At 36.9% G+C, this 105,486-nt stretch overlaps 7 protein-coding genes across 11 annotated transcripts; 1 reads left to right on the top strand and 6 right to left on the bottom strand.

Moving 5' to 3' along the window:
• Positions 1–27,676: 27,676 nt before the first annotated feature.
• Positions 27,677–28,407, bottom strand: LOC109006737 (uncharacterized mitochondrial protein AtMg00810-like). Its single transcript, XM_018986114.1, has 2 exons — positions 28,095–28,407; positions 27,677–27,882 (listed from the first exon to the last, which is right to left on the bottom strand). Exons 1-2 carry the CDS (start codon positions 28,405–28,407, stop codon positions 27,677–27,679), a joined length of 519 nt encoding a protein of 172 aa, XP_018841659.1.
• A 4,777-nt stretch (positions 28,408–33,184) lies between these two features.
• LOC109006738 lies at positions 33,185–34,269 on the bottom strand. Its single transcript, XM_018986115.1, has 2 exons — positions 33,664–34,269; positions 33,185–33,346 (listed from the first exon to the last, which is right to left on the bottom strand). The coding sequence occupies exons 1-2, from the start codon at positions 34,267–34,269 to the stop codon at positions 33,185–33,187; spliced, it is 768 nt and encodes a 255-aa protein (XP_018841660.1).
• A 5,490-nt stretch (positions 34,270–39,759) lies between these two features.
• Positions 39,760–43,828, bottom strand: LOC109006739 (cation/H(+) antiporter 20-like). The gene is made up of 4 exons (XM_018986116.2): positions 43,633–43,828; positions 42,477–43,502; positions 40,260–41,183; positions 39,760–40,158 (listed from the first exon to the last, which is right to left on the bottom strand). The coding sequence occupies exons 1-4, from the start codon at positions 43,810–43,812 to the stop codon at positions 39,760–39,762; spliced, it is 2,529 nt and encodes an 842-aa protein (XP_018841661.1). The 5' UTR covers positions 43,813–43,828.
• A 15,999-nt stretch (positions 43,829–59,827) lies between these two features.
• On the top strand, positions 59,828–63,077 carry LOC109006783 (heat shock cognate 70 kDa protein 2). Its single transcript, XM_018986168.2, has 2 exons — positions 59,828–60,253; positions 61,116–63,077. The coding sequence occupies exons 1-2, from the start codon at positions 60,040–60,042 to the stop codon at positions 62,852–62,854; spliced, it is 1,953 nt and encodes a 650-aa protein (XP_018841713.1). The 5' UTR covers positions 59,828–60,039; the 3' UTR covers positions 62,855–63,077.
• Positions 63,078–64,218: 1,141 nt separating this feature from the next.
• Positions 64,219–67,257, bottom strand: LOC109006785. Of its 3 annotated transcripts, none has more exons than XR_004801328.1 (3): positions 67,103–67,257; positions 64,654–66,692; positions 64,219–64,427 (listed from the first exon to the last, which is right to left on the bottom strand). XR_004801328.1 is itself a non-coding variant. In XM_018986169.2 (2 exons), the coding sequence occupies exon 2, from the start codon at positions 66,551–66,553 to the stop codon at positions 65,039–65,041; it is 1,515 nt and encodes a 504-aa protein (XP_018841714.1). In that variant the 5' UTR covers positions 66,554–66,692; positions 67,103–67,257; the 3' UTR covers positions 64,219–65,038. The 3 variants fall into 3 exon arrangements, 1 of the variants encoding a protein (XP_018841714.1); XR_004801329.1 differs by having other exon boundaries at positions 64,654–66,678; XM_018986169.2 differs by having other exon boundaries at positions 64,219–66,692.
• Positions 67,258–75,829: 8,572 nt separating this feature from the next.
• Positions 75,830–76,493, bottom strand: LOC109006786 (histone H4-like). The gene has a single exon (XM_018986170.2). It carries the CDS (start codon positions 76,456–76,458, stop codon positions 76,075–76,077), a length of 384 nt encoding a protein of 127 aa, XP_018841715.1. The 5' UTR covers positions 76,459–76,493; the 3' UTR covers positions 75,830–76,074.
• An 8,983-nt stretch (positions 76,494–85,476) lies between these two features.
• Positions 85,477–90,684, bottom strand: LOC109006787. Of its 3 annotated transcripts, XR_001998694.2 has the most exons (10): positions 90,487–90,683; positions 90,296–90,381; positions 89,973–90,117; positions 89,284–89,419; positions 88,242–89,162; positions 87,755–87,813; positions 87,468–87,522; positions 86,591–86,685; positions 86,402–86,470; positions 85,477–85,723 (listed from the first exon to the last, which is right to left on the bottom strand). XR_001998694.2 is itself a non-coding variant. In XM_018986173.2 (8 exons), the coding sequence occupies exons 1-8, from the start codon at positions 90,556–90,558 to the stop codon at positions 86,845–86,847; spliced, it is 1,488 nt and encodes a 495-aa protein (XP_018841718.1). In that variant the 5' UTR covers positions 90,559–90,684; the 3' UTR covers positions 86,693–86,844. The 3 variants fall into 3 exon arrangements, 1 of the variants encoding a protein (XP_018841718.1); XR_001998693.2 differs by lacking the exon at positions 86,402–86,470; XM_018986173.2 differs by lacking the exons at positions 85,477–85,723; positions 86,402–86,470; positions 86,591–86,685 and adding an exon at positions 86,693–86,858 and having other exon boundaries at positions 90,487–90,684.
• Positions 90,685–105,486: the final 14,802 nt, after the last annotated feature.

Here is a 105,486-nt window from a genome sequence, read left to right as displayed (position 1 = left end):
ACAAGAGTGACAAGACGTACACGTACGCATTGAGGCGGTCTTGGCGGGTAGGTGGGAGATTAATTAAAGGAATAATTGTTAATGTAGCTAGGGACCATTGGGGGGCATGAATAATTCTATTTAGCTTTTTATAAAGGCTATATAAATATATCACATATTTTTTAATTTTTTTTTCTTTTTTCCTTATATAGTGTATTGGTGATAAGTAGAACAATTTAATTAGTTTAGTAAAAATAAAATATAAATAAAATAATTTTTTTAAAAATAAGTAAGATGTGTATTGTGAGATGATGAATATCATTCATTTATTCATATAAATATATATATAGCTATTTTGTAATTGTCTTAACTGTTCTCCAATCATCATATATGTATATATGATTTTGATGTTGAATATATTAAAAAATGTTAAAAATTTTATTCTTGATTTTCTTACTTGTGAATTCTTGTCGCAACCATGAGCAAGAAAAAAAAAACAAATGGAAAAAGATTGTCACTTCTCCCCCAATTCCTAATATTAAGCTTATTACAAATGAGTCTGCCACTCCATTAGATAGCTAATAGGTTTACTACTCTTAGTAGTATTCCTACTATTAAACATGCTTCATTTTCATCTTCTCTTAGTACACCTTATAACTCATTCATTCTGATATTGTTTACTGTTACTATGATTACATCGATACTTGGTTCAAATTGCATATACTAATACCAAGTTTCTTAATTGTATTGATAATATCACCGTAGGTGTAATTATCATAATTAAAGAGTCGAGATATTATTAAATTTATCCTTAACTTTGTGAGCAAATAAATGAGATAATTCATCAATGGATTTTTCTTTCCAATATGATTTCTTACTATCTTCTCTAAGCATAACTCTAGAAAGAAAAATATCCTGATACCATATATAATCAGACATTTGACGGTATCTCAAATTATTTAGATAACCATTAATGCAATTAGTAATGTTGGATGGAGTTTCAACAAAATGTTTAATAATAGTATAAGTCAAAGCATTAATACCATCATGGATATCCCTTCCTATAGTTTGATAAAAAAATAGGCATGTTATCATCATCATGTTTGACATCATTTCTAATGGTTTATCTTGCTTGTTCTTAGAGGTGTTTATCCCACCAATGTCGAAACATCCTAGAGAATCCGGTAGTTAATAAATCAACTATCTTAGTTTGACGGAGATTGTAGTTATTAATAAATGCGACCATAGACATCTTGTTCATGGTATTGAAGATTTTTTGTTTAGATAATCCATCAAGATTTCATTCATACAATTTTTCAGAAGAAAGAGAATGCTGAGTTTGAAAAATTCTTCTTCAAACTGTAAATCGGGAGGAGTAGACTTGGAATACCAATTTTTTGTAATAGTCATGGGATTAGGTTACTTATTTTTTGCTTTATCCTTCCACCCACTTTTGGTACCAGAGCCATCATTTCTGGCTGCTTGTAGATGATTTATATCTGTTCATTCTTATTCATTGAATTATCTTCCAATCCTTCCTTGGTACTTTGCTAATAATGCTCTATTCTTGTCTTTGTTGGTGCCACTCCAGTCATAAAGTGAATCCCGAAAACCGTGTCTATAAGGCCCATTTTGCTAGAGAAAGCGTTTAGGGCATGAGTGGGAATAATTCTTTTCAAAATTCTTTTCGAATAAAAGAATATCTTTATTGTCTGAGGAATCGGAATAAGATGATTATTCTGTAGAAAAAAAAAACCATTTCTTTACCTTTGCTACTTAAAGCACTAGTAGAAGGTTCTTTCTTTAATTCAACAAGCATTTGATTAAGTTTATCAAGAGTATTGGCTGGTTTGTTATTGGGACCTTGCATTATCTCCAGTAAAATAATCAAAGGACTTTTAGGTTTAGTGGTAGAAACAAGGCTTTCAAATTTTTTTTCAATACAATTTAATTGTTGACCGATAACATGAAGAGTTTCATTGACAAAATTATTTTGGTTAATAATCTTCTTTGTTTCAGTAAAAGTAGTAGCATTAGAATCAGTATTGGGTAATTTAAAGGAGAAACATTTATATCTACTCTTTTATGAAAAATAATAACTGTCTCAAAAGGGGGATGACTAGATCTTACCACTGTTTTCTCTTCTTCTTTGATAAAATTTGTTTTAACAACATTCAAACTATTTTTAGAAACATAATAATTTTTAATGAAGTCAAAGAATAATATATGCTTTTGCAAGGCATACATTTGACCTCCCATTTTCGTTTAACACGTAGTTTTTCTAAATCAGAAAAAGTAGCATAACAAGATTTTCTCTTATCACAATTTTAACAGAACTATATTCATTATATAAAGCAATCAAATCAATTTCAAAGGCTCTATTAATCACAGTTAATTGGCTGTGATGAATAGGAACAACCATATCTGAAGTTGTTGGGGATAAAGAGAAAACATCTTCTTTTTCTTTATTAAATTCTTCCTTTATGGCTTTACCTTTGGATACTTCTGTATCTTTGATAGTGTAACAAGCAGAAGTAAATTGAAAGGATCTAGAAACCCCTTTCAGTTTTAAATCAGGTTTAACAATTTTGACTAAATCTTCTAGAAAGTTTAGAAATACATAGTACTATAGATAAAATTTCTTTAATAGTACTATAATTAATTTGTGCAGTATTCTAGACTCTAGAAGGGAAGCGAAGAATTTGTTCAAACGGGCCTGGTGAAACAATTTGTTTCGGACTACCACCATAATCAATGTTAAAAGCATCTGTTTCAACAATTTTGAAATAAATAGTAGTAGGAATTCCAAGACACAATAGAGTTTTAACATGCATTTTCATTTGCTTAATAAGAGTAGTATGAATTTCAGTTCAAGGAGGAGGGTTGGAAATAGTCGCTCAAAGAGTGGGCGACATTATTTCCTCTTGTCGTCGTAGAATTTCGCAACATAGTTAAGAGAACCAAGAAATCTTTGCAACTGGGTTTTATTAACAATAACATAAGGGAACTTATTAGCAAATTCGATAGCATGACTGATAGGTCAAATTTTGCCTTAAAAAATATCATAACCAAGGAATCTAATCTTGGTTTAGAATAATTTTATTTTTTTAACAGAAACAACAAGACCATTGCGTATAATGATTTCAAGAAATAAATGTAAATGTTTCCGGTGTTTATAATAGACTTAGAGTAAATGAGAATATCATCAATATAAACAATGGTGAAATGAGTGAATGAATTGAAAATATCATTCATAATGCTTTAAAACTAACTAGGGGCATTCTTGAGTTCAAATGACATAATATTCCACTCATAATGACCAAGGGGGTAGTAAAATCAGTCTTACACCTATATGACTCACTAATATGGATTTGCCAAAATCCTGATTTCATGTCAAACTTAGAGAAGATTACTGAATCACTAAGCCTATGAATCAAGTCATTCTTATTAGGGATATGATATATAATCCACCCTAAGACATTGTTCAATGGTTTGTAATTAACAACTAGGAGAGATGTCCCTCTCTCAATCTCACATTCTTTTGGACATAAAAATCAGCACAACACCAATGAGACTACTATGCCTAATAATCTTCTTGGCAAGTAGATCTTGAACCTCTGTTTTACAATATTCTAAAGTTTCACTATTCATCTGAGTATGTCGAGCTTTAGTGGGGATATTTTTCTCAAAAAAATCTTTAATATAAGGTAAAGTAACAATATGTTTCTTCCTATGCCAGAATGCATTTGGAAGATCAGAGCAAACATTATCAACTAACCTTTTATTGAAATCACTGATTTTAGCAAAAACCAAAGATTTCAAAAAATCATTTGTATCAATATCAAATTTTGAAGCAAATCTAAACTTAATTTTTGACCAAAAAGGTCAATAGTAATATGATCATTTTCTAAAAGGAATGAATATAAAGAAGAAATAAAAAGAATTTCTAATATGACCAAAGCAGATAACTCGAGTGATAGTGCAAGTTAGTAAAATAAATAATTATAAGTTGGGATCAGATAACTGGAATCCAATTAAGCAAGGACCAGATGACTGGAAAGAGCAAGAATTAATATAAGAGTAGTAGAAAAGAGCAAGAACAAATACTAAAAATACTCATAGATTAGTAATTGAAACAATATTGTGGGATTACAAGGGAGGAGTAACGAAGTATGAAAGACAAGGGTTCTAAACCTAGTAAGGATTCCCTAAAAAACTAGTAGTGAACAGTAAATACAAGTACAATGAACAATCGTGAATAGTAAATTTGGGTCCAATCAGAAGGAATCTCTATCTTTACATGAACCAATAGCAGGAATCAATGGGTCTTTATCAGGGGTCTTCATCATTTTTTGTTGGCTTGTACTAACGTCAATAATTTCATTATTTCTGGATGGGGAATCAATCACTGGATAGTCTTGAGATTTTCAGATCATGTCCAAATATGTTATCATAAGGATCAGTATTATCAACATGTCCAAATATGTTATCTTGAGTTTGTCCCTTTAATTGGACCGTTCATATATTTTATATTATTTTTTAATATATTTTTTACTTAATGATTAAGGAAGTGACTATTAGTCGTGCAATGATATTTTTTAAAAAAATGTTTAGAAAATGTTTCAAATAAAAAGCCAAAAAAAAAAAGGTACAATTTGCATTGGGGGCACATCAAGTTGGCAAACTTGGATGACATAGTAGAATTACCCATTAAAAAAAAAATATCTCCTCCGTGTCATTGGGAGAACAAATGATGGGAAATATATATGGTTTACACCTTTAAATTAATATGGTTTTCATGGTCATATGCGTGTTCAAGATCTAATGATCTATCAAAGCTCTTAAAAGTATTATGTTTAAAATTCGTACTATTTTTTTAGGTTTGACCGAAACAAACAGGACATGATGATGATCATCATGTGCCTGATCAATCTTAATCCAGATTGAAAAATGACCGAACTTTATAGTTTAGAATGCCTGTAAATTAACCATAAGTTTTGGTAGATTAGAGTGCATATAATTACAAAAAAACCACAATATCTGCAAATTAATTATATATTGAATTGATTGTTTTATTTTAGAATGCAAAATTTTAACATTCTCCTGAAATAAATATTAAAATCATATAATTCTATTCATTATTTCCCCGCAACACAAAAAAAAAAAAATGGATATAGATAAGGAAACTTCCCATCATTATTGCTTTGCCACAATTAAGGCAGATGCAGGCAAAATGTACGTCTGATTAATTTGACAACGCGTGAGCACCGAACGATGAAGAAGATGCTGGGCACAAAGGAAACAAATAGTACGTATCCTCATTAATTATCACATGACTAACATGTTCTCTTTCTTTGATTACATGACTAACATGTTCTTTATAAAAAAAACTCTCGTCCATATTATTACATGGCAATCGATCGATCAATATATAAAGAAATTAGTCAGTTAGATACAAAGATTGCGCGTTGATCAATTTATTCATGGCGACGAATGATCAACGATCTTCACACCGCCTAGCCTGCATAGTTTGAACCCTAATTTCATATAAAATTGTAGTTTACACAGTACTGACAGTACTCAAGGGTAATTTCATATAAAATTGTAGTTTACATAGGGTCATTCATGCATGTTGAATAACTGAAATTTTGTTAGGGGCTGACTACTTTTAAACTTGTTGATGTCTAAAAATTGCACAATGGGCCAGAATGGGAGAAAGAGTCATTCTCAGCTTGCTATGACAATTCGAGTCACAACCGGTATTGTTTGGACCTCCTAGTAGTGATCTGGTGTGGTTGTACAGTATCGGTGTGTACACGTCCATAATAGTGAATATGAAGTAAATGTAGAGAAAATAAATGAAGAATGTGACACACTGATTTATATGGTTCGACATAATGCCTATGTCCACTAGCGTTTGGGGAGGGGAGATCCACTATAACTTGAGTATTTTACAGTCTATCTTAACATCTCATTTCTCACTGTACAATAGAAGTCAAGGATCTATTTGCTGGAGGAGATATTCATGCTGGAGCTCTCGTCATGAGATTGAAGAAGCTAGAGAAGACGAAGTCACCTGGGAGTTGTCTGACCGTTTTCTTTTATCTGACCCCTCTTTTCGCTTGTCCCTCTGTAGTGGTGAGGAATGCCCACTTTTTCCCTTACATGTCTGACATCCTCTCATCTTTCCACCTTTTCCTTTCCATCTCTTCCTTACTTTCCTCATTATACATTTCCTTCCCTTGTCCTGACACCCTCATTTCTCTTGTCCCCTCCTTGTTTTCCCTTCCTCTCTCTTTCTTTGTCTTCTAGTGATGACTCTTTGGTGGACTGAGCCTGATCAACCTAGGCCAACAGAGACTTTGAGAATCTTTAAGATAAAATATGCAACAGAGATTGCCCGGAGAAATCTGTAAGAAGATAAATTTTGGGAGTTGGTCCATGGTTGTCCATTTTACTTGCATTAAGTGATAAAGAATTTTGAGCGCAAAATTAGGCCAGAGGTGTACTTAACCGCATATGATGCGAGTGCGGAGTTCGGATGTGGCATGAGACGTACTCGACCATGTAAGATGCTGGCGTGGAGCTCAGACGTGGCGGGAGACGTACTCGACCATGTAAGATACTAGCACGAAGCTCAGATGTGGTGGGAGAGATACTCGACCATGTATGATGCGAGTGTGGAGCTTGGATGTGGCGAGAGTTGTACTCGACCGAGTAAGGTGTAAGTGCAGAGTTCAAATGTGGTGGGAGATATACTCAACCACTTATGATGCGAGCACAGAGCTCGGATGTGGTAGAAGGTATACTCGACTGCGTATGATGCGTAGGCGGGCAGTTTGTCTTCATGAATGTTTGTCGTTAATGAAAAGTCTATATCTGTCCGATGTTTTTGTTTTTGATTTTGTTGCCATATTTTTCCCTTCCAGTGTGAGCTGCTACTAATGTTATAAGTTTGCTATTAGTGTTAGAGTTTGTATGTTGTAACCCACGCAAAGTGGTCAGAGGGCCCGTCGACCCCCTGGGTACACCTTAGGCAGTTGCCGAGCCGTCGAATCATTCACGAAGGTAACCCGTGCAAGGAAATTATGGCATTCATAGGCCTGTTGACTTCGAAGACTCATTCCCAGAGGTAACCCTCTAGCAGCGGTTATGGCACGAGTGTAGCACTCGACACAAGTCTAGGGACTCATATCAGCGCAAAGGTCGACAAGTCAAGGGATTTGTGTCCGAATGACCATCTAGGTAAGTCCTGGGACTAGTGCCCAGCGTAAACTTCGCGATGAGTCTAGAGACTCGGCTTGGCAGTACGAAAGTATGCAAGTCAAGGAACTTGTATCCAACTGGTCGTGTCAGCGAGTCCTAGGGCTCTAGCTCGACTAATGCATCGTCACAAGGTGGCTCGAAGGTCGACAAGTCAAGGGACTTGTGTCCAACTGCTCGTGTGCATGAGTCCTGTGGCTCTAGCCCGACCAATGCATCGTGGCAAGTCTAAGGACTCAATTTGGTAGCACGAAGGTCAGTAAGTGGAGGGACTTGTATCCGACTGGTCATTTGGGCGAGCCCTGGAGCTCTGGTCTGGCCAATGCATCATGGAGAGTCAAGGGACCCGGCTTGGCTAGCGCAAGGGTCGGCAAGTCAAGGAACTTGTGTCCAACCGTTGTGTCGTGGCGAGTCAAGAAACTCGACTTTGCTGAAGGAGACACTTGTTCGTGCCAAAAAAGGTCAATTCGGTTAGTGTAAACAATCCAAATCACAATGTGAGGTGGCAAACCTAACTTGCTCTGCCAGAGTGCAACCAAGGTTGGAGCCGTGCAGGTTGAGGCCTGTGGGTTGCCATGTTTTGGCAGTGACAGAGGTTTGATGTCTCCGTTTGCACGTTAGTGCCAAGCAATTTGTTCTGATTGAATCATATTGGGAGGTCCGAGCAGTGCTCGAGTGGGGCCATGCTACCAGTTTCCGATGTTCTGTGCCACCGAAAGAAACTTGTCAGTAGAAATAAAATTCACACAAATTTCGAGAGAGATAAACCAAAGAGTTTTTGGTTTTCGTAGCCGATTTTGCTTGACTGAAATCGAGCAGCAGACATGGGAGAGCAAATTGGTGGAGCATGTTGGGCAAGCATGGGTCGGTGAAGCACGTTGCATGGGCCATGCAACGTGTTGGGCAAGGCAACTCGTGTGGCAGAGTTAACTGTTATCTTAATTGTGGTGGAGGACATCGTACGTTGCATGGGACAGGCAACGTGTGGACCGGGGAACTCCCTGTCAGCGATGGAATATACTAGCCAATGATGGACCGTATGGTCTGAGACAGTGGTCATGTTCGGGCCACACTCTGGCAGAGGAAGAGCGATGACCGAGAAAATTTTGTGGTTGAGCATGGGTTTGCCAAGCAAGGGCTAATAAAGTTGCATGGGCCATGCAACATGCCTAGGAGGACACTCGAACTGGATTAGGTCCCTCCTTGTGGCTGAGTAACTTCAAGAAGCTCTGGACTTGCAGGTGATGGCTGAGTAAAATGGTCAGAATGCATGTGGCCGGGGAGCTACTTGACCGAGGAAGATGTTCAAGATGAGGGGCTTAGGCCGTGCAGTTGCTCGAGCATTCTTTTGGCAGGCTATTACCTACTATTGTGGATGAGACACTAGTGCTCGGGCAACCAGTGGCCGAGAGGAGTGGTGTCTCAATTGCATGTATGTGGCCAAGCAGTTAAGTCCGTGATGGGTTGGCCAAGCTATTCCTATCTGCACTGTTCATGGTCAGGCAACCTATGGCCGAGGAAGTTTCCCGCTTTGTAACCCATGGCCAGGGAAAGTGAGTGGTCTGCTTGCTACATACCCGCCTGTGTGAATGGCAAGATTGTGGCCGAGATACACATGGCCCGATGAAATTGAGCAAGAAGTAGAGCTTGGTTTCTCACCACTATGTGGCTAGAGAGAGTAACTGGGTAGCTTGGTTTCTCACCACTACGTGGTCGAGGAGAGTGACCGGGCATCTTGGTCTGTCACCACTGCGTGGCCTAGGAACTTCTATGGTCGGGCAAGGAGGTACCTTCCATGATGCCCAAGGAGTTGTCCCTGGCCGTGTTATCGTTGGGGAAAGGTTGATGCTCGCTTGCATGTGGTGTCTGAGAGACTTGGCTGAGCACTCCACCGGCAACAGAGATCGTCGGTGGTCCTAGTGGAGGGTGGCGTTGGCCGCGGGCGAGGTCCCCATTGGGTGTGTGTTGCGTGCATTCGTTGCTCACCATGCGTCTAGCTTGGGGCCAGCTCATGCCCACTATGGTGGTTAGGGACCACCTCAGGGGCAGCAGAAGGTGTCAACGATCTAAGTGGTGACCGCCAGCGAGGACACAAAGCTTATGGTAGTGTTGTGAGCTTGTCGTTCATGGCCAACAGCCACCGTCAGTTGGTCAGGGTGGTCAGAACCCACCCTAGGTGGGACACGGAGCTCACGGAAGTGCCGTGAGCTTGCCGTGCACACCCAAAAACTGCCGGCGGGTCAGGTGGTTCCCGCCTGAAGGTCCGGCGAGCTCACGATTGGCTGTTGTGAGCCTCTCAGGTGAACTCAATTGTGCACTCGCATTGTGCATGCCATGCACAGTGCTCGCCCTCCTGTTCATGTGCCTGGGCACTGTACATAAATTACAGTGTCAAGGATTTAGGCACTGTGTGCTTGCTCGCCTGTGTGGATGTGCATGGTCACTGTATACATCTGTATATGTGCTCGCCCACCCGTGCAAGTACTGAGCATTTAAATGCGTGGAAGGTGGACTTTGTGTGATAGTGTGCATTCGGGTGCAATGTTTGCCCGCCAGTGCATGTGCTATGTGCATGTGTCCCATGCATGAACTACACCCCATGGGTTGCAAGTGCCATGTGCAGGCAGTTAAGTGTACATGATTATCAACTACATGGGCGAGGAAGAGTTTACTCGCTCACTTTTCTTGATGGCGTCGTTAATAAAAATAAGAGCAAGAATGTTGGGAGTACTTATCTGAAGAAAGCTTCATTTGCACATTTGGAGATTATTTAGCACACCAGAAAATCATCATTCTCTCACCTCTGGTGTAGAAAGTGAATCAGATCCTAGAGACGACGCCAACTATTGATGCCTAGAAAATCGCACAATAGGCCGGAAGGGGAGAAAGATTCATTCTCGACTCGCTATGGCAATGCAGGCCTCGATCGATATTGTTTGGAACCCTCGGCAGTGGTTTGGTGCGGCTGTACGGTGTCGGTGAATACATCTATAACAGTGAATATGAGGTCAAGGAAAATAAATAGAGAATAAGACACATAGATTTACGTGGTTCAGCATGATGCTTACGTCCACGAGCGTTTGGAAAGGAGAGATCTACTATAACATGACCTCATGCTCTTCGAATGTATAAATGTGATGTTTGAATATATTCGAACTAAATATATTCCGTTCGAACGGTTTAGAAACCTTCTTGCCAGGTTTTGCCACCAAATATTTTCCGTTGGACCAAAATAATTATTGTTCGAACGGTTTTGAACTTTTCCTAGCATAATAAATTATTTTCCCGCCAAGATTTGTTTGTTCGAACGAATTTTTTTTTCCGTTTAAACGAAAAAAACTTTTTGAGACGATTTAATTTGTCACAGAATATACTGTTCGAACGGATATTTATCTGGTCGAACGGTTTTCTAAAGTCATCAATTTTTTGGACGTAATTTAAATTTCGTCCAAAAAAATGACTTGGGGATGAAATTTAGCTTGTCTCTAAATAATTTCGTCCTTAAAAGTTAATTTTATTGTAGTGTCAAAAATTGCATTTTATTACAAAACCAGTATATATATATTTATATATATATATATATAATGTGATGATCATCTGCTCAAGAAGCGTACCAAGAGAGTCAACCTGCCTTTAACTTATTTGTGGATTTAAACCAGTATGATATGATCTCATTACATAGGGAAGATATTGAGGCTGAAATAGTTGAGACAACAGTTGATCAAAGTGTTGAGTCATTTGAACTATCTACAGATGATGAGAGCGAATCTATAGATGAACATTCCTGAGGAACATATCGGAGGAGAGGGACAACAAGCAGCTTAGTTTGCATCGCATGTGGGTGCTCTTACAGGGACTTATGCACCTTTGGCTACGAGTTCATGGGATAAAGTTTCGCAAGATGTGAAAGAGCTTATAAAGCGTTGTTTGGTACGTAATATTTAAATAATAAATTTATATTGATATTATTTAATATTCTAAATGATAATATTTTTGTGTATATATTTTTTCAATAATGATTTCAAACTAAATTTTGGTCGAAGAGAGGAGCGTAGGACTGTCGAAGAGCTGATATGTAATACATTCCGCAAGTATAAGGCGATGTGTCACTAGCATTACAAGAAGTACGAGAACAAGGAAGATGCACGCCAACATCCTTTTGAGGATGTTCGACCTGAAAAATGGAAAAAATTTTGTTACATGTTTGAGAATCCATCATATAAGGTAAATTAAATGAATTCTTTGTGTCATATTTATAATTTTTACTGACTAACTTTTACAACTTCTATGCAGGAGCAAAGTTCTATAAATAAAACGAATAGATCGAAGTTGAAGATTCATCATCATACAGAATCAAGATCTTTCCATCGTCTCTCAAAATTTGGTAATGTACTCTTTTTTTTATTATTCTATATAGTTTATTTTTAATATTGATTTTATATCTTAACAATGTCTCTTGTAGAAAGAGTCAGACACAAATTATGATCTGACAAAATTATATGTTGCATCACATACTAATAGTAATGGAGAGTGGACTCATCCAGATGCTCGTAAGAATTATGTAAGTATTATAATTTCTTTTAATTAAACATATTTAAATTATTGTGTCAATATTAATTTTATATATTGTATGTAGGATAAAATGGTTGTCCTCCGTGCTGAAACTGTAGTAGATCATAATTCATCAATAAGTAATGTTGAAATTTTTACACAAGTTCTGGGTCAACGTTCAAGATATTTGAGGGGTTTGGGTCGCTGTGTAAAGCCTTCAAGCTTTTCATCAACGTCAAGCACTACTGTCATTGCGTTAGAGAATGCAAATTCTAGGATCGAACAATTGATTGCAAAATAGCATGAGTTAGATGCTCAATTGATGAAACAAGCAGACATGGAGATGCGCATAAAACAGCAAGAAGATCAATAAAAAAATATGCAACTCCAAATGCAAGAACAACAAATACGGATGTAGCTTCAAATGCATATGCTTATGCAACAATTCAGGCCTCCAAGTAGTTGATTTTCGTCAGAAGTGTTTTGCATATTGAACAATTATATATCATGTACTGATAATTTTATTAGTATTATTAGTATTTTATTTATTTAATTCTGACTTATTAGATTAGCTTTGTTTATATTGAATATTCTCCATATTCAATATAAATAAAACTATATTGGTCATATTCAATTTTGTAATGTATTTTTGAAATATAAATATCTATTTAGTAAATTAGTATTTTCCATGAAAATAATAATCATTCAAACTCTCATCAAGCTTTCGAACATATATAAATCGGACATAACCGTTTGAACATCACAAGTTAGAGTTTGAACTGTAAAAAAGTTGCGCGCCGTTCGAACGCATTCGAACATGCAATTCAATATTTGAGTTCGATCATCAATTTGTTTGTTCGAATGTTTCTTTATGTGTATTTGGTCGAACGGACTGGTATCGATCAACTAGTCATGAAGTACCTGTTCGAACAGAAATATTGTTAGAACATTATTTACACCGTTCAAACAACTTTTCGAGATGAATTTAAATCTTCTAAGAACACAAAATCCGTTTGAACATGATCGAACGGTCCTGCTTAATTTCGTCTTAAAAGATATTTTTTGGGACTAATTTGTGATTTTCGTCCCAAAATACCTTTTTGGTCAGTTTTATTATGACGACTTTGTGACATTTTTTTTCTATATTTTGGGATGAAATTCCAGTCTTCACTACAAGAAAATTACTTATTTATGACCAGTTAATTCTAACGAAATAACTATTTACAGTTAAAATGAGTATGTTTTGGTCATAAATAATATTTTTACCTTAATTAAATGGTCATAAAAATGTATTTTTCTTGTAATACCTTTTAGACGAAACTTTTAAAGACTTTATTTATTGTAGTATGAATTTTTAGATTGTGAAAGGCACAGAGTACATCTACGGATGGAGCTATATATACGTACGTAATCTGAAGCCCTACGTTTTTATTTGAAGTACTTTCGGCTTGCATGCGGCCCTACTAAATTAAACACATATATGCATCCAGCAAGCAGCGTAGCAACTAAGCTAGCTAGAGTACTGCATGATCACCATCCATGCATGCATCCAGCTTGAGTCTGATCTTATCATGTGGAGGAGTAGTACCTACTGAACTATCAACTTAAATGGCAACAACTCCTTGAAAGGGGACAGTGCATGGAGACGACCTTTCCGCTAGGCAAGTTGATACCGACTTGATTAAAATACTCTACTCTCTCTTGTCTTATTGGGGATTAATCCAACCAAGTTTTCATTTCATGTTTCTCCTTTTTATGCGAGCGAGAAATAATGGGACAAAAAAAGAACAGAAACTAGAATTGATATAAAAATAGCATTTCTTTTCTTCGAGTAATACTATATATGATTAAAAATATTATTTGTATTTAAAAAAAATTATTTTTTTACATATTGATATGTGAAAATTATAAAATTTAATTTGTCTGCATGATGATTCGCCCACCACTTTTGTTTGATCCTTTTTCGTACTGCCTTGGAGCAGAATTTTGACCTAATTATATAATTAGTTGATATCGCCGAATGAAGAAGTTAAATTATCTTTATTGCCATATTATATGCGTACGAAGATGCGCAGAAAGTAAATTTTGAGTTGTTTTTCAAAAGAGTACATGAGTAGTACTACCGTAGTACGTACTCTCGATAGGTAGAGAAGTGCTAAATTCGGCTTAATTTGGTACGTTAGGTCGTCTTTTTTCAGTAAAAAGAGCTTTACAAACAATTTTTGAACTTATTTTTGTGAGATCATTTTCATTTTCATTTTCATTTTTATTTTCATTTTCATGTGGAGTACTAAATATATAAGATATATGGTGCATGTTTCATGTACGTTCAATGAATCGGCGGCTAAGACACTCGATCGGGATGGACATTAATTATAATGGCCTTGGCCTTAATTAGGATGGGCACTGGTCATAATCTATGCTTCCCAAGTGTTCCATTATTTTGAGGAGCAGCACATGGTGTCCATTCAATGACCATATGGGAACTGTGCCAGTAACATAATGATATGGGACAGTACCGTGTTATCATGTGGGGAAATTGCAACGTCAGACATGACCTATATATTAATTTTGATATTCAAAGAAAAATATTTTTGGAAAATTCCATCCGCCCCGCCTCTCCCCTAGGCCAACACATTACTTTTCAAAAAAAAGATTTTAGTCTAAAAATATTTTTTTAGACCCAATTATAATATAATTTAAATAATAAATTATAAATATAAAAAGAATTTAAACTCATTAGAGTTAGATTTTAGATTGTCTTGGCTTCTTAAGCCAATCTTTTACTAAGTCTCACATTGCTTAAGGATGAATATTGTATTACTTTGGTCTCTTATATAAAGATTGGCTTAGGAGGCTAAGGCAATCTAATGACTTGAATACAATTTTAAGTTTTTAATAAATTGTATATATTTATATACAATATATTTATTTATATATATAAATATATATATATGAGGAGCAGGGGCGGGGGGGTAAGGGGTCCCCGCTGGGGTCATCTCGCAACCCGCCCCCGCTAGGCCCTCTCCATTCAGAGCGGGGGACCCCGCCCCCGCATGGGCCGAGCGAGGTAGCCCACCCGCCCATGCAAGGGCAGGGCCGCTGCCCACCCTTATGTCATTCAAGTTATCTCATCACTTATAAAGAGTTGCTATGGCTGGTCGTGAGGAAAGGGTAGAAAGATAATCATGAGAAATTTAAGAAACCTTATCAAGAAAATCAATAAACCTCTGGATGCAAAATAATAATAATAATAAAAAAAGTAGCCCCATCACTACTCATGTGCTAGCTAGTTGTTACTATCATAAGTTAGAGTTCGAGCAGACAACTCACTCTTTCCGTCTCAAACATGTTCGAACGGCTTATTCAATTATAAAAATTAATATAATTTACATTTGATCATCAATTTGTATGTTCGAACATTTCCTCATGTTTATCTTGTACGGGCCATATGCAGGCCCAGGAGAGGCTTTTGTTGCACTTCTACGGGGCTCTCTTGAACTCCGCTCCCAAAGATTCCATGGTTTGCGTCTCGCCACCTGAAGTTGAAATTGAGGTAGTTCCCTCCTCGGAGGTTGTCGAGGCTAGCAGTGTGAGGTTCCCAGTTGCTGGGGAACAGAAGAGGGTAGACAAATAGGTGGTTCTGACCTCGGCAAGGGGAGGGTTTCTATTCCTGAGTACCCTTTCGAATACTCTTTCGAGCACGAGGTTTCGATGACTAAAGTCCCCCTGGAGGTCGAGTCTGAGGCCGCGACGACTAGAGGGGAGGCTCAAAGGGAGGTGGTGAGTGGAGCCAAGACAAAGCCGGCTAAGGGTCAGGAAGAGTTATCCATCTCACTAGGAATCTAGGGTCGGGATTGTTCCGATGGGGGCTAATGAAGTCTTGCCTGCCTAGCTGGAGATTGAGGTCGAGACGACGTCAATTTAGACCAGGGAAGAGCTGGCTGTGGGCCTGAGTTTGAGGCTGAGGAGCAGTTGATGGAGATTATTGAGGTCTCGCCCACCCCGCCTGAGGTTGGGGTTGTAGTGTTAAGCTTAGATGGGAGTAAACCTCCTGCCAGTGAAGATATGGGATGGGTGCCGGAGCAAATCTCATTCGCTAGCCCAAGGGGAGGTGGTGCTCAAGAGGAGCCGGCGTCTGAAGAGGCAATGGATGTGGTGCTAGATGAACCCAAGTCAGAACCTGGATGCGGTGCTAAGACCTGCTCCTTCCTCAAAGAGTAGGTGGGTCTTGTCCTGGATTTCCTTCCACTTCCCAATCAATCTGGATCAAGGAAGGCACGTGAGGAATCCATCCGAGAGATGGCCGAGTCACTTAGAGACCTATTCTTCAGGGTATATCATGCTGCCTTCACTTTCTTTTCCTTAAGTTCACTTTTAAATGTTTTGACCTCATTTTTCTTTTGTGACAGGCGGCGGAGCAACTGGCTACTTTCATTGTGGACGGTTGGAGAGCTCTGGAGGAAGAGAACTGGGCACTTCGTTCCTTGGCCAGTTTAACCTTATGACACGCCAAGCAGGAGAGGGAGGAGAAGACGAAGTTGGAGGAGGCCCTCGTCAAGGCCGAAATTAACCGCCGTCTGAGGTGAAAGAGGATGGCCTAGCTTTGTTGGTAGAAGGCCGCACTCAAAGCTGATCTCACAAAATCATGGGTGGAGGCTGGGCAGCACAAGCTTAAGGCTACGCTTCAGGGGCAGGTGCAGGAGACCTTGTAGGTGTCGCTAGACATCCAGGTGGTAGAGCTAGAGAAGTTGCAAGAGGAGAACTCGCAGTTGAGGAAGCAATGCGACTCTAACACCCAATTGTATAATTGGCTTAATGGGGAGTATGAGTCCCTCTCCGACTCCCTGAAGAAGAAAAAGGAGTCTCTCAAGCCCAAGTTGCAGTAGGTTAAGGACTTAGAGGTCGAGGTCGCTCTGGCCTGTGCCACTAAACTACAAGAGAAGACCCAGATGAACGAGGATGTAGCCAAACTGGCTGAGGTAGAGCGTTGGCTAGCCGCCAACAACGTCATTTTCAACGAGTTGCATAGTGACTTGGTGCAAGTGAATGAAATGTTCCCTCGCCTAGATGCCCAATTGAGACAGGCGCCATTCATCCGAGACCAGGCCTGGTCGTACGGTTACATAGAAGGCTTGAAGAGGATGCAAGATCACGTGCTAGAAAATCCATACATCGACTTAAGGTCTCTTGACTTGGCGACCTTACCCCTGGACCAGTTGGCGCTAGAGTATGGCACCTCTATAGGCCGGATTTGATGCCTGATGCCTTCTCGGATGACCTCGCTAGCTGATTTTGTAGCCCTTATTGTACCATAGATATGTTTCCTATTTACTTTGTATTTTGTTTGCGCTTTTTGCGCCATGTTTGTTAATAATAGCCCCTCCTTGTTTCATATTCTTTATTTTCTCGATGTGTAAAACACACTACAAGAAAAATTACCTATTGCGGTGATTTTTATTCTGTTACAAATAAAATCGTCGCAATAAGTCACTTTTTGCAGCGAAACAAAATTCGTCGCTCCATTTTAACTGCGACCTGCGATTTAAATGGAGTTGGACTCATTTACAGCGATTTTTTATTATATTACGGCGATTGTTTTCACCACAAAATTAAAAAAAATCTTCCAATGGGCTAAAATCATCGCTACTTGGTCTGGGGCAGCAAAACGCACGAAATGTTTCATTCCCCAACAGACTCATCTTGTCTTCCTCTCTCGCATGGTGCTCATCTCCGTAACTCTATCTCTCTCTCTCTCTCTCTCTCTCTCTCCCTCTCTCTCTCTCTCTACGAACCCTAGGGCCTTCACAGTAGACCCTCTCTCTCTCTCCACTGCAGATTTCTTTTGGGTTTGGTGCTACAAGCGTTTGTGGGAGTTCTTGGAGTTCTGAGTTGCTGATCGGTGGTAAGTCTTTGCTTCTCATGAACACACCCACATTCACTTCAAGTTAATTTCCACTCCCATGAAATTTCTGTTAAATAAATTTCATTTATGCAGTTCGTGGGTTTTAGAAAATTTTCCTACATTTTGTGTGATTTTGGGTTTCTGTTGAGAATCTCTTATAGCGGTAAGCTCTCTCCCATTTCTCCTTTGCTCACGCAACACTCACTTCAGTTTTTCACTCACAAATTTACTCTTCATAGATCGTAACTGCTCTCTATTTTTAGTGCATTTCTCTAATTTTTTTTAACAATAAGGTTCACGCCTTCAGATGCTCTACATTTGTTTAACATCTATTTTATATTTCAAATTAGTAAAACTTATACAGAAAAATTAAAAGATATAGAAGTGGTCTTCAACTTGTGTTTTGGGCATTCTACTAGCCTTTGTAACTGCACGCACTACAAACTGAGACTGTTATGTGGTTCTGCTTTAGTGCAGTGATGTTTTAGTGCAGTGGCATTTTAGTGCAGAAGACAGTTGTGGTTCTTTTTTGTGCATCTGAGTTGTGAGTATTTTTAGTGCATTCGTGTTGTGGGTCTATTTTGTGCATATGAGTTGTGGTTCTGGATTGGTGATATTGGGTTTCTTTAGGGTTCAAAAGTTGGTGGGGTGGTTGGTTTAAAATTTGGGTCCTGCTGCTACATCTTTTGTGACATATTTTTACTAGCTTTATTTTCCATTTTGTGATCCACCAATATGCAATTTACTTTTTAAAAAAAAAAAAGTTTCCAGAAGTTTTCTCTAAGTATTGATAGATTAAACTACTTATATATATATATATATATATATATAAAAAGCATTCATAGACTATCTGCTATGAGATCTCCACACAAAAAGTTGTTCTGCTTTGTATTATTTTTAAATACATTTTGCAGATTATAAGTTATATCTAGTCAATCTTTTAGAATAAATCACTTATGTGTTAGTTTTATGAAATCAACATTGCCTTCAAATAGAGGTGAGGATCTGCAGACAAAGTGCTTGCTCGAGCTATATGGTCCAAAGGTAAAGTAGATACACTAATCTATGACAATTTCTTAAATTATTTAGATCCATATAGTTTTAAAATGAAGGTAAGGCAACATTTGGTTGTGCTTCCTTAAATGTTGCATCAAATTCTTGTGTGCTTACATGGATTTTTCAGTTTGTGAGTGCCTTGGGGGTTTTTTCAATTTTTCAGATTGTGATGTACGACCTTGCAATAAGTTTTGAAGATAGGTGTACATTGTTCGAGTGCATTTGGTTGAACCTTGTGCTAATATAGAGGCTCTTGATTAAAAAGGCGTGCTTGTTGTGAACTTCATCATCTCCATGGCCTGTTAGAGTTGTAATATGACAATGACTATTAGATAGAAACACGAAAAAAAGTTAATATACCTTGTTATGTGTGATCAATTCTAGAAAATCCCCATAATATGTCTAGAACTATTTCTAATTGGAGGTGGGAAATTTAAACTTAAAAACTATAATCTTGCCATGATTAGAAAAAGAAAATGCCCACACAGAATATAGTTATTAGGCATTGAAATAAGTAACTTTGAACCTTTCATTATTCACGCTACCATGCTAGATTTAAACCTTTCAGTAACTTTGACTCTTCACCCATAAGTATAGACGAAAAATCGATAGTTACCTGAAAGCTGAACATGAATTGTCTTGTGTTCTTGCTTACTTGCACATTTGGGTGAGATTGAATACAAATGAACTTCATACTCATTGGAATCACACTATATATAGTGATTACTTAAGGAAAAAAGACACTTTGAAAATTGGTTGTGAGGACGAGTAAATAATAAATAGGTAGTGAGCTTTTATCATTTTCCTGCAAAATCTCCCATTTCATTTATGTGTGTGTGTGTGTGTGTGTGTGTAGTATTAAAACAACAATGTGAGGGAATGCTGCACTATTTAGGTGAATAAAAAAAAAATTCAAAGTATACTTTGGATCTTTTTTGAGTATGTAAAAAGAATATTAGTGCAATCCATAAAGTAAGGTGAAATTGTGAAGCCTGCAAAACTTGGATGTGAATAATATTTTTTCTGTATTCTGTTTTGTGCTTTTTTTTTTTTAATTTTCTGAAACACCCTTTTCCGGCGAGTAAAATTCACCGGAAATAATTTTTTAATAGCATAAACATATTTGCGGCGATTTTAAAATTGCCGCAAAATATTCCTACTAGAAATACATAATGACGACGATAATTTAAAATCGCTGGAAAAAATGATGAGTATTTGCGGCGATTTATTAAATTTTTGTGACGAGACGTTTCGCCTGAAATAACTTTTCTCAGCGATTTTAATGGTAAACTAGAAGGCCATTTCCGTCGATTTTTAAGACATTTGCGACATACTAAAATCGCCAAAAATAGTATTTTTTTGTGACAATTTTTGTCTGTCCCTGAAATTGATAAAAAAATGGCGCTTTAGTTTCGTCGAACATGCAGCGATTTCAAAATTGCGTAAAATGATCAAATGCAAAGATTATTGGGGGTATTTGCGACGAGTTTGAGCGTTGGAAAAGACCTAATTTCTTGTAGTGACAACTCCGATTAACCGTCACTAATAACCTGACTTTTATATGCAAGATAATCAGAACAACATCGGGGAGGTTGGGTAGTTTGTAAGACCGGACTCGCCTTGTAGACTTGTAAACTGAACTTGTGAGCATGTAAACTTTTAAGCTTGAAGGTTAGACTCATAAGACTCGAACTATTGGCAAGATTTATAAGTTCGAGGGCCTTACCATCCAAATTTCCAAGCTGGACTTGCCCTGTGGTCTTATAAATTGGATGGAGGTTGAGCAGTACGTATGACTGGACTCGCCCTAATTCTTGTAAACTTTGGAGGAGGTCGAGCAGTACGCAGTTGTGAGGGGGTCGAGCGGTACATTTGACTAGACTCGCCTTAAGCCTTGTAAACTTTGAGGGAGGTCGAGCTGTACGCAGACTGGATTTGCCTCGTTGGCTTTCGCAGTTGCCAGGGAGGTCAAGTAGTACGTTAGACTGGACTCGCCCTAGGCCTTGTAAACTTTGAGGGAGGTCAAGTAGTACGTCAGACTGGACTCGCCTCGTTGACCCTCAAAATTGCGAGGGGGTCGAGTAGTATTGTTTACACATTATTGAAATAAATGTCGCTTACACTTTTAGCAAAAGAACTTCCGCAAGTGTTCGGCATTCCACGGGTGTTGTAGATCCTTCCTTTGTGCATCATTGAGCCTATACAAGCCTGGGTGGTTGTTGGACGTGACTACGTATGAGCCTTCCCATCTTGGTCCTAGCTTTCTTTTGTCCCGAGTGGTTATCTCAGCCTGCCTTAGCACTAGGTCTCCGACGTTGAAAGATCTCGGTTGGACTTGGTAGTTGAAGCAGCATTCAACCCTTCTTTTGTTAACCACCATCCTTTCCTCTGCTTCTAACCCTCTTTCTTCCAACAAGTCAATATCTTCCTTTAATCTCTCGTTTTTGGAGTCTTGATCGAAATGCTGGATTTTGTAGGTGGGCATTCCTTTTTCAACGGGTGCTACTTCCTCGTGTCCATAGGTGAAGGCAAATGGGATCTCATCTGTTGGGGTCCTGACCGTGGTCTGGTAAGCCGATAGTAACCCTAGGAGTTCTTCTGCCCATGTTCCCCTCTTGTTGTCAAGCTTCTTCTTAAGGATCTAGAGTAGTGTCTTGTTGGTCGCCTTGACTTGCTTATTGGACTGTGGGTGCCCTGGGGAGGAATACCTTAACTTGATCTCCAGATCCCTGCACCAATCACAGTAATGGTCTGAGTCAAACTACCTCCCATTGTCTGATATGATAAAACAAGGGATGACGAATCTACACATGACCATCTTCCATAGGAACCGGATAATATTGATTATTGTTATCATCGCCAAGGCCTCAACTTCAACCCACCTACTAAAGTAGTCCATACCCACTACTACAAATTTTACCCCACTTTGCTCAAGGGAAGGGGGCCGACCAGGTCGATGCCCTATTGTACTAAGGGCCATGGCGACATGATTGACGTCAGCTTCTTTGGCGAGTAATGGGGTACCAAGGATAACTCCTACCATTTCTGACATTTCCAAACAAACTCCTCCACTTCTTTGAGGGCGAGTGGTCAATAGTATCCCGCTCTCATTCCCTTTCTCGCTAATGCTTTTCTTCTCGAGTGGTTACAGTATACTCCTTTATGTATTTCTATATTAGCATGTATTGTGCTTGCTCAAGTGAGACACACCTTATGAGGGGCATGGAAGAACCTTGTTTGTACAGAGTCCTATCAATCAGGATGAAACTAGCTGCCCTACTCTTGATTTTCTTCACTTCCCAATTTTCTTCAAGTAACTCTTTGGTGTTGAAGTACTTGATTATGTATGTAGCCCATTCTGGAGCTCCTGGCCTCGCCTCTGAAATCTTGACCCCTATTGCGGGCATCTCTAGTATGCTGACCATTGTTTGCTTTGGTAGGGGCGAGTCTTCCTGCCCGAATGTTATTCGTGCTAGCTTATCTGCCTTTTGGTTCTCGGCTCTTGGTATTTGTTGACTCTGGAAATATTTAAAGTGGTCGTGCTTGTCTCCCACTAGCGTCAAGTACTTTTTTAATTTTTCACTCTTCACTCCCTTCAGACCTAGTTGACGACTACCTGAGAATTGGCTTTCACCTCTATCTCATTTGCACCCTACAACTTAACAACTTCCAAGCCGGCCAACAGTATTTTGTATTCTGCTTTGTTATTGGTAGTTTTAAACACCAATCTGATGGCGTAATTGTGCTTTTCTCCAACATCTGTAAAAATATGCACCCCTACACCTCCTCTGCTCCTCTGCTCAGGGCTCTTCTCTGCTCCTCTGCTCCTCTGCTCAAGGCTATCCAACAGCACAAGCTCTCCACCTACACAGAGCCTTCAATCACACAGGCTCTCCAACTGCGCAGAGCCCTCCACCTCAACGGGCTCTCCAACTGCAACGGGCCCTCCACCTACTACAGGCTCTCCAACTGTAACGGGCCCTCCACCTCGACGGGCTCTCCAATTGTGCAGAGCCCTCCACCTCTACGGCTTCTCCAACTACAACGAGCCCTCCACCTTGACGAGCTCTCCAATTGTGCGGAGCCATCCACCTCGACGGGCTCTCCAATTGCGCGGAGCCCTCCACCTTGACAGACTCTCCAACGACCACGGGCTTTCCAACTGCGCAGGGCTCTCCTCCGCTCAGGGCTCATCTGCACGAGACCCATCTGATCAGGCGTTGTACCCACCCTCCAGCAAAGCTGAGTCTCTAGACTTACCATGACATAATGGTTGAATAGTCCCTCGACTTGTCAACCCTCGCACTACAAGCCCAGTCTCTTGGCTGGCCATGATGCATTGGCTAAGAGCCAGAGCCCCGAGCTATACCCAAACAACAGCCAGTCGGAACATAAGTCCCTTGACTTGCTGACCTTCATGCAAGATTGCTGCCTGCGATGCATTAGCTAAAGGCTAGAGTCCCTGAGTTCTCCCCAAACAACAACCAATTGGAACACAAGTCTCTAGACTTACCGATCTTTGCGGGGTAGAAGCCTAGTCTCTAGACTGGCTGCGATGCATTGGGTAGGGCCAGGGCCTTTCAAGCTCTGCCCAATCGACAGCCAGTCGAAACACAAGTCCCTTGACTTGCCAACCATAGTGCTACAAGCCGAGTCTTTAGACTCACCATGATGCATAACCACTACCAATGGGTTACCTTCGGGAACAAGCCTTTGAAGTTAACGAGCCTTCAAGCTCCACAACCACCTAGCGCAGATTAACTTCAAGAACGAGCCGACGGACTCTGCAACCACCTAAAGTGGACCCAGGGGGTTGACGGGCCCTCTAACCATTTTGTGTGGGTTGCTTCAGACAAACTCCAACACTAATAGTAAATCGAAAATAAAAACATCGAACGAACATACACCTTTTGAAAGACAATAAGCATACGAACCGAACCACGAATCATACGCGGTCGAGTCCACCTCCCGCCACGTCCGAGCTACGCTATCGTGTCATACACTGTCGAGTACAGCTCCTGCCACATTTGAGCTTTGCGCTCACATCGTACACGGTCAAGTACACCTCCTGCCACATCCGAGTTCCACGCTCACTTTATACTCGGTCGGGTGCATTGCCTGCCAAAATTTGCCTCTGAAGGCATTTATCACTTAACACAACCTGAATGGAGAATGAAGAACCCCTTTTTGAAATTCTTTTTCTTACTCACAACCTATGTTGCATATTTTATCTTAAAGACTCTCAATGTCTTTATTGGAACAAGTTGGTCTTAAGAATCACGGACTTCTGTGGAGAATAAAATATGCGGCCCATGACTTGAACCCAGTCCACCGTGCCAAGCTAGAACACAAGGTAGACAAGAGGCAAGGGAGAAGGGTGTCTGGAGTAAGGGAGTGGTGACAGAAGAATAAGGGAAGGGTGTTAGAGAAAGGTGGGAAAATAATAGACACTCAGACACGCAAGGGAGACCAATCACCTCATGGCAGGTTGGCGTGCTCAGGGAAGAGTGAGATAAAATCAAAGGACCAGATGATAAACGAACTATCTCTCAATCAAATTATCTTCTTCTTCTTCAGCAACCTCCCAAGGATTTAGTAGGAAGAGCTCCAGCTTTCTTTGTACAGTGAGAAATGAGAGGCCATGAGAGACTATAAACAAATACATTATAGTGGAAACTTCCCTCCCCAAACCCCCGTGGACGTAGGCTTAGTGTCGAACCACGTAAATCTTGGTATTCATCTCTCTTTACTTTCTCTACTCTTATTTTCCATTCATCGCCATGGACGTATGCATCGCCACCATATAGCTGCATCAAAACATTGCCGGGGGTTCCAAACAACACCGATCAAGGCCCCATCGACTCAGTGGGCCGAGAATGACTTTTTCTCTCCCTTCTGCTTATTGTTGAATTTTTACAGCATCAACAGTAGGTTTTTACTTCGAAGTGGTTATATCTTCTTCCTTCTTGCTTGGGGGTATTTCTTTCTTTCCATATACATGCAAGATTAATATCAAGTTTTTTTTATTGATCTCGAGTGATGAGCCAATATAGGGTTGGCTCGAAAATGTCTTTTTAAGGACCCTTTGTAGGCCTTTGGGTCGTGGATCCCTTCATGGGTTCGAGTTGTGGGGCCCTTTGTAGGTTTTTGGTCCTACGCCAATTCATAGGTTCTTAAACTGTGGTTCTAGGCATTTCGGTCATAGGCCCATTATCTACCCTTTTGTTGGAATATTCTTGGGCCATTGCCCCATTGCGACAACTTCAACCCCCGAAAAAAGGTAGTTCCCTTGACCAATCTAATAAAAACAATGGATGTTTTTAGATTTTCTAAAAGTAAATATACATCTCAAAACGCGTTTTTGGTGATCTTATCTAATTCAATCAAAAGAAATTGACTCCATTTCAATAACATAAGAGGATTATGATTTTTTTATTATTTTCTTTTAAAAAAATACATAAGGGAGTGGGAATTCTAACAAACATCTCAATACATTAGATCCAGTGTACGTACAAGTTTAAACATAATCAAAAAATGGTACAAAATAAATAGTCCAATTTCATGGTTAGTCGTCAAGAATGGTTGCTGGATCAATTCATTAAGAAATGTCATTTGTACTTACAATTTTTACCTATATAACAATACATACTGACATGTTAGCTATTAATATTTTGAATATTACAAAATTCAAAATTCAAAATCTAAATTTAAGTAAAACTGACAAAATGAGTATTGTACATAAAATTATAAGTACATATAGCACTACTCATCCATTGATTGGGTTGAATGATTCGTTTATTGTGAGAGCATCCCGTAATGTAGAGATATACATTGAATCTAAAATGTCTCAAAGCGACTCTTGAAAATCTCCAGTCGCAAGTCTTTTGTATTATCGGATAGGGTAGGTAGACAAAAGCAAGTTTTCCACAAAAGAAAGCATTCACGAGCGTTAAAGACTCAATTATTGATCCAAAAGCTCTAAAACTGTTGAATACTAATTTGGTTAAGCTTTTAACCCTCAGGATCATAACATCTCACCACGCTTTCGAATTCGACATCCACGGTGGCCTTCTCTATCGACACTGACCCGGTGGTAGCCCTTTCCCTTTTAGCGACTTCACTCGTCTATTAGTATTCAATTACTTAACATCATATTCATACATAGTACTAAGGCATTTTAATCCAACCTAAAGGTCGCCTCCTCCGTGACTTGAACTCTTGACGTGGTCCCTGCTCTAATACCAAGTGTTAAAGACTCAACGATTGATCCAAAAGCCCTAAGACTGTTGGATACTAAGTTGGTTAAACTTTTAACCTTCAGGATCATAACAACGGGTTATAGAAAGCGGTGAGCAAGCTGGACATTCCAAAAGCGACAATAAATCCAGTGTTGATTGAGGAGAAACCAATCGATTGGCCGGCAGTGTTAAAGGTTTCAGCGGGATCGGTGGAAGGCCGATGAAGTCAATGTCGATGGAGGATATCGATATGTGGCCTCAATTGGAGGCCTCTGCTGTGAACAAGAAGGATATCTATATATGATACGTTAAATTGTAAAGTTCTTTTTATCATAAAGTAGATCCAACATATCAAATCAAGCCACATCAATTTATGAGTTTACTTTTGTTGATCTAGAACTTCTCTTCTGATAAACGTGTAGGATCGAATTATTAAATTATAGCATGTTGTTTCTCTTTATAATTTTAATCATTAGGAGTGTAATTCTCACAATATTTATTTTGGTTTCAGTGATCCATGCTGACATATTGTGCATTGTTGTTTTTATATATATAAACATGCAATGAGTAATTGTATCTTCATTAAACACGTTTTACAAATAGAAAAACTTATTTGACTTGACTAATTAAAAAAAATAAAGCATACTAAGTGAAGGGTGAGCCATTTAGAGAAGACCCAGCAAATTGTCGCAAAAAGGGAAAAACTGATTTAGTGGGGCTATTTGTGTTATTTTTCATAATGGCTATCATGATTTTGTAACACTAAATGTAAGTTCACTTGATTAATTAATTCTAATGTGGTCAGTCTTTCTTATCAGGTTAGTGAGAGATCGAGAAAGGTATGGGGGAAGGGTTTTCTGACCATGAGGAGATCAACATAAAAGTTGTCAATGGTGATCAACAGAAGTGGTGTTTATGAAAATACTACGGCTGATTTGGATGAAGCTATCTGGAATATACAAAACAAATGAATTTTCCTCTTCACTTTTTTCAACATACACATCAGGGTGGAACCTAGAGGTCCAAGGGCAAGTTTGCTAGCCTATAGATTATCTTATACTTAGTTTTGGAAATTAGGATCTTAGTTTTGGAAATTAGGATCGTTCAACGTATAGTCCTCTGGGTTAGATCCAAAGGCTCTACATAGATGAGATTCCACATCAGAAAAAAGTATTTTCCATATTTGAACTGATTTTATGACATTTGGGGTGAAGTTTTTAGACCTTTAGATCCTATGTGGATGTCAAATCAATTTTTCCTTGCTTAATATTAGCGCATTTTGTTTCTAACAGCAAGATATTGTTTATCTTCTTTTCCCTACTTAGTAGAGATCTTAAGGGCATCCAGTATGTGAAATTATACAATATGAGTACATATTTATTACAGGTGAAGGAGGGTGGTTATGATTACAAGGTAAAAGAGACTGTTGATGACAAAATCTGAATTCTGCCATGGAAGTTTCTAGAAGAAAGATTCAGAGGAAGGAAGGAAGAAAGATGAACGTAGAAGAGAAAGAAAATTTGGACTTTGCTTGTATTGAATCTGAGTACTTTTTCTTGCATTTACAGAAATACATGTAAAGTATTTATAGTAAAGCAGAGTATTTACAGTTACTGAAACTAAGTACATTACAACCAATAAAAATTAACTAAAGTGTCAACATGGCTATTTCTAATAGTCCCCCTCAAGATGGAGTGTGTATGTCCAAAACACCCATCTCTCCAAGTAAAGAATGAAACTGAACACATCCAAGAGCTTTAGTAAAAAGATCACTCAATTGATTATAAGAAGCAACATGAAGAGTCTTGATCACATTGGCTTGTAATTTCTCCCTTACTATATGGCAATCTATCTCAATATGCTTGGTTCTTTCGTGGAAAACCGGGCTAGCTGCAATATGAAGAGCAGCTTTATTGCACAAAAAAGACGTGCTGGTTGAGAGTGTTGGAGCTGAAAGTCTTTTAATAATGTAATCAACCAAGAAAGTTCACATGTTGTAGAAGTCATGGCCCTATATTCTGCTTCAACTAAAGACCTTGAAACAGTTTGTTGTTTCTTTGATTTCCAAGAAATCAAAGATTCTCCAAGAAAAACACAAAAACCTGTCACAGACTTGCGAGTGTCTACACAACCAGCGCAATCTGAATCACAGAACGCTTTAAGGTGAATATCAGAAGTGACAGAGAAGAAAGTTCCATGACCAGGTGTGCCTTTCAAATACTTAAGCACTCTATGCACTGCATCTAGGTGAGGTTGTCTTGGTTTATCCATATATTGACTGAGAACTTGAACAGCATATGCTAAGTCAGGTCTGGATATGGTAAGGTAGATGAGTCTACCAATGAGTCTGTGATAACTAGAAGGATCTGCCAGGAGTTCACCTTCAGTAGAAGAAAATTTTACATTTTGTGCCATAGGAAATTTTACTAGTTTTGTGATACCCCGTATTTACGTATATTTTGACTAAGTAAATTATTGCATTTATTAAGATTATAAATTTTCTTGTTTTAAATTTTAGATGATTTACGTTATATTATTTTAAGATTTTTAATTGTTAATTCAATGTGTTTTCTTATTATTAATTATTGTTCATTATTTAAATTGTTCTTTAATTTAAATTAGTTGTTTGTGGGTTTTAAAATTATTATGTTGTTGGATTTGATTATCTTATTTTACTTAGTCTTTGTGTTTAAATTATTTTATTTAAATTTATTGTTTTGAAATATTTTTTCGTTTGATCATTTTGTGACCTAAGATGTGAGGATTGGACCTCATTTCTTTTCATTTCTTTTTTTTTCATTTCCTCTTTTCTTTTTCCCTTTTCTTTTTTTCCTCTTTCTTTTTCTTCTTTTTCTCTTTTCTCCCCTGCTTCTCTCCCGCGCGCGACGTCTTCTCTTTCCCTCCCCGCGTCTGTGCGTCATCCTCTAGCCCACCGTCGTGCGCCTCCGTCTGGCGACACCTCCCCTCCCAACCTCTTCCCCTCCGGCCAGCGATCCCACCCTGTGTTTTCAGCCCCTCCCGCACTACTAAACTCCCCCACGCGTGGCTTCAAGCCACACAGCTTTTGGTACTCGCGCGCTGCCGTCGCACCATAGTTGGCCACCACCTTTTCACCACACCATCCTCAACTTTCCAGCTACCTAATGCACTCATCCTTGGCTCCAATCTGCCACCGGTGAAGCCTATCTATCTCCATCTCCGATTTGAGCATTTTAGCCTTCAACCACAATTTACGCCGCCACCCACGGCCAACAACCACTACCATTGGCTTCACCGACATCCCTAAGCCATTCTCTATAAATCTCGGGTCTTCGTTTGAACCCATCCAAAAGTGGATTTTTGAGACCCACGGCCACAGTGCATTTGACACTGTTCTGTTGCTGTGCTGCCACTTATAGCACCTCCGTGATCTTTCAAAAATTATATTATAGCATTGAAAGTTTTTTTTCAAATAACTTTCGTGATTTAAATGTATTTTTACACTAACTCATTATACTGTGATTTGATTGGTTTTGTCGGACTGAGTCCGAGGAGTAAAGGGGTCAGTTGGATTGGATGATGGAGTTGTTTGTGTGATTGAGTTAGGCTGTTTCGAGTTTAAATATGGGTGTTTTTGAGTTTGATGTTGGTCATAGTGAATATTGATGATTTTTGAAAGTGATGATATATTTTGGGATTATGAGGGTTTTAAGTTTTGAGGAATTAAAATAGTCTATTTTAGAAGTTTAGGCTTAAATATTGAAATATGTGATTGATTGAAAACTTACGAAAATTACATGATTATTTTTATAGGTGATGATTTATAGTCGACTCGACATTTTTGGAGGAAAATTCTGAAAAAGCTAAGTCATCCAGGTAAGCGGGGTTCCTATGTTAGATTTGTATAAAAACAAATAGACTGAGGTTGGTTGTAAAAAAATGTGCATGTTATTTTAAAAAGAAAATGTGAAAAACAACCTCAGTATATGTTTTGCATTCACTCATGAGATATGTATGAAAGATAAAAGAAATGTTTTGACATGAATAGTGTAGACATAAGCAATATTTGACATGTTTTTGAAATACGCAAAAGAGCGATTATGATCTCATTGAGAGTTTTATGCATGTGATATGAAATGATTTGGATCTATTTTTGATCAAATAGAAATGATATAAATATATTTCGCACATGTTTTGATATGATATGAATATGATAAAACTTTGGCATACTTATCTGTTCTGAATCTGATTTCTGAATATGGTTATGATATGATGATACTGGTTCACATGATATGGTTGGTACCAACATGATATGATATGATATGAGTGCACCCACTTTGGAAACAAAGTAGTCTTTTTACGTGTTCTTTCATGTGTGCACACTCAGGGCTCCGAGATTGAAAAAGGGGAAGTTCACCATGTGACACTGTCTGGTTTGGCCACCGGGGATAGACAACCCTACCACGGGGGTTAAACATGGTATATGATATAATACGATATGATATGATAAGATGAAGATATTCAGTTATGTTATGCCAAAGCGTTTTTGAATATAAAACGGATCTTTAAATATAAATTGTTGATTTTGAGTATGAAAAGATTGAAAAGCCGCTCTAATTTTAGATAACACGTTTTCTGATATCTGCATATAAAAATAAAATATTTTGTTTCTGCATATTGAACTTTCTGAAAAGGCTCATGTTTACACACTAGTATATGTTCTTTGCTTACTGAGTTGTTGATAACTCACCCCCTCTTATCTCCAATATTTTCAGATGATTTTTGGATATTTCAACTGAGGATCAGGACTATGAAGAATTAGGTGAGATGATTTAAGAATAGTGGATTAAGAATAGAAAACTTTCGATGAATATTGGTGATTTTTTTATAATTGTATTGTTGAAATGTGAGTTTAAGTGACATGTAAAGGAGTTGGTAATTTTGGGGGTTACTATATGGAAGCTTTTATATATGAATATATGTGGTTAATTAAATTTGAAGTGTTTACTTTAGATTTGGAACTTTTGGAAGTGTATTAGCAATGTTGGAGTTGATTATCAGGTGTTTTGAGTTAACTCTTCGGACCCTCGAGGTCGGGGCGTTACAGTTGGTATCATTGTGATACCTCATATGATATGGATAAGGGTATGTGGTGTATGAGATCCCACATTTCTTGGGAAGGAGAAGTTCTTGCTCTTTATAAGGTTCCAATGGGACTCTAATTGTATCATTGACTCGTCCTTTTGGAATATAGGCCATGTGGTTTAGGCCTTCCATTGGGGCGTTACAAGTTTGAATGCTAAGAAACCCGAGTCTTGCAAAATATCCAAGGCATACTTTCTTTGACATAAAGTAATGCTCTTGGATGATCTGGCCACCTCTAAACCAAGAAAATACTTCAAAACTCCCAAATCCTTGATTTTGAACTTGTTATCCAGAAAAGTTTTCAGCTCAGTGATAGATTGAAGATTATTGCTTGCTAAGATTATGTCATCAACATAAACTAGCAAGGCAATAAAAGAGGAAGCATCAGATTTGATGAACAAGGAATGATTTGAATGTGCTTGATGAAACACATAATCAAGTATAGTAGCAGATTATTTTTGAAACCATTGTCTAGATGCTTGCCGTAGGCCATAAAGCGACTTTTTAAGTCTACAAACACGATGGTCCCACTCTTTTGCATAACCAGGAGGTATATCCATATAAACCTCTTCATTGAGGTTACCATGTAGAAATGCATTATTTACATCTAATTAATGTAAATGCCAATTTTTGGTAGCTGCTAAAGCTAACAGACATCTCACTGTGGTCAGTTTAGCAACTGGAGAAAATGTTTCTTGAAAGTCTAAACCTTCAACTTGAGTATACCCTTTGGCAACCAACTTTGCCTTGTATCTTTCTATTCTACCATCAGCCTTGTATTTAATTCTATAAACTTATTTGCAACCTATAGATTTCTTTCCTACAGTTAAAGAAGTAATTGTCCAGGTTTCCTTATCCTCAAGAGCCTTGATTTCAGAATTCATTACTGTTTGCCATTTAGGTATATGGGATGCTTGGGAAAAAGATGTAGGTTCTGTGTGTGAAGAGATAGTTAAGGCAAAGTGTTTGTGAGTGGGAGAAAGTTTATTATAAGAAAGGAAATTAGGAAGAGGAAACTTTGTACTTGAGGAAATATCTACAAGGAAACAGATTGTAATGGATGAGAAGCAGCCAGTTGACAATGATAGTCTTGCAAGTAACTTGGTTGTTTTCGTGGCCTGATTGACTGTCTAATGGAAGGAGAAGTAAAAGTAGGATTTGTATTTGGTGAAGAGGAATTATGGAAGAAAGAATTAGCAATGTCTGCAGTAGTAGAAGAAGAATTATAGAAAATAGAATCTGCAATATCTGGGATAGTTTTGGGTAAACCAAATGAAGATTGTTGGGGAAAAGAAGGATGAGAAGTAGGGGAAGAAAAAGGGAAAATTGTTTCATGAAAAAAAACATCCCGAGAGATGAAAACAGTATGGGTCTCAAGATCAAATAATTTATATCCTTTGACAGCAAATTGATATCCAATAAAGATACACTTTCTGGCTCGAGGATCAAATTTGGTTCGATTTCTGGTTAAGGTGGATGCAAATCAAAGATAACCAAACACTCTAAGATGCTTATATGAAGGAGGAGTGGAATGTAAAACTTCATAGGGTGATTTGTTTGACAACAAAGGAGTTGGAGTTAGGTTAATCAAGTGGGTTGCAATTAGTACACAATCACCCCAAAATTCCAATGGTAGACAAGCTTGAAAGCGCAAGGAGCAGGCAACATTCAAAAGATGTTGGTGTTTTCTCTCAACTGTACCATTTTGTTGGGGTTTTTCTACAAAATTACACCCTTGACTAAGAAATATTCAAGCAAATGAAATTCAACTCCATTGTCTATTCTAATCTGTTTAATCTGAGTTTGAAATTGTGTTTCTACTAAACTAAAGAATGATTGCAAATAGGTCTTGGTTTGGGATTTGTTTTGCATGAGGTAAACCCAAGTAGACTTTGAATAATCATCTACAGTGATTAGGAAATATTTAGAGCCATCAAGTGCAGAAACAGAAAATGGACCCCATATGTCACAATGGATAAGACAAGCACTTCTGTTTAGCCAATGGGCAGATTGTACAAGGAAAGGAATCTAACATGTATATATCTGATACAGATTTATTAAGAAATTTCTATCTCGAATAAGAAATGTGACCTAGTCTATAATGCCACAAATCAAAATCTTGATGAACTGAGGAGGAAGCAATAGATGAACCAACCAAAGGTTGTTGCAAGAAATGATACGGACCAGCTATTTCTTCACCCATCCCAATCGTTGTCCATGTAGATAGGTCCTGAAGAAAACAAAGATTAGAAATGAAAATGAGACAACAAAAAGAATCATGAGTTAACTTGCTAGCTGATATAAGGTTAAATGAAAAGGATGGCACACTAAGGACATTGTGTAAAACCAATTTCTCAAAAAGAGAAACTATTCCAATATGAGTTACTTCAACTAGATTACCATTTGGTAATTTTACTGAAGATTTAATTTCCGAGGTAATAGAAGAAAAAAATTGAATGGAGTTGACCATGTGGTTAGTTGCTCCTGTGTCGATTATCCAAGTTGTATGGTTTGAATGGATTGTAGATGCTTGGGATATGGATTTACCTGAGAAACTCTCACAAGGAGAAGATAGTGGAGTTGGAAGAATAATAGCTGAGAGAGATGTAGAACTTGAGACTTTTGGAGAGAGGTGATCTGATTCCCAGAGTGAGGAGTGGAAGTAGAAGGCTTAAGAATTGCAAGCAATTGCTGACACTGCTCTTGAGTAAATGTTAATTGTGGAATTTCATTCCTTTCTTGACCTGCAGCGGAAGAAGATGTTTGATTTTTTGAATGAGTTGTTGCTCTTTTAGACTTGAATCCAGGTAGAAAACCATGGATTTTGTAGCACTTATCAGAGGTATGTCCTGTGTCTCCACAATGACTGCACATAGGACGATCTTTGCGGAAGCCAGATTGCTTGAAAGATGAGTTGCCAGGTTTTCCAGATTTAGCCATCAATGCAACAATTGACTCAAGATTAGGTGCTTGTTTCGTCAATAATGCAGCAATTGATTCAAGGTTAGGTGTAGAATCAGTAAGCACCTCTTTTTGTTTTTCTTCTTGAAGCACAAGTGCAATAACCTTGTTAATGGAGGGAAATGGTCCGATTAACAGAATTTGACTTCTCAGATTATTGAAAGAATCACTCAAACCCATCAGAAACTGCATCACATATTCCTCTTGTTGTGATTCTTCAAAAACTTTTAGGGCTGCATTGGAACATGACGGTGGATTTTTCTTGAAATTAGCCAATTCATCCCAATGCGATTTCAGCTCTGTGTAATAATCACTAACCGATTTTTGTTCTTGCTTTAGAGAGCGTATTGTTTTCCTTAGTTGAAAAATTCTTGGTCGATTTCCTTGTGAAAATCACTCTTTGAGATCTCTCCACATATTAGCTGCGACATCAATGTACAAAATGCTAGATCCAATATTCTTGGCAACAGAATTGATAATCCACAACCACCATATCATTACATCAAATCCATGCCTGAAAAATAGGATCTGCTTCATTTGAGGGAAAAATCCCATCTTGTTCTTCGCACTAAGAGCTTTAGACATCGATCTTGCCCAAGAGTGGTAGTTATCTCCATTTAATCGATATGTCACTAGCATAACTCCTGGATTTTCTCCATGATGGAGAAAGTAAGGATTCGATGGATCTTCATGATTATTTTGAGAAGACTTAGAAAAGGAAGTCATCGTTAACTCCATAGAGAATTTAGGAATAACTAATCAGATTGCTCTGATACCGTGACAAAATCTGAATTCTGCCATGGAAGTTTCTGGAAGAAAGATTCAGAGGAAGGAAGAAAGAAAGATGAACGTAGAAGAGAAAGAAAATTTGGACCTTGCTTGTATTGAATCTGAATACTTTTTCTTGCATTTACGGAAATACATGTAAAGTATTTATAGTAAAGCAGAGTATTTACAGTTACTGAAACTAAGTACATTACAACCAATAGAAATTAACTAAAGTGCCAACATGGCTATTTCTAATAGTTGTCACTACAAAGACATCATTAATTGGACAAAAGACATGGAGGATCATAAACGGGGTCATAGAAATGACTTTGTAGAAGGTTGATCAAGTGGGTTAAACCCTATCCCCACTCCTTCTGCTGATCTATCAGATTGGGGACAACCAAACAAAACTGCTTCAAAGGTGTTGTTCACGAGCTTCCTTCGTGATGACTTGATTGTGGTGACTTGGATTGAGTGATGACCTATGGGATGGTTTAGATCACCATAAAAGTGGCTTTGGCTTGTGAACCATTCTTGGTGTTGCTAAAGCCACTACATTAATGGTGATCTTGCATCTCACCTCGACCAAAACCACATATAAGCTCCTAGCTACGGAGAAGGGAAATGATTTTTCACCAAGGATGGCATCATCCTTTTTGGTTGAATCATTTTGAAATTTATTGTTCCAAGAGTTGCAACACAACCTTCTCCCCCCTAGAAGGCAAATTTTGGGTAACCCATATAGACGAGTTAATGATCCAATGGGCAAGATCAATTTGACGAGTTAAGCTAATGGGACAAGTGGTGATTTTACATGGTATCAGAGCAGAGGTACTGAGTTGGAACCCAGACTCTATATCTCACCTAATTTAATTAAACATTCCACGTGTTGAGCCTACTCATTGAAAATGAGTCTAGCCCACACGTGAGGGAGAGTGTTAAGATATAAACTAAATAATAAAATCTATCTATTTCTATCAGCTTAAGTTTTTTAGATACGTAGTGATGTAAAAAATAAAGTAACTTAATGTTAAAAGTTTTGTTTTTTTAACAAGGTGAACGGGTTTCAGTAGGTGGCATTTCATCCAATTTAATTAAACTTGCTCGACTTTTGTCAAGGATTTTAAACACTCGCCCATGACCTGGGGTATGGGAATAGAAATATCATCTAGGCACTAAATGACATACCGCGGTGTACTAAAAAAATAAATGAATATCTTAGAGCATGCAAAATTGTTTGGGTTTTTACCCATATAAGGTTATGTAGCAATTAGTCTAATTCAAAGTTAGCATTATATAAAGTTTTAAAGATATTTACGGTGGGAAAATAAATAAAAATATTGTACGTTTTATTCGGGTAAAACCAAGTGGAAGCATTATATTAAATCATCTTAATTCTTAAGAAATGTTTCGTGCCAAAATTGAATATTTTGTGCCCCCTTCACATCCTTTATATTCACAAAGAATGGTGCAACAAATCTTTTTAAGTTATTTTTAGTTAAAACCAAGCATTACAAAAAATTTCTGGTGCCAAAACTCAATCATTTGTGATACGGATCAAAATAGCACTCCCAAAATATACCAGGCCCAAGATACACCAGGCATAGTCTACTGGGTGACCTCATCAAAGGTAGGAGAGAAAAGAAGGAAAAGGGAAGACAAGTCAAGAGTTGTAGCACAGGGAGTTAAGTCAAACAGGCAAATATGAAAGTGACATAAAGTTGGGAGGAGATCAATCATTCCCAAGGCCTCAATATAAGGAGACCTCTTTGCAAACAAAAAGGGATTTGGGACATCAGCTACGAGGCTCTTCTAGGGCACCGCTCAGGCATTTTAGTCCTTATCCTCATCAGAACAAACCGCTTGGAATCACGGGTTACCTCGGATCTTCATCATTACCAAAGCATGACCGCCCACGAGCCTCTCCAATGCACCTCATGCCTTCACCACACTCCAATGAGATGGCTCAGGTTTGCAAGTCCCTAGCTTGTAATTTGGATAATCTGCGCTAACATATTCGGTCTTGGGCGAAAACCTCTCAAAGTGATCAAGCACATCTCCCACCGTGACAGTGCAGTGAAGCATTGCTACCCCCTCCCCCCGCAGTAGCGAGGTTGAGTACGTCTTCCATAGGAGCAATGCAATCGAGCTACGCCTCCGCCACAACAGAGCAGTTGTGCAAGTCTCCCACTAGCGGCGTGGTGGAGCATCACTCCCCCTGCAACAGCACAGTCAAGTACTTCTCCCAAAGGAGCACTATGGTCGAACTATGGCTCTTGCCATAGTAAAGCGATCGAGAGCATTTCCTTCAACAAAGTCAGGTGCCCTAGCACTCGCATTTGGCAATTCAAGGATGATGATGCTCCCTTGAGTGTATCACTCCTCACCCACAAAGTTGTGTGCCTTATCACTCACATATGGCAATCAAAGGATGATGACACTCCCTTGAGAGAATCACTCCTTGCCTACAAAGCCGCATGCCCTAGAGCTCACATCTGGCAATCCAAGGAAGACGCTCCCTTGAGTGCATCACACTCCTTACCCACAAAGACAAGTGCCCTCGCACTTGCACTTGGCAATCAATGCCAACACGGATGAGCATCTCCTTTAGCAAACGCTGGGTACCATCACTCGTGCTAGAACCACCTCATGCAAGTTACCTTCGGGAGCGAGCCTCTGAGCTCAGCAACCGCCTTGCATGGGTTTCCTGCAAGAACAACCTTATAAAGCTCTATAACCACCTCGCACGGGTTTTATCTTGGAATAAGTTGATGAGCTCAGCAATTGCCTGCAATGGACCCAAGGAGTAGACAGGCTCCCTATCCATCTAAGTGTAGGATACGACAAACATGCCCTAAACTTCAAAAAACAAATCACCCAAGGGCAAAGAATCTACTATCACTAGTAGCAATGAAAATAAAAGAACGTGCATCACACCAGGATCATTGAAATGCTTAACCAGAAATCCGCTTAGCTATCCTACGAACAAATAAGCCTCCTAAAGGCACATCCCTTACGACCTTTGTCGAAAATCCATATATCTTGACAAGGTCTCTCCTTGAAAATCCTCATCGAATCACACAACAAGGAAAAATCAGGGACAAGTTTCTTGTATTCATATTCTACCGATTTTCATGAACTATCTATATTTTGGTTAATTGAAAGATTCTCAAGGGTTTCTCATTTGAGCAAGTCAATCTTAAGAATCGCGGGCATCTTTTAAGGACCAGAATAACAGCCCCAAAATATACCAAGCCCAGTCTACTGGGTAACTCTCAACAAAAGTAGGAGGAAAAATAAAGGAAATGCAAGACAAGGCAAGAGCTGGAGCACAGAGAGTTGACTCAAACACCTAAAAGTGAAAGTGACATAAAGTTGCAAGGAGATCAACCACTCTCAAGGCCTCAATATAAGGGGACCTCATTGCAGACAAAAAGGGATCTCTCGAAATGCTTCTTCTAACTCAATCCAATGAACTATAAGGGATTATCTTCTCTAGGCTAAAAAAGGTCACCAACCCCCATTGTACTGTAAATATTGAGGCCATGAGAGATTGTTAAATTATCCATTATAGTGAATCTCTCTCTAAACCCTCGTGGACGTAAGCTCTATGTTGAACCACGCAAATCTGTGTGTTTCTAGCTAGCTATTTTATTTATATTTATCAATTCTGTTATAGGTACCCATCGTTGGTTACCTGTTGCGGAATCGTGCCACGTCACCTTTATATTATTATTTTAATAAATCAAAAAAAAAACTCGACGACTAATCTGCAAACAAAGAGTGTCTTGAGAAACCATTATATATTTCTCTCGATCCATTGTTCCTGCAAATCATATTTTTTCCAACACATTTTCTGCTAGGCACGCTTTTCACCTACCTCAAATTCTAGACCCTTGCAAAAGTCTCCATCTTGATCAAAAATTTCTGTTATTTTCAGAGAAACCTAGATCAATTTGGCTCTTGCAAAAGCTGTAAAATACCAAAAAGTAGGTTATGTCGGCTTGAAGATCAGGTTTTCTTTGTTCTGGTATTCTTCTCGTAGGTTTTAACCAATTCCCATGCACCAAACTCATTCATGTTTTGCATCTCAGAACTTGTCTTCATCCTCTTCATTCCTTGGCCATCTGAGCAAAGGGCATCAACCATCTCGTCTTCTTGCCGTCGAAATTGCGCCGCTATGCCAAAAGCCGCTACACCGTCGAACCCCCGTCTCCTCTTCATCCTCTTCATTTTCCTCCTTGTCGTGGGTATGAGCAGCTCTGTTTTATGCAGTTTTTTTTTTTTCTATTTTTCCATATCTTTGGTCACCCATCAGTACAGTTTTACTTTTCTACAACCAACGACAGGTACCTAGTAAAATAGTTGATTCAAGTACTAGATTGTTGCATGGCTAAACGCATGAGAATCCATAAAATGAGTACTCGGAGTTGAAACGCAGAGAGATGGAAGCAGGGAGATGGAAGTAGAGATGTGCTTTGTGTTGTGTCGAAGGGAAGGGAATTTGCAATTGAAACGCAGGGAAGGAAATTTGCAAATGAAACGCTACGTTTCATTTATCTACATGGAGGCCCGTGTACGTGGGAGTTATTCCTCCTGAGTGCAAATAGACTTTTTGTTTATTTATTATTTACTATCATGATGGGCCCAAGCAAAGTGTATCGACTCAGGAGCGACCATCAAGCCACTCTCATGGGCAGGGGAGGACTCTTTCTTCCATCCGTCATGTAGGTGCTAATTAATTTGTGCACGAACGATTTGTGTTGACCTTATTGACCCAGGATCATGATTTCTACAAGACCAACAATTGCGAATGAAGTGATCGTTTTATGCTTTACAACAATAGGCCCAAATCGTTAAAAAGGAAATTGGTGGCATTAATTGACGTAATAACATTGTTACAAATTTGTTTGATCACACAACATCCTTCGAAATCTCCCCTACACTCAACGAATTGTCACCTTTGAGTTTCTTGTACTCGGTGTGCCCAACTACCTTAGACACCGGAGCCTCCTCTAAGTGGGCAAGATCATGGTTTTGAATGATTAGTATTGAAGACGCGACGCCATTGCCTGACGAGGCCAGTATGTCTCCAATAGGCCCCAACTCTACATGCTCAGCTTGGCGCTTTGCTAATCTAGCTTCCACAGTTGATGGGAACTGACCTTTGCCTACAATTATCAGATCATAGTCCCCACTCTGCCCTATTTTCAAAATTTCCTCAACAATGTTGCCAGCCACCTTCTCAAAATGCTCTAGTACAGTCCCATCCCACTTGCTTTGAAACTCAGCATCAACAAGTTCATCTAGCTCCTGTTTTATACAGAAAGTAATTTTACTGCATGTTATAGAATTAATTTGCTATTAAAAATATGAGAGTCTTATAGCAAAAAGATAAAAGCAAATTAATTTACCCCTTCCCTCTCATGGTTTATCTCAGCAGTGGAGAAACTATAGTTATGTTCACCACAATTGCTAGTCGACGAGAGTTGTAACATCATGTCAGTGCTCGTCTTCCCATCTTTCTCTACAAACCTTATAACGGTCAATTTAACTGTAGGATGCTCCGCCATCCTACCACCCAACTCCAAGGCCTCACAATCGTCAGGTCCACCAAAGAAGATTACACAAACTCGTTGCTGCGCGATGGCCGTAGGCCTTAGAGTTTGGGACCCACTACCTAATCCACGGTCCACGAGGATAGCCACTGAGCACGGTGCATTATTTATTACCCTCTGATTTACTCCTCTCCAACCATGTCCCACACTCTCCTCTATCTCATTGTGCTCACCTCTCCATCGTTTGTGGAAGGGTAGGATGATCATCGTCACCCTTTTATCCTCTGCCACATGGCAAATATCCTCATGCATTGTAGACAATGCTGAGATTGCCTTTGTTGGTCGAACCCTGACACGACCCAACTGACTATAAGCTTGGAATGCCCCAACTACTCGATCATAACACTCACCTTGGCGCATGCGATTGAAGAATGGAAAGCCATTCCTCCGAGCACGTAGGACCATTATAATCGAAGAGGATCGTTCTGTAAGCTCAACAAGATGCATAACAAAAAGTTTTATTAGGGACTTCTTAGTTGATCCTCGAGTTAATTCGATAAGGCTAATGAGGGAGGGTACATTTCCGAGACCATGAACACAAGCAAGAACACGTAGCTCGTCCTTGAGATTCTGTATGGAGGTCAAGTCACGCAATTTGCAGTGCATGCGGATGGGGATGCCACGAGCTGGTTTGTAGATGACCATTACTGTGGGAGTTGTGATGAAGGTGGTAAAGAGTGCCATGAGGACTAGAATAGCAAACATCTCGTCATTGAGCACCTGTTCAACAATGCACAAAGCTAGGTCAAAATGTATGAGAATTTTTGTGCACTCAATTTACTCATATTGTCATATGCCGTTAAACTGAAAGAATTTATGGGTCTAAGTGTTTGAGAGATAGGAGTCGACTTCATGTACTTATCTCTCTCCCACTTAATAAAAGAACTTGAAGAAATATATATATATATATATATATATATATATATACAAATTACAATATGGTTTGTTAACATGTAGCGTTCTATATTAATTATCATTTACCAACCCATATCATCTAGGCCAGGCTATACAAATAAAGAACTACTGCATTTGATCAATGGAAGTTGGAACGATTTAGAATTGAATTTTTCATAATTTTAAGCTGTCAAAGATTTGAAAATTTGGATATTTCATCATTCACACTGATCTACCTATATATATATATATGTATATGTATATGTATATTAATATATATACTAGTTCATGTTAAAATTATAATCTTGGGATGAATAAGTACAAATACAATCATAATCTTAATTAAGTCGTGGTAGCCGAGTTTGCAAACCATTTGGTTCATACGTTTTGTCGTTCACTGTCTATATATATATTGGCCAACAAATCAGATCATAGACACAAATTCATCTTTGGGTCGTTGCTAGCTTCTACTTAATAAATACAACATGATTTATTATTGATTAATTTTTCGAAGGGTGTCAAAATACAGTGTAGTCTATTTAACATGAGCATGCTTATCTTTTTCTTAAATCCAAATAAGAACTTAGAAATAATGTTATTGTTAATCTTAAATCTCATCATTTCTAATAGATCACATACGTGGGAGTACATTTCAAGAAGTTTTGATTTGAGTCGTTGATGAAAGAAATCGATCGAAAGTTATCACATCAATAAATCTAAGTCCTAGTTTGAGTACTGAAAAATCATAATAGCTCACTGTTATTTATTATTTTATTATTAATTTTTATTTACTTTTATTACTATTTAATATTATATTATTATTATTTTTATTAATATTTATAAAATATTTGAAAATATCTCGCCCAAATGCAACCTAAGAAAAATGACAAACTTTATAATGAATGGTAGCATTGCTTCTAACTTAAAAGCAGATTGATTGATCTTACCCGATTGCCCTCTAATTTATTCAGCTATTTTGGTAGCTTTTAGCACGTTTTCAAAAGAACCGAATTAAAAGAGCAACCCCCGGTAATTAGCTGTCTAGGAAATGTCCATTGGCAACTAAATTAAATGAAAGAGTGATAGAAAAAAGCCGTGGAAAACAAGCTAATTAATTACCTTCTTCTCCTTGCCGATGTTGAGAACAATAAGCTCCACCAACCCTTTGGTATTCATGAGCACGCCCAGCGTCAGAGATTCCCTCAATGGCATCCTAAACATCATCGCCACCGCCAAAGTCCCCACAATTTTTCCGGCACTGGCTGTGGATATCACCATCGCCAGTAGACCCCATGCCTTTGCTCCTTGTATTTTGGTGACGTCCGTCTGTAACCCGCTCGATGCAAAGTATAGTGGTAGAAGCAGACCGGTAACGAAGTCCTCAATCCTTTCTATCAATCTTTCAGCGAATTCGCCTCCTTTTGGGATTGTTAGTCCGAATACAAACGCTCCGAAAATAGAATGGATTCCGATCAGGTCAGTGATCAACCCGGACACCAGTACTCCGGCCAACGTCAAACAGATATAAGCTTCGTCCACCACGTCGTTTTGCGGTGAGCACCGGCGGGCAACCCATTTCATCGCGGGTCCGATGAAAACCAACATGAAAGCGACGAACGCAGCACCTGAGAGGAGAACCCAAATTGATATCAGGGGGCTCTTGTGGCCACCACTGTCACCGTCACCCGCGAGTGCCACGGCTAGAGCCAGCAGGATCCACGCAGCGATGTCGTTGAACGCAGCTGCAGCCATGGCGAGCTCGCCCACTTCGGTGGTTAATAGTTTGAGTTCTGCTAAAATGCGCGCGAGGACAGGGAAAGCTGTAATGGAGAGCGCGACTCCCATGAACACGAGGAACTGGCCGTAACCAACTTTGTCTGCTCCTTCGACGGTTTGTCGGAGGACAAAGGACACGCCAATACCACAGAAGAAAGGGAGGGAAATCCCGGCTGCTGCTATTCCAATGGCTCTTCTGCCACTCCGACGAATTGAGCTTAGATCGAGTTCAAGGCCCACGAGAAACAGAAAGAAGAGGAGTCCGATACTGGCCACGGATTCAAGTATCGGGGTGCTCCATGAGGGAAATATTCGGTGCAAATAGTGTTTGTTTCTTCCCAAAATGGACGGTCCAAGAAGAACTCCACCCTGAAAGACAGATTAATCATCGATAATGATCAACAACACATACATGCATGCATGTGTGTGCACGTGTGTGTACGTGTGGGTTTGTGTGTGTCTGTGTGTGTGAGAGAGAGAGAGAGAGGTGGTGTCTTACGAGTATCTCAGCAATGACTTTGGGTTGGCGGAGGGGTTTGAGGAGAAAAGCGAGGAAGCGGCTGAGCACGAGGATTAAGGTGGTCTGAACAATTAGGAGAGGGAAGGCATAGTCAAGGGGATTGTCCCCTTGCCAGACTCCATTTGATGAGGTCTCAATGGAGCTTATATTGACCACCATGTTTGTCACTGATTGAGCTTTCTACGTTCATGTAAGTGTGTCTCGCGCTAATGGTTTATCAAAGGAAAGCTGCTGATCGAGCTAGTTATATAGGTCATGGTCACCCTAGCTACCATAACTTAGGGTACGTAGTACTTGCCCAAACCAATTTATTTTCGCCTGAATGCCCAGAGCGTAATTTGCTGCTGAAATTTGCGTCGTGCATCTTGGCTCATGGCCATGTTGGTTGGATCGAAGGACAACGGTTTCTCTTATAATTTTCAGAGTATATACTATTCTTTTTCTTTTTCTTTTTTTTTTTATTCCCAGAGTATACTATTCTAAAAAATTCCTATACGTCAATATTAATGTTTACTACATTGAAAACTTTTTAATTAAGATATATTAATTTGAAATATTAGAAATAAAAATTGAGATTTAATGAATTAACTACATGCATGAATGATCACTAGATTTACCCAAGATATCGATGCACGTGATCAGCTTAATGGCAAAACAATACGAAAATTCGAAATTGCTAAAGGGTTCACAAGATAATTATAATCTTGTTCTCGTCGTACTTCTTGTTGCAGAAGATCGATATAGCTAGCTGGGTTATTATATATTTATATATAAGTTAGAGGCCGAAGTATAATTTGGTTCCCTTTTCTATTTATTTGTTCATAGGCCACTCAGGCCAGATATACTATATAATATATGCGTTACGTACTGAACATGTTTTTCAAACCTATGTCTTGATTTAAAAATAAATAAAAAGGTGGTTAAAATCTGCCTTTTCAATTTAGGGGAAGAAATCGATCCTTAAAGCGATTGAGTTCATAAGTTTTTTTTTTTTTAAGACTAGTTAAAGCTCTATATATATATATATATATATATATATATATATATATATATGTATATATCATTTTCTTTTAAATAGGACTCATATATATATATATATATATATATATGCAGCCAATGCATGAATCTAATTAAGAAAATTTTTAAAGAAAATGAAAAGACATATTTCATGCCCAGTCAACTATTAAGAATATGATAGAAATAACTAAATTTATGTACCTTTTTTCCGTTGACTTAAATTTTTAAGGTAAGTAGTAATTTCATATAATATTAAAATGGAGGTTTTGAATTTCAACTATATATGGCTCAATACTCTATTTCATATAATTAAATATTTAATATTTTAGATCTACTCATTAAATAGAAGAAAGTCTACTTCTTTTTACTAATTTAAACTTTTGAATTTCACACCAACTAAAAACATGGCTACGTACGGCCTTAGCTAGCTAATATCAAATGGGCCAGAAAATTCGTAGCAGCAGAATATCCATGACAAGAAGAATATCCATGACACAGAGAATAAGCTGTAATTGCAGTATATATGCTACCTGGGCTGTGCTGCGCATCAGCCGGAAGCCGTATCATATAGATTTTTTTTTTTTCACTCAATCTACTGAGTGTGCGGCGGCTTCAACAAACCGTAAGCTAATATTTATATTTTCTCATGCTACATTCATAGAGGAATCCGATCCTCGCGGATCAGCCAAAAGTGTTTTTTTTTTTTAAACAATTTTTTAAACTACTTAAACATTTTTAAAAAATTACAAATTTATTTAAAAACACTTCTTTAATTATTAATAAAAAAATTAAAAATAAAATAAAATGAAATTCGGTGAAAATCTTCTATTGTAGTGTTTTTTTAAAAGGAAAAGTCTATTCTACCATCTCACATATACTGCTCGGTGTAACCGTTCGATCTATTTCTTTTTTAATTGAATGATGAAGGAATTAATTTTAAGTATATTGATATATTTTTTTATTTTTTAAAAATATTTAAATATATTAAAAAAAGAGCTTTACTACACAACCTCCACCACACTCCACACTCCACACTTTTTTAAATTTTTAAAATTTTTAATATTTTTTTAAAATTTTTTTTTTGAGTTTTTTTTTTTAAATTATTTCAAATTTTTAATTCATTATTCATATAATAAATATTTAATAAAAGAAAAAAATAATAAAAATTAAAAATAATGTGGAGTGTGGAGGTTGTGTGAATAGTAGGAGGATGAGTAGATTTTTTGAAAGTTTAAACACTGATGTGTTAGGAAAGAAACAGCAGTACGTGGCATGGTTGTACGTAGCTGTCAGCTTTTACATTGGAGATCATGCAAGCATCGTGGCAAGGAGAAGGTGGTGAATTAATTAAGACGGCAGTTTCCTTAATTAATGTGACTTTGGAGATTCAGAAACCCGGCCGATCATGAGTTGTCATTTGTTAATTAGGTCGACTTTGATGCAACGTTGGATAACTCTTGAAGTAGTAGTCCGCTAGGATTGGCCTAGCTAAATTTCAGTGTTTAATTAAATTTTGACTAATTTTTATTAAAGTAATTTGTATTGAAATAGTTAAAATTTTATTTTTTTATTTTTGAGCTGCAATAAAATTAAATAATTTTTCAAGTTTGGTCAATTACGGCTCATCTCTAAAATAATATTTTATTTTAAAAATATTTCTAACTATTAATATTGGGTGTGAGAAGGTTTGATAAAATATGTTTATAAATAATTAAGTTGAATAAAAAAAATAGTTAAAAAATAATAATTTTAAGTAAAAATTAAATTATTAATTAATATATAGAATGTATTTGTAAAATATTAAAAAAATTAAAACTTATTATTAAAATGTATAATATTATATTATTATTTTAATTGTAAGATGAATAGTCCAATGTGAATTAATAACTAATTTGTGAATCGTAATAAAATAGGTTGAGTTTGATATTTTTTAGGCTTTAAAAAATTAGAGATAAAAAGTTAAATAAGAAATATTATAAAATTAAAATATAATTTTATTAAATTATTTTTGTTTTAGAAGTTTAAAAAGTTGAATTATTTTTTAATTTTTATTTAAAAGTTTAGAAAAAGTGTAATGATTAATTTAAAAACTTTATATTTAAATTATGTTTAAGAAGGAAATGAGATAAGATGAAAATTTTAAGATGAAGTCTATTTCCAAACAAGCCTTTAACCTTCTTGAATGAGTAGAATTTTTAGAAACCCGATCACAATTCACTACAACATAATTGCCTATTTCTCACGAGTTCTTTTTTCATGATCTACTATAATGGCAAATACATAACTGATCACATAAAATTTGTCTATGAGAGAGAGGAAAAATAAATAAAAAATCTTTTACAGCGAAATCACGTCTGACAATAAAAATTCATCGGTAAAACAGCTTCCGGCTATTTTTTGTCGCCGACAGTAATTTGGTCGGATTAAACACTAAAATCACAACCCTATTATATTTTGCGGCGATAAAAAATCGCTGCAAATAGTTTGAAGATCCTCCCTTTCCTTCTTTCTTCCCCAGCCCGATTCTCTGTCTCTCTCTATCCATTCTCTTGATGTTTCTACTGGCCGTGCCATCGCCACTGAGGGAATCCGGTGACTCTCTCTCTCTCTCTCAACTAATCTAACCCACAATGTGAAGGTCCAAGGTTCGAGAAGGCCATGGTGATGGGTCTCGATGATATTCAAAGGCTATATCTACAATGGCATGGCAAATCACCATGTCGGTGGGTCTCAAAACTCCAAGGCCAGAGACCAAAGGTTCTCGAAAGCCATGGTCGTGGAGAACCTTTCTCTTGGCTAGATTGTGTTTTGTTTGCTTGGCTTTTTCGAATTTATTTTGTATTGTTCATAACCTCTGTGGGTTGTTTTGTATTGTGATTGTTCATAATTTATTTTAGATGTGATTATTTGGTAGAAAAAAAGGTTGGCATAATGTGTTTGATTGATGGCTTCAAGATGTGCTTGTTGGGTAGAAGAAATGTTAGCAAAATGTGTTTGTTGATGCAAAAATTGTATATTTGACTGTTGGCTATGAGAATGGTTGTCAAAATGTGTTTCTTGGATAATTAGGTTGAGCAAAAAAATAGTTGAAAAATAATAATTTAAATAAAAATTAAATTATTAGTTAACATATAGTTAGTGTAGTTGCAAAATAAAAAAAAAAAAATTATTATTAAAATGCATAATATTATATATTATTTTGACTTTGGGATGGATAATCGGATTAATATCTTGAATAGTTTTGGTTTTGGGCAAAACCTATAGTTTTAGCCGAATTTTGGCTTTAGTTTTATAGATAGATCATTGCCAATGCTCTTAAGCCACATCTCCACCAGTAAAACTATACCATGTTGCTCAAAACTGAGAGTAAAAAGAAAGAAAAAGTGTATCCACAAAAGGCCTTCTCTAGTGTTTTACTCTGAATGAATACCCAAAATAGAGTTCTATTATTGTCAAGTTTCTCCTTTCAATTGTTTATGTGTGTTGGTTGGTTGTTGGGTCCCTGTGTTAGGAGGGCCTTGAATTCAATGGGCACTGGGTATTGTCAATACCTATAAATAAGTCCAGTCCAGTAAAGTAATAATGGAAGGTACATTTTCAGTTGAGTCCAATAAGATTTTGGTGGATATTTTGGTATGAGTAATGCTATATACAGTCGTGGAATGCGCAAACGCCGTGCAGTCACTTTGAAAAAGAGTGGGGTCCACTATTAAAAAATTAATTTCTTTTCAGGTAGGTCCCTTATTTATTCACTTTTTTCAAAGCGACTGCACGGCGACTGCACGCTCACGACTGCAAGTATCATTTCTCTTTTGGTATTCTATTGAGCCCAAATTGTTAATTAACAATCTTTTAAAGTTTATTTGCAAGTCTATTGGTGGAGGTGTATTATAGTATTGAGTAATAAATACAGTTTTAGAATATTTAGTTTTGTATATTTCATTTGAGAACAAGTAGAGTTTATAATTAAAAATTTAATTTTTTATGTATATCTCAAATTTTTGTACTTTTTTTAAATGGAGTGTGTGGTGCTTGCAAACTTAAAACTGCAAATATAATTTCTTAATAGTATTATACTATGAGAGATTTTATTACTTTAGGGAGCGGTTGGCAGCAGGAGTGTATTTACATCTTTTACACCATCCAATCAAAGATGACACATAAGAATTTCTTCAAAAGTGAGATAGAACTTATTCTAGTGAATCCATAGGAACTTTTGGTAGGACCTCTCGTGATCTGATACATTTTTCCCCTTTCTTAAGTGTTTTCACCCATTTCATCCTCTCTCTTTCTCTCTCTCTCTCTCTCTCTCTCTCATATGTAGGATTTGATAAACTAGATCCCGATTCTTAGCCTCGCCTCTCTCGTGTTGTCGCTCTCACTCTCCTTAGGCCAAGGGTTTTTTTTTTTTTTTTGTTTTTAAGCTTCTTCTACTTTAATAAGCACTGTAAAAAAATTTGTTTTCACCTTTCACTACTTCACCACTGCGCTGAAACCATTATCTGTCTACTGGTGTTTGACAAAAAAGTTTATTTTTATTTTTTGAAAATGAGTTATTTGGATTGTTGTTAAATCCATATCCACTAACACGAAGAAAAATGATTTTTTTTTTTTATTACAAATCATTGGTACTGCAACATAAAAGCCTACCAAAAACTTCAGAACACAAAACCATGACTTTTTAGATACTTTTTAGATTACCTGCATGATTAAATAAAATATGTTTAGGTTCAAGAAGTGCATTGTGATAATGATGTTTAGATTACTTTTTAGGTAAAGAACCACCAAAAATTTCCCTTGTTTGTTTCCTTTATGATAATGATTAGTCACAAAAAAATATGTTCCCAGTAGTGCAGTCATTTTTATGCAACTATAACCATTTTAATTAGTGATGTTTGTAGCCAATCTTATTTTTGGGTACTATTCCATTAAATGATTAACTATTGTGCATGCGATTTTTGTTCTCTAAATGACACATTTTTCATTATATTAGGTGGAGTAAAAATTTGAAAGATGATTATTTCTAGGGATGATGTCGAGGTATTAAATTCTGCTAATTATAGTGCTGATGAAGTTGAAAAGGTTGAAGACTTTGATGTTGAGGTTGAAGAAGATAGGAACTTGCCCAAGGAACCAAATCCTGCGTCATATTCATATGTGGGGCTACAATTTGACGATGTAGAAAATGCACATACTTGCTATAAAGCCTTCTCTAGACAAACTGGTTTTAACATTCGAACAAACCATACCTAATTGTCAAAGAAAGACAAATCACTAATTGATATAGAATATGTTTGTTCGAGGGAAGGGTTTCGTTGCCAAAACTTGAAATCAAAAGATAGAGTAAGATCCGAGATTGCAGAAACAAAGATTGGGTGTAAGGCGATGATAACAATAATGAAGGATGGAGAAAAAAGGGTTGTGTCCAAGTTTGTATTCCAGCATAATCATGAGCTGCTGACACCTATGAGTACAAGTTTTTCTCGTGGGCATAGACAGAGGACACCAGCGCAAAAAAATTTAATAGACACACTAAATGAGTCGGTTCTAAACAATAACATAGAAATAGAGCAAACCCCAAAACACAGAGAAACCCCGCAAAAAAATCACATATGCTTTTCCAACCACCATAGATTCAGACCATTTCTGAAAAACAAGCAAAAAAACACTTCCACGAAAATCGAAAATAGAAGAATGGTCACATAAATTTAACCTTGTGAAGCACAATACAAATCGAGGGAAGAGAGACTTGGAGAGGCAATCTACGGCAAAAATTGACTAGCCAAAATCTAGAGTTTGTAGTTGCTTTTTTTTTATTTTCTCTTGAAATGGTTGAAGATTCTCCCTGCCGAGTGTTCCTCAGCAGAGAAAAAAAAAACTTGAAAAAAAAAAAGAAACAAAACTGAAAGAAAAAGAAAAAACAGAGAGAATGGGACGGAGGGAGTGTTCAGCGAGGGAAGAGAGAAAGGGAGAAAAAAAGAAGGAAAGGGAGAAAAAGGGTTACATAAATCGAAAAGTGGGTTCGGTGAGGAGAAAGGAAGAGGAAATGAAAATGGGGTGTCAGGCAACTGAAAAATGAGGGAAAAGAGTTTCTGCAGTTGTGAAACAAATTTTGGAATAAAATATGTGTTTTGGCTATGGACAGTATCACGCCAAGCTTGGAAAAGACTTTAGATTTACTATAGATCAAAGGTGGAGCGGAGGAGTTTTGACTATTCCTATACAGACCATTTCATCGATATTTAGGAAACATTTGGAGATGCACTAGCATTTGGCTAAGCCAATGCCAGTGCTCTAAGAGCCAAACAACGGGAGTTCTACTAGGGAGTCTACCGAATCTTTAACGAAATAATTCCTTAGGGATGCTTGAAATAAGATGAGATGAGGTTTTTGTGAATAATAGTAAAACGGTTTATAAATATTAGTGAGATAGTTTGAGTTAAGTATTTATTGAATTTTATAAAATGAGAGAGAAGAAATTGAATAAAAAATATTATAAAATTAAAATATAATTAGAATATAATTTTTATTTTACGATTTGTAAAAGTTGAATTGTATTTTATTTTTTGTTTGAAAATTTGGGAAAGTTGTAATTATTAGTTTTAGAATGTTGTAATGATTAGTTTGAAAGTATTTGTTTTGAATGATGTTTAAAAAAAATGAGAAAAGAATGAGATAAGATGAAATTAGATGAGATGGAAATTATTACCAAACATCTTCTAGTTTAAAAACCAAATCACATGGAATATTTTACTATTTATTATTTTATTAATTGTGTAGTTTAAAAACTAGGAAGCCTTGATAGATTAGTAGTTAATCCTCTCCCGAGGCCTTGGTCATATCATGAGCTTGGGTTGTAGCACGGCCCGATAATTTAGTTGATTCAAGGCTTAACCCAATCCAAGCATATTCTAGCTAGCGCCAGAGGAACAACCGCCCAAAAACTTTAGGATAAAAGAGCTATCGGTTCATTCAAAGATAAGCTAAGCTCCAATATCTCGAATGCTTGAATTTCAAATAACAGGTGAGATAGTTATCGCATATTAACAGAAAGTGTTGTGAGTTTTATTTATATCATCCAGGTATATGATTATGAACTGATTTGAATAAATTGCTAGAGAGATCCCATTACCTTGACTGACTTAGGTATCGGAGGCGTTCCCACGAACCCCCAAGCCTCCTTCCTCTTTGGTTGTAGGTGACCATGTTTGAGAAACTGTGAAACACGTCCTTAACAAATAAACCAATGATTGTACCCTGTTAATTTACGAAATTTAATATTAAGTTGGAAGACTTGATAGATAATATAAACTAATTTTGAATCGCCAAAATATTGCTTGCACTCTAGGAAGGAATTGCAAATGACTATATAATTAATACTTAGGGTGCTTATACAGCTAGAATTAACTCTTATATTTAACCAATTTTATCCTCAAATTTGACCAACAACTCGTAATTTATGTTACATTTGAGGCAAACAAATTTGTATAGGAATATTATTTTCTTTGACTTGCAGGTTTCTAAATCTATAAAAATACTCCATCCATACTTTTTTATTTAGAGGGAGAGTAAGTAGCGTCGACCTTTCTTGCATTGCATAGTAGATGTTATAATATAATATATATATATATATATTCATATTCAATTCGATGAAATTGTTTCATCTTAGATATGAAGGGGGATTTAAAGGGAATTTCTTGTTATATCAATCCGTCAATCCGATTTTCGTTAAATGATTGTGATTATTTATTGATAAGAAAATTATGAAATTCTTTTTTTTTAATGTTTATTTTCATATGTGTAGTGTTATTTGTTTTTAAAGGATCAATACATGTTTGAAACACAAGCAGAACAATGAGTTCCAAAACAAATTATTATTGACAATGAATATTTATTTAGAAAAAAAAAAGGGAATATTTTGTTATCGAAGAAATAGAAGTGATGTGAGTTATTCGAGAATGGAAGTCAATTTGCTTTATAGAAAGAAGATTCAGAAATTTTTTTTTTCTCACTGAAGATGCGTTTTATAAAATTCTTGTGACTCTCAAATGCCTCGTTTGTTTATTTACTGTTCAGATGAGATAAAATAAGATATTTTTTAAAAAATTAAATAAAATATTATCATAATATTATTTTTATTTTAAAATTAAAAAAATTAAATTATTTATTATATTTTATATAAAAATTTAAAAAAATTATAATAATTATATAAAATGAAATGAGATAATTTAATTTTACGTAATCAAACCAGTTAAAGTATTGTATTTTCAGGCAACTGGTTTTCCTATTCTATTAATTTTTACCTATCAGGAAAAAAACAATTCCTGAATGAGACCTGGAAGATTATTTTTCCTTGCAAATAGAATCCATAAGCAAGCAAACAACTATCTATGAAATAGAGATCTATTCATTTACTTCACAATGATTTTCAATTGAAGATTATGCATTCATGGAATCAATATACAATTTCATGACTTCCATATCAATTTTTCTCTTTTTAAAATGTATTAACTCACTATAGTGCGATTCCTTGCCTTTTTTTTCCTCCCTCTCTTTTTCAGTCTTCTTGCTTAGTGGTCTCTCAACATTGACGAACATGTTCTCTTAAATACAAATCGTATTGAGTCTGAAATAATACTTGAATATGACACATTTTCTTTTCTTCTCAAGACTTTCATGTGCACTTGCCATTTTGGTTGTACTTTAGAAGATTCCAACAATGTTCTATATTGAAGTTAATTTTCTATAGCTTTTAGTACAAATTTTTCTCATTTTCAATCTAAAAAATAGGTGAAGATTAAGTACGTAGTTCATTTGATGGATTTAGTAATTAGAATAGAAATAATTAATATTACAATTAAATTATACCTTGTCTTACTCGGTGGCACCGCTTGGATGGAAAGTTTCAACCTGGGTTAAGGAACCACAAAATCTATTTGTGCATTTTTGGATGCTTGACCATCGATTGGTCAAAGAGAGTACAAACCGTTCCAAACTGTTAGGTTTTTTTTAGATGTTGTATGTCATTTAATAAAGTGTATGCTAATGTTGAGTCAAGCTAATACGAGAAAAGTATTTTCATCTATATTAAATGACATACCACGTTGGAATTTTTTAATAATTACCCTTTTTTTCCAATTGGGGTTGTGTCTCTGGGACCTCAATATTATCATGTGCACTAGTCATAAAGGTTGTTAATGCCTTGTTCACCACTTTCTAAGAAAGTGGTAAAGAATGAATCTTCTTCAAATAGTATGTTCATCCTTGTTGAATGACAAAATGTTACTAAACAACAATTACAAGATTCACAAACAACATCAATTAGTTTGCTGAACATAATAAACAAAAAATAAACAAAAGCTAAGATTCACTGAACATAATAAACAAAAAATAAGCAAATGCAAGATTCACGAAACGACATCACTAGAGGAACAACATGTACTCGAGCATGTCATAAGGTTTTATAATTATTTTACATGAACCTCAGCGACACTGAATTATAGCTTTCTAAGAGCATTTACATTGGAGCAGGCAAAATTTTAAGCCTTGTTTGTGTAAAAAGGTAGTTCTTATATATTCTCATATATTTTCTTTTCAAGTATAACTCAAATATAAAATATTTTTCAATTTCAAATATTCAAGTTTTTCATCTGATCATTACCTAATCATTACAACTTTTACAAACTTCAGAATAAAACATAAAAAGAATACAACTTTTTCAAATTTCAAAACAAAAATAATATTCAAATAATTTTTTAACTTTATAATATTTTTTTCTACTTTTTTTCTCTCATTTCCTAAAATCCGATAAAATATTTTTAACTCAAATCATTTCATTACTATTCACAAATATTCTTAAGTGTCCAAACAATGCCTTAGTCAAATTTTGGATCAAATGCTACCTTTGCCTACCCATTCAAAATTTTATACCAACAAAATATTATTATTTTTTTAATTTTTTCATTTTTTATCTACTTTTTAATGTATAACTTTATATCTATTCTGAAATAAATTTTTATTTAACTTCCATCAAAATATATAAAACCTATCCAACAACTATAAATTAACTTCTTTGTTAACACAATTTCATAAAAAAATTGTAGGGATGTAAGACGATCGATCCAGACCGAAAAATCGACCGTCGCCGACACAATTTCTTTTATTGGCCTTATCTCTTAGTTAAATTATAAGCTGCTGATTCGACATCTACACTAATAATTAGGGGTGAATAAGAATTGGCCGAACCGACCGTCGCCGACAGAGACCAACTATCGGAGTCAGGAACCGGCCGAAACCAGTAGAGAATTGGTCGGTTGGCAGTAGAAAATAGCTAGAACCAACGTCGACTGATTCGGTCCCGCCAAATCGGCCGATATAATATATATATATATATATTTATAATACAAAACGACGCCGTTTCACTTGAAATGACGTCGTTTTTGGACTAGGGTTAAGGATCAAATGAATTCATCTTCCTCCCCCCCTTCTTCTTCTACCGACTACCCTCATCTCTCAAACTCTCTCCATCTCTCGCAACATCACTCCTCTCTCAGACTCTCTTGTCGATGAACCCCTACGCCCCATGGTGGATATGTCACAGCCAAGGCCCAACGCCTCTCTCCTCTCTCAGACTCCCAATGGCAGGCCTCAGTTCTCAACTTCTCCGTAGTTCAACACCTCTCTCCTCTCTCATCATCTCTTTCCCTCTCCACTGTCTCTCATGCCGCGCGACACCTCCGTCTAGTGAGTGGTGGCCTATTTTTTTATGGAAGGTTGAATGATGAGTCAATTTCTTTTTGTATTTTCCGATCCTTGTGTTGTTGTTGGTGACCGGTGATGAAAAACCAAGTCTCAAACCGTCAAACTAATCGGTATCGACCGTCAAATTTCGGCCGGTTCTCTTTCTCCCTCACGGTCAGTTTCAGTTGAGAATAAGAAATTTTCTCCTTATCGGTACAATTTCGATTCAGCAGTTTCGGTTTTGAATCGAAACTGCACCGATACCTTCGATTTTCAACCCTATTAGTAATAACTTTGAAGAGATAATAGCAGCATCATATTCTTTTCATCCAAGAGTGTAAAAAGCACCATATCCTGATTGAATATAAATTATACTAATTTTATTCTTTGTCATTTATAAAATAAAGAGAGCAAGGAACGAGGTCTCTCCACTAGTTTTGTTAAAACTCGAGGGGACCATATTCGTAAAGAATAAGCACGTAAGCTTAGGTCATTGTCCAACTCCACGGATTCTTCGCCGCCCTCCTGCGGCCAGCAAAGACTTCGGCTCAGCGTGCTTCTTATCAAAATCTTCGCCAATTCGACCTCGTAATTATGCATTTGTAGGCAGACGCCAGACGTGACATATAAAATGACATGGCCACTTTGAATTTTTTTCTCTCTTTCCACCCTTAAGTGAACAGAAAGCGTGAAGGTAACTTTTTATTATTTTGAAGGAATTTCTATTTTACTAATCAAATTATATTATCGTCCTAATATATCAAAACGATTTTTATATATTGTCAAAACTTTCGTAGTTTGATATGCCCGTTAAAAAATCATGATAATTCATATATATATATATATATATATGTTTAATGTCATATTTGGATATGAAAATAGTTTCATCTTATCATTACAATTTTTTAAAATTTTTACATAAAATATAATAAATAATTCAACTTTTTTAAATTTAAAAACAATAATAATTTTAAAAAATAATATTCAAATAATATTTTATTTAACTTTTAACTTTCATTTAAAATCATCTTATCTCATCTCATATCACTATACAAACCTAAATTATTATTAATGTACTCACAAATGTTGTGATATTTCTCGATTTAACTTTTTGATAAAATAATTTTAGTAATAAGAAGAAACTAGGCAATAACGCCCCCCCCAAAAAAAAAAAAAAAAGAGGTCACGATGAATTCAATTTTTAATTAAGGAATTCGGCACTAGAGTCATCTTCTTCCCCAATTTTATATATATATATATATATTTATCTTCTCTTGTAATATAGAGCAATAAGGAGGTTGAAAGCTTGCATATTACATCATTTATAGTGCATTTAACCCCAAGTTCTACAGCATAGCTTGCAATGTCAAACAACGTTAAATTTTAATATTTTCTAAATTTTTTTTGGTATTTTCTTTATTTCAGCAAGTAATGAATGCACGAAAATCAAAATTTTTCTTTTAATTATAAAATAGATTTAGCGCATCAGTATTGTTAACGTCGTGTTTCGTATATTTTTAGGCCAAATTTCGACAACTTAAGTCTTCAAAAACAGTCACAGCGCAAGGTAGAAAAGAGTGTGACTTTGAGAGGGCGGTCTCGAAGCCTAATAACCTCCGATACTAAAGTTAATAAATATTTTTAGAGTTTAGTAAATAGTAAGAAAGTCTAAGGATCAGAGAGATATTCTCGTACCTAGGATCTGCTATTTATACTACAGGTTTGGGGAGCAAACAACACCTGCTACCATGACGTCCGTCTATCTCCCTTCTGGTTTGTTTATATTTTCTCTATCAGTAGACCAATAGTTCCCCGTATATCGTGCATGTTGTGTAGACAGGCACTCAAGAACTGGACACTATCTGAGGAGTCTTCAGATCGATAAATCTCATCCTCTGCAATACCATCCTTCTTACAAATCATGTACAGATGAGCCTCCTAGTGGGTTGGGTTAATGGCTTTTTACTCTGAGCCAAACTTAATTAGGCATCTTGAGCCTTGAGGGAAAAATTCCCTTACAAGAATTATAGGCTGTGATTTGTAATTTTCCTTTTTATAATTCTTTTATTGACCTAACATTTATCTTTCGACTTTAGATTTAGAGGTGATTAAATCGATACTTATCCAAAAAAGCCCAAGTGTTTGGACTTTGGAGAAGGGGTTGACATAAAAGGTGGAAAAAAGTATATAAACCTCCTTAAACCGTTATCCAATTTTAAATCACTTTAAAATTGTCAAGTTCGGCAACTACTCCCTAAAGCTACCATGATTTTATCTATAAAAATTATGTGTACAATTATTTTTATATACTCCTTATACACTCTATTAATATAATTGGTTGTGTTATTTTTTTAATATAAAATAACTATTTTAATCAATCATATCAGTAGAAGGCACAAATAATACATAAAAATAGCTCTACGTAGCATAACTCTTTAATCTATCTCTTCCATTAAAATTTTACATAAATCCCTTAGCTAAAAGGAATTAAAAATTCAAAAGAATAAAAAAAAGATGAAAAAGACAAAAATTAAAAGATAAAAGAAATTTAAAAAAGTAAAAACATTCCAGGCATGTTTGGGATTGTGTTAGGAGTATTAAAAAGTGTTTAAATAGCCTTAAAATCTCTTTAATAAAAGAAATTAGATTGTTTGAGTGCATATTTGAGATTGTGGTGAAAAATATAGCTTATAGTTTTAAATAATAAGTTCTATTATTAAAAATTATTTACTATTTGATAACCATATGTTTAAAATACTTTCAAATGTGTTACATTATTTTAGAATAAAATTAAAAAAAAGTACTTTCTGAGGTAGAAATTATGATTATTTAAATTTTTAAAAATTATAATCATATCCTTGAAAATTTAAAAGTTATAATTATCTTAAAGTTATATGAGTATTTTTGTCCATTGCCTATCTTTTTAAAATTTGAATTACGTTCCATATTATCCGAAAAAATACGTTTGAGGAAAGTATCAAAAAAACATGTTTGGAATTGCGATAAGAATCTTAAAAAGTACTGAAATAACCCTAAAAGCTCTTTAATAGAAAAATCAGGTTGTTTGGATGTTAGATATTATAACACTTTTAATCTTAAATAAGTTAAAAAGTACGTTTGAGGAAAAATATCATTTTGATGCTTTTCCTCAAATATGCTTTTTCGGATAATCCAAAATGCAGGTCAAGTTTTAAAAATACAGTCAATAGATGAAAATACACATATAACTTTATGATAATTATAATTTTTAAACTTTTAAGGATATGATCATAATTTTCAAAAAATCAAATGATCGTCATTTCTACTTTAGAAATCACTTTTTTAATTTATTTCCAAACAAATTTAACATGTTTGAAAGTGATTTAACATATAATTACCATATAGTAAATAACTTTTTAATAATAGAACTTATTACTTAAGCTATAAGTTATAAGCTATATTTTCCACCACAATCCAATATTCTTGATCAATCTTAAAAAATAAAAATAAAAAATAATGAATATTTTTTCAAACATGAAAAAAAAATAAAACATAAGAAAATGAAAATTACTTTATTCTATAATTTTGTTTGCATTAGATAAAGTTAATTCGAATTATTTCAAGCAAAGTGAAATTTTCACAAGTCTGAATATTTACTCTTCTTATAGCCCACATCAAATTGTTGTAATTGTACACTTACGTCTCTTAGTAGGCTACTAGAATTTTTTAAAATAATTATATACTTCAAAATCAAGAGTTTAATATAAGAAATTATATAGAGAGGAAAGGTCTTTGTTTATATGTTTATTCACTTTTTCAACTCCTATATCAATGTAAGTAAGACTCTCATTTAAGAAATAAAAATTTTATATGCCGTTATTTTTGTGTATTTATTTGTGCACTTTATTGATATGATTAACTGTATCACTTTTTTAATATAAAATAATTATTTTGATCAATCACATTAATAAAATATATTAAAAATATATAAAAATAACTATACTTAACAGAACTCTTTAAAAAATCTCTTTATAAAGAATACTACATGAGTCATGGGGTACTCATTTACTACTATTTTGAAAGAAAAAAAATATACATTTATGAGAATTTTCTAGAGATCTTAATTTAGTTTTTTAAGAATAAATATTATGATGTTTTAATAAGTTATAAGTAATTGTTAATTGAAGGTATGAGAAAATTTGGATATGGTTATCCGAAAAAGTAATTGGAAACGGTAACAAAAAGGAAAGTAATTAGAAACCGTGAAATGGGTGCTCAAAAAAAATAATAAAAAAAAAAAAAACCGGAAAATGATTTGTGCACACTGCATACGTACAAGACACGGGAGAGATCTCACACGGAACTATAGAAAGAGAGAGTCAACACTGGTATGAGAAGTATAACACCGAAATAATCTGAAGCCGTCCGATTTCATCTTTCATTTGAGATCCAACAGCTGCACAACTTCAAAATGTTAGAACATTCTCGAATCCTTAACCCTAACGCAATATATAAGCTGCGCTTAACCCTACTCTTCTCCTTCACTTCGAAAACCTAGCAGCTCCCGTCTTTCTTTTTCAGCTTTCAGATCTCCCTCTCCTTCCTTCCTTTCGTTCCTTTTCGTCGGCCGTACTTAGAAAGAATCATACAATGGCCGGAAAAGGAGAAGGCCCAGCGATCGGGATCGATCTCGGCACCACATACTCTTGTGTGGGCGTGTGGCAACACGATCGTGTCGAAATCATCGCCAATGACCAGGGTAACAGAACCACGCCGTCCTATGTTGGTTTCACCGATACGGAGCGTTTGATCGGTGATGCGGCCAAGAACCAGGTTGCCATGAACCCCATCAACACTGTCTTCGGTGAGATCTGAGATCCTCTGAACTCGTTTCTTTCGCTGATTTTTAGATCTGAATGGTTGTGCTTGTATTTATTTTAATCTGCTTTATATTGTTGCATATAGGTTGTACTTTCGTTGTAAGTGTTAAATCTAACTTCTTTTACGGTTTTAAGGTATCGTTTATCGTAGAATATATAGTGTTTCTATTTACTTGTTCAGATCCTTGTTGCTGAGTTTGTATTGACGTTGTTTTGCCATATAGAACTTCAGACTAGCACTGCAAACTATGTGCAGGATTTTTAACCGTATTTCATCTTGACGTGTTGTATGAAAAAGCTATTTACTCAAACAATCAGTCATATTTATGCCTGTGTTTTGACTCCAGGGTTAACTTATGTTTATCTCATTTCAGTTTTTTGCTTTTACCTATTAAAAGAAAGTCTGTTATTTAGTGGCTTTGAAGATGGATTTATTCATTATTATTTCTTGCGAGAGGAGTATATTTTTCAGGCGTAGCTTTCTCCAAATATTTAACTGCAGAATTGTGGAGAATCTTGATTTATGCCTGTGTTTTGACTCCGGGATTAACTTCTGTTTATCTCATTTCAGTTTTTTGCTTTTACCTATAAAAAGGTCTGTTATTTAGTGGCTTTGAAGATGCTTTATACATTATTATTTCTTGTGAGGAGTAGATTTTTCAGGCGTAGCTTCCTCCAAATATTTAACTGCAGAGCGGAAGGACTTGTTCTGTTCCTGAAATTAGAATTGCGTGATGGATGTTATGGATGTTTGTATATGTAGTGCATGTCTTCTACCTTCGTTAAATAATCAACTTCGGTTCATTTAGATTCTAACGTATGGTACACACATGCCTATCTCTGCAGATGCTAAGAGGCTGATTGGCCGCAGATTCAGTGATGCTTCTGTTCAGAGTGACATTAAATTGTGGCCATTCAAGGTCATTCCTGGACCTGGTGATAAGCCCATGATTGTGGTCAGTTACAAGGGTGAGGATAAGCAATTTGCTGCTGAAGAAATCTCTTCCATGGTTCTTATAAAGATGCGTGAGATTGCCGAGGCTTATCTTGGCTCCACAATAAAAAATGCTGTGGTCACTGTCCCTGCTTACTTCAATGACTCTCAGCGTCAGGCTACAAAGGATGCTGGTGTCATTGCTGGTCTCAATGTTATGCGTATCATCAATGAGCCCACTGCTGCGGCCATTGCTTATGGTCTTGACAAGAAGGCAACTAGCGTTGGAGAGAAGAATGTCTTGATTTTTGATCTTGGAGGTGGTACCTTTGATGTGTCTCTTCTCACTATTGAAGAAGGTATCTTTGAGGTGAAAGCAACAGCTGGTGACACTCACCTTGGTGGCGAAGATTTTGATAACAGAATGGTTAACCACTTCGTACAGGAGTTTAAGAGGAAGAACAAAAAGGACATAAGTGGCAACCCAAGAGCTCTCAGGAGGTTGAGGACATCATGCGAGAGAGCTAAGAGAACTCTCTCTTCCACTGCCCAAACTACCATTGAAATTGATTCCTTATATGAAGGTATTGATTTCTACTCAACCATTACTCGTGCTAGATTTGAGGAGCTCAACATGGATCTATTTAGAAAGTGTATGGAACCTGTTGAGAAGTGTTTGAGGGATGCTAAGATGGACAAGAGCACTATACATGATGTTGTGCTCGTTGGTGGCTCTACCAGAATTCCCAAGGTCCAGCAGCTTTTGCAGGACTTCTTTAACGGGAAGGAGCTCTGCAAGAGCATCAATCCTGATGAGGCCGTTGCCTATGGTGCTGCAGTCCAGGCTGCTATTTTGAGCGGTGAGGGTAATGAGAAGGTGCAGGATCTGCTGCTTTTGGATGTCACACCTCTCTCCCTTGGTCTTGAAACAGCTGGTGGTGTCATGACTGTGCTGATTCCCAGGAACACAACCATTCCCACTAAGAAGGAGCAGGTGTTCTCTACCTATTCTGACAACCAGCCTGGTGTCTTGATCCAGGTGTACGAGGGTGAGAGAACAAGGACCAGGGATAATAACTTGCTTGGTAAATTTGAGCTTTCAGGAATCCCTCCTGCCCCCAGGGGTGTACCTCAGATCACAGTGTGCTTTGACATCGATGCCAATGGTATTTTGAATGTGTCTGCCGAGGACAAGACTACTGGTCAAAAGAACAAGATCACCATTACCAATGACAAGGGTAGGCTCTCTAAGGACGAGATCGAGAAGATGGTTCAAGAGGCAGAGAAGTACAAGTCTGAGGACGAGGAGCACAAGAAGAAGGTTGAGGCCAAGAATGCCTTGGAGAATTATGCATACAACATGAGGAACACGATTAAGGATGAGAAGATTGGAGCCAAGCTTTCTCCAGATGATAAGAAGAAGATTGAGGACGCCATCGAGCAGGCCATTCAATGGCTGGAAAGCAACCAGCTCGGTGAGGCAGATGAGTTCGAGGATAAGATGAAGGAATTGGAGAGCATCTGCAACCCAATCATTGCCAAGATGTACCAAGGTGCTGGTGCTGACATGGGCGGTGGAGTCGAGGAAGATGGAGGTCATGCTCATGCTGGAGGAAGTGGTGCTGGCCCCAAGATCGAGGAAGTTGACTAAATTTCTCTTAGCTGCTTCTTCGTAGTTTTATGCTGCTTTTGATGGAGGACTACTAAAATGGGGCTTTGAAATTTATCCCCTTTTTTCTGGTTCAAAGCCGAATTATTATATGTTTTTGTATTCCGTCGTCGTTTTGGACATTGTTTGCCTGGGAACACGTCTTGCCAGGCAAAGTTTATTTTCCTGAATTATGCTAGTGTTTACTTTTAGAGACTTCAATTTATATCTCTTTGCATATATATATATATATATATATATATAATGGATTGCCCATGCTAGGTTAGGCTTCTGCACGCTCGACACTCTCTTTATCCAACAGTCAATTTAGGATGAACGTGAAAGTTACGAATTTTTTAGGTAAATGTCTGGACATTTTTTTTTCTAAGCAAGTGAATTTCATTAAATTAGAAAAGTAATACATGAGTGTGGTTTTTCAACAATTGTTTCGAAAAGAAAGCAATAGAAAACAGTGACCAAAAATCTTCATTGAAGTAAATCTCTCTTGTATGTTCTATGAGAGTGATATTAGGGGGTGATGTAATTTTAACTAAATGGGTAGATTACCTTTCTTTTGAGTAATAATAAGGTTATTATCTTATATTACTTCTTTATTATTTTTTTTTTTATATTTGATTGTTTTTTTAATTTTTAATTTTACTTAATAATTAAGAAATGAGTAATTAGTAAAAGGGTAGTGATAGGCTTACTACCCATCTACTACTCATCTATTACTTGTAGTGTTTTTATTTTTTTATCATTTTATTTTAAGTATTTTTTAATATCCTTAATCATTAAGAAAAAATTAAAAAAACATATAAATTTATTAATTGTCACTTCCTTAACTATTAAATAAAATAAAAATAATAAAATATAAAAAGAATAGTAAATGAGTAGTAAAAATGTAATAATCCTATCATTTTTCTTAGTAAAGTTATAATTTTTTTTAGTGATTAAGGAACCCTATCACTACCCTTTCGTGACTTCAAACATAATATGTTCTGATCTTCAGTAAGGAGAAAACACTCCAAATATGTCGACATGTTGCAATGGAAAACAATTAAGGATAAACTTTGTTATAAATTCTATTTGAAAGTTGGTGTGTAAACAATCTATTTTATTGACATGATAAGACTTTTAATCAAAGTATGTCAATAAAATGGAAGGTATGTTTTGTGCAGTGCTTACATAATATTTTAAGATTGTAAATATTTTTTTTATTTTTATTTTTTTAATCTCATGTAGAGGGCTGCCATCATTTGTATTTCATGGTTCTAATTTCAAAGTTGTAATTAAACACGAGGAAAAGGGTGAAGTAAAAGACAATTCATGAATTGACAACGAAAATATCGTACACGCCGACGCCATCCTTGACTCACAAAAAAGACAATTACCGTTGACTCAGTGTCACCAGCAATCAGACCCGCTTTCTCCGAACCTTCAAATGTTAGAAGATTCGAAGATGATGTTTTGCCCAACTCAACTATATCTACAACTGTCCCCTGCATCTTTACGCTGGTTTAAATACCCCAAGCAGCAGCAGCAGCACCTGATTTCAAGAGCTGAAACTTCCTGGCTGAGAATAAAAACCACTTAAATTAAAAAAGAATGAATTATCTTAATCTTGAAATAGATGATGAAAGGCTAATGATTTCCATTTATTTATTTACTCTTGAAAACAGAAGGTGAAGTATAGAGGGAAGACGAAAGAAAGTAATAAATAAAATTTTGAGACAGTAATATTGATGCCAACAACCTATATATACCTGTGAATTGTAAATAACTGAATATACAAAACTCACTGTATTAATCCCTTTCAAATGGAAACCGTCCCGCTCCAATAAGTGTTCTTGTAAATTACAGTACCTTTGAAGCTCCATAAGGTAATACATATATATATATATATATCCTAGCCATGCCATGCCATGCAAGAAGGTAATTTAGATGAGAATGTAATAATTTCTAGGTAATTAGAATCAATTATAAGTTCAAAAATCAAGAATCGTTACAAAAAAAATACTGACCCGATTCATGGACACAACAAATACCATAACAGTTGTTGGTGAACAAAAATTGCTCAAGAAAAGTGTGAAGACACATTTCGTTTCATAGAATACACTGTATGGTACAGAGTTAGTAAGACGATGGAGCACCAACCCATAGAATTCTCAATAAACGATCATCATCTCAAGTCAACATAAGATCATTGCCTCCTAGGTGAGGGCGAAGGCAAACGCGAACCTCATGTTCTTCAGGCCCCACACGTAGTTTTGGCACCAAAATCTCAAGCACAGATCCCGGCCCATCATAATAAGCTTCTATATTTGCATCTTCAGGAATTCGGGTTGAAAGTGGGATTTCTCTAACAAATTCCCCTGGAGGACAGTGTTCAGAAGATGGATCTGTGAGCTTGAAAGTCCTGTCATGTCGCTTGGTGAATGGCATGCACGATACGCTAATACAAGAGACCTTTATGATACCATGAGTGATAGTATTTCTCCAAGAAACCTTCACCCTCTGGAGATCCACTAAGGGCAAGCTGATAATGATCAGATATCCTTCTTTATCCTCATAGATTGTTTTCGCAGCAGTGACAGGTCCATAGACATTCTTCATTACGCCGCTAAAGTCATTCAACCAGTTTGGTTCATTAGGGTGGATCTCTATATCTGTAATTCGATCAGAGGGAGGATTTACAGCCAAGAAACCATCATCATCATTCCCATGAGGGAAAAAATCCTTCCTCCTCTTGTTGCTGACAGGTGATAGATCCATTCCATCGCCGTTGGTATGGTTAGATGGCTGAGTTGACAAGTTCAGGCCAGAACCATTAAGCAATTTCTTTGAGTGGGAATTCAAGGCACTCTTTATTGGAGGAGCTGGCCTCTCAAGCTCAAAATCTGTGTTGGGAAGGCTTCTCCATGAACTAAAAGCACTTGCTTCTAGTGGAATTGTTAAGTTCATGTCCCGACCTGTGAGCTCCATCCACCGCTTCCGCTCTTCCTCATCAAGACCCATGAGATTAGGTGATGGAACAACCTCAATCCCATGCACACACTGGGGGTTCGACAGACCCCTATACTGCTTTCGTTGCATCCTGTGAGATCTTACAAAACCCTTATCAACACTAAATGGGAATGGACGCTCTCCCTGACGAGAATGCCCATTCATGTAACTCCTAAGCTGCATCTTACCCAATGCATTCTCTGGCCTCTCCTTGAAAACCCACATGTACATATTCTCCAGGTCATGCTGAACCATGAAAACATCAAGATTGAGATCAGATTTGTCAAACCCTGACACTCCATTGCTGTCCCTGATAATCTTTGCCTTTGATTTCTCATTCATCGCAGGTTTAAAGTAAAAGCTGAAGAAAAACCAGGCACCCCAGATAGTATCAACCCGCTTGGCGCATTTCCTTCCAGCTGCGGGTATGGTAAGAAAACTCTCGGTCTCATAAACTTGTGGACCAAGCCCAACATCTAAAATATCACAGGGGTCCAGATTCCATGGCTGAGGAGGTGGAGGTGGACTGCGCTCTGCCGACAAGGGTAAATTGATATCCGGCGGACGGTGAAGAATGATTTGCCGATTCATCTCCAAATCCAAATCGTCGTGTGAGGAGGCGCTGGAATCCATGGACAAGAGCGTGGACGGGTGGTGATTCTCCATTGAAAGGGCCGTGAGGAGAGAATCTCCCATTTCTCAGCTAATCTCCCTGGCGATGGTTTTTGTTGCTGGTGGGTTTGTATATTGTGCCATTCCCAATAAAAACAATTCAATTACAAACATCTTCAAGCAAATGAATCAATCCCCAGTCTATCTCCCTTCCATCAAAGCCCTAGATTTATCAGTAAGATAACAAATTCCTCACAAACCCACATCAATAATCAACAAAATTATTCAATAAAACAAATTCAAAGAAAAAAAGGACAAAAATTGAGATTATATATATAAAAAACCAAAAAAAAAAAACCCAAAAAAAAAAAAAAAAGTCCTCCGTTCAATCTCTACCTAGACCAGGGAAAAGATAAAGGAAACGCTAAAGAAAGACTATAACTAATCCTAGTCCCAGAATCTCCCGAAATCCTCCGAACACAGGTGGGAAACAATGAATCAAAACCATCTAATCCATAAAACCGAAGCCTTGTTGTCTTCTCACTTACACGGACACAACATACATAACAGTACAAAAAGTAAAGCTAAAAATCCAGAGACCCAAGAATGAGATTGGGGATCTTCAAGGAGTACCTTTTGGTATAGGCATCAGGGAATCGAGCAGAAAGAAAAAGAAGAAGAAACTCTAGAGGCGGCCATGGTGCTTATCTTTTGCCCCACCCTTTTTTTTTTATTTTTGCCCGTCAAAAGAAGTAGAGAAGGTTTTGGGTAAGTGAAGTTTGAACGCCTGCTGCTATGAGAGCACTCACGTTGGCTTCCTAAAATTTGTGGAATTTTCCTTAAAAATTCATTTTTTCCAATTTTAACTACTATATATATATATATATATATATTTTAGCTTCGTTACTAATTATCTCTAAACACCACATGTCATATTTTTTTTTATTTTTTTTAAACTTATTAAATTTTTCTATACATCATCAATATACCATATATTTGATAAGAAAAAAGATATGACGTGTGGTATGTACCGATAATGAATAGAATTTTTTTTTTTTTTTTTAGGTCTCACTCTCTATTCTATTAAAGTAATTATTTTTTTATTCTTAATTTAACTCATTTATTTTCACTTTTTTCTACCTACTCAATTATTTTCTTCCTTACATTTTCGACAATTCATCTTTAATGAAATTGTAAAATTTTTTAAACAAATGGTAATGTCAACAAATGATAACAAGATTTGACATTTTTAACCGTAACATTTTCAACTCTTAACAATTTTTATCACTTTCTAATGGTAAAACTTTTCCTAGTGGTCATGTATTAGTGTATAAATACGGGACCTTGCTCTTCTCATCGCAATTTAGTTTATTTGTATTCATATAAATTTATTGGGGGTTAATAAAAAAATAATATAAATAGGTTTTGGGGAGCTACAGTAATGAGCAAGTAATAAGCAAATTTAGGTTACAAACTTAGAATTATTTCCTATTTTACCCTAGGAGTGCTACCCGTCATATATGGGTGAGTGGCCACCCAACCTCATCTGGGCAAGGTAACCAAATCTATCTCCGCAGCCCGTCCCCTCCTAAGCGAGGTGATCATTTGCATTTGTTTGGTAGTCAAGCGAATTGGCGTCACCACTATCCAGCCACCTTGTCCAACAACATATTTTTCAAGAAAAAAATCTAAAAAAATCACATATAATCATAAAAATCTCACAAACCAAACCAAACCAATTAATAATTGCACAAATCTTCAGATTTGTGCACAAACCCACAGGCCACGACCAATATCATGGGTCATAAAGATTTATGCACAGATCTTTAGAGATCTAGAGGAAGATCTTTATGGCCATGGTCACGGCTATGGGGTCATAAAACTTCTAGGCCCACGACTGCGGTCGTGGATCTTTAACTTATAAATCCATGATTGCAACCGTGGTCTTGGGTCGTAGAGAGACCCACGGCCAAGCTGTGGTCTTACCGTCCTAGATTGCGGCTTGGTTGTGACCCACGACAATGGAGTGAAGCTGGCTTAAAGGAGGAGGAGAAGAGGAGAAGAAGGGATGGTGAACGCACAGAACGACCACTAAGGCATGAAATGAAGGGGGAGAAGAGAAAAGGGAGGGAGAGAAATGAGAGGAGAGAGAGAAAAATATAGTATTTATATCTAGGTTTGTTTTTTAGTATATATTATTATATATATTGGGTCAGGCGGACGGGTGAAATCCGAGCAGGCCCAAGGCCTAGCCCGGCACTCACCTCCTGGCATTTCAAAGTTCAAACTGACTTCAATTCGCCCATCGTATGCAAGCGGATGTCCCATTCGTCTAGGTGGGTGCCATATGTGGAATGTTTTTTGCCTAAATTTAATCACTTTTTCTCGTATTTTGGCAAACCAGTGCTTATGCTAAGCCAAATGTAAATGCTCTAAGGATGCAGTGAACACCATTTACAAGGTCCAAGATCAACATGATATTTACAATTTCGGAAGAATTGATTGGAATTGATTTCAAAGAACCATTAGCACAAAGAGAGGAAAAAAAAAATAAACCTACTATAAGAAACAATGGTCATGGAAGCCAAATCAGCTCAGAAACTATTTTGCTTGGACAGCGTCTGTCCAAGTCAGAGAGTCAACCCACACGGTGAGCAATATCCAAGTCTCATTTGAACTCTCCACGGCAGAGGGCTATCAAGGACAGTTGTGATAACGGGAGTGGGCGATGGGGAAAATGCCTCTATCTTGTTTGGGGGGGGGTGGGGGCTCTGGGTCGAGAAAGGGGGCTGAGGGACTTGTTATGAGGCGTAAGACAAAACCCTAGCTTTTAAGGGGTTGTCTGAAGGGCTGGGCTAGGTCAACCCATTTTGTTGTTTAATTTTAGTCATTCTGGTTGAGTCTGTAGGGTAGAGGGCCACGATGGCGTTATGAGTATGTAGCGTAGTGGGAGGTTATTTTGTTATGGGTCAGTTAATTAAATAGTGGGAAGTTATTTGTTTAAGTCTGTGGGTCATCACTTGACCAAGTCTAATTGTAATGCTTATAAGTGTTGTTTTCTGTTATGAATGAAGTAATCAATTTCCAGAAATCTAAGTATTACAAATTGGAAGACCAGGCCCCTCGAAGTGCTTACAATATTTACTTAAACAATTATCAGCTACCATAACAATGGTATCACAGTCGCATTCCTGCAACATAGCTGAGGGTACACACCATGCTCAATTGGCGGAAGCAGTATCCATGCTAAAGGGAGAGACCGTGCACCTGCTTGAAAAACAAGACAAGCAAAAATATATGTTGGAAGCAATGTTACAGCAATTGAATAATTTGGCAATTTCATATGAGCAATTTGCAGTGATAGAAGGAAATCAACAAATGGGAGAAGGGTCTTCTAATAAGAGAGGTCAGATCAGTAATAATCCTTTATTTGAAGGGAATTGGGGAATTCATACTAGGACCTTAAGATTGGATTTTCTAAAATTTAATGGGTCTGAACCCATGAAGTGGATCCTCAAAGCACAACAATTCTTTGTTTATTTTAATACTCCTGATGACCAAAAACCGCATATAGCATTTTTCCATATGGAAGGGAATGTTCTTTCTTGATATTGTTGGTTGATGGATTTGGGGCCTATTGGAGGATGGGAGGAGTTTGTCTCCGCATTTAAGGTGCATTCTGGACCCTCAACCTATGCGGATCCAATATGAATGTTCACTAAATTAAGACAAATTGCCACTATTGAGGAATACCAAACAGAGTTTGAGTCCCTATCAAATAAAATTAGTGGACTAACGGATGAGTTCCATATTAGCACTTTCATTAGTAAATTAAGGGATGATTTGAAGATAATGGTAACCATGCTTAAACCTAACACCATCTTAGCTACTTTTGGTTTAGCTAAACTGCAGGAGGAGGAGGTTGCTAGAAGAAATAAAGGGGGGACCAGCAGAAACCAAAACCCAACTCAAACTACCTTTCTCTACATACCAAAACTCTCTACACCTACAACCTTAATGAGACTACCACCACCACCATCCGGACCAGAAAACCGAGGCAATTCCAATCCCTACAACACAAATAGAAAACCTACCATACCCATAAAAAGAATAATATTAACCCAAATTCAAGAAAGGAGAGACGAGGGCTTCTTTTATTATTGTGAAGAAAATTTTCATTTAGGCATAAGTGTAGTAGGCCCAAGTTATTTCTGTTGGAAGGGTTAGATGAGGAAGAAGAATTGGAGACTAGTGCAGGAAGATTGGCAATCATTCAATCATATGAGACTGTGGGTGAAGAAAAGGTGATAGGGGAACTACTAGGCATATCAATGCATGCCATGCCAGGATCTATATCACCTAAGACTATGAGAGTCAAAGGTTTTATTAATCATCATAAGATTTTAATTCTTACTCATACATGTAGTGCTCACAACTTTGTAGATCCATATGTAGCAAGGAGGTCGAGATTGTCGGGGGGAGAAAGCCAGTTGACAGTCAAAGTGGCTAATGAAGATATCCTGCCTTGCCAAGGTTATTGTAAGGCAATTCCTATTCAACTACAGAATCTAAGGGTTAAGGCTAATCTTTATTTGTTGACTTTGGAGGATGTGATGTGGTATTAGGAGTAGATTGGTTAAGAAATCTCAGGTCCATTTCATAAAATTTTACTAATTTAACCATGCAGTTTAATTTCAGGGGAGTGGAGATTAAATTACAGGGGTTGCAACCACCTCGAGAGATTTTAGAGGAGGAAGAGCATGTCCCTAAGTTAAACAAAGGGACTGCAAAAGGGATCTGGTTGCATTTAATTGGAGGAGAATTGAAGGAATCAAAAGGGGAAGGTGTGCCAGCTGTTTTGAGCATAGTGAAGGACTTTGAAACTGTTTTTTCTGAACCTCATGGTCTGCCTCCACCTCGAAGTCATGACCATAAAATTGAGTTACAGGAGGGCTCAAAACCAGCCTGTGTTCGACCTTACAGGTATCCATATTATCAAAAAGCAGATATAGAGCGTTTGGTGGCTGAGATGGTGACATTATAAGAGGGAGTCAATTTATTCTTCTTCGGTGTTGCTGGTTAGGAAGGTAGATGGGAGCTGGAGAATGTGTATAGATTATTGTGCTCTCAACAAAGACACGATAAAAGATAAATATCATATCCCTAACATCGATGAATTATTAGATTAACTTTATGGGGCTGAAATTTTTTCTAAATTGGACTTGCGCTCTAGTTATCAACAAATCAGAATGCAAGAGAAGGATATACCCAACACAACTTGTAGGACCCATGAGAGTCACTACGAGTTTTTGGTTATACCTTTTGTGCTTACCAATGCCTCGTCCACGTTCCAATGGTTGATGAATGAAGTATTTAAACCCTATCTATGCAAGTTTGTTTTTTGATGATTTATTAATTTACAACAAGTCAATATAAGATCATTTGCATCACTTGAAGGTTGTGTTAGAAACATTGAGGTCTCATCAATTATTTGCAAAACAATCTAAATGTGTATTTGGCACTAGTGACATGGAGTATCTCGGGCACTTGATTAGTAAGGAAGGTGTAAAAGCTAACCCCCAAAAAATTACAACTATGCAAAGTTGGCCACTGCCCAAAAATTTGAAGGCCTTAAAGGGATTCTTAGGTCTCACTAGCTATTATCGCAAGTTTGTGCAGGGATATGGTGCAATAGCAACACCCCTAACAGCTCTACTCAGAAAAAATTCTTTTATTTGATCTGACAAACTCAAGCAGCCTTTGAAAGACTCAAAGAAGCAATGGTTAGCCCCCCTGTTTTAAAATTACCTGATTTTACTAAGACTTTTGTGGTGGAATGTAATGCTTCAGGTGAAAGGTTGAGAGCTGTATTAATGCAAGAAGGCAGGTCTATTGCTTATCTAAGTCAAGGCTTGAAAGAAATGAGTCTCGTGCTATCTACATATGAGAATGAATTATTGGCCTTAGTAATGGACATAAGGAAATGGAGGCACTACTTGGTCGGGCATAATTTCAAGGTCCATGCTTATCAACAGACCGACCTTGAAATATTTGTTGGAGCAATGTGTTGGAACCCCTGCACAACAGAAGTGGGTCTCAAAGTTGTTGGGGGTATGATTTTTCTATGGAGTATAAAAGTGGAAAGACAAATAAGGTGGCAGAGGCACTATCCAGGTTACCCTTCACTAAAAAACCAGAACCAACAACCAACCCAATCACCATACCAAAACCCAACACTTCCACACCATCAGAACACAAACAACCAATCTCCATCCTCCATAAAGCCCAAACCAACCAACCACAAATACAAGCCATAAGCCTTATGCAAACCAATTTGATAGAAGAATTAAAGAAGACTTACCCCCAAGATTCTCAATTGCAAGAGCTAATAAGCCACTATCATCAAGGAATCCTGGACCAATCTCAATACCAGATCTGCAATGGCCTACTCTTTTATAAGGGCAGGGTGCATCTTCGAAATTTAGTGCCATTCCAGCAAGAGATCCTACAGCAACTCAATACCAGTCCATTAAGGGGCCACACAAGTGTATATAAAACATATACTCGAATAAAAAAAGAATTTTACTGGTCTAGTTTTAGGAGGGATGTTCGAGCTTTCATTCGTGCATGTGATACTTGTCAATGAAATAAGGTGGAAACAATTCAACCCACAGGCCTGCTCTAGTCTTTATTAATTCCTACACGAAACTGGGAAGATATTAGCATGGATTTCATTGAAGGGCTGCCACCTTCAAGAGGGCGTACAGTGATCATGGTGGTGATAGACACATTGAGCAAATATGTTCATTTCATGTCCCTCTCCCATCCATACATAGCAGTAACAGTAGCACGTATTTTTCTTGATAATGTATTTAAATTACATAGTTTTCCACTAACCATTATCAGTGACAGTGATCCAGTGTTCACAAGTCAATTTTGGAAGGAATTGTTTCGAATTAGTGGCACAGAGCTACTACTTAGCTCTGCATACCACTCACCGACTGACGGCCAAACAGAGGCGATAAACAAAGGGGTAGAAGGTTACCTGCGATGCTTCTCAGGAGACAAACCATGTGATTGGGCACAATGGCTATCTCTAGCTGAGTATGCTTATAACACATCAAAGCATACTTCAACTTGGGTTTCACCATATGAGGTGGTATATAAGCAATCACCCCCCGGATGTTGCCATATGAACCAGGGTCCACAACAGTATAAGCAGTAGACGAAGAACTCAAAAACAAAGCATTTATTCACAAGTTAGTTCAAGAAAATTTGAAGGATGCACAAGAAAAGATGAAGATCTATGCTGATCGAAAGCGAACAGATAGAGAGTTCCAAGTTGGAGATCGAGTTTACCTACGACTTTGACCTTACCGTCAAATGTCAGTCGCATTAAGGAGAAACCTCAAGCTGTTGCCGAAGTATTATGGGCCGTACACAGTAGTACAACAGATCGAGAAAGTCGCATACAAGTTAGATCTACCACAAGAATCTCAGATCTACCCAACTTTTCACGTTTCTTGCTTAAAAAAGACAATGGGAGAACACATAAAACTTCTTACAAAGCTGTCGAAGGTAATGATGGTAGGAACCCTCCAACTGAAACTAGAAAAGATACTTAACAAGCAATTAGTCAAGAAGGTACAACTGGTTGGAGTGGAAATGCTAGTTCAATGGAAAGGAATGATACGAGAAGACACGACATGGGAGGATTGCAAAAAACTACAGCGATACTTCCCTAACCTTAAGGGCAATGTCTTTTTAAAGGAGGAAGATATGAGGCATAAGACAAACCCTAACTTTTAGGGGATTGTTTGAAGGGCTGGGCTAGGTTAGCCCATTTTGTTGTTTTATTTTAGCCATATTGGTTGAGTCTGTAGGGTATTGGGCCACGATGACCTTATGGGTCTGTAACATAGTAGGAGGTTATTTTGTTATGGGTCAGTTAATTAAATAGTGGGTAGTTATTTGTTTTAAGTCCGTGGGTCATCAATTGACCAAGTCTAATTGTAATGCTTATTCGTATTGTTTAATGACGTAATTAATGAGTAATTCTATATACAAATTTTAAATAGACAAATCTCATACAAATTTTTTATAAAAGAATAAAAGTGAATTTAGATCTCAAACTCATCTAAATTCATCACTACAACTTTTTTAAATTCCAACATAAAATATAATAAACAATTTAACTTTTTTAAATTCTAAAATAATAATAATATTAAAAAATAATATTCTAACAATATTTTATCATCTTAACTCAACTCACTTCAACATCTAAACTAAGGGGAGGTTTGGAGGGTGAGATAAAAATTTTGTATTTTGTTTTGAAATTTAAAATATTATGTTTTAATATCATTATTATTTTAAAATTTAAAAAATATATATTAAGATTTGAAAAAATTGAATTGTTTATTATATTTTGTATAGAGATTTGAAAAGAATGTAATGATAAAATGAAATAAAAATTTTGTATTTTGTCTTGTGCCCCAAACTTGCCCTAAATCTAAAGCTACATTTGGTTACCAAACTCACTTCAACTCATCTCAACTAATTATTACAATTTTTTCAAATTTCAATAAAAAATATAATAAACAATTCAATTTTTTTAAATCTTAAAATAATAATAATATTAAAAAATAATATTCTAATAATTCTTTATCATCTCAACTCAACTCAATTCACTCAAACATCTAAACACACCCTAAATCTCACTAATAAATAATAAATTTTTTTTTTATATTTTTTTAAAATAAAATCCACATGTATAAAATTATCTATTTAAAACTTGCAAAAATCATTTCTCTAGTAACAATTAGCATATTTCATCAAACCCCGAACACCATATCTACAAATCTCTGGCATCAAGTTCATGTCAAAACTTCCACCGACTAATACGCAACACCGTTTCCATCGAAACTGTCGAATTTGATCTAACAATCCAACTTCCAAAATGCACAACAATTTATTCACAGCGAAGATTTCCACAAATTCGGCATCTAATTCGTAAACTGAGCAAAAACCAGTCACAAGTAGACTAGTTTAGGAAAATCTAGAATGAAAATTTCATGTAGTATTCAATATGTTAAAAGATGTAATGTGAAGTATTTGTATTTTTTTAATTTGATTATTTTATAAACATTTAAAAAAAAAACATCATCCCTTTTATGATTTAGACATGATCTCTACTCTAATATTAATTGTTAAAAGATCTAATCATTAATCTAAAAACTAATGGACTAATCAATACTAATTTGATTAAACCTGATCATAACACAATCTAATCACTTAATTCCATATAGCTAACAGTATACGATTGAAATTTCTCAAGTACTTCGAGTGAGAAGATCATCAATATCCGGCAACAAACCACGATATAGGAAATCGGATATGGCTAATTCAATTAACAGTTTGATAAAAAATTTCGCAAAACGTTCAGTTACGATCCATCCAGCCTTCATTTCAAACAAAATCCAAATCACATGCGAAAAGGAATAGCCTAGAGTCATGAAACTCTACAACTACAACTGCAACAGGCATCACGACTACTACAGGGATGATTAACGAATTTACAGCTCTGGCAGATTAAACAAGAACGTAACTCAACCACCGAATCCATACAAGGTCCTGCCCTGTCTCTTAAGCGCGTAGACCACATCCATAGCGGTCACCGTCTTCCTCCGGGCGTGCTCCGTGTAGGTCACGGCGTCGCGGATAACGTTCTCAAGGAAGATCTTGAGAACGCCGCGGGTCTCCTCGTATATAAGACCGCTGATCCTCTTGACACCGCCTCTCCTTGCCAGACGCCGAATCGCAGGCTTGGTGATGCCCTGAATGTTGTCCCGAAGCACCTTCCTGTGCCTCTTAGCTCCTCCTTTGCCCAATCCCTTGCCACCCTTACCACGACCCGACATTTCAGCTGAGAGAGAGAGATCTAGGGTTTCGAATTTGGGATTTCTTTGGTTTGTGTAGAATATCGTGCACATGAATCAGAGGATAGCCAGTCTATATATGGGGAGACATGGTGGCGGGTGAGATCTCGGTTTTCGGTAGATTTTAACTGTTGGATCCTGGAATTATCGACGGCTAACAATGGCAATCCGCATCATTTACTCTTGACACATTTACACCGTCGATAGAATCTCAATCAACGGTTCAAAGTGCTTTCCACCGGATTGCTGATGTGGCATGTATTTTCATGAAGATGATCGGTCGGTTTTGTGTTTCTCGACGGAGGGATGGAAGAGCGCAAATTTAGACCGTGTGATTAATGCGTTATCCATGGCTGAGGGTGCCGATCCGTGTCTCATAGCTTTGTTTGTTTTGGCCCGTCTATAGCTAGTGTTTGGATCGAGCCACCATATCCGTATACAAATTATCTCATTTTATTAAGGAATTATTTGGATAGAAAGAATCTCTCAATTCATCATATTTTATATCATTTAATCATTATAATTTTTTAAATTCTCATACGAAATATAATAAATAATTTAATTTTTTTTAATTTTAAAATAAAATTAATATTAAAAAATAATATTCTAATAATATTTTATTTAATTTTAAAAATTATTTCTACATAAATATAATAAATAATTCAACTTTTTAAAATCTAAAAATAATATTATTATTAAAAAATAATATTTTAATAATATTTTATTCAATTTTTAATTTTTATCTAAAATTATCTTATTTCATATCTATTCAAATAACTCATTAATAATCATAATTTTTTTAAATTTTTATATAAAATATAATAAATAATTTAATTTTTTTTTAATATTGTAATAATATTTTAAACTTTCATTTAAAAGGGTAAGATTTTATAGTTATTTGTTTGGAAAATGATACACCCACCGCTAAGAAGAAAGGTATCTGTCATTATTTTTTTTGAAGTATTTGTGTTAATTTTTTTAGTATTTTTTTAAATATATACAAATAATTTTAAAAAAAATAAATAACACTAATCGATACCCCTATTTATTTTACTTTCAGAACTACAAATGCTAGAATTTTATTTGATAGGTTCCAAACATTTTTTCAGTATATTGAAAAAATAGTCGTCACGCTACTCGTAGCACCCTACTTGTGATAGTTCTTGTGATATTTGTATAACATCGTTGATGTGGTAATGGTAATGTATATCTATCACACTAATAATAAAAAACACTAATAATAAAAAAAAATGATTATCTATTGCAAGTGAAATTTTTTAAAAGAAATAGATTTTGTTTATAAACGAAAGAATATTGACTATATGCTTATATAACCCAACAATGATCATGGCCCTCTCGCCTTTGCACCTCGATGCAAGCACCCCCCCAACCCCGCTTGCCAGGTGGGATGCATAGGGGGGAGGGTGGACGGCCTCTTTGCCCATTCCTAATCATACTCCCTACCCAAAGACAAAATCAATTGGGGGACTTCTCGTTTATTTTTTTGTTTCTATTCTTCTATTTCTTAGGAAGGTTTGAATTTAAAATTTATCTCATTTAATTATTATAATTTTCATAAATTTTCATAAAAAATATATTAAATAATTTAATTTTTTTAAATATCAAAATAATAATAATATAAAAAATAATATTTTATTCAATTTTCATCTCAAGTCATTGTCCAAACCTCCACTACTTTAATATTATTGTTATTTTAGAATTTGAAAAAGTTGAATTGTTTATTATATTTTGTATGAAAATTTGAAAAAGTTATAATGATTATAAGAGATGGGTTGAAATGAGTTGGGAGACTTTTGTATTCAAACCGAGCCTTAGTCTTTTTTTTCTCTTTCTCCCTCTAGTGCTTTCATTGCTACGAACAATATTAGATTGCGTTTGGGTAGTGGGGTAATTTAAGATATTCTGTAAATAGTAGTAAAAAATAATGATAAAATATTGAATAGTAGTAAATAATAATAAAAAATAGTAAAAAATAATGATAAAATAATGAATAGTAGTCCACTACCCAAACGAAGCCCTAATCTATCACTTTTCACTTCTTTTTAACTTACAACACTAGATTCATCTTCTTTAGATCTATCTATAAACACCAGAAGCAAGCAATTTGTGTCGGCACGTGAGGCGCAGGGCCTCCAAACAGGTTTGTAAGGGACAAAATATATAGACCCAATATCAGGCCCAGCCCACCAAACCACCACTAGGAGACAAGGGGAAAAGCAGGAAAGTAAGGGAGAAGAGTGTGTCAGGAAGCAATGGGGACAATGTCAGGAGGCAAAGGAGGAAGTGTCAGGAGAAAGTGGGAAGGGAGAGGTGGTCAGACATGCAAAGCAGACATCCCTCACCACTACCAAGGCACACGCGAGAAGAGTGTAAGATAAAAAGCAAGCGAACAGACGACTATGAGACTTCAACTTCTTCTTTAACCTTTCGAATGGGAGCTCCAGCGAGAGGGACTTCTCAAGCAAGTATATTCAAGATTTTCATTGTACAGTGAGAAATGAGAGGCTATGAGAGATTGTAAACAAGCATATTATAATGGATTTCTCCTCCAGCAGTGGACGCAAGCATTATGCCGAACCACTTAAATATTTGTGTATTAACCTCTTACTTTCCTTACATTTGTTTTCTATACACCATCATGCATGTAAGCACCGACACCATACAACCGCACTAGACCATTGTGGGGGCACCAAACCACACCAATCGAGTCCCGAATCATCATTGCGGGCCAAAAATGACTATTTCTCCCATTCCGACCTGTTGTGTAATTTTTTATGCATTAACAGTTGGCACCGTCTATGAGAACTGATTTACTCTACATCGGAGGTGGGAGAAATACGATTTTATGGCACTCTAAATAATTACCAGAAGAGCAAATAACATCCTCCCAAATAAGTGTTCTTAATTTTTTCAACTTTTATGTTTATGAAAAACATTGCTGCAAAGAATGGACGAGTAAATCTTTTTTCGCCCAAGTGGGAACCAAAACTCATCGCCACTTCACTCAATACACTTTGGATGCACTATGCAAAAAGGGGAGTACATGGCGAGTACTATTCACATAAAAGGCACTCTGCCAAACACATATATTTCCTGAGTCACTAGCCCACTGCACTGCACTGCACATGTTAAGGGCACTATGCACTTAAGTGCACAATACCCATGCACAACAAAATACACAATACACTAGCACAAAGAGGATTACACATTGCAATTCATTGAATATGTGTAATCTATTTATCTTGTTTCTTTACAACTTGGTGAAATTCGTGAATCCAAGTTGTGTTTATCAATACATGAGGTTTATCCAATTATTGTGCAATTTGTGAATCAAGTATTGGATTGTTATTGTTTATGCTTTTGATTATTTAAGTGCATTAGTGTTTTGAACTTTGTTCTTGAGTGTTCATCATTGTTCTTGAGGTTCTTCACTTTTTGCTCTTCCAAATCCTTTTTGCCCTAGAATTCGACCAACATAGGTGTTAGTCAACTTTCCATAAGTTGATTGATTATCCTTTGTTGCCCTAGCCGAATACCAACTTCTTACCAAGCCAAGTCAAATTTGACAATCACTTGCCTTATTGGATTTGACCTAGCCGCCCACTCCACTTACCATAATTAGAGTTCCTACAATTGAGGAACCCTAATTGAGCCCTTCCTTTCTATAGCCGGCCACATACACTCTCTATTGACTTCTAAGAATTTAGGAAACTTTCCTAAATTCACTCAACTAACCAATTCGTCCAACCCTAGCCGACCAATCATCATCCAAACTTCCCAAAGCCCTAAACATAACCCTAGCCATCCATCACCACTTTCCAAACCCTAAACCTGAGTCTCAAGTGACGCCAACCCTAATCCCACACTAGTGTCGTGCGCCCTTACCACCATTCTAGCCATACACTTCCTTGACCATTTCCATCATTCCAAACATCCATTTTAGCCTAAACACTTAACCTCACCATACCAAATTAGCCATTGTGACCATCATTGATTATGAACCAAGCAAGAGAGGAACAAGTATTCGGTCAACCCAAGACTACCATTGGCGTGGAGAACATAGTGTTTAAGGACTTGACCGATGTCCATAACAAAGAGGCAACGTGTGCACGACGTCGTGCACTCGACAAGCCCCCTCCCACATCATCCACACACTGGCGAGGTCACAGCCAGGCACTAACGAACCAGCCGACGATTTCTTTCACCGGTGGGATGCTCCACGGACCAAGTTGCTCGGCCACCAAGTGGTGGGCAACCACCTCCTTGGCCTGAGACCTTCCTCGGCCACCCCATGGCGGGCAACCACTTCCTTCCCTGCCTGCACCTCAGCCACGCAATGGCAGGCACCCATCACATGCGAGGCCAGAAGCTCCTCGGCCATGAACAACCTCCTTAGCTACCACTATCATGGCCCTCTTCGACCACTGAGCTCATCAACCAAGTTGCTTGGACCAAGTTCATCAGCCACATTTGCTCGCACTCACCTCGGCCATGTAGAAGTTCCTTGGCTAAGTTGCTCGGACCAAGTTGCATTACGGCCCTCTGCTCGGACCCATGCATCCCGAGTCTCTTGGCAATGCAAGTTCCTCATCCTTGTGTGAATGCCACAAACCCAGTCCCTTAGCAATTGTCAGAGCTACTCGGACAAACTCATCTTGGCCACATGCAAAGGCACGCGGGCAGCTGCTCGCCGAACAAGCTGCCCGGTCACAAGCTCTTCAGCCATACAGTGGCAGGCACCCTTTTGCATCTCACCCCAACTGTCTTGCCCTTCTGCATCACGATCTCGCCATCTCATAACAACTATTCAGCCAGAGCAAGTTGCTCGGTCACCCATCTAGGTCAGAGTTGCTCGTCCAATGCCCTTCTCGGTGTCCCACTCCTCGGTCACAACTGCTCAGCTACTCGTCCAAGTTGCCCAACCAAGTCTCCTCGATCACAAGGGGAACAGGACTCTAGTAAAATGCTTAGTCGAGGAGAAGTTGCTCGCCCACAGTGACGATTCTTCGGATGCAAAATTACTCGACCTCACCTGCTCAGACAGTGTTACATGAGCCCAGACTTGCCCGCTGAGCCTTATCGGTCACTAGATAGTCTCGATGATGAGGTCACAAAAAAAAAAAAAGGAAGGGAGAAGCAACCTGTTGCGGGCAATTTCAGTCAAGAAAAATCAACTACGGCAACCAAAAACTCATTAGTTTGTCTTTCTCGAAATTTGTGTAAATTTTATTTCTATTGACAAAGTTGCTTCCTGTGGCGCGGAACGTCGGACACCGATAACATGGCCCCACTCGGACGTCCCAATATGGCTCAATCGGAACAAATTGCCTAGTACTAATGTGCACTCAGACACATTGAACCTTCGTCACTGTCGAAACATGGCAACCCACAAGCCTCAACTAGCTCGCCTCCAAACTTTGTTGCACTCTGGCAGGGCAAGTTAGATTCGCCACCTCACTTTGTGATTTGGGTTTTCACGTTAACCGAGTTGACCTTTTTTGGCATGGACAAGCGTCTCCTTCACTAAAGTCGAGTCCATTGACTTGCCACGACACAACAATTGAGCACAAGTCCCTTGACTTGTTGACCCTCGCGCCAACAAAGTTGAGTCCCTTAGCTCTTCGCAATGCAACGGTCAAACATAAAGTCTATTGACTTGCCGACCCCTCGCGCCAACCAAGCTGGGTCCCTTGACTCGCCACGATGCATTGGTCGAGCTAGAGTCCCAGAACTTTCCCACATGACCAGTCGAACACAAGTCTCTCGACTTGCCGACCTTTGTGCCAACAAGCCGAGACCCTTGATTCGCCAAGAAGTCAGGCCGAGCACCAGTCCTAGGACTTGCCCAGACGGCCCGTCGGACACAAGTCCATTGACTTGCTGACCTTCGTGCTACAAGCCAAGTGTCTTGATTCGCCATGAAGTCAGGCCGTAATACCAGGACTTGCCCAGACGGCCCGTCAAACACAAGTTCCTTGACTTGCTAACCTTCGTGCTATAAGCCAGGTCCCTCAATTCGCCATGAAGTCAGGCTAGGCCACCAGTCTCAGGACTTGCCTACAGCTCGTTGGACACAAGTCCCTTAACTTGCCGACCTTCGTGCTACAAGTCGGGTCCCTTGATTCGCCATGAAGTCAAGTCAGACACAAGTCCCTTAACTTGGTGACCTTCGTGCTACAAGCCGAGTCTCTTGATTCGTCACGAAGTTTAGGCCGGGCACTAGTCCTTAGACATGCCGAACATGCCCAAACAGCTAGTAGGACACAAGTCTCTTAAGTTGCCGACCTTCATGCCACCAAGCCGAGTCCCTTGACTCCCCCTTGGACAGCAACACCAACACATCATCTTCCCCGGAAAACTCCGAGTGTTACACTAATGCCACAACAACCACCTCAGACATTCACCACACGCTAGCAAGACAATTCAGCATTGTCAAACATCTCCTACTTACCTTCTTGTCGAGGGTCAACAGATCGGTCTAGCCTTATGGCAGCCTGGTTTACCTCACGGTGAAATACGGATCTAGTCTTTTGGTTGCCTAACATTACTCCTGAAACGACATATCCTCCAGCAAACGCCGTATGTTTACACTTTTGCCACAACCTCCCAAGAGGCCAACGGTCGGGCAAGTCACTTGATTGCTAGACCCTCACACTTTACGTTGTCGAGCCAACCTCCCGCTCTCTCCAAGACTAGCTCTGCGCTCGCACTTTATGTGGTCAAGTCGAGCCAACCAACCTCCTGCTTATCCCATGACATCTGAGCTCCGCGCTCGCATCATACGCGGTTGAGTACACCTCCCCCCACATCCAAACTCCGTATTCGCGCCTTATGCGGTCAAGTACACCTCCCGCCAAATCCGAGCTCAAAGCTCATATCTTATGCGGTCGAGGACATCTCCCGCCACATCCAAGCTTCGTGCTCGCATCTTATGCAGTCGGGCACATCTCCTGCCACATTCGAGCTCCGCGCTCCCATATTACTCAGTCGAGCACGTCTCCTGCCACATCCAAGCTTGCGCTTGCATATTAAGTGGTCGAGCACATATCCTGCCGCATCTGAGTTTCGCACTCATGCCTGATGCGGTCGAGCGCACCTCCCACCTAATTTCACCCTCGAAGGTATTTACTGCTCGACGCAAGTGGAACGGAGAACTAGGGACCCATTCCCAAAACTTATTTTGTGACAGATCACTACGTGTTATCTCCATCGTATATTTTTTCTTGAAGATTCTCAATGCCTTCTTTTGGAGCAAATCGACCTTAAGAATCACACGAAACTGTAAGGGACAAAATATCTAGGCCCAACCCACCAAGCCACCACTAGGAGACAAGGGAAAAATCAAGTAGGTAAGGGAGAGGAGTGTGTCAGGAGGCAAGGGGGACAGTGTCAGGAGCAAGTGGGAAGGGAGAGGTGGTCAGACACGCAAAGCAGACGTCCCTCACCACTACCAAGGCGCATGCGAGAAGAGGGTCAGATAAAAAGCAAGCTGCCAGACGATTAGGGGACTTTGACTTCTTCTTTAACCTCTCGAAGGGGAGCTCTAGTGAGAGGGTCTTATTCAGTAAATATATTCAAGATCTCCATTGTACAGTGAAAAATAAGAGGCTATAAACAAACATATTATAGTAGATTTCTCTTCTCCAAACGCTCTTGGACGTAAGCATTATGCTGAACCACGTAAATATTTGTGTCTCAATCTCTTACTTTCTTTGTATTTGTTTTCTATACACCGTCATGGATGTACGCACCAATACCGTACGGCCATACTGGACCACTATTAAGGGCACCATACCGATCGAGGCTCGAATCGTCATAGCAACCAGAAATAACTTTTTCTCTCCTTCCAATTTGTTGTGCAATTTTTTTATGCATCAACAGAGTCCATGTGGCCCTACGTGCCGCTACTTACAGCCATATCCGAGCCTTCTGAGCATCACAACACTTCTCAAATATTCTCACTATCCAAACATAAATGAATGTTAGAAAGCCACCTATCATTGCCTACGCAGCCATCCAAAAGACTACCACCATTGCGATAATAGAGAACAATCATACATTACTAGCTTAACAATATATATCTTTTCACTTTTAGAGTTAAACTTTTGACACAAAGGATCAAGATTTTATTATAACAGTTTTTAGTTTTTAAACATAAATATTTAGGTATATTTTATCTATACAAGGAACCAGTGAAATTTTTTAGATTTGTTATATTTATGGGCTTATTTTGAATTTGTTTGGATGTTGAGATAAATTAAATTATAAATAATAATATTTTATAGATCTTATTAAGATGAGTCTAACTTTTTTAAGATGAGATGAGTTTAACTTTTAAGTTAAAATATATGAAGTAGGTTCAAATTATTTTAACTTTTTTACGTAAAGTTGAAAAAATAATAGGTCCCATCAATGAGTAATTTGAAATAAGTTGAAATGATTTGAATTTGGTTCAACAACCAAATACAACCTAAATAAATAAAAAGCTGATACATAGAAACTCAAAACTGATAGAACAATTTTTTCAAGTTCCTTATAAAAAGGTAAATTTCATTGATACCAATGAAATAGACATAGTCCATGTACACAAGGAGCATACAAAAGATTTTTTTTTTTTTTTTAGATTCCTATAACTTTTCTTGGCCAATAGCCTATTATGCAACATGAATAATTCTGCTTAGCATCTTACACCAAACACCTCACATCCTTTAATTTTTTTTTCCTTTTTCGATAACAAGTATGTAGGGTATAAATTATAAGTAGAACAACTTAATTAGTTTGTCATGAATAAAATAAGTAAAAAATAAAAAAATTTAAAATATATATAATATAGTGTGTAGCATTACCCTATGCAACTTAAAGGGAACAAAGGACAAAGGCTAGTTCCTACTTTTTCACCCTACCTGACAAAAGAATACGCCTTTACTACAGTTACGAAAAAGATTTTATAAAATTAAACTCACAAATTAACATGATTTCATGTGATACATATCTACTTAATAATAAAAATAATTTTAGCATTTACATCAAATCACATCAGTCTAAATTTATTTTTGTAGAACTTTGTGACTAAAACATTTTTCTAAACAAATACACAAACATACAGGAATTAATTCATTTTAGGTTAACATGCAGTAGGTGTCGTCTTACATTACAACCGCTGCAGGGTAGACATCATGATATTCAAGTTTATATCATACAACAAAACATCATTTAACATTCGGAAAATGAAAACCTCAAGGAAGTCCACTCCTATTCACCATATAAATCTAGCTCCACTTCATGTGATTTTCAGGACCTGCGAAACATTAAACAGTAAGGTTGGAACAAAGATAATCAAGCAACTGACTTAGGCCAAGTTTAGTTACACAGATGAGATAAGATGAGATGAAAGTTGAATAAAATATTATTAGAATATAATTTTTTAATGTTATTTTTATTTTAATATTTGAAAAAGTTGAATTGTTTATTGTATTTTGATGAGAAGTTTAAAAAAATTGTAATGATTAGATGAGATAAAATAGTTTGTGAAAACAAACCAAACCTAATCACACCATACACAACATTTTCATAAGAAAAAATCTAAATAACACTACTGTTTGTAGAGTCCCCAGCACACTCAACGTGCTGGAGTGAAAAAAAAATTATGTGAGGTGTGTGGAGAGTGTGATGTACAGTAGAGTGATTTGTAGCATTGCTCTTTTCATAAACAGCAGTCACTTTTTTTTTTTTTTTTTTATGACGAGGAATCCCAGAGACTGCGAAAATGCACCATGTCTTTATCCAGTTAAATAGCAGTCATTTATGCAAACATGTTTCTATATTCTATAATGACAAAAACGTCTATGAATTTCAATTTACATGGTGCTAAAAGAAATGGCTATTTAAATATCATTACTAGAAACACAATAAATAAAATAGCTACGACAGGTAAAGTTTTCTAAGAGAGCATTTCTGGCTAGTCATGAATTTGCACCTTTTTAAACATGGTGAACCCCAAAAGCTGTCCAAATTTATAACATTTCAGTAACTTTGACTCAATACCCTGGTTTCCAAAGAGACTAAAAATCTTAATAATTCTCCATTTTCATTTATGAATATCTATACAGATCATAGCCCTTATTTAACAATATCAATTTCAATACTAAGAATTAGTAAAAATTACCTTCTTAAGTTCCTTAATTTCAACAGCAAGTGCTAAAGCTGCACGTGAAATTAACTTCTACTGTCTTCTCTTTTTCTGAGGCTCCAATATACTCCCTAACAATACAGTGAGGCCAGCCCATCAGCCGCAGGTATATACAGCTTAAACAGCAGATGACAACTGGTAGAGTAAATGTATCAATCGGATAGAGGAATAGAAAACATAGTTACGATTCATTAGGCCTGGTTTGGATACCAAAGTTCTCTCAACTCATTTCATCTCATTCCACCTGATCTCAATATTCAAACATCACAAACACAAATACTATTCAATTTCAAATCTTCAACTTTTTCATCTAATCATTAACTAATCAATACAACTTTCCCAAACTTCTAAACAAAATACAAAAAACAATCCAAAATTTTCAAATCTCAAAATAAAAATAATATTAAAAAATAATATTTTATTTTTATAATATTTTTATTAAACTTTTTCTCTCTCCTCTTCCACAACCTCATAAAACATATTACCTCAAACTATTTTACTACCATTCACAAATTATTTCACTACTATTCATTGATCATCTCATCTCATTATCCAAACGAATCTAATCCAGAACTAGAACCTGTGTATAGTGGGCCTTTAATAGTAAAATTAAAATAGGATGAATGATGCTAAACTAAAAGGTTGGCATGACAAATTGAACATAAATGGTAATTATGTGTCTGACCAAAAGCTCAAGATTTAATTATTATAGCGCCGAATATGAATAAATGAGTAATGTCTTCAATCGCTGCTGTCTGGGCAGGGAAAGAGAGAGAGAGAGAGAGTAAAAAATGAAAATGCTGAGAGACAAATGGAAAATGAATTTGCTTAGTAGTTAAACAAGGAAACAAACCTCTAGACTGCCCTATCACAATCAACTCATCCTTAATTCCAGTCATTTTGCGATCCTGAATACATAAACAAATCACGAGAAAGAATAAATCACACGTGACTGGATATACACATCAACACCCCCCTCCCCCCGCCCCCTCAAAAAAAAGGGGGGGACAATTGAGAGCTACTTTTATTGACAAAAAATCCGATGAGAAAGTTTAACAGAATTCATCAATGAGTGTGTTATGAGTGAAAGCAGGCACTATTTGAGGTTAAGCCACCATGGTTGAGCCAGAAAAAACGAACCGAATCATAAACTGGCAATTGATTGCGCCAGAATTCCAATGTAGGAACCAGTAGTCTCCCTGCAACATAGGCAAGTCAATTAAATGGGAGAAAGTAGAACCTGGAAATAATAATATTGACAATTTATGGGGAATTCAACCATTCCAAGAAAAAAAAAACATTATTAATTCTGTGTTTGCCATAGATATGAGGTTTGCTACATGCTATGGTTTGATTCAATGCAATAACTTCAATTTTGCCAAAAGATGACATAGGAAATCTCATTTCAAATTAATTTAATTCTTTTTGGAAAAAAATCAGGCATCCTACTTCCCTATGGCTATGGAGCCACCACAGATACAGTTAAAATAGAATAAACAAGTCCTATTTAATTGCAATGATATTACTATCCAAAAAGAGAATTACAGAGAGAGAGAGAGAGAGAGAGAGAGAGAGAGAGAGAGAGAGAGAGTGAGTGAGTGAGAAGCATTTTAAGCCGCAGACTTGCCTGACCTTGATCTTCCAAAACTCAAAGACTCTGGAGAATAAATAAAATCTCTCTTACTGCACATGCTTTCTTCCTTAGCATTGTTTTCTCCTTCCCTTACTGCATTCTTCAAGTCCTTTGTACGACGCAAAATGGGAGACCTAGCTGAATTATCGTTCCTTGTCTTCAAATCACCTTGAGTCATATTGTTTCCACAGTTTAGCGGATGTTTTACATTGGATTTCTGCAGAGAACCACCTCCAGCACATTCAGCATCAACTTTTCTAAGGACAGTCGGATGCCTTGGGTCTTGAACTTCATCAGCAGACGGGCTGGATGCGCCAATGCCCTCAAATTCACAGTTATTATTCTGTACAATATTGCTCAGATCATCAGAAACAAAGGGAATGGAATTCATCTTATTTCTTTTACTTTTTGACCCATTGACTGCCATTTTCTCTTCTTTCTGTTTGCTTCCTACATCCACAGACAAATTTCCAAAAACTTGGCCCATAGAATATCCAGGAAGGCTGTCTGATATGTCCATTCTCCCCTCAGATTGAATGGTGGTTCTTGACGAACTATTCATTTTTGCTCCATCAGTGTTTTCAAATGCATCAAATGTGGGACTCAAGTTTTTGTTTCTATGCTTCACAGAATATCTAGATTCGGGGTTATTATGCAAATTGCCTTTCAGATTCTTCAATCTAGCGGAACTCCTACTCCGAAAATCACAAGGTGTAACATTCACTTCTGTTCCATCTTTGGTCGCATGCTTACACAACTTAGAACCATTTGAAGCATCAATGGTGATATTCTCAGAAACAGTATGAAAACGACTTTTTAAAGGTTCAATATCATGCTTATTTTCATGAACGAACAGCTGGTGAGTTTTTGGAGTTTGTTTTGTAGCTGGACTCGAATTTTTATTGTCTACAACCACTGCATATTCCAACCACATGGAGAGAGAAATAAAAGGATCCAAAAGACAAAGTTAGTTAAGAAACTTACAGAATTATCAGGTATGCGGGACAATTTTACAAACTAGAGTTGCATATATTACATCCTGGATGAGTGGCAAACTCATCTGGTGCAGAAATATGTCCTGAATGAACACAAGTGGTAGAATCTCCTTCCAAGAGCTTTGCAGCAAATTCTTCCCAGTTGGGAGGAAAGCCAAACACAAAATGACTAAAAACCTGCATCCAGTGAAGATATAAGCTTCAATTAGTGCCAGTGTCAACTATATGTTGGGAGAGAACTTGATAATCTAGCAAATTGAATACCATTAGCAATTGTACACAGGGTCACTACGCCTTTGGCCAATGGCAATACTAAAATTTAGAGGAAGTTACACGGATAAGCAGAGAGCTATCACCTGATCTTATGCCACTGACAGCTTAATAAACTCAGACATAGATACAATGCCTGCTTAGAGTGCACTTTCTTCTGTGCTTGAAAGAGAGATACAAAATGATACAAAGTGCTTCATTACTTCTAAATGGTATCAATATCAAACCATGTCTCCCTAACGTCAAAACCATAATTTTGGCATTTTCTTGGATAATTGAAATATATATTTTTCCAGATTCGTTTCCCGGAGACATGTTAGTTTCCAGAACCTCTACAAACGCCGATGTATCAAAGAATCTAATTACAGCATTAATCCAAAAATCGTACTTAATGCAGCAGTAACGACTCTCCAAACTATGCCTTGCAAGAAACGAACAGAACAGAAATGAATCACGCTACCTCGGATGGAAATCCATTATCGCTAGTCCGCAGCTTGTTAATGAATCCTTTAATAAAAACACAAATCCCGTCAGCTGTCTCCAGGGTAAACATATCGTATCTTTTGAGTACTGGTGCAGATGAAAACACACGCACTGCTTGTTGCCTAAACAAAAACATACAAAGTAAGACCTAGAAGGGGAAAATTTAATCACATTTGACCGCCCCACCATGCCAAATTACAATCTTGAACTATGAATTAGTAAACAACAGAAATCAACCGGAAACTAAACAAAACCCTATCCCGAAACCCAGAGAGAGAGAGAGAGAGAGAGAGATCTTACTCTCGCGAGGTGAAGCCCGCAACGGCTAGTCGTTTCCCTTCAAAGTCCTCTTCAGCTTTGATTAACCACCAATCGTGCAAGCATACCTTGTTAAATGAGAAAAGCATGTTGTTTGACAGAAAGAAAAGTAGAGAAATGGCAAGCCACGAATGAGTTGTTTTGGACTGAGAAAGTAGAGAGAAACACTGAACTGTTTTCTGGAAGTAAGATGATGAACCATCATCGTAGGACTCGTTTTGGTCCAGACCAGTCGTAGAAGCCATGAGAATCAACCGATCGCTGGTTCTATTCCCTTGTTCCCGCCCAAACTCGTGCTCCCGGTGCTACCTCTGGTCCGTGAATACGGAATATGTGCCAATCCCAAACAAAACCAAACGGGATAATTAATAGGGCAGCGCTGGGGGCCCTTGGAATCAGGTCCTGCTTTCCAATTCACCCGGCCCGTAACGATAACAAAGATAAAATATATCCACACAATATCTCAAGCGGGCGGACGGATTTTCTAAAGAGTGCAACAAAATTTTAACTTATATAACTCATTTTATAGTTTTATTTTAAAATTCAAATTTTCAATATTAAATTTTATAATTTTTAATATATTAATATATACTAATACTATATATTATACTATTATAGTGTTGCTACTACATATAGTGTATATATATATTATAATGATAAGTGATATTAATACTATATGTTATACATTATGGAATATATAATATATTATATAATAATACATTGATTCTAAATTATTACTAATACTATATATTATACTAATAGTGATATTAATACTATATAATAATATATGGTCATAGTGATAATTATATAATATCTTATATGTAATTATTATATATAATTATAATTTATATAATTATATATATTATAGTGAACCAGTCCAGTCTGGTCCTAAAAATCATTGAACCGGAACCGAATTGGTTCCAGCCGGTTTTTGCATTTTAAAAACTGGTTCCAGACTGGACCAGTCCAAAACCAGAACAATTCTTCCAATTCGGTCTGATTTTTCAGTTAAAATTTACACCCTCTATTACTGTAGTATAAATAGTATTGAACAAACTTAGCGCAATTGATCGAGTTCAATTAGGTCAACTACATGCATGCATGGCTTAGAAGAAGCTAGGGAGATACTTTTGGAGGGTTTGACCAGTAAGGCCAGGTCTTGTATGCTGCTGTTGGATGATAACTATCCCAAAAGACATAATTAGATGAGATAAAAAAATATATATATATATATATATATATATATATATATCCTAAAACACATAATCAGATGCATTTGTACAGGTAGCAGACGCTTGGTTACAAAGCACAGCTACCTCTATATCCCCTGTTCCACAACACCCTTTATTAGGGGTGTAATTGGCCTCGTTCGGTTCAATTTTAGACAAAATTTATCGGTTTTATCGATTTTGATCCGATTCGGTCTGGCTTTTCAATTTTAATAAAATGTAAATTTGTCATAAAAAATCTGTTCATAAATAAAAAAATCTTTTTAAGAAAATCTGCTTTGTTAAAAATCTGTTATTATTTACAAAAATCTACTTTATAAAAAAAATCTGTTATGTAAAAAAAAAAATCTAAGGAGTATCACAAAAACAAATATGCTTTAAAATGGTTTTTTATTCCATTGGTGAATGTTTGTTGTTCAATTAATATCTATCTCTATTATCTATTATCTATCTAACTGCTACAGTATATTTTCTTGTTCTCCCGTTAAATTTTATTGTTTCTGTTAACTTCGTTAACTTTTGCCTTGCCTTAGAGCATTAGCATTGAGTTCATCATTTTCATCTTTAAAATTTGATGAAAAGTACATGTTTTTCATAAATCTAAAACTTCTCTATCTATAATCCCACATTGGATTAGCTATTGGATTCATCAAAATAATAATATAATATTATTTTGTTAATAATAATATTTTAATTTATTTTTTTTATATTTTACAATTACACTAACTATATGTTAATTAATAATTTAATTTGATATTTAAATTATTGTTTCTCAACTTAAATATATTGTGGCTCAAAATTGGGAAACACTAATTTAAATAAATAAAATAATAGTTATAGAGTGTGAATAGTGAGTCTTCAAATTTGAAGATGAAGAGAAATCTACTGTAGCTCAAAGCTTGACATTTGAGCATATGATGAATCCAATGCCAAGAGTTTAAAGCTAAAATCATCAAATTTTGAAGATTGGACTCATTTGATGAGTCCAATGCCAATGCTCTTACACATCTTCAGACCTCTTCTTCATCGCCAAATATTTATGGGAAAACCAACTGTAAATCAGCTGGTGCAGAGTCGTACTTAGCTTCACTGAACCCTCCCACAGCTCCTGCATCGTGGTGGGGCAAGTGTAGTGGCCCAAAGAGAACCATATGAGAATGTTGGATCTCTCGTAGGTCTGGTCAATGCAAAGGGTCATGGGGTCTTGCATCAGCTCCAAAGAGATCGGGCAGAAAAACATTGAGGGCACATCTATGGGTTCGAGCTCCGCAATCATCTTCTTCAAATCAAGTTTTTCGGCAACACCGCCAGCAAAGAACTCGCCGTCTCCGCCCAAAATGTCATCTTTCACCGTGGTCTTCAATGACATGGGATGTTTCCATTGTGGTTCTTCGATGACATGGGTATGGTGGCACACGATGAAAACTATAGTGGTTCTTCAATGAGATGGGTATGGCAACGCAAGGTTCAACAAGAAGAAGAAGAAGAAGAAGAAGAAAGAAGAAGAAATGGGAAAATAACAGAGAAGGGAGGAGAGGGCTCGTGCGGCGCATCAGAGAAGGGAAGAGAAAGAGAGGAAACCCTTAGGGCTCTTACACATCTTCAGACCTCTTCTTCATCGCCAAATATTTATGGGAAAACCAACTGTAAATCAGCTGGTGCAGAGTCGTACTTAGCTTCACTGAACCCTCCCACAGCTCCTGCATCGTGGTGGGGCAAGTGTAGTGGCCCAAAGAGAACCATATGAGAATGTTGGATCTCTCGTAGGTCTGGTCAATGCAAAGGGTCATGGGGTCTTGCATCAGCTCCAAAGAGATCGGGCAGAAAAACATCGAGGGCACATCTATGGGTTCGAGCTCCGCAATCATCTTCTTCAAATCAAGTTTTTCGGCAACACCGCCAGTAAAGAACTCGCCGTCTCCGCCCAAAATGTCATCTTTCACCGTGGTCTTCAATGACATGGGATGTTTCCGTTGTGGTTCTTCGATGACATGGGTATGGTGGCACACGATGAAAACTATAGTGGTTCTTCGATGAGATGGGTATGGCAGCGCAAGGTTCAACAAGAAGAAGAAGAAGAAGAAGAAAGAAGAAGAAATGGGAAAATAACAGAGAAGGGAGGAGAGGGCTCGTGCGGCGCATCAGAGAAGGGAAGAGAAAGAGAGGAAACCCTTAGGGTTTCTCTTCAGCAGCGCCAAAACGGCGCCGTTTCCGCAGGGCTGGGCTACCCTTTTCTCTCATATGGGTTGGGCCCTAAGTCACACACACACACAAAGCCCAACCGAAATAGATCACTATAAAACTACTACAAAAAGCCCAAACTCAAAAAGGAAAATAATAGAGATGAAAAAAATTAGAACATAATTACTTAAAATAAGATAAAACAACCCTCCACTTAAAAATAAATGCCAACAATAATAATAATTAAATCAAAATAAAAGGCAATAATTATAGGTAATTAACTATTTAAAAACACACTAATTAGGAATCTCACATTGAAAGTAGAAGACACAAACGCGTGGCTCACAGGTAGGGAAGAAAAGATCGGTGGTGCAAGCTGGAGTAGAGAGGTGTGGCTGTGTTGGACGTGTGGTGTTGGTTTGATTGGAGGAGGTGGGCGGCATTGGCAGCAGGAAGGAGGAAGGAGGAGAAAAAAATTGAAAACAGAAGGATGAAGAAGAAGTGTTGTGCGGCGCATCCAGAGGAAGAAGGAAAGAGATGAAAACTTAGGATTTTCATTCCACATACATGGGTTGGGCTCAACTCACACATACTCAACCAAATAAAATTCACTCAAACCCCTAATTCACCAGCTAGGCCCATAGAAATTAATATACTACAAACCATTACAAAGGCCCACAGAAAGAATAGGGTTTTTTCTTGCTTCAAATAGCGTCGTATGGGTTACGAAGTTTTAAGGGCTAAGTCTTAGATGTGAGAATTTGGGCTTTAGATGTGAAAAAGTGTTAGGGCTAAGTTTTAGATGTGAGAATTTAAACTTTCTTTTTTGGGCTTTAGATGTGAAAGATACACAAGTGTTAAAAATAATTTCCAACCTAACTATTATCTAATAGTTTGATAAATGTTTTCCTATATAATAAATGGTCTCTAATTATCTAATGACACACCATAAAATGATGAGAATTAATATGATGAATAACATTACTGTAATTAAAATGTTATTCATGTTATTTCTTGCTTCAAACGGTGTTAGATGTGAAAAATACATAAGTGTTAAAAATAATTTCCAACTTAACTATTACCCAATAGTTTGATAAATGTTTTCCTAAATTAATATACCAATTTTCCATAAAATTGTAATAACAAAATAAAATCTTAAAAAATAAATTCTATTTCTTTCCAGTATTTTTTTCCTTTAATTCGTACTTTAATAACTAATCCAAATTTAACTTTTAAAATTTGTAATGTATTACAATTTGTTCAAATTGTTTTTTGTAGTTATAACTGATGAACATTTATATTATAATTATATGATTAAATTATGTAACACTTAGTGATGTACTTTCTAAGTTTAAAATTAACACATTATCATAAAATTGTAATAAAAAGTTAAATTCTTCAAGAAATATATTCTATTTATTTTATGCATTTTTCTTACTTTACAAATTTGTTGCTTCTGTTCTTCATTTACTGTTCTTCAACCTGGTTAGAGTTTAGCATGTTGGCTAAATGAATAGCCATGTAGCCACATAGATTTTTGGCGAAAATTAGAACATACTAAATGTAAATACTAAGAAATAATAATCTCTTTGTTAATTTTAGATGTAAAATGTTTTTCGAGGTGTATGATATGGCTACATAGCTATTCATTCAGCCAACTGTTGAAGTCTGGTGTAAATAGGGACGACAAAAACCAGGAGCAAAATCTATTAAACGCTTTGATACCTAGGTTGAGATGCTTGGTGATTATAAAAGTCAGTCACATATATCTTAAAACTTTCATGTCAAGTTCATTTCTATGCATTCATTTATCTATAAATTACTATTATTTGTGGTTTACTTATATATGCTTGTGTTAATCTGATGCATGTTGACTATTTACTTGTTAAGATTTCTTGAAATCTAACTATAATAGTTTCCACTACTATTCTCTACCTAGAATGATAGAAGTTGCTACAAACTTAGACGAAGACCCTAATGACCTAGTAGAGGAGCACACCACCTCCGTCAGAAATAATCGTACCTTACAATTTTATTCATCTTTTCTGTCTTCTTATTTTTAAATGTCATTCAGCTGCTTTAATACCTAGGTTGGAATGCTCAATGATTATAAAAGTTAGTCGCATGCATTTCAAAGTTGTGACTTGGTTCTTATAAGTTATTGTATTATAGTTATAAACATTATTCAGATCATGTGTATAATATGTATTGCTACAAGCTTAGACGAAGGCCCTAATGACGAAGCAGAAGAGCACACCACCTCTCTCGAAAAGAATCGTACCTTACAATTTTATTCATCTTTTCTGTCTTCTTATTTCTAAATGCCATCTTTCACCGTAGTCTTAGGATCTAACACTTGCCCACCACAGTCAGCATCGAGCTTCCCGTTCCCCTTGTCCATTCTCCGAATAGACGGTTGGTACATCGGCATTTTTTCGAACACCCTCTACTCAAATGCTCAAATAAAATTTGATAGAGAATCACAGATTATCGACAAGAAATAGGAGATAGAGAGACCCTTAAAATTCTAAGAGACCCATCACATATAGAGGAAAAGAAGCGTGTGGGAAAGAGAAAGTAGGAGAGTGGCATTCTCTCTCTCTCTCTCTCTCTCTCTCTCTCTCTCTCTCACTTTGTCTTTCACTCCCTTACGATATCTCACTCATCGACAATCCATGAGCGCAACAATGCCCGTCAAAGGGGACATCTTTTCTTCACCCTTGACTTTATTTTCTCTCTCTTTACCTGATCTCTCTCTTTCTTTCCCTGGTCAAAAGGGCCGCATTTCTCTTTAATACCATCATCCTCATCATCAACAAGGAAATGATGGAGTTGTAATCTTCTTCCCTAATACCAAAGCTCACTTGCTCTTCAAGCTCAAAAAAATTCACAACAGTTGCTCAGCCATAAACCAACTCCACTAAACCAAGAGAGAATGACAGAGAGAGAGTGGTGAGCATGGAGGCTCACAGACAGACCTACAATGAAGAATAAAACAGATGAAAAATAATGCAAGAGAGGAGAAGAGAAGGCTCAGATTTGCAGCAGAACAGTAACAAGATAAAGAGATTAAAATGTAAGCTATTACCAAAAAGGAGGAGGAGAGCTGCGGCACAACCAGATTTGCAGATGAAGAAAGATGAAACCGAAAAGTCTTCTCAGAGCATGGGTAGAGGGAAAAAGAAATGGAAATGCAAGGTGTTTTTTACAAGCTTGAACCCAAAATACTAAGGGAATGACGGAGAGAGAGTGGCGAGCATGGAGGCTCAGCTATGCTCACGGTTTGGGGTTAAAACAGGGCACAGGTTGGGGCCAAAAAACAGATATTGGGATGGGGGAGAAATGGAGGTGAGGGCAGATGGTGGCTTTCACCATGGAACGCAGGGCACAGAGGAGAAATGGCGGAGAGGGAGAGAGAGGCGAGCAAGGAGGCTCATGGATAAGGCATGCAATGGAGAAAAACAGAGGAAATCGAGAAGAGGAAGAAGAAGGAAGGCAGCAGTACGTAGGAGAAGAAGAAAAGAAGAATAAAACCCTAAAGGCTGGCCAAAACGACGCTGTTTGAGGAAGAGGGGGCTGGGCTGAAAACAAGCCCACGGGCTGGGCTGAACAAAGCCAAACGAGATGGGCCCAAAACAGAGAAAATCCACTAAAAACAAACTCTATCCGAAAAATACAGGCCCAATAAAAAAAAAACACAAAAAAATAGAAAAAGGAAAATAAAAACACTCCAACTAAAAATTAATAAAATAAAACAATAAAGCCAACAATGAAATAAATTAAAATAGAGAGCAATTTAAATAATTATTTAATTAAAACACATGAAAATACCGGGTGTCATAAAAGAAGCGATTATGTTGGGACAACAAGGAAGCACTAGCCCAACTTGTTGGTACAGTTTTCCTTAGATCGTACCATGTTGGGGCAGGAATGTGCAACAAACAAATTCTTGTTGCACGTGTGCTAGTAAGAATTAATGTACGGATCATAATAGTTAATTTGTTTGTTAAAGTTCATTTGTAATATTCTATTGATTATATTATTTGTATAAAAGTTGAAGCAATGTCTTCTAAGCTATACATGTCATCAACTATTTTTACAAGTTTTGTAAAAAGACATATTAATTTTATAAAACAACTATTTGATCTAACTAGGCAAACGTGCTTGGCACGTTACTTTGACCTAGTACTAATATACATTAATATATACTAATTATTAGGGATGTAATCAGTCTGGTTTGGTCCGATTTTACACAAAATTTAGGACCGAACCGGTATGCACCGGTTTTTTATTTTCGAAAACCGATTACGCACCGGTTACCTTCCTAAACTGGTACCTCCAGTTTTATTGGTTTCGGTCTGATTTGGTCTGGCTTTTTAGTTTTAATAAAATGTAAATTTGTCATAAAAAATCTGTTTCTAAAAAAAAATTGTTTAAAAAAAATTGTTTTGTTAAAAATCTGTTACTATTTACAAAAATTTGCTTTATAAAAAAAATTTGTTATGTAAAAAAAATATTAGTATCACAAAAAAAAAAATTGCTTTAAAATGGTTTGTTGTTCCATTGGTGAATGTTTGTTGTTCAATTAATATACTTATATACATTAAAATACTAATGTATACTAATTAATAGGGGTGTAATCGGTCTGGTTCGGTCCGATTTTAGACAAAATTTATGACCAAATTGGTATAAACCAGTTTTGCATCTTTGAAAACCGATAACGTACCGATTACCTTCCTAAACCGGTACTTCTAGTTTTACCAGTTTTGGTCTGGCTTTTCAGTTTTAATAAAATGTAAATTTTTCATAAAAAATCTGTTTATAAAAAAAAAAATTGTTATAAAAAAATCTATTTTGTTAAAAATCAGTTAATATTTACAAAAATCTGCTTTATAAAAAAATCTATTATGTAAAAGAAAATCTAAAGAGTATCACAAAAAAAAAAAAACTGCTTTAAAATGGTTTGTTGTTCCATTGGTAAATGTTTGTTGTTCCGGCCTATTTTGGAATTGGGGGAATCGGTTTCGAACTAGACCGATCCAAAACTGGACTGGTTCCACTAGTTTAGGCCAGTCAGGACCAATTTTCTAGTTAATTTTTACCCAGCTACCCACAAACTCAAAGCCAGCATTATTATATATATATATATATATATATTAAAATAAATGGTATAAGAAATAAAAAAGAGATTAATTACGATAAAAATGGTTGGTTAATTTACCATATTTTTCAGGGTTTTAAATGAGATCAAGTAGAGGATTGTAAACATCAATATAGACCATTCTGACTGTTGGGTAGGTTGCTGTTAAGGGAATTGATAACAGTTTAGCATTGAGCAACCTTGCTGCTTGGTTGTACTTATCTGAACAGTCCCAGTATTCCTCCAACCAGAGTTCTTTGCGACGGCACACATCCAATCGGCGGTGCACTCAATACTCCAATCCTTCATGCCCCAGCTCATATATTTCCTTCGAAGTGTAGTTAGGCTGCCGCCAGCAATGACCTTTGAGAAATAAATTTATCTTTTTATTTGTTTTTTTATATTTTTTGAATATATTTAAATATTTTTAAAAAATAAAAAAAATATATCAATATATTTAAAATTATTTTTTAATTATTAAATAAAATAAAATTAAAAAATAAAATTAAATACATGAACAATCAAAGTGATAAGCACAGTCATTTTATAATTTCTTTTCCTTCAAAACACATGATTGCATTAATTTATAATTTCTTATATTATTTCCGGATTTGATTCCATTCTTCCTCAAGTTTTTAATCATTTAAAAAAAAAAAAAAAAAAAGTGAACGAACTATATATACATTAATTCCTCACCTATTAATTTGTTGTTATTTACCTTAGCTTGGTTCTTTGGTACTGTAACAAGTACGTACGTACGTGAAAATAATACAGGACGGAAAATGAACTTATACCTTCAAGAAAATGGCAGCCTGATCGACGATAAGATCAGCGTAGGAAGGGACATCGTACTGCAATCGAGCAAGGAAATATGTATCGGCAATGTCGTCGCTGCCGGCCAACACAAGAAATTTTGGCCCTATCATCCTCACTCTGCTCAAACCTCTACTTCATAAATTTCAGATCTGAGGCTATCAAAATGTGTATTGTTAGACGAAATTCATTTCTCTTTTTCCCTTCTCCTTGTCATTAATCTCTACTCAGACCTCTTGATCTTCACTTTCAGATTATTACACGTCTGCAAGAACGATGAGATATTGCAGAAGGAGTACAGACAAAGTCCAAGTGAGCAGGACAACGAAGTCACGACGAGGAGAAGGGTGAAGTCACGATGGAGTCACAGCCAAGAGAGATGCATCCCAGGAGAGAATAGTACTTTTGATATGAATATTACAACAAAAATTACATGCGCTTAGTCTGATATTTCTCTTTTATTTTTATTTTTGAAGTTAATGACATGTCAAGCTGTAGAGTGCTTTTTAAGAAGTGTGGGTAGATGTAGATGTATCATTTCTCTAAAGCCTCTAGTCAACTTTCTTACTTAGTTATTGTTAAGATATAAAATCAATAATAAAATTTACATTGTTCTATTAATTTAAACTTTTGAGATAAGTGATAATTTCACATAGTATCAGAGCAGAGGTTCTGACTCTACACTCTACTCTTAATTAAATATTTTACGTGTTGGGCAACTCATTGAGGGAGAATTTGATCCACACGTGAGGGGGAGCTCTAATATATGAAATAAATAATAAAATCTATATATTTCTTAATTTAAACTTTTGAGATAAATGGTGATTTCATAGCTATGCATACCAAACTAGCTGATAAGCAGCTGCTTCCATCCATTTTGTAGTTGATGGCCTAGTAATTAGTTTTTGGTATTTCTTTGTGTTTTATGGCACATACTCGTGTAAACAAAGGAGCAGCACCTTGCTTTCCAGCTTTCTGCCCCCAAAATCAAGACCTCCCCTTGCTATTTGGTCACTCCAAAGTAAGAAAGAGAAAAGTCACATTATGAGCATGAAATATATACCAACTGCAGGCACTTTTGAATTTTGGCTTTCAAGAATTATCTTGGAATGCAAAAGCAGTATGCTTCCAACAGAATTACTAGTAGGTAATATTTTTATAGGCCTGATATCTCTATCATCCCATACATTTTTCACTGTGCAGTTTGGCTACTGATAAGGCATGGAAACAGAAAAAGAAAACTTGAACATTGTACCTAAAACCACCCAAGTCAAAAATCCAGCTCCAAATTCAAATCTTCCTGTGAATCTTTCAGTCCTTGAGGATTCTCCAAATCCAAGATTTTGATGCCCAAGGTTGAACAATGTCTCTTCTGTAGTGGGTACCAATTGAGTTCCAAGTTGGGATCATCATCCTCATCTAGGTGCCTCTTAGAAAGTTGATTACCCTCCATTAAATCTACTGAAATCTCAGTTTCTTCAATGTTATCAACCTTCTCACGGAGCACACTTGGATAATCTTCTGCACTCTTTTCATGTTTATGTACTAGATGGGCTCCACAACTTTTAAAGAACATTGAACTCCGTTCAGTAAAAAACTCGACTCGGAGATTGTCTCCCTTTAGCTCAAAAGATTCAAGAACAGAGTACCCTAGCCATACATGATCTGACCCCATTTGGGCTCCATCAGATGCAAATAGATTAAATGTTTGTTTTTGAATGTACCTTAGGATACCATTTCCGATGATCCTAGCACTAACAATAGGACGTGGGTGCAATGAAAGAACAGGTCCAACAATAGCACACAAAGCAATTCCTCTGATCTCTTCATCCAAACATTGGTGTCCACTAATATCTATTTCACATGAATTCCTTTCTAAAATCTCCTTTCGATGGCTGAACCAGTCTGGAATCCTATTTCCAGGAAACACAATACCATCTAAATAGTCATGTCCCTACCAAACAAACATAATAAGAATATTTCAGCATTACAACCTATAAACAAATACACATGAGAGAGAGAGAGAGATGCACCTTACACAATAAAGGATTTGCCACATGATTCCTTATACTCAACAGCATTTTATCGCATCCAGACAAGTCAATGAAATCTAGTGCTTGTAAGTCACATATATTGAATTGTAATTTTCTTGTGACTTCTGGAAAGCTTTCCAATGACTTGCATCCACTGGCATATACCTCTACTATATTTGGTGGAAGTTTTGGAATTTCTTGAAGTTGCTTGCAATACCTCACATAAAGGCGCCTCAATCCTACAAATCCTTTGATGCTTTCTGGAAGGCTAACAATATCACTCCCTGATAGATCTAACCAAGACAAAGTGGTCAAGCAATTAGATTTCCTAAAAAAGCTTGATTTTGATAGCACAGAGCTTTCAAGATAAAATGGAATTGCTATTGTGGAATAATCATCATCAGAAATGCTTGAATCTGATACAGGTAACAGTGGGAGTAATTCTGCATTTGATGAAGTTTCATATTCAGATGCCATAGATTGCTTATTATCCCCCACATTCTTCACAAGATTTGGGCAATCATTGAGATGAAGAGACTCTAGATGTTGCAATTGAAGAATACTGCTTGGGAGACGAATAAGGTTTTTGCAGCCTTTCAAATATAATGACTGCAGTCCAGTGAGGTTCCCAATGGATGAAGGTAGCTCTTTTATAGCAGTGTATTCCAATCCAATTTGTCTTAAATGTTTCATTTCACACTCAATTTCAGGGAAGTCAGTAAGGCTTGAACAACCATAAAAGTTAAGCCATTCTAGAGATCTTAGCTTCAGGCTTCTTGGAAGACCCCTAAGGTTAGAGCATCCGAAAAGACTCCAAGAAACAAGCTTATCAAGAAATCCGACAGAATTATGAATCTCGACTAAATTTGTACAGCAACTAAGATTCAATTTCTTCAAACTATGACTCCTTGAAAGATCTGGAATTTTTATTAGAGACTCACAATAGGAGAAATCCATAATTGTTAAGTTTGGAGAACTCTGTAAAAAAGAAAAAGAAAAAAAAATAAAGCATATTAGCTTGAAGGAAGATTACAATGTAGTGGGAAAAAAAAACATCATTGGATATAATAGTTGTACCTTAAATCCTTGCCCTAGTTCCTTGATGTGGCTACTAGGCATTCTAAATTCAACGAGTTTCTTCTCATGGAAATTGGATGGCAAAGATTGTAAAGGACATTCAGGCCAATCAAGCATTCTTAACTCGTTAGGAAGATAATTAAGCCTTCCAGAAAAACGTGCATTACGATTTATAAACAATCTGAGATTTTTCATCTTCACAAAAGCTTTGGGACTTAAACAAATCCTGTCATCAGCTTTAGGAATATCTACCACTATGCCTTCAACTTTGTTTGTCCCCTAGTAAGACAATATGTTAGAAGGATATATGGCAAAATCAACACAAAGTATACCATATGAAGATACTCATAAAAGTTGGCTGTCTTTGAATAGAACGGAGATCAGTTCTATATGATTTTTTTATTATGTTCTTTCTATTCTTTTTTTTTTTCTAATCAAGCTTGATATATATTAGAATAAAGATACAAGAAGTTCAAGGGGGATCAAACAGAAAATATCTAAAGGAGCTATTTAAGGGTATGCTTCCAAAGATCAAATTGGTAGCTGCCCATTGCGCCACATTGTGCGCACATCGATTTACAGATCGATGAATTTTGGCTAATTTCCATTGTCTGTGTTGAGCGAAAAGGTGTTGAATATCTTCAATGATGGGAGATATTTGCCAAATTGGTGCAGATAAGGAGTCTTCCACCGCAGAAATAACTAATTGAGAGTCACCTTCAAAAATAGCCCGAGAGCTGAAAGGGATGAATCTCTGTGTCTTGGAGACCCAATTCTTCCTTCGGAGAAATAATCATTCTAATCCAATCTAAAATTGAATGGATCGGCAAATTTCCCAAGTTCAGAGGCCATGAGCTTTGGTTCCACAAAATTCTCACTACTGGGCATTTTATAAAAAGATGAAGTGAGGATTCTTCAGCTTGATTGCAAAGCGGGCATTCTTCTGAAATTGAATTTGAAATGACTTCATTCACTCTTGTTTTTGTAGGGAGAATATTCCAGATCAGCTTCCACAGTAGCAGCTTGTGTCTATCCTGAATTTTCAGCTTCCATATTGACTTAAAAAGATTATGAGTTGCGTTCTGCTGGACTATTTCTTGGCTATTAACTACAACTTGGTAAGCCGATTTAACCGTGAATTTTCCATTCTGAGATGGGATCCAAATTATTTTGTCTTGGTCTTGAGAGAAAATCGATAAAGGAATTTTCTGAATTTCATTGATACTCGCTTGCTCAAACAGATTTTTCATTTTCCCTATATCCCAAGATCTTGGACTGCCTGTGATGATGTCCGAGACCTTTAATTCTGAATGAATCTGATCCATTCCTTGCAATGGTTTCGGTTTGAAATTCTCCTCCGTAGGTATCCATGGCGTTGCCCAGATATTTGCCATGAGGCCATTATTGATCCTTAGGCATCTCCCCTTTCTAAGAGTTTCTCTTGTGCGTAGAATGCCTTTCCAGAAGTATGAATCTGATTGCCTCTGAGATACATTCCAGAAATCCACATTCTTGAGATATTTCACTGCCAGTATGTCATGCCAAAGTCCATTCTGTCTCTCGCTCATTTCCCATCCCGTTTTTGCAAGTAGTGCTTGGTTCATATTTGTCATTTGCCTTATTCCAAGACCCCCTAAAAATTTTGGTAGACATATGGATTTCCATGACTTGAGGGTCAAATTATGAGTTTTATCCTTTGGGAAACCCCACCAAAAATTTTTAAAACTTGTATCTAAAGTCTTGCACACAGTTTTGGGAAGCTGGAATGTTGACATAATATATGTTGGGATAGTACTGGCTACTGATCTAATTAGCATCGTTCGGCCCGCTTGAGAGAGTAATTTTAATTTCCAACCTTCTAATTTTTTCTCCACTCTGTTTAATAGTTCCTGGAAATTTTCTTTTTTGTTTCTACCGAAAGAAGTTGGGAGGCCCAGATATTTCATCTTTTCTGAGAAGACTTTATATGGAAGCCATTGATATATTGCTGACCTTGTTACAGTGTTGACATTTCTTGTGATAAAGATGGAAGATTTATGCATGTTGATTTTTTGTCCTGACCACTGTTGGTATTTTAATAGACTTTCAGAGATTACTTGAGCAATACTTGTGTTTGCTTTTGCAAAGATGATTGTGTCGTCTGCGAACAACAGATGTGATACCGGTGGACTTAGTCGACTTAGCTTTATTCCCTCCATATTTCCTCTTTCTTCTTCTTTCAACAAAATTCTTGATAACGCCTCAGTCACTAAAATAAATAGGAATGGAGAGATTGGGTCTCCTTGTCTTATTCCCCTTTGAGCATTGAAGAAACCCCTTGGTGATCCATTGATGAGAATAGAAAACGTTGCAGTGGTGATGCATTCTTTGATCAAATTTATCCAACCTGGACTATATCCCAATAACTTCATTACCGTGAATAAGAATTCCCATTCAACCAAATCAAACGCTTTCTCCATGTCTAGCTTTATGGCCATCAGACATTTTTTTCCAGTTTTTCTCTTAAGATGATGAAAGAGTTCATGGGCAATTATTGTGTTTTCCTTTATATTGCGTCCTAGGACAAAGGCAGTTTGCAATGGGGATATGATGGTATCTAGTGTTGCTTTAAAGCGGTTGGCCATGATTTTGGTAATGATTTTATAAGAGACATTTGTGAGGCTAATTGGGCGGTAATGGCTCGGGTTATTCGGATTTTGA

Source organism: Juglans regia, chromosome 4 (genome assembly GCF_001411555.2).
Source record: "Juglans regia cultivar Chandler chromosome 4, Walnut 2.0, whole genome shotgun sequence".
In the NCBI taxonomy this organism is placed as follows: domain Eukaryota; kingdom Viridiplantae; phylum Streptophyta; class Magnoliopsida; order Fagales; family Juglandaceae; genus Juglans; species Juglans regia.
This window is presented reverse-complemented; position numbering and strand designations above follow the sequence as displayed.

Coding starts and splice junctions, on each gene's coding strand:
- LOC109006783 (XM_018986168.2), top strand. CDS start 60,040: ATGGCCGGAAAAGGAGAAGGCCCAGCGATCGGGATCGATCTCGGCACC. Junction 60,254..61,115: donor CCCCATCAACACTGTCTTCG/GTGAGATCTGAG, acceptor CTATCTCTGCAG/ATGCTAAGAGGCTGATTGGC.
- LOC109006786 (XM_018986170.2), bottom strand. CDS start 76,458: ATGTGCACGATATTCTACACAAACCAAAGAAATCCCAAATTCGAAACC.
- LOC109006785 (XM_018986169.2), bottom strand. CDS start 66,553: ATGGGAGATTCTCTCCTCACGGCCCTTTCAATGGAGAATCACCACCCG.
- LOC109006737 (XM_018986114.1), bottom strand. CDS start 28,407: ATGGCACAAAATGTAAAATTTTCTTCTACTGAAGGTGAACTCCTGGCA. Junction 27,883..28,094: donor CACTCGCAAGTCTGTGACAG/GTTTTTGTGTTT, acceptor TTCATATTGCAG/CTAGCCCGGTTTTCCACGAA.
- LOC109006738 (XM_018986115.1), bottom strand. CDS start 34,269: ATGCAGTTTCTGATGGGTTTGAGTGATTCTTTCAATAATCTGAGAAGT. Junction 33,347..33,663: donor TCCTTGTGAGAGTTTCTCAG/GTAAATCCATAT, acceptor TGTTTTCTTCAG/GACCTATCTACATGGACAAC.
- LOC109006739 (XM_018986116.2), bottom strand. CDS start 43,812: ATGGTGGTCAATATAAGCTCCATTGAGACCTCATCAAATGGAGTCTGG. Junction 43,503..43,632: donor AAGTCATTGCTGAGATACTC/GTAAGACACCAC, acceptor TCTGTCTTTCAG/GGTGGAGTTCTTCTTGGACC. Junction 41,184..42,476: donor ACATCGGCAAGGAGAAGAAG/GTAATTAATTAG, acceptor ATTGTTGAACAG/GTGCTCAATGACGAGATGTT.
- LOC109006787 (XM_018986173.2), bottom strand. CDS start 90,558: ATGGCTTCTACGACTGGTCTGGACCAAAACGAGTCCTACGATGATGGT. Junction 90,118..90,295: donor GCGGGCTTCACCTCGCGAGA/GTAAGATCTCTC, acceptor GTTTTTGTTTAG/GCAACAAGCAGTGCGTGTGT. Junction 89,163..89,283: donor GTTTGCCACTCATCCAGGAT/GTAATATATGCA, acceptor TGGAATATGCAG/TGGTTGTAGACAATAAAAAT.